Source organism: Armigeres subalbatus, chromosome 3 (assembly GCF_024139115.2).
Source record: "Armigeres subalbatus isolate Guangzhou_Male chromosome 3, GZ_Asu_2, whole genome shotgun sequence".
Taxonomy (NCBI): Eukaryota; Metazoa; Arthropoda; class Insecta; order Diptera; family Culicidae; genus Armigeres; species Armigeres subalbatus.
Window position 1 is genome coordinate 401,566,883 of NC_085141.1, and position 144,179 is coordinate 401,711,061.

At 40.7% G+C, this 144,179-nt stretch overlaps 4 protein-coding genes across 4 annotated transcripts; 3 read left to right on the forward strand and 1 right to left on the reverse strand.

Moving 5' to 3' along the window:
• Positions 1 to 3,593: 3,593 nt before the first annotated feature.
• Positions 3,594 to 6,995, forward strand: LOC134223022 (uncharacterized). Its single transcript, XM_062702159.1, has 4 exons — positions 3,594 to 3,740; positions 5,704 to 6,290; positions 6,668 to 6,778; positions 6,848 to 6,995. The coding sequence occupies exons 1-4, from the start codon at positions 3,711 to 3,713 to the stop codon at positions 6,993 to 6,995; spliced, it is 876 nt and encodes a 291-aa protein (XP_062558143.1). The 5' UTR covers positions 3,594 to 3,710.
• A 7,780-nt stretch (positions 6,996 to 14,775) lies between these two features.
• LOC134223023 (uncharacterized) lies at positions 14,776 to 15,716 on the forward strand. Its single transcript, XM_062702160.1, has 3 exons — positions 14,776 to 15,326; positions 15,391 to 15,501; positions 15,569 to 15,716. The coding sequence occupies exons 1-3, from the start codon at positions 14,875 to 14,877 to the stop codon at positions 15,714 to 15,716; spliced, it is 711 nt and encodes a 236-aa protein (XP_062558144.1). The 5' UTR covers positions 14,776 to 14,874.
• A 59-nt stretch (positions 15,717 to 15,775) lies between these two features.
• On the forward strand, positions 15,776 to 36,823 carry LOC134223024 (uncharacterized). The gene is made up of 6 exons (XM_062702161.1): positions 15,776 to 15,802; positions 20,552 to 20,747; positions 35,640 to 35,785; positions 35,846 to 36,435; positions 36,499 to 36,609; positions 36,676 to 36,823. The coding sequence occupies exons 1-6, from the start codon at positions 15,776 to 15,778 to the stop codon at positions 36,821 to 36,823; spliced, it is 1,218 nt and encodes a 405-aa protein (XP_062558145.1).
• Positions 36,824 to 37,076: 253 nt separating this feature from the next.
• Positions 37,077 to 99,256, reverse strand: LOC134223025 (uncharacterized). The gene is made up of 6 exons (XM_062702163.1): positions 98,873 to 99,256; positions 98,555 to 98,809; positions 97,701 to 98,498; positions 94,646 to 94,828; positions 38,467 to 38,610; positions 37,077 to 37,457 (listed from the first exon to the last, which is right to left on the reverse strand). The coding sequence occupies exons 1-6, from the start codon at positions 99,254 to 99,256 to the stop codon at positions 37,077 to 37,079; spliced, it is 2,145 nt and encodes a 714-aa protein (XP_062558147.1).
• Between the last annotated feature and the right edge of the window lie 44,923 nt (positions 99,257 to 144,179).

Below are 144,179 nucleotides of genomic sequence, written 5' to 3' on the forward strand. Positions count from 1 at the left end.
ATAGATGAAGTAGGTAAAGCTGGCCGCGATACTCACTCGGCTTGTTGTGAGGAGCGAGTTGTTAAGTTCGGCGACGAGCTCCTCTAGAAACCATTAGTGTTTCTCTTCACTGTTATTGTTTTTTAAACAAATTTCGGTGGATAGTCTAAATTATTAATTAAATTATTAAAGTTCATGGAAAGATTTGGTCTTCATAGTCAAATATCTGACCAACAAGGCATGCCGGATCTGTTCAAATAACATAGACACACATTTAACAAAAAAAAAACTTCAAAAGTAAATTGCGCATTACATTTACCATGCATTATTACATTCTTAATTTATAAAAAAATGTACACGCTTAAAGTCAAGTACACATCGCATGAATAGTTTTCACACATTACGGCGACGCCTTGTCCAACTCTCACTATGAGTGAAAATTTTGTGTGAAACACGAGCAGTCGCTGTGTAATGTCTCACATGTGCATGATATCCCGACTAGGAGAGCATAACTGAAACTGAACATAATATTAACGTATTGTGATATTTATAACTTATTTTGATAGAATTTTGTTCTTAGTAGCCATTATCTTTCAAATGTTGTAACAGGATTTTATCATAATATGATTTAAAAAATGCTTAACGCCGAATTGCCCAACAGTAGGCAATTAAAATATATGTAGCGAAGTCTTTCAGCCATATGGATATCACAACGCAAATATAATTTGCAAAGGTTGCCTTATTTGTAATGTTGTTAATTTCATGTTCTCGAAAAATATTCTTGTTCATTCAAAAACAAAAATTTCTGATTGTTGATCACAATCTGGAGACCTATCACGAGCTGTAGAAATTTGCAACTGCACAGAAATAATAAATTTTGTATCTGATTTTGTTATAAATTTCTAACAAAATATGTTATTTTTATGATAAAATTGTAACAAAATTTGATAGTTTTTTGTTTCCAGTAGTGTAATTTTTGATAGAAATTTAGATATTTTAACAACATCCTGCACCATGTTTCTAACAAATTTTGTTATAAAAATTTAGTATAACATAATAACATAGGTTGAATTAATTTTGATATGACCTTCTAGTCGGGATGTGTAAGTGAGTTTGCCTCGAACTGTCAAAGTCCCTTCGGGTCGCTATGATGGCGAACGGGTGCAGAATGTGAGGCAAGAAATCGTACTTTTTCGGAGGTTTTTCTTTTTGCTTTGATGGCGAAACAAAAAAAAGTGCGAATCCAAGCATCGCACTTTGTTTTGTTGATCGAAACGATTGGAGAAGCCTCTGAATAAGTATGGAAAAGTTGGCTTACTTTACCATCAATTTGAAAACATACAATTGAGGTTAGGTTCGATTTTCGACTGCTCTCTCGCTGTGTAAAATGAACTCACCTAAAATCATCGGCTATCGGTTACACAAAATTGAGTAACATCGTAATTACTCATAGTATGAGTTGTTCCAGGAGAGGCCCGTTTTGTGTGAACGGAACACAAAAATATGTAAGTCATTTTAAGCGTGTATATGTCAACCCGAGCGAGACACTTATTGCAACCGACGGTTTACGACTTATTCATGATCAAATCAGTTCAGATTAGAGTTGCTGTATTCACTCAGATCTCGAATCGGTTATTTGCACGGCTCTTTAATATTCATCCTTTCGTAAACACATTCCAGTATTCCGAAACCATGCTAATTTAAATTTTCTGCTACTCATCTTCGCGCAGCTCCATGGAAGCGTTGAACTACAGGTGTGAGAAATTAGAGTGGATCTGTTGTTTCACACCTTTAAAGCTTGTCACCCAAACCACTTTCGTCAAGCATTGTTGGGCGGTCACGTGCTCTTTTGAGCACCTTCTTTCCATTCATACACATGTAAAGCGTATTAATGTCGTTTTGACTTACATTTCAAACAGTGTCGTTTCAGTTCCCTAAAAGTCATATTTTTATTGGTTTCAGATACGGAGGATCAAGATTATACACGAATTCAAAATCCTAAAGGGAAAAATTACGCGAGAAACGCTGAAATAGCCATTTAGAAGAGAGTATTCGTAATATGAGCCAAGATCGGAATTTGAGTCAAAACGGTACCATTTTATTCGTTATTGATTCGGTTTTGATGACCGAATCATACTTAAATTAACTGGAAAGCCTTTTCAGTTACCTCAGTAATGTTACAAATGATCATTTTGCTTTTTTAGATCGATGTATCAAAGCATTTGATTTGTACCTAGCTGATAGCTTCTTATCGGTTGTCTAAATCTAGACGTTTCTCATTTCTGTTTCGGTTTTTGTAAATGCCACATGAAACAATTGCAATGCAATTGCATAGCCTAGCAGTTCAAGCTTCATCGGGAACAAGGACAAAATCATTGATATGGCGTTTATCACTTTCATTTAGGAGAGAAATACGACGAAGAGAGTTTCAGACAGGTCTCAAACTGATGGCAAATAATTCCTAAAACTTTCTATTCGTGTTTATCGTCGCACCTCTATCTTCGTGGCATCCCTTCATTGGGATGGCAGAACAAAGTATTGTTCGCACGAAGCTACAGTATTGGACAAAAACAATTAAACAAATTCGTTTTTCTGTTGTAGAGCGTCAGTAAAAAAACACTAAGTCGAAATGTTACTTTTGTTTCGCTCATACTGTTTCTAATGAGCAACTTTCCTCAAAATTTGTAGACCGAATCGTTGTTTTGTTGTTGCGCTTCTTAACATGGAACCAGCCGCGTGCAGCCCTTGCCGTCAGCATTCTCTTTAATTTACGCCTTCACGCTACTGGCTTTACGATAGGCTGCCACAAAATCGATATGTCATGGTGCTCCAGCTTAAAGTGAATAGAGAGATGAATCGTTTTATAGGTGACGCAGCAATTTTGTGAAAAAACCCAAAAACCCAAATACAAAAATTAAAAAAAATCATGGCCTGCTTTTTAACTGCTTTTAACCTATTGTTCCAGTTATCAATTGTAAGCTTTTTCATGTTTGCCATTGCATGGCAAGCACCATGGATAACACTATGCTCAAGGTGTCGAGAATGTTTCCCATCCGAAAGCATCCTTAACCGGTTCGAACTCGCCACCTCCGGATTGACAATCTCACGCCTTCGGTTACAAGGCTAACTGGAGACCCTACCAGCAGATATTATTATTTGTTTAATAAATTGAATGGTGCTAAATATTAAGGCGCTCGTTTCATTATGAAGCAGGTTAACAAATTCCGAGACCCTTTATTTGGTTTTCGATGACTAGGCAAAAGCTTTCGACCGTCTCGCGTACGTGTGAGGCGCCATGAGACGCAAGAAAGTTCTTGATACAATTATCGTACATGTGTGAGTCCTTCTCGTGCAGAGTGCTGCACAACGAAGCCCTATCCGATCCCCTTCGGTTCGTAGCCCGTGTGAGGAATATCACCGCTACTGTTGTTCAACGTAATCGACGAGATTCTGTCAGATGCGATTCACCGTGATCCAACCCGTGGACTGCAATGATAGTCTTTTATTGTGAAGCACCTAAAAGACTTAAAATTGACTTGATGACGTAGCACTTCATCTAGCTTGTTGATATTTAAGTTATGTGCAGAGTGAGCTCAACGAGCTTGTCGCACGCTTCTTATGGGCATGTTTAGTTAAGTCAACAAAGCAAATCGTTGGATGTGAATACAGTGGCCCCTTCCAGCTTCACAGTATGGAGAATCAGTGGAGAATTCGGAAATCGTGGCAACGAAATGGCCGATTTAGGTGCACGGATCAAACAGGTAAGAACTGCCTTTGCGAGTTCAAAATAAATTGCCTTGAAATATCTGTCAACAAGCATTAGATTGGATCCCAGCAGGACATCGCAGCAGAAGCAGACTCAGAGACTCATGGTGACATAGCCTCCATAAAAAAGAGAATTTCGACGAAAATCTAGCCTGGAAACAGTCGACATTAAACTTGTGTCGAAAAATCGGACGAATTTAGTGGGAGATATTTGCAAAAAGTGTGACGATCCTTACAGTTTGTTATGATGCTTCAGATAAATGGTGCAAAGAAGAATGGTGCTATGACGTGCTAAATAGATTTGTGTTTTTCTGTAAAAAAGCTGGTGAAGAATAATGGATCAGTTTGTTGAGCATCAGCATTTGCATTGATCAATTTGTACAAATTCGTATTGTATGAGACAAGCATCACTATCATCCGTTACCACAGATGATTCAAAAGGACAAGAATGCTAATGTCGTTCCTGTTTTCGTGACTAACAGCTAGGTTACTTCGAACTGGCACCCAAAGTATCGGTACTATAAGTGTCAAACCGTTGTTGGTGATAAAACTAAACATGAACTACAGCATGATACATAATATATGGCCTATTGAATCTTATTCAAGCATAATTTGGCAAAATACTTTAAATAGTTACAGCGACACTAGCGTTCAGTTCTAATGCTTCTACTGTTACCACAGATATTGCTTTGGGACTAATCATTATGTCTTAGATGGAAGCAATGCGCACTCTCTCCAGTAGTTGAGATCTATTCTGGCCACATCCTTGCGAATGCGGAGGAAATGGGAGCAAGGTTAACTGGACACATACTTAAGAAAGATGCAGAGAGCTCTACGACCTCTCATAGGTGCCAAGGGATGTTTTGGAACTGTTAGTGTGGCAGGTTATAATAGCAGGAATCGTTTTGATAGAACGTGAAACACAGAAAGAACTAAGATAGAAATACAAAATAGGAAATGGGCGAGTCTGGAATTGAACCCACGACCTCCTGCTAATAAAGCAGAAGCGGTAGCCACTAAACCAACGAGCTCATGAAGAACAATTGATCAGTTTGTTTATTTCATGATTTCAGCTGGATAATTAAGGAATGTTATATAATTTATATATCTGTGATAATCGAATCAATGACTTTTGTGAACTTCGTTAAATTAATCTCAATTTATAAACTACAGATAAAAAAGTCTAACTCAAGGCCATGTAAGCCGAAACCACCATCATCATAATAAACAGAATTGTTTTTACATAGTTAGATTTTCGTGACGACTTTCAGTCGTGAATAATGGCGTTACAATTTTATTTCATCGCCGACGTTTCGATCTAGGGATGTGATCTTTTCCAAGGCTCTATGACAGTCAATTGGTTAATTATCGCCATATTCGTACGAAGGTTTGTCATGTGTTTAGCCGCAAATATTTCCGGCTTCATATTTCCAAATGTAATTTACGTTATTAATTTTTCGACACTAGTTCTGTCACACACTATAGGGAATGTTTTGCAGCCGGAGGATGGGCGATTACATTCTTTACATGAATGCACCAAACATGTTAAGATTCAACTTGATGTTGCGCGCTCCGTATTTTTGGAACAGCCTACTGCGCAGTTTAAGCGGCATCGAAGAAGTATTTTTTAGCGCCTTTCTCTACATCTCGACGGCTTGCCAAAAATATGTTCTTATAAGTTCCAAAAGCATAGATCGGCTAGTCAGTGAGATAAAGCTATCGTTTCAACGATGAAGACGTTCTGTTTCCTAGTTTTAATAACAACCTATGAGGTCACTAGTTCAACGTTTAACGCAACAAATGATTCCGTTGTGTATAGTCAGAATGCCACTAACACTGAAATGACGTTGTCGAGGGGAAAGAGGTTTTTGCTATTCCCAAAAAATGCTTTAGCACTTGTGAGTTCAAAACAAATGGTCATGGTCAAAATTGTTTTAACTTAATCACCTTTTTTTACAGGTTACGATTGCGGCAGGAAAAATTCTTATATTCCGTTATCCGGCGACTTCTTATGGTCTTATAGAGTGGGACTTGTTATACCCTCTTCCAGATTACACAAATCGCATTTCACAATTCAAACTTGGCGAAATATTTAAAAAGCAAAATGGACCGGTGTTACTTCCTCCAACGCCTCCACAGCCAACAACGACATCAGCACCATCCCCACCCGCAGTTCCACTGGAACATTCCCACCATGAACACCACCTCGGACATGAAGTATCGGAAATGGAGCTACAATCGTATCTAAAAGATCATCCGGAAACGTGGGTACCTCCAGGATATGGCAAAGATAGATCGGACTGGTTCGCACCGAATACCTACGATCCATATCCACAACGCGTAAGCCCGACTTATGATGCATACAAACTACGCGATCAGACAAATTTCAATCGCATGGGGAGAGCTGTGGATGATTTAAGTGATAACGATTTTTTAGTAGAGGAAGATAGGCACAACATCAGCCAACATCGCGATTGGGAAAGTTTTTATCATTACCGCGAAAGGCGAGATTTGTATCATGCCATTGAACATGCTTTAGGGAAAAGGTATGTAGTATTGAGCGGCAGTGCGTAACAGTTCTGCTAATCCCGGTCAGAAGCCATGAACAGAGTAACAAAACATGATAAGAACTTGATTGATGTAAGAGATAAAACAATATCAAAAATTTGCACCGAAATATCATTTAAATACCAAGATATGCTACAGATAACAGCAAACTAATGACAAATTATATTGATCACTGCCTTCAAATAGCATAACTCAATCTCATCATGATATTTTAGTGCAAAATATTGATATTGTTGTCTTTCCTTCTATCTCTTATATCAATCATGTCCATATCTCATTTTGCTATCTAATCAACATTTGATATTATTGAGCTATTTTCGTCTACTCGGGATGCAATCACTCTATCGATTTTCAGACACCGGTTGCAGATGAAATCGTGCGTTTTGCGAGCCATATGTGAAGCAAGAAAACTACTCCATACAAAGAAAAAGTCCATGATGGTGGAAATGGTCAGGCTTATGTTCAGGTACAGGTCCCGGTTTATTTCTGCGGTTGTTGAGAGACCTCATCTTTCGAATGTGTTATCTATTTGCAGTGTTCCATTAAAAGATGACCTTCAAGATGACTATAGTAAGGCAATGAGAGATGACAATTTGGATTGTACAGCAATTTATGGGGAAAAATGCGCCGTTAGTATTTTGGCGTTGCTTCTGTTCGGAAAGTTTGAACCATCGATCGAATAAAATAATAAAAAAAAACAATGAATACTTTATTTTTATTACTGTTCTGTTGCTATTACCCATTAACTATTTTGCAATGTTGATTGACACGCATGTGATCAGACGATTGTATGACGATTGGAAGAAAACCAATTCTTCGAATGTAATTTCTCCAAATGGAACATCACTCCGAATGTTCTTCACGATACATGTCGCTTTCCGATACGTGCAGCCAGGTATAATCTAAACACATAAAAAAGGAAAATATAAATGGTGATTCATGACAAGTTGATTATAACATGACAAATGACACAACAAGAAAAAAACGACAGTTACTGGTGTTCCAGTCTGACCAATCGTTAACAAATATCCGTTCTATACCTAACGTTATTCACTTCCAAGACGGTTTTGTGATAGAAGGTCCGGAGACCCATAGTGTTATATACCCATCGACTCAGCTCGACGAATTGTGATGGTGTCTGTGTGTAGGGGAAGAGGCCCCAAAACGAATCACCCTATAAAAAAACATCAAGCAGCACATTAAATAGCCAAATGCTGACGACACTTCTTAGTACCTGAAACAAAAAGTTATTAAAATTGAATTTTTAATTATTTCCTGATTTCGATGAATTAAATCCAAAGAATTCTGCCTTACTATTCGTGATCCCTGAGCAGTGTGTTGAGAATTAGATTGCAATGTCACCGGACTAAATTTGTTAATAACTTTGTTCAAAATTAGTTTCCAATTCAGGATGTTGATACACTCCAGTTGTTTTACTTCTCAATATATCTAAATTTCAGAAAAATTCGAACTATTATTTTTAAGTTACATATACAATTAGGTTTGCATAGCTACTTCGTTTACCTGGTGTGAAACCTGGACCCTGGAAGGGCATACAAGATGGATTCCTAAAGGACTTTCCGAGAGAATTCATGAACGAAATAGTTTTTGAAGACATTTCCGGCGAACTTTGTAAAGGAATTTCCGGAAGCACTTATGAAACTCAAGGAATTCCCGAAGAAAAATTAGAAGGAACCTCTTAAGGACATTTCTAAGCAATCCCCACAGAAATTTTCAAAGGAATTCCGAATAGAATTTCCGAATGCATCCCAGAGGCAATTTTCGAAGGAATTAAAAAAAAAAAGAGTTTTGAATGAGTTTCTGAAGAGATCCCCGAATAAAATTGAAACAAATGAAGAATCATAGATCATTAATTAACGGCTACGCAGTCTCATACGGTATAAACGAGTTTTTTTATTCGTCCGAATAAAATAACTCGTTTTAATCGTATGAGACTGCGTAGCCGTTAATTAATGATTATGGTTAAATCTCACAGTCGACTCCAAAAATTGAGAAATGGAGAATGTTGTAAAGGAATTCTTGAGGGAAATGGCCAAAAAATTGTTCCTGAAGGTACCAAACATACTAGAGGAATTTTCTAAAGCTTACCCTAAGTATTTCCCAAGAAATTGCTTAAGGTAGTGCTGAAAGAATTCCTATGGGAATTTCAGGAAAGAAATGTCAAGGAGCTTGGAGCTTACCCCTAGAGGTATTTCTAAGAAATTTCCAAAGTAATTTCTCAAAAAAATCCGAAGGAATGCCTGAATAATCGTCCAAAGAAATTCCAAAATTAATTTCTGATGAAGTTTCTGAGCTAATTTCCAAAGCCTAAAGAAATTTCCGAAGGAATCCGTAAATGAATTACAGAAGGAATTTTTAAATAAATTTTGGAGGAATTCTAAAACAATTTTCGAAGGAACTTCTAAAACACTTTCTATTGATATTTCAAAAGAAGTTTGCGAGGATTTTCGGAAGCTATATCCGATGGAAATTTCGAATTAGAATTCCTGAATTATTTATTATTATTTATTATTATTTATAAAGAATTCATGGAGGAAGTTCTTAAAGAATTCCTGAGGAAATTTATGAAATATTTCTAGAAAAAAGAAACCTTTCTTTGAATTTAATTTTTGGAGGAATATCTTGAGCAAATTCAACATTTAGGCCGATACAAATATTTAAAAACTATTTTGTCTCCCCCCCTCGGATTTTTTAGCCAAAAAGTAATATTTTTAGGGGGCAACAAAATAAAATTCGGATAATTTTGAGGATTTTCAAAACATTCTTCAACAAATCCGAGAAGTTTTAAGATTTTTTTGATTTTAATATTTATTTTTTATTATCCCCCCCCCTTGACCCATCGGAGACCAGTAGGACAAAAAGTTAATTAAATATTTGTAACGGCCTTATTTAATTTCTGGATTTATTTCCAAAAAAATTTCGGCTGATTTTCCGATGAAATCCCTAGAGGAATTAGTGAACGAAATCTCGGCGGAATGTCCAGATTTCTGGAATTCGTTTGCGGAGTAGTTTTTGTAGAACTCCTTGAAGCAGTTTCCGAGGAAATTACCGGACGAATCTCACAAGGAATTTCTGGATGACATTGCGAATAGATTGCTGTAAAAAAATCCGAAGAAATTCCTTGAGAAATCTACGAATTACGTCAGAAATACCAGAAGGCATTTTCTCTGAAAATGTATTGGGAATTTCTTCTTAAATGCCTTTGAGAATTCCTCCTGAAATCCTTCAAAAATTCCTTCAGAATTTGTTTTATGGATTCCTTTGGAAATTCCTTCGGGATTTCTTTTAGGAAGGCTATTGGAAATATCTTCGAAAACTCTTTAGGCAATTTTTTCAGTAATTATTTTCGAAAATCCTTTCAGGTTCTATTATGGAAATTCCTTCAAAAATTCGTTTGGAAATTCCTGCACAAAACTCTCAATGAATTTCTTCAAAACTCCTTCAAAATTCATTTGAGAACTCCTCCAGAACTTTTTTCCTGAAATAATCCAAAAATTACTTCCGTTAATAATTAAAGTTTTGAAAGAATTCCTAAAATAAACACTAAATTACTTTTAGAAAAAAAAATTGAAAACTAATCCGAATGTATTACTAAAAGATTTTCGGAAAGACTCATAAAGGCATTTTCGAAGAAATTGAGAAATTGAAAAAGAATTCCGGAGAACGTTTCAAGGGAATTGCTGGAAGAAGTTCTGAAGAAATTCTTTAGGGAAATTTTGAAGAAATTCATTGTGCAAGATATTGCATATTAAAAATCGATTTAAGGAATTCATGGAATAATTGCCAAAAAAAAATTTCATAAGGAAGGAATTGCCGAAGAAATTCTCAAAGAAATGTCCAAAGGCATTGCTTTAAAAAAAAATGGTAAGCAATTTTTGGAGAAACTCCTCACGTAATTTCTTAAGAAATTCATAAGGAGCTCCGAAGGAATTCGCAACACAATATTCGGAGGAACCCCTGCAACCATTTTTGTATGAATTTCTTCAAGATTTTCGAATGAATTTCGTAAAGGTTTTTCTAAAGAAATCGGTTATGTATATTCTGAAGTAATCTTCATAGACAATTCGTAAGCAATTTCCGAAGAAATACATAAAGAAATTTCCGGAAGAATTTCTGAATTAATTTTTAAAAGTTTTTTTAAAGGAAATTTTTTGGGAGGGATTTTTGGAGGAGTTTCCAAAGAAATTTTTTGATTTATTTTTGAAGAAATTCCTGGAATATTTTCCGAGGGAATCCCTGGAGGAAATTCCGAAGGAAATCTTAAATGAATGTCGATACGATGCTTCTTCGATTATTCTCAGAAATTCCAGGAATTAGAAGTTTTTGATGAAACATTTCTTACAATGATATGGAAATGCTAATATCATTTTCCAAACTAAGACGTACATGTTCATGATAGAATTAGAGGCGAAAGTATAGAATTGATAGTTCCGTTAGGATACGGTAGGCATGAAGAATGTTTTTTATAGAAGTCGAATTGAAAGCGAGCGGAGGGCAATATTTGTGATGGCACATATCGCACGACCTTCCTTCTGCCAAGCTCCCGTATGAAGGGGGAGGGAAGAATATCAGTGTGGAAGCTTCCGTACAAGACGCAAATAAAACCGGTTGTCCTCTACGGACATGAATCATGGACAATGCTCGAGGAGGGCTTGCAAGCACTCGGAGTATTCGAGAGACGGTTGCTTAGGACCATCTTTGGCGGTGTGCAAGAAGACGGTGTGTGGCGGCGAAGAACGAACCATGAGTTCGCCCAACTCTACGGCAAACCCAGTATCCAGAAGGTAGCTAAAGCCGGAAGGGTACGATGGGCAGGACATGTTGCAAGAATGCCGGACAGCAACTTTGCAAAGACGGCGTGGAGCGCAGCGAGCGAGATGGGCAGACCAGGTGCAAAGCGACTTGGCGAGCGTAGGGCGTATTCGAGGGTGGAGAGATGCGGCCTCGAGCCGTGTATTGTGGCGTCAAATTGTTGATTCAGTGTTATCTGTTTAGATGTAGACTAAATAAATGAAAATGAAATGATATAGCCTTTACTTATACTTAGTATACAAGAAAGGCAAACATGTATTTTGGCTATATCTTCTGATCCCATAGTGCAATCCAGCTAATTTTCACTAGAAAACAATGGAACAGGACTCCGCTTCGAATATGACTTGTTCGGTTGAGGCCAGGTGCTTGGGCTAGATTTTTTCACGCGTTTTCGACGAGACTTTTTACTCGTTTTTTGCGTAAAAAAATGTTTTTCAGCCATAACTTCCGATCCCATAGTGCGATTCGGTGGCCACCTGTGTTCATTGGTGGGTAAGAGCTGTGAATTAAATCAAAGCTCACCGTCATAAATGGTTTAGAAAAAAATTGGGCAGCTCTAGCACGATCTTCACAAAATGATCATATTTACGAACGTTTCGGATTCTGCGGAAGGCCGTCTGGTGGCCACCTTGGTCTTCACAACTACACTGTATAATATGATGATACATATATGATGTTACAAAAAAGCTCCATTCGATTCGTTTCAATTTTTCATCACTTTTTAAAATTACAGGTCGTCATTACTATGAACCTTGTATTGAATATTGCATACAAGAAAAAGTTGGATGTATAATTAGAGGCTATTGAACACTATTGAAATATGGGTTCAAATATTTCCTTGGCGTGTAATTTGGCTACGTCTTTAATTCAATTATCAATGGCTACGTCTTTAAATAATTATGTCAAATAACATTTCAGTCACATTTACATTTTATTATTTTTAAGATTGAACCACAGAGTGTATAGTTAGGTGCAGGTATTACTTTCACTGGTCGAGTCCGACACTCCAGTACACTTCCGTGTAGTATCTTGGCAACTACTAAGCACGTGTGCTGGGTCGTGCGTAATGCTCCTTGTAAAAAAAGAAACAAAACAAAAATTTACATTATGGTACATGCCCGTTGTATATACTACTCAGTGACTAAGTAAAGTTGGATTGTCATCTCTATTTTTCTCACGGAAATATTACTCATTTTTCGTAAAAAGTAGAACTACTCAAAGTTTTATTCAGTCTCTGAGTAGATTGAATCGGGCGTGTATGAATGGAGATTAATCAATATACAGTACACAGTTAAAAATTCTGAAAATTACTCGCTATGTAAATATTTGAACCCATGTTTCTGTGTTCAAAAGCCTTTAGTTTTACATCCAACTTTTTCTTGAACGCAATATTGAATACAAGCTCCATATTAACGATGACTTTTAAAAAGTGATGGAAAATGAGTCGAATTGAACGAAGACGAACATACGTCAATCGAGCCAAAAATATGTAAATTTACATGTTTTTTTTTTCGAAGTGTGTACACAGTATTAAAATGTTACAACATGTAACAGATAGCAAAAAGTCTTCATTCGACTCATTTTTCCATTACATTTTAAAATTACAGGCTGCCATTACTATGGAGCTTGCATTCAATATTGTATACACGAAAAAGTTGGATGTAAAATTAAAAGTGTTTGAACTCAAAAATATTGGTTCGAATATTGTAGCGTGTAATTTCAGAATTTTTAACTGTGTAGGCTCTAATGCTTACTAGCATCGACGGACTTTCAGTCGGAGCCGCTTTTTTGTGCTAACTAACACGCGTGTTTGCTTCCGAAAGCTGGAGGCGTTCTGGTGCCTTCATGGTGCAGATTTACGGACGCGGAGCGAACATGGATGCAGGAAATTGAACGCAACGATCGGTAAACAAACAAGCGGTAAACCATCGGCATCCGTTGCGATTATAGACACTATAGGTTCCATAGACGAGCTGAGGCGAAGGCGAGTGTAGCCAAACGAACTGTCAGTTAGTGTAGCCAAACGAGCATGACGTCACGATTGCAATCCAAGCAACGATGCGTGTGACGTCAAATTCGCGTGATACACTGTGAAAAAGAGGAAAAACACACTTAATCGAAATGACTTAACCGTTCCTCCGCTCGTCTATGGAACCTATAGTGTCTATAGTTGCGATCATCCCTGGGGTTGCCAGATTATATCATCTCAAATGTGGCTAGGTGTCGTACACTTATTACGGAAGCATTTTCGACCCCTTCTCCCTCCATGTAAGATTCCTTTAATCCATATGATTTATATAGTGCGTAAGAAAACAGCAGACTCCCCCATAAGTGCTTACGTAATGCAACGTACACACCAGTCAAGCAGTTTGACGAACATTGACTCCGCCCTAAGAAAACGGTTCGGTTGCTGCTTTGTTTGAACGTGTGTGAAGTTGTTCGAACAACCATTTGACAGTTGGCGGCTCGGTTGGAAAAAATTAAACCGGTTTGAGTTGTAGGGGGTGGAGTCAATGTTTGCCGAACATGTTTGAGCATTTGTAGTGAAGTTGCACAAACCCCCATATATTTTTTGATGGTTGGTGCTCAAGTTGGCGCTTCGGTCGTTCGTGTGTGATATTGTTGGTCGAATAAATTGATTGTTCGTGCCGCTGTTGGTAAAACTTGATGAATGTTTGAATAAACGAGAGGTGGAGTCAATGTTGGTCAAACTGCTTGACCGTGTGTACGTTCCATAACATGATATTTTTGTCTGATAGAAGTCGAGCCCATTTACAACTTGAAAACTTCCTAGGCTGACCACCAGGAATAGTAAGCCACCCTTAGTGTTGGTTTACAGTTCGGAAAACGCGTCACGGTATTGGGTCCCCCATGTATTTTTAAAGGGACGAGAATTTCGTTTCCGTGTCCAAATCCCGTCAATCCAAGACCCCTGAAATGCATGGCGTGCCAAACCCCGTAAACCTGTCTTAGAAGGTCGCCTTATCTAAATTGTACATCAATCGCCTGCCTGGCCTCTAGGGGCCAGGGCCAGGGGTATAGACATGATGGATAGCCATTGATTTAGTACCAAGTAAAATTAACCTGCTATATCGAGTGTCTGAGCTCCAGAATGATTTGGAAAAAACTAGAACACATGTAGGAATATTGATCATATTATTTCCAATCACCTATGAAACAGTTTTTAGCATGTGTTTGAGAAAAAACAAATTATGATAAAATTGTTTTTGCGCGGTGCTACAGTTTAATTGATTAAGTACAGTTTAGCGCCTTTCTCCACATCTCGATGACTTGCCTAATATTGGCTGTTATAAATTTAAGTAGCATCGATCAGCTAGTCAGTGAGATAAAGCTAGCGTTTCAACGATGAAGGCGTTCTTTTTCCTAGTTTTAATAATATCCAATGAGGTCGCGTGCTTTTCGATTAGCGCAGCAAATGATTCCGATGTATATAGTCGGAATGTAACTAATGTTGAAAAGACTTTGTCGAGAGGAAAGAGGTTTTTGCTATTCCCAAAAAATGCTTTAGTACTCGTGAGTTAAAAAAAATTCAGATGTTCGGAGTTATTTTGACTTAATTAATTATTTTTACAGGTTACGATTGCGGCAGCAAAAATTCTTATATTCCGTTATCCGGCGTCTTCTTATGGTCTTATAGAGTGGGACTTGTTATACCCTCTTCCAGATTATACAAGCCGTATTTCGCAATTCAAATTGGGTGAAATATTTATGAAAGCAAAGGGACCGGTGTTACCTCCTCCGACGGCTCCAAAGCCACCAATGATATCAACAGTACCCCCACCCGCAGTTTCACTGGAATATTCACACCATGAGCACCACCTCGGGCATGAAGTGTCGGAAATGGAGTTACAATCGTATCTAAAAGATCATCCGGAAACGTGGGTACCTCCGGGTTATGGCAAAGATAGATCGGACTGGTACGCACCGAATTCCTACAATCCAACGCAACAACGCATGAACCAGATTTATGAGTCATACAAACGACGCGATCAGACAAATTTCCATCGCATGGGGAGAGCTGTGGATGATTTTAGTGATAACGATTTTATTGAAGAGGAAGATATGCACAACATCAGTGATCATCGCGATTGGGAAAATTACTATCATTACCGTGAAAGGCGAGATTTGTATCATGCCATTGAACACGCTTTAGGTTACAGGTATGTAGTATTTAGCGGCAGTGTATAACCATCTTGTTAATGCAATCGATTTATCGATTTTTAGCAACCAGGTGCAGATGAAAATGTGCGTTTTGCGAGCTATATGTGAAGCAAGAAATCTACTACTTCCACAAGGAAAGTCCATGATGGTGGATATAGTCAGGCTTACGTTCAGGTTGGTTCTGATTAAATTCTGCGGATGATAGAAGACTTTACGGTTCGAAAATGTAATTTATTTGCAGTGTTCCATTAAAAGATGACCTTCAAGATGACTACAGTAAAGCGATGCGACATGACAATTTTAATTGTGAAGAGCTTTATGGCGAAAAATGTGCCATTAGTATTCTGTCGTTGCTTCTGTTCGGGAAATTTGAACCCTCAAATGATTGAAATAAAAAAAACACATGCACAAACAAACACAATTTTAATTACTTGTGAATACTATCGACATGACTACAAATTTTAAGATGTTATATGTAAGATTTCGATTAGGACCCATGCGACCAGATGATTTAGTACGATGATTGATTTCCCAAATGGAACATTCATCCAAATCATTTTATGATGATTTTTCAGTTTCCAATACGTGCCATACGTGCAAGCAGATATATTCTGAGCATAAAAATAAATAAAACGTAAATGATGATAGAAAATATGATAAGTTTATTATAACATGTCTTCCTGTCCGAAATAATCAGCCACAAAAGAAACGATTTTTTATGGGCCTAATGACTACATGTCTTCCACGGTATATTTCATAGCCGCGAAACCGCAGTTCAAATTTAGATATCTTCGTACTTATATAGGGGAACGGTTTGACACTTCATCCCATAGCTCCTATTTCCATCCCATCAAAAACAAAGCATTTAAAAGGAATATAAACAAACCATTTTTGTGCTTTTTTTTAGCAGTGAGCACGCGTGTTAGCAAAAAGAAGCGTCGAGAATGGTGTTGTATTTCTTTATTGTGCGATGAGATGAAAAACGGAACAGTTCCCCTATATCATGAATGATTTCTTGAAGCCCCACGATGTTGAATTTACGGGGATGTAATACGTCGTAGATTACCCTTGTCGTTAAACCTGGCGACTTGCAGTTCTATTTTAAATGGTTCCAATTGTGATCCCTTCTTCGTCACCTGGCTGTTACCGTTTTTACCGACTCGTGATTTTATCTAGTTGGATCGTAACAACGAATTGTATAGACGGTTCATAAGCCCTGGCCCAACCTCGCCGGTGGCTGTCACGGTAGAGTCCTGATCAACATCAGGGCTAGTTTATTTCATTGGGACTGTTGACACTGTTGATTCAGTAGGACCTGCTTTCGGAATGTTCGGTTTGTTTTTTAAGAACTAATGTGTTCAAGGATTTAACTGAGTAAAGTCGATTCGGAGCGTTACGGCAATGCTTCTTCTTTATCTATGGCTCTACATTCCAACTGGAACTTGACCTACTTTTCAACACAGCATTCTGTTAGCATTTCCTCAGTTGTTATATTATTTGAAAGCTTATCTATGCCCGCCATTGCATGAGTATGTATCTTGTGTGGCAAGTGTAATGGATACACTATGCCCAAGGTGTCGAGAAAGTTTTCAACCGAGAATCGAACTCACCATCTCCGGATTGGCAATCTTACGCCTTTACTCGCAAGGCTAACTGGAGACTTGTTACGGCGTTACGGCACAGCAGAAGCTCAGGCACCCTCTTTTTTTAGGAGTTTAGGCTGTTGCTTTTTAATAGAGGCCAGGATTGAGTTACCCGGATAAATAGGCTCAAATAGTCGTCGAATTCAGCGATACCAACAGACCGACACAATTCTCGGTAATTCACGTTGACATAATAACTCTGAATGAAATGTAATGAAGTCCTAATAACGAAGCAAGATTTTTCAGACGTAAAATTCTCAACCTTTTTGACGTTTCTTATTTTACATCGAGTTTATATTTGACACTGTGTCCGGAGCGCTGAAGGGCTCAGCGACGGTAGCTGTGAACTAAAAAATGTTGTGACCATAACGAGATGATCCGAAATGAAAACAAGAATCATCCCGTTATCAAAAAAAGTTTACTGACAACCTCTGACAACCAATGAAAGCGCGTCATGGCATGTGCGTTCCTGAAGTAGGAATGGGCGATTTTTGCTTCAAGTTTTAGATATTTTGTATCGATTTTTTTATGCTTGATATATGACCTATCGATTTATTGTAAGTGATATTGGATTTCGATATTTTTACTCAGCGTTACATAATCAAGAAAAAACTGAGAAATAAAACATACATCAGCTTTGAATCCGATTAAAATTGCAATAATATAGAACGTAGAACTTTGATGTGTCGGCACTGGCGAAGCGTTTTTTTGCTCGTGCTTACAGTTTTTAAACATATCGATGTATCGACCCAGTAGATTTTTTTTTTTGAAAATCGCCCATTCCTATCCAGACTGACAAGGGGCGATTCAAATATGACGCATGACAAATATGACCCCTAAAACCTGTGACATCATTGTTAAACGACCCCCAACCACTGGCTGAGAGCCGTGAAGACAAGGGCCCCGTTCGTACGCTTGTCATTGGCGAACAAAGCTCGTGTACTCTGCATCTAAGCTTAGAACCGGTGTTAGGGCGCAATCGCAAACATATTTATATTCGGTTAGTTACTGCAAATAAATTCTTTTTCGAGTTGCTATAATCAAGCAGGTATCTCAATCATACGATATCGTTACACTCCACGATTGAGTGATTGTTTTGATAAAATATTGAAAACTAGTAATGGGCGATATCGATACGATGTATCCGGAATCGATATTATCACTCCGATTAATCGATATTTTGAATCGTTTTTTTTTATGTTCGATATTTGACCGTATAGATTTTTTGTAGCTGTTATCGGATTTCGATATTTTAAATTTGCGAGACATCCGTAATACAAAAAAGTAAAAATATAGCAAGTTTTAGGTACAATGTTGACACTAGCGAAACTTTTATGTGTGATTCGATGATCTGAAACGGGAAACCAAAAATTTCCTCAATTTTTCTGTATGCTTCCACGAGCATTTTTTTTTTCAAATATCATCCTTTGACTTCTTCTTCATGCAACCTTTAATCGCCAATTACGGGGTAATCGCGGATGCTCTGTATGTAAATATGTACAAGGTTTCAAAAAATTACCTAATTTTAGGTACTTTTCACTCAAATCAGGGGTTCAGTGTAGGAGCCCAAAATTAAGTATTTTTTTCTTGAAATTAAGTAAAATTCACTTAATATTAAGTAAAATTTAATGAACTCAATTTTAATAAGAAACTAACCAAAAGTTAGATAAATTTCACTCAACTTTTGTAAACATGAGATTACTCAACGTTGGGTTCCCACACTTTAATGCTCTTGTTGAGTGGTTTTGCTCTTCATTTTAGGACAAAAGGAAGAGGGAGGGAGATGCAAGAGAAAAAAAAGTATCTAAAACTAGCCGTGTATTCTGCAGAATGTCTAAAAACTCTAGAAGCTTCGTTACCACCTGGACACCAAAAGAAACAAAATATCAATAAAAATTTGTTCGTTACGGTCAGACGATGTTATTTTGAATTTATCTAATTGATTTGCATTTTAGATGATTGGAAATTATGAAATCAAAAATGAAAAAAAACTAAATCAATCCACCTAGGTTGGTGGAGCCTTTATCGCGCATTAAAAACAAAGTAAAATAAACACATAAGAGAGGTCGAATTAGAACGAATTAACAGGGTATAGATTTTACTTTTTCCATCAATTCATATCTTTGAAAAAAAAATCCTAGGGGGAGAGGGCATTGGAAAAAAAACAATGTGTTTTTAGTCACTTTAGAACGCAATGACCGATCATGTCAATTTTCAATAGGAAACAACTGGACCGCAAAAGTTCGACACACACACATACATACAAACACACACACACACACACACACACACACACACACACACACACACACACACACACACACACACACACACACACACACACACACACACACACACACACACACACACACACACACACACACACACACACACACACACACACACACACACACACACACACACACACACACACACACACACACACACACACACACACACACACACACACACACACACACACACACACACACACACACACACACACACACACACACACACACACACACACACACACACACACACACACACACACACACACACACACACACACACACACACACAAGGGGGCAGCAGGGACTTTGTCCAAGGGCTTGACGACCCCTCCCCATGGCCACTGCGAGTTAGGGGACCTGTCTAGGATGTGGTGGGGTTTGACAGTGGACTCTGTTGTTCCTATATAAAAAGCTGCATGTATCTGTAAGCAGGCCCTATCAAAGCGACCGTGCGCCGCTCAAAGCACACAAGCCCAAGCGGAGTGCCAACCGGCACATCAAGATCCTGATTATGGTATACTGGTCACGGCAAACGACATTGGACGATTCTAGGTTTATGGATAGGACTAGGCGTATGTGGGCTGACAGTCGAGCTATTCTGTTTCCTGAGTAAAAAAGAGTGACATCTTCTTGAAATGGCAAGCAGGCTAATGGTTCGTCTGCCTCCGTCCCGATAAACAACCTGGCAGGCCTCCGGTAACGCTCAAAACCTGTCACCTATACCGGTGGGTAGTAGGTTCAGATGCACCATTCCTGATTTACACCGATCCGGCTCTGAACACGGTGTTATAAGGCACCGGAGTCAACCCTTGCATGGACCTCACTGTTTACAAAGGCACCCATGGGATCATAAGAGGCGACTATCTACAACAGGTAGAGATAACGGCCCGGAGGGGGACCCTTTAACATGGAAACAAATTCTACAAACAACGAAGGAACAGGCGGGCGAATGTTTTCGCAAAGAGTGGGAAGCTGCAGCGATCTCCAGTGATGGCGCAGGCAGCAGTAGCGAGTACCAGTAGTACGGCCAAGACTGCTGAGTACCAGGCAGGCCAACAGGAGCTAGGATCCGGGAATAGGGTGTCCACCCAAAATCGTAAAGTAGTGCTTCTCAGGAGGAGCTACAATTCGGGAGGTCCAACCTGATGGAGGTGCGGAAGCGAGTCAACGAGCTTTATGACTTCGTGAAGGACAAGCACAATGTTCACACGAAGATCAAGCTTCTAGTGACAAGCATTAAGTCCGCCGTAAAAGCAGCCGAACACGAACAGATCGCGCTGAAAACAGAAAGCCGAAGCAGCTGAAAAGGTGCTGAAAGATGCGGCGGAGCATACAGCAGTTGAGACACAGCAGGCACCCAAAAGTCCCCGAACCACTCGCACGGAAAAACGAGGAAGGGATTCGCCTGGAGAGCAGGAAGGCACGAAAAAGCAACGGAACGTGCAAGACTTTGCCAGCGTTCTGAAGGAACGTGTCAAGGATGGTGAGTGGCAGACCGTGGAAAACCAGCGGGAGAAGAGGAAGCAGCAGAAGGAGAATGTGGAAAAGAGGAAGGAACAGAAGAAACAAGAAAAACGTCGTTCTCCTCGGGAGAGAGTTAAAGGTGATGCCCTGATCGTAGAAGCGAGCGATAAAACGTCGTACGCAGCGATCCTGAAGAAAGTGAGAGAGGACCCGGAGCTAAAAGACTTGGGTGAGAAAGTGGTGAGAACTAGGCGTACCCAGGAGGGGAATTGCTGTTCGAGCTGAAGAAGGATCCCACGATCAAGAGCTCGGCCTTCCGGGAGCTCATTGCCAATTCATTGGGCAGTGTCGGTAACGTAAGAGCTCTAACGCAGGAAGCAGTGGTCGAGTGCAGAGACCTGGACGAGATCACGACGGAAGACGAACTGAGGGATGCACTGGTCTCACAATGCAAGCTGGGGAAGTGCAAATGACGGTTCGACTGAGGAGAGCGTACGGTGGCACACAAGTAGCAGCGATACGACTACCAGCAGAGGCTGCCAACCAAATGGTGGAGGCGGGCAAGGTAAAAGTAGGATGGTCGGTGTGCCCGTTGAGATTCGCCCCACGAGTCACCAAGCAGATGGAGCGATGCTTCAAATGCATGGCGTTTGGCCACCAGGCGCGAAACTGCAAAGGCCCGGATAGATCCGGTCTATGTAGGAAATGTGGTGAAGAAGGACACGTTGCTAGGGACTGCACGAAGCAACCAAGATGCCTGCTCTGCAAACCGGAGGACGGAAACGACCATACGACGGGTGGCTTCCAATGCCCTGCATACAAGAAGGCGATGGCGGGCCGGGATTAATGGAGATCATCCAGTTGAATCTCAATCATTGCGACACCGCACAGCAACTGTTGTGGCAGTCGACAACAGAAGCAATGTGTGACGTGGCAATTATTGCTGAACCGTATCGGATCCCTCCTGACAACGGCAACTGGGTGGCGGATTCATCGGGGATTGCGGCTATCCAAGTGATGGGCAAATTCCCTATTCAAGAAGTGGTAGACAGCTCAAGTGAAGGTTTCGTTATCTCCAAAATCAACGGGATCTTCGTGTGTAGCTGCTACGCACCCCCAAGATGGACTTTGGAGCAGTATAACCGGATGCTGAACTCACTCACGGAGAAGCTGATCGGCCGAAAACCGGTAATCATAGGAGGCGACTTCAACGCTTGGGCAGTGGAGTGGGGAAGCAGGCTGACTAACCCCAGAGGTTACAGTTTGCTGGAGTCGTTGGCAAAGCTGGACGTCAGGCTGTGCAACGAAGGTACCGTTAGTACATTTCGCAGAGATGGCAGGGAGTCCATCGTCGACGTCACGTTCTGCAGTCCGTCGCTGGAGAGGAGCACGAACTGGAGAGTTAGTGAGGATTATACACATAGTGATCACCAGGCAATCCGGTATAGTGTTGGAACACGAATGCCGAAAGTACGGCGAGAAATTAGGAATAGCGGGGGAAATGGAAGACGAAAGACTTCGACAAGGATCATTTTATCGAAGCACTCCGAGCGGACAGCGGCGCTACAAATCTCGATGCAGACGAGCTGACAGAAACTCTTGCGAAGGCATGCGATGCGACGATGCCAAGGAGACTGGAGCCAAGGAAAAGCCGGCGGCTAAATTACTGGTGGAACGATACTCTTGCTAGCCTTCGTGCTGCGTGTCTCAGAGCCAGAAGACACTTTCAGAGAGCAAGGTCTGAAACAGTCAGAGAGGAGCGTAAGATAATCTTCCGTGAAGCTAGATCGGCCTTCAAACGGGAGATTAAAGTCAGCCAATCCAACTGCTTCAAGGAGTTGTGCCGAGAAGCTGACGCTGATCCTTGGGGCAACGCTTATCGGGTCGTAACAGCGAGGATCAGGGGCCCAGCGACGCCAGCGGAAATGTGTCCGGACAAGCTGAAGATCATCGTTGATGGTCTCTTCCCGCAGCATGATTCTACGATGTGGCCACCTACACCGTACGTAGATGAAGACGGAGTAACCATTGCAGGTATGCAAGTCTCCAACGACGAGCTGTCATCAGTGGCGAAAGGTCTGAAGATGAAGAAAGCTCCGGGTCCGGATGGAATTCCAAACGTGGCTCTAAAAACTGCGATACTGGCGTTTCCAGAAATGCCTAGCAGATGGTAACTTTCCGGATAGGTGGAAGATCCAGAAACTAGTGCTGCTGCCGAAACCAGGGAAACCGCCGGGGAATCCAGCATCGTATAGGCCCATATGCCTGCTGGATACACTGGGGAAGCTTCTGGAAAGGATTATCCTTAATCGGCTGACGCAGTTCACTGAAGGCGAGACCGGCTTATCGGAAATGCAGTTCGGATTCCGAAAAGGCAGATCGACGGTGGACGCAATCAGGACGGTCATTGAAGTTTCAGAGAAAGCGGCCAAGAAGAAGAGGCGCGGCAATCGATTCTGCGCTGTAGTAACGATTGACGTCAAAAACGCTTTTAACAGTGCCAGCTGGGAGGCTATCGCCACAGCGCTGCACGGTATGCGGGTTCCTAACTACTTGTGTAGAATCATTGAAAGTTACTTCCAGAACCGGATCCTGGTTTACGAAACAAATTCGGGGCAGAAGTTACCGGGTTACCCTCAGGTGTTCCGCAAGGTTCCATTCTAGGCCCGACGCTGTGGAACATTATGTATAACGGAGTTCTTAAACTGAAGTTGCCCAAAGGCGTGAAGATTTTCGGATTCGCGGATGATGTCGTTCTAACGATAACCGGAGAGTCGCTGGAAGAGGTAGAAATGCTGGTGGCGGAGACGACCGACGCAGTTGAAAACTGGATGAATGGAGTCAAACTGCAGCTTGCTCACCACAAAACAGAAGTGATGCTGGTTAGCAACTGCCGCGAGATCCAGCGGATCCAGCTTACCATAGGAGGGCACAACATACCGTCCGTGCGGGCTTTGAGGCATCTAGGAGTGATGATCGACGACCGGTTGAATTTCAACACCCATGTAGACTATTCCTGCGAAAAGGCATCTAAAATGGTCAGTGCGTTTGCAAGGATCATGCCGAACGTGGGTGGTCCTAATAGCAGCAGTAGGCGTCTTCTGGCAGCAGTAGCATCCTCGATACTGAGGTACGGAGCTCCAGCCTGGGGAGCTGCGCTCAAGACGAAACGTAACCGCAGAAAGTTGAACAGCGTGTTTCGCCTAATGGCCGTTCGAGTCGCAAGTGCGTCGCAGGGATGATTCCAATCTGCATAACCCTAGCAGAGGATATCGAGTGTTACCAACGGAGAGATACCAGAAATGTGAGGAAGACGGTGAGACTGGACTCTATGGTGAAGTGGCAGCAGGAGTGGGACAATGCGGATAATGGAAGGTGGACCCACCGGCTCATCCCCAATGTGTCGACGTGGGTGTATAGGGAGCATGGAGAGGTGAACTTTTACCTCACACAGTTCCTTTCCGGACATGGCTGTTTCCGTCACTATCTGCATCGGTGTGGCCATGCGTCATCGCCATCCTGCCCGGCGTGTATCAACATAGAGGAGACTCCAGAACACGTGGTATTCGATTGCCCAAGGTTTGCGGAAGTACGTAGAGGAATGCCTGCCCTACGGGCGGACAACATCGCAGAGCGAATGTGTCGCGATGAGGGTACGTGGAATGCAGTAAGCAGAGTCGTGACGCAAATACTGTCAGAGCTGCAGCGTCAATGGAGAAGGGACCAGCAAATAAGCGTCGGTTTGGAGCGAAATCCAGCACAGTGAGCAGTGTTTGGTTTCGGGTCGTCGGGCGCCAGCGAACCGGAAGTCTTCTGCCAACCGGAATCGTTGGACCGACCTCGGCACTTGAATTGCCAACCTGCTGAAGAAAGAAGAAAGAAGAAGGAAGTGCTTCGGGTATGTAGGGCACCGCCAGTGCGGACGTCATCCACCACCGGAACTGTCGGACCACCTCTGCAACCCGAAGACGAAGACGGCGCAATGCGCGAAAGCGTCCCCTGCGATAGCCGCCGGTAGTCGGGGCACCATCAGTGCGGAAGTTTCCTTCACCGGAACTGGTGGACCACCCTCGACGCCGGGGGAAGTCAGGAGGATTCGAGTGAGGAAGTTTGCGGTACGACCGCCGAGGGATCGAGACAACGTAGCAGTGGATCTCAGCAAGCCAGTCGGCGAACTAGCCTAAGCTAGGGGCCGGAATTTTAGAAGAAGTGCATGAGCACAGATACCACCCCTCTCCCACCCCCCCCCAAAGTAGTCGCAGCATCCCGTGGTCCCGGGGGGATCGAGGCAAGGAGGATAAGGGACATTTTTAGCAGGTCGGGAGGAGTCCATCCCTGTTCGCCTTCGAGCATAGTGTGGATGCGCAGATTTTTGATGGCCTTTAACCCTTGTAAAAAAAAACACACACACACACACACACACACACACACACACACACACAACCCCTCCCCATGGCTACTGCGAGTTAGGGGGCCTGTCTAGGATGTGGTGGGGTTTGACAGTGGGCTCTGTTGAACCTCTATAAAAAGCTGCATGTGTCTGCAAGCAGGCCCTATCACAGCGACCGTGCGCCGCTCAAAGCTCAAACCAGTAAGACCCTTTTTTTTTTTTTTTTCTTGAGCAAGGGTAAACGGAAATCTGCAACCAGACACCTGAGGAGGTACTCAGGTAGTGTGGGGATGGGTATGTCATGTAACTCTTACCCGACCCACTAAAACCAAAACCCTTTCGCCAGTCCGTACCCCCCGGACCGCAATTAAGCAATACATCAGGGGGGGACTATTGAGAACGCTCACGCCTATGCTAACGCACTTTACGTCAATACACACAACATCGACTTCAAAGGTGGTTACCTCACCACCCGTCGATCGCAAGCTATGATAGTAACCTAGCGGTCCGTATCATAATCTCACGTTGGAGACGAGCATCCCGACAACAACCACCGCGCTTGGACCGCAATGACCTCTATATCTACCTACTGAGGTCCCAGCAGCCCACCCGCGACATGTTGGTTGTCGGGGTGAGCAAAGTGTTTACTGCATCACAGGTGCCCTTACTGCACTCGTTGGTTTTGTTCAAGACGCCACCACCGCTGCAGTTTCGACATAATCTGTTGAGATGCTGTGTTCACCGCATTCCATATAGTTTCTTCCCGGCACATCCTCTCGACGAGGTTGTCCGGGGTTGTATCCATACCACTAATAAGCAGCATGGTAATGCGTTCTACCTCGAATCGCGGGCATGCGAACATCACATGCTCTGCCGATTCTACCTCACCTACACATTCAGGACACTCAGCAGAATCTGCGAAGCCAAACCTGTGTATGAATTTCTTAAAGCAGCCATGTTCAGACAACACCTGTGTTAGGTGGAAGTTGAGTTGACCATGCTTCCTATCAACCCAGTTGGACACATCTGGAATCAGTCTGTGGGTCCAACCAGAGTGTATGTAATTGAGAGTGGCGACACTGTCAGAATTGGAACAAAATTCATCTGTCATTCCCATACAAAATCGTGTTCCAAACGAGCAGGAGACCTGTCAAATGCGGCACATGTCGCCACTCTTAATTACATACACTCTGGGTCCAACGACCTTTGACTGCGGTGTCCCATGCTCTTTGCCATTTGAACAACGAAGCTGCTCTCTTGACACGTCGCACTTGCACCGAGTCCCTTTCGTTGTAGCATTCCACATCCTCCTCTAAGAGTGTGTCGATCGGCATCATTCCAGCTATAACGCACACCGCCTCATATGATATGGTGCGATATGCGCTCGCGACACGTAGACACATCAGCCGGTGTACTCTGATCAATTTCTTTACATTGTACTCGGCTTTTAGTGCTACGGCCCATGCCGGCACGCCATAACGGATGATAGACAATGCTACGCCAGCTATCAGCCTACGCACTTGACTATGCACCGCCGATCTGTTGGACATCATTCGTGATAAAGATTTTATCGCCAATGAAGCCCGCTGACATGCATAATCGACGTGGCTCGTAAAATTGAGCTTATCATCGATCATCACGCCCAGATGCTTGAGAGACCTCACGGAGTTAACTGTGCAGGTCCCTACTCTTATCCTAGCCTGTTGCAACCCATGACGGTTATGCACTACCACGACTTCCGTCTTGTGGTGTGCAAGGGATAACCGTCTCGAGTTGAGCCATTCCTCCACTCTGCCAATCGCGTATGAAGCCTTCAATCTAACTTCGTCGAGAGTGTCACCTGCTACTTCTAGCATTACGTCATCCGCGAAGCCTTCTATCTTCACTCCGGCCGGGAGACTTAGGCGTAATACTCCATCGTACATAATATTCCACAGAACCGGTCCGAGGATCGATCCCTGTGGAACACCCGCGGACACTACGACCGACTTTGACCAGCATCAGTGTCGTATAACAGCACCCTATTCTGAAAATAGCTTTCAGTATCCTGCACAGGTAATCCGGAACTCTCAATCGGTGCAGCGAGTCAGCAATTGCTGCCCAGCTAGCATTGTTAAACGCGTTTTTTACATCAAGTGTAATCAACGCGCAGTACCTAATACCTCTTCTGTTTAAACCTCTCGCTATCTTGGCCGTATCCGTTACCGCTCGAATTGCTTCGATGGTAGAACGGCCCTTACGGAAGCCATACTGGTTGCTAGATAAGCCACCAACACACTCTGTATAAGCCGACAATCTATTCAGAATGACCCTTTCTAGCAGCTTTCCAGCTGTGTCGAGTAGGCAAATTGGTCTGTATGCCGAAGGATCCCCCGGCTGTTTGCCAGGCTTCGGTAATAGCACCAATTTCTGCCGTTTCCATCGATCTGGGAAGTTTCCTTCGTCCATGCATCTCTGGAGGCAGCTCCTGAACATATCTGGATTGGCAAGAATGGCGTGTTTAAGGGCCAGGTTTGAAATACCATCCGGGCCTGGCGCCTTATTGAGCTTAAGTTTTCATGCGGCTACGATAAGCTCTTCGTTAGTCACTAGCGGTACCACGTCGACTGACTCTGTATGGTGTAGCGGGCCAGTCCGATGGTTCATGTGTCGGAAACAGTCCCTCTACTATACTGGCTAACAGCTCTGGGGATCTTTCAGGAGGTGTGCTATTGGTCCTAGACATCACTATCCTGTATGCATCGCCCCACGGGGTGTCATTCGCCATCCTGCACAGCTGTTCGAAGCAGGCTCGCTTGCTACATTTAATCTCGTAGTTCAGGGCTCTGCTCGCTGTCCGGAATACCCCTCGTCTATCGAGTCGCTCAGCGTCTGTTCTAGCACGTCGCAACCTTCTTTTAGCTTTAAGACAGGTTCTACGAAGATCTGCAATCGTGTCAGACCACCAGTACACTGGTTGTCGATTTCCTGGGGGCTGGGCCTTCCTTGGCATCGCCACGTCGCAAGCACGTGTAAGTACTTCCGTCAGGTCGTTACTGCTTAGTCCTGCCCTGGTAGCACACATGTTCCAGGTCGGTTGCCGTAACTGATATTCGGCCGAATTTGGTCACAATCAAGTTGCTGTAACCAAATTCGAAAGAAATGTGCTACTTGGGTGTAGTCCTACTCTCCCAGCGCAGCGCCTCCACCAACAGCTCTTGATTGAACTGTGAAGTGCGTCATCCGGGATCCGTTGCACCACCTCTTCTCGTCGTAGTTCTCCGGGTATACTCGACCATAAAACGTACTTCCTGATGGTCGCTAGAAGTATGACCCTCGTGGACCATCCATCCCGGTTCTTCAGTCCATCCTGCGCTGCAGAAGGTGACGTCGATACATGAATCACCGCTCGGTCCTCTGAACGTTGGCACTTGACCTTCGTTCAGCAGAACTACGTTCAATACCGCTAGTGACTCTAGCAGGATATGACCTCTAGCGTTAGTAAACCGGGAACCCCAGTCCACTGCCCACGCATTGAAGTCACCTGCTACAACTACTGGTTTAAGGCCAGTTAGCTTCGCCGCAAGAATATCAACTACCCTAGTGTACTGCTCTATACTCCATCTAGGAGGACAGTAGCAGCTACAAAAGTAAACACCGTTTACCTTTGCTATGACGAAACCCTCATCGTTAGGCGAAGATATTATCTTCTGGATGGGGTAGCGCCCACAAGTCCAGATTCCCACCATACCGGACTTGTCCGCAATCAAGCTGCCGTTTCCAACAGGGATGCGCTATGGGTCAGCCAGCAAGGCAACATCAGCTTTACACTCGATAACCGACTGTTGTAGCAGCAGCTGGGCCGGCCGCCTCGCAGTGGTTCAAGTTTAGCTGTGTTACTTGCATGTCTGGACCCTTCTAGTGGCCGGAAAGGCCTGCGCACCGGTGAGATGCCTGTTGTCTGCCCCGTAGGACAGATCAGGCATCTCGGTGCAGCCTGGCAGGTGCGAGCCTGGTGGTTTTCGGCCCGCACCTACGGCACAGCTTACTACGGTCAGGTCCCTTACAGTCATAGGACTTATGACCGTGGCCAAGGCACCTGTAGTAGGCCTGATTGGGTTGGCTTGTGCTCAGCGAGCACACCGACCAACCCACCTTCAGTTTTACCTTATCCAACACCTTCTTGGCCTCAGCCATAGGTACTTGAATGAGGCAACCTGCATTCCCGCAAAGCCTTTGCGTAACCGAATCGCGGATTCCTGGCTCTCGACATTACACTGGTCCTTCAGTGCGTCTACCAGGTCTCCGGCTTCGGTTATTTCATCCATGCCCTTGCACTGGATGTTCAGGACTGGGCACAGGGCTCTAACCTGGACCCTGTCACCCAGGACCTCTTCCGTCAACTTTTATACTCGAAACTCTTCCGAGTAGCATCCCGCTTCAAGACGAGATCCTGATTATGGTATACTGGTCACAGCAAACGACATTGGACGATTCTTGGTTTTTGATAGGATTAGGCGTATATGGGCTGACAGTCGAGCTATTCTGTTTCCTGAGTAAAAAGAGTGACATCTTTTTTGAAAAACAGCAGGCAGGCTAATGGTTCGACTGCCTCCGTCCCGATAAACAACCTGGCAGGCCTCCGGTAACGCTCAACACCTGTCACCTACACTGGTGGGTAGTAGGTTCAGATGTAACATTCCTGATCTACGTCGATCCGGCTCTGAACACGGTGCTATAAGGCACCGGAGTCAACCCTTGCATGGACCTCACTGTTTACAAAGGCACCCATGGGATCACAAAAGGCGACTATCTACAACAGGTAGAGATAAACGGCCCGGATGGGGAACCCTTTTAACATGGAAACAAATTCTACAATCAACGAAGGGGCAGGCGGTGCGAATGTTTTCGAAAAGAGTAGGAGGCTGCAGCGATCTCCAGTGATGGCGTAGGCAGCAGTAGCAAGTACCAGCAGTATGGCCAAGGCTGCTGAGAACCAGGCAGGCCAACAGGAGCTAGGATCCGGGAATAGGGTGTCCACCCCGGAAAGTAGTGCTATTCAGGAGGATCTACAATTCGGGTGGTCCAACCTGATGGAGGTGCGGAAGCGAGTCAACGAGCTCTATGACTTCGTGAAGGACAAACACAATGTTCACACGAAGATCAAGCTTCTAGTGACGAGCATCAAGTCCGCCGTTAAATCTGCTGAGCACGAACAGAACGCGCTCAAAAGAAGAGCGGAAACAGCTGGAAAAGCACTGAAAGATGCAGCGCAGCATACAACAGTCGAGGCACTGCAAACACCAATGAGCTCCCGAAATACTCGCACGGAGAAGCGAAGCAGGGACTCTCCAGGAGAGCAGGAAATCCCGAAGAAGCAGCGGAACGTGCAAGATTGTGCTAGCGTACTGAAGGAAGGCGTCGAGAACGGTGATTGGCAAACCGTGGAAAGTCAGCGGGAGAAGAGAAAGAAGCAGAAGGAGTACGTGGAAAAGAAGAAGGAGCAGAAAAAGAAAGAAAAACATCGCTCTTCTCGTGAGCGGGTCAAGGGGGACGCCTTAATAGTCGAAGTGAACGACAAAACGACATACGCAGCGATATTACGAAAGGTGAGAGAAGACCCGGTTCTCAAGGACTTGGGTGAAAAAGTGGTAAGGACTAGGCGTACTCAGAAGGGGGAATTGCTGTTCAAGCTGAAGAAGGATCTCACGGTCAAGAGCTCGGCCTTCCGGGAGCTCATTGCCAATTCCTTAGGTAGTGAAGGAAACGTAAGGGCTTTAACGCAGGAGGCCGTGGTCGAATGCAGAGACCTGGACGAGATCACTACGATAGACGAACTGAGGGATGCACTGACCTCACAATGCACGCTGGGGGAAGTTCAGATCAGAGCTGGCATTTCCTCACACACTGTGCACAATGAGGAGATTTTAATACACACCACAGAGAGTGACGCTGATACTCATCGTGTAACAAAGCCAACACGGTGAGTAAGGACGAAGACGAAGAGTGAGAGAATTATTCCGGTGAGAGTTGGGCCAACACAAAATTGTGCCACTAAGTGCAATATTCTTGGAAACGATATCGTTTTCTACCAGGCTGGCTGAATTTTTTTGGAACACACATATTTCGCCTTGAAAAATTAGTTAATTACGTCTCAGTTAGAAACGGCGGGGTTTTAATAAAGTTTAATGCTCCATGCTAAAAAGTATAGCATTGACAAATAAGGATTTAATAAAAAGGATAAGAAGAAGAAGCCAAAAGATGATGTTTGAAAGGAATGGCACGGGAAAGCAAGGTGAAATTTTTAAAACGCTTCTCGAAATTTCTAGAAGCAATTTAGATAAAACGGTTAGCAGTACGGGGATGAACTTTCCTTGTATTGTATAATAAACACATAATTTTGATTTTGATTTTTATTTTGTGATATTGCACTTGTGAGAAGAGTTTTAAAAATTGCTGTGCTTTCCCGTGCCATTTTTTTTTAAAAATATCTTTCCGCTTCTTCTTCATCATGCAACCTTATTTGCATTGAGACGGAAGGGGAATTTAAACTGATTATTTTTAGCTTGGCGTAAATCATAAATCTTTTCGAAATTTATTTAACACAGAGTTGTGCATAATAGACAGTGTTTTGCAATGAAATTGTATACACTTTCATACGGCCGTGAACATTATTTTGAAGGTTGTAGACAATGAAATAACTTCATCTAATAATAAGGGTTGATCAGTATTCCGAAGACAAACACACAAAAACCCATTGTCAGAGCAGGAGTATATTAATTGGGCATGATGCTAACATCAAGAAAAAATTAGCGCTGAAATGAAATAATGGAACTTTATATAGGTTCAATGTTTTCTGTTTTTTTTTCGAATTTAGAACCTTTATATTTACCAAGATTATCTGACAGAAATTGTATCTAGAAATCGTCTCGTCAGTAACTTATTTTAAAGCAGGTGGGGCGAAATAATGTTGGTAGTACAAGGCTTCTAAATAGCTTTTCCCACAGACATCCCAAAAGCCAGCAAAAACAAAAATAACTTATGACGCATAAATAGTATCAACATCAACAGCTACGTTTAACTTTATTTGGCAATATTAATTTTCATTCTGTTTGATTCACCAAACAGTACGGTGGTACCAAAGTCTACCCAAACTGAGGCTCAAGTATTTGCGGGTACGTCAGGGGTGACCGCTCCAACGGAGCAGACACAAAAACGGGGAGACAGTCTCCAGGGGATGAGCTCCTTGGGGGCCGCTCCAAAACGCGGAGGGTTACTACCCCGAACAAGGGTAGTGGGCCTAGGAAGCTGAACCCCGGCCAGGTACCTCCAAAACTGGGGGAGGAAGGACCTGGAAAGGTCCGTCCACCCAGGAAAGACGGTGGTAAGGGGTTACGGCAGGCTGAGAGCTCTCAGCCGCACCAGACCAGGGAAATAGAGGGGGATGACGCCTCCTGGACCCTGGTCAAGAACAAGAGGAATCCGAAGACGTCAAGGGCCGAAAAGAAGGCCCAGGCGAATGAGGGTAGCAAGAAGTCTAGGGTAGGCGCCAATCGCTCCAGGGGCGATGCCCTAGTCATCACGGCGGACGAGGCTAAGTACTCGGACGTTTTGAAGGCGATGAGGAGTGACGTTAAGCTCGGTGAACTCGGCGCCGACGTACGTCGAATAAGACGTACCCGGACGGGCGAGATGATCCTCGAGCTGAAGCGGGCGTCTCGCAAAAGGGCGCCGCCTACAAGAAGTTGGCGGAGGAAGCCCTAGGCGAGACGGTCAATGTGAGGGCACTCACGACGGAGGTGAATCTAAGGGTTAAAGACCTGGACGAGATCACCGAAGTCGAAGAGCTCGTCACGGCACTGCGGCGACAGTGTGAAGTGGAGACGCCCACCGCAGCCGTTCGGCTACGGAAAGGTCCGGCAGGGACTCAGGTAGCATTGGTTCGGCTATCTGCAGCGGATGCCTCCAAGGTAGTCAAGTTAGGGAGCGTCAAGGTGGGATGGTCGGTGTGCCCTGTGGGCATATACGAGCAACCCGAAGTTTGCTTCAAGTGTCTGGAACCGGGGAACAAGCAATGGGACTGCAAAGGCCCTGACAGAAGAAAGCTCTGTCGACGCTGCGGATTGGAGGGCACAATGCTGCGCGAACCCTCCCAATTGTTTGATTTGTTCCAGCAAAGCTGTGATCAGCAAGCACCCCATGGGGGTCTCAAGTGCCCGGCGTTAAGGCGTGTTGCAAATTCACAGTGCAGGTAACGCAGCTAAACCTGAACCACTGTGATGCAGCCCAGCAACTGCTGTGTCAGACAGTTGCTGAATGGAGGACGGATATTGCCATCATAGATCCATCACAGATCCTTACCGGGTACCCGCCAGGAACGATAATTGGGTCACCGATGGGTCTAAAATGGCGGCGATATGGACAACGGGGAAATACGCAGTCCAACAGTTGGTGTCTTCGACATACGAGGGCTTCGTCATTGCCAAAATCAACGGGGTCTTCTTCTGCAGCTGCTATGCGTCTCTTCGATAGTCGATCGAGCAGTTGAGTCGTACGCTGGATTGTTTTACGGCTACCTTGATGGGGCGTAGGCCGGTGGTGATAGCGGGGGACTTCAACGCTTGGGCCATGGAGTGGGGAAGCCGTTCCACGAATCAACCGGGCAGATCCTGCTGGAATCACTGGCCATGTTGGATATGGATCTGGCCAATATCGGTACCAAAAGTACCTACAGCTGGAACGGGGCCGAGTCGATTATCGACGTTACGTTCTGGAGCCCTGGCCAAACGAGTAGTTCGAACTGGAGGGTAGATGATGGCTGCACTCACAGCGACCACCTGGCGGTTCGCTGCAGTATCGACTATTCTCCACAATTGCTCTTGCAAGTACGTGGACATATGTAGTTTCTCAAACAAACGAAATTTTTTTCATACATTCCTGAACAAATTTTTTTTTGCCAGAATGCGTATTTTTGACCAAAAATGTCACATATGCAGTATTTAAAACAAACGGTTCATATGTCTTCGTAAGAGTTGTAGCAAAAGTTCTCCTAGAAAACTTTGTCGGAGACAACAAGTTCGTATTTCGTTTACTTTTGGAGATTTGTTACGTTTTATGCTCACCACCCCCATAAAATAGTTTTTATGAAGAATCAAACCTTATATGTTGTGAAGTGGAAAAAATAAATTTTTCATCTCATTTTTAGAGGATTCAACAGTTAGTTGAATACCTCCACAGAAGCGCATAAACTTACTGATAAAACGTCTCGAAGACACCACTACGCTGAATTGCATAATGAAGGTTATCTTTGAATAATCTAGCTTTAAACACGATTTTAGCCACTGTGCGGTGGTCTTCTTTACGTACCGTTCTCTTCAATCAGCGGTTTCCATTAGGTACACGCCATTTTTGAGCGGTATTTTTCACGTGCTGCACTTTGTGCAAGTAGATTTTATCACACATCTGATTTTATTAGGGCGGATTTCAATACTCACCGTTTTTTCTCACGACTGTAGTTTCTGCAATGCTGCTTTGCTTTTATCAAACGATCATCACATCAGGCCAAATTACGTTTTTGGAAACATTTCACTGTACATAATCTAGAATAAACAAAACCCTTCCAAAACAGCGTCTGGTCTATATTTTATTGTTTCTTTCCGTCATATCACGGTTGTTTCCAATGTAATTATTCTTCAAAGTTAAGGAATCACTCGTCACGAGAAGCACGACAACATGCGATTCTCCTGCGAGAGCATCTGTCCTGCAATGAAAGGATGTCGATGAATCTATTTTGCAGCCAGGTTGTTCCGACGCTTCGATACAGCAGTGCCACCACACTGAGACAATCAAACTGTCCTCACCGTCATCATCATTCATGTGCGAGTGGTTTAGAAGATATCAGAATACCGTCAACAGGTGTGACATTGGGTCATAGCTTTTATGAACATTTTATAGGTCGGATATCTGAATTGTTCAAATAGGTGTCTCATATTTTAGTTTTCTTTTCCTCAGATATGCAGGGTTACGGCTCCTGGGTTACCTTTCATAAATATCACGCATATGAGTACGTATGGTAGCAAAAAGAAGCGACTGATTAGTGCTATATTTCATTGTTTCGCACTAAGATGAATATCTGTTCAGTGAGATGGAAAAAAGGAACAATTTTTCAATTATAAAGACATTCATAGTAATTGAAAAAGCAGCCCATTCGCACCCCCAACTTGTCCCATTGTTACCCCTGTTGACGGTATTTGTCTTGTATGCACTTCATAGGAGAAACTAGACCATCTTTTGGAATATTGACTGCATCTCATTTTAGAGCGTCTATGAAATAGTTTTTAGCACATCTGTGAGAAGAAATAAACGATAATAAAATTGTTGTTGCGCGGTGTTACAGTTTAATTGATTAAGTACTGTTTAGAGCCTTGCCCACATCTCGCTGGTTTGCTTTAAATATATGTTGTTATAAGCTTCAAAAGTATTGATCGACTAGTCAGTGAGATAAAGCATTCGTATCAACGATGAAGCCGATCCTTTTCTTAGTTTTAATAGCAACCTATGAGGTCGCTAGTTTTACAATTAATGAAGCAAATGATTCCGTTGTGTATAGTCAGAATGCAACTAACGCTGAGAAGACATTGTCAAGGGCAAAGAGGTTTCTGCTATTCCCAAAAAGTGCTTTAGCACTTGTGAGTTTGAAACAAATTGTTATTCTCGAAATTATTTTAATTTTATTAACTTATTTACAGGTGACCATTGCGGCAGCGAAAATTCTAATATTTCGTTATCCAGCGACGTCTTTTGGTCTTATAGAGTGGGATTTGTTATACCCTCTTCCAGACTATACAAACCGCATTTCGCAATTTAAACTTGGTGAAATATTTATGAAGGCAAAAGGGCCAGTGTTACCTCCCCCGACGGCTCCAAAGCCAACAACGACATCGAAACCACCCGCACCCACAGTTCCGTTGAAATATTCACAGCATGAACATCACCTCGGGCATGAAGTATCGGAAATAGAGATACAATCGTATCTGAAAGATCATCCGGAAACATGGGTACCTCCGGGATATGGCAAAGATAGATCGGACTGGTTCGCACCAAACTCCTACAATCCATATCAGCAACCAGGCATAAGCCCGATTTATGAGTCTTACAAACGACGCGATCAGACAAATTTCAATCGCAAAGCGGCAGCTGTGGACGATTCAAATGGTAACGATTTTATAGAAGAGGAAGACAGGTTTAACATCAGTCAACATCGCGATTGGGAAAATTTCTATCACTACCGCGAAAGGCGAGATTTGTATCATACAATTGAACACATTTTAGGGCACAGGTATGTAGTATTATGTAGCAATGCATAACCGTCCTCTAATACAATCGAACCGTCGATTTTCAGCCACCGGTTGCAGATGAAATCGTGTGTTTTGCGAGCCATATGTGAAGCGCGAAATCTACTTCTTCCACAAGGAAAGTCCATGATGGTGGATATAGTCAGGCTTGTGTTCAGGTTGGTCATGGTTCAGTTCTGCGATTGATGGAAGACTTAATGGTCCGATGTGTTGTATATTTGCAGTGTTCCATTAAAGGATGACCTTCAAGATGACTACAGCAAAGCGATGAGACATGAAAATTCCAATTGTGCGGCTGTTTATGGCGAAAAATGCGCCATTAGTATTCTGGCGCTGGTTCTTTTCGGAAAATTTGAACCCTCCAATGATTGAATTTTTAATAAAACACACACATACACATTTTTGTGTTATTATTATGACTAAGGTACAGTGGGGTAAGTGAAAAAATCACAAATATTTCAATAATGAAGCATAGAATTAATCCATTTCACTTCACAATCATCCGTTGTTTTCCGCTGTGCCCCTGGAGCATCCTGGATTCGATAACGATCATGGCCAAATACTTCAGCTACCATGTATGGTCCGTCGAATTTCGGCCCCAATTTTCGGCTGCCGCCAATAGCTATCAATTCGCCTTTTCAGCTAAGACCATGTCGCCCAACATATACTTCTTCGCTTCTCGCCTTCTTGCATCGTAATAACCCTTCTGTTGCTTCTCCTTGGTCCTGATGTTGTCGTTTGCTCGTAGTTTCAGTTCGTCGATATTCTCCACACGGTTATCTGATTCACCATAAATCGGTAGTACTATTTCGTTGCGGACAAAATCTCTCGGTTTGTTAGTTAGAACCAGCTGGCTTGGAGATACTCCAGTAGTGGTATTAGGCGTACTGTTTATGGCCCATTGTACTACAGGCAAGTTCATATCCCACTTACGATGATTATCTTGTAGCATTGTACGAACTGCGATTTGCTCGTTCCACTTGGCCGTTCGCCCTCGGTGACCCGACTGCCACCAAAATATGAAGAATTTGGTAGTCCTCACAAAATTTCCGAAAATTCCTAGCCGTAAATGCTGTACCCCGGTCGGTAATGATCCTTTGAGGAGTTCCAAACATCGCCATTACGTCACGCATTATCTTCGCCACATGATCGGAGCGTGTTGTTCACACTGCTTGTAGAAAAACAAACTTTGAGAATCCGTCTATTATTACCAACACGTGTACACAGTGGCGCCGGGAGTGGGTGGGACAAGTAGGACATTTCCTACGCATGAAAAACCTGGTAGGACAGTCAAAGCATTGTCCTACCCATGATTATGGTAAGAAAATACCATATGGATGACTAAAAGATCTTATACTATCTATACTGTTTTAATTTCTAGATCTAAAAATATCATTGAACGTTTCACAGTTAATCAGTGGTAAAATTGACAGTCGTGGAAGTTTCCGGGATTGTGAAGGAGAAATCTGGTGACTGGTCATAACTTGTGTAAATTGTGCTACAATCCAAGTTAATAAAGGTTGGTATTCACTACATACGGGTCCACCCAGTTGGGAAAGGAGAGAAATGTTAGTGTGGTTATTGCTGCTACTAGAGACCGAGAAAACCTCAGAATCCGAACATTAGAACGGAAAGGAAATTTAGTTATCTTGATAAGGTAGATGACCAAAAATATGGATCGAGGATTCACTTAAAAAAATATGTAGTCTATTTCACATTATGTGATGTAGTTGTTTAGTCTTCGCCAAACCACCTGTCTATAAGGCAGAAACATTAGTCAATAGACTGCCGAGCTCGTCTCCAAAAGTTAAAAAAAGGAGCAAAGAAGGGTTCGAGTTCTTAGAAGTTAATTATCACTAACTGAGACCATAAAATATTTTATAAAATTTAAAGACTGTCTTAACAGGGAATTTATAACTTATCTGAGGATGTCCGAAAAAATCTCTAGAAATGTTTCCTGGGGATCTCCGGAAAGTCTCTAAAAGTATTCAATAGATATGTCCAGTCTGTCCTACCCACGCCTCAGAACGTGACGGCGCTTCTGCGTGTACATTTCCGTTGGTGAATGACGGAAACGGACCTACATGATCCAAATGTAGGGTCTGGAACGGAACAGGACTCTTTGGAACCGGATTCAACTTGCCTTCCAACTGCCCTCCCTTTGCCATATAGTATGCACATTTCGGAAAAACCTTAATAAATTTTTTTACATAATGCCGCACTCTCTTAAACCAAAACTTCTACCGCAGGTTTTCCAATACTTTATCTTCCGGCATATGTCCCATGTCGTCGTGATAAGCTTTGAGTATTCTCCATCGCACTCGCTCGGGTGCCACTCACATCAGCTCACCCCCAACTCGTCGCTTCAATCGGTTACGAAAGGCATTTTATGAGACAGATCGAAACAGCTGTTTTTCTCGTGTTTATCTACTTGGACAATTAGTGGGAGCCCGTTTGTTTGGTAATTTCGCACCGAACATTCCGATAGGTCCCATCATCAATTCTGCCTGTTTTACGTTTTGGTTAACCAGGGTTTTAGAACATAGTTTTTCATATGATTCTTAAAATGTATCTTTAGATAATTCATACCATTGCATTCTAAGCATGAAATGCTGAAGAAAATACGAATGAAAAGTAAAACGTTACAAACATTATTTTGTGTTCGGACCTAACGGAATGTTTACGCAGCATCATACGAAAACAAAACATTAGAAGTAAATAAACGGGCCACCGCGAAACGTCTCATAAAATGCCTTATAATCGTGTCGCATTTTCTGGTCGGTGTCATTCTGAATTGGCCTGTTCAACGAATCCACAATCTCCCTCAACTTCGGGTCTTGACGCTGCATAGTGACAAGGAAATCACCTTCATCGATCTCGAGTTGCATAATATGGAAAATTACGGGCACTTGTTCCTCTGGTTCGCCGTGGGATTTCAGCTAAGTGAGTCGACATGCCGCATTTTGGTTCCTGCTCGATGCTCTATTTTGAGATTGAACTCTTGCTATTTCAAAATCCATCTGGCAACACGTCGACAAATATCTTTTTTGCCAATGTCTGCGTTACGGCACTGCAGTCAGTTATCACTTTAAACGTCTCTACGCTGGAGACGAAAGCTAATAGGGTAAATCACTACTTGGGCCTATGGACCTGGTTCCCGGCTCACTGTATAGAAAACTAATGATTAATACTGTTTGGATGATTGATAATATTTAAAAGTCTCCCATTTATTTTTCACAATACTCAATATTTTTCAATCACTTATTTTATTCCTAATTGATCCAATTGTAGAAAACAAAATGTAGATTTCAAAATTCGCTCTCCGATGCCAGATCACTGAGCCGGAGTGAATCTTTCCACTTTTACAAAACGGTATCATCGAATAATCACTTACCTGAAGATCGACACAGTGCTCGATACAACCATTGCTTGAAGCTGTTAATCACCACACCATCATTCAAAACACAAGCACTTCAATTATTCCTATTTGTTCGTTTCACTAGAACTTATTTAAACATATTAGAATACATTTTAAAATGTATTCTCAAACCGAACAAAAATTCACCTCGGCCCAAGAACTTCTAGCCGCACAGTGCTGCCAAAAGGCCAGGATTATGAAAATGATCCTTCATCGTTAACCTTTTGTCTGTGCTCTGGGGTCAATATGACCCCAGGCCACTTTGAGTGGCTGCCATTTTTTAGTTTTCAACCGATTCTCCTAATTTTTGGTAGTTTGGTAAAACTCGCCGAGATCTGTCTCCTAGGTGCAAATTCGCTTGAAAAATCTTGAAAATATGCGCTACAGTGTACTTTTTTCAAAAAACTTACGTTGTCTGTGCTCTGGGGTCAAATTGACCCCAAATTGAAATTGCTATAACTTTTCTAATGTTTCGCCAATTTTGGATTTTTGGGGCTGTTTCAAAAGATAATTTAATCATCTTTCAGGTCGTTACCAAAGATTGACTATAGGTAGGCGGGTACATCGCGGGGAGGGGTTTTCGTAAAAAAGGGTACAAAGACAGTGATTTTTCATGCTTATTTTACTTATATCTGAAAATCCTACCCATTTTGAACTGTACCTTTTCAAAAAGGTTATGCAGGAAGGCGTGTGCTTTGACATGAGGCATTGATTAATTTAGAGCTTGGTCGCTGGGTGGCGGTATATTTGAATTCATTAATTTAGACTACTCCAGTAATTCCGATATATGTAATTTTCCTCATTGTAAATATTCTTATCAAACAAATTTGAAATTTGTAAAGATGACATATTTAACAAAGTTCATCTGGTGGGAATGGACTGTCATGTGACGGAATAAATAATTAGGAAATTTACAAATAGGCGGCGCTAGCGTACTTGCAATATTCTTGCATATATGAAATATTGATTTAGCTTGAGATCCCTCATACCTGCACCCAAGTTGTATTCGGCAACATTGTTCAGGATGTCTAGCACTACAAAGCGGTGCTCAATATAATAAGCACTTCTTCCAATTTTTAAATTTGTGCGATAAGCATATTTACACTGAGGAGAATTCTATATATCGGCATATCTTAAGTAGTCCAAAATAACGAATTCAAATATACCACCACCTGGCAGCCGAGTTCTAAACTTATCAACGCCTCATTCCTAAGCACATGCCTTCCTGCATAACCTTTTTAAAAAAGGTGCAGTTCAAAATGGGTAGGATTTTCGGATATAAGTAAAATAATCATGAAAAATCACTGTTTTTGTACCCTTGTTCACTAAAACCCCTCCCCGCGATGTACCCGCCCACCTATAGTCAATCTTTGGTAACGACCTGAAAGATGATTAAATTATCTTTCAAAACAGCCCCAAAAATCCAAAATTGGCCAAACATTCAAAAAGTTAGAGCAGTTTCAATTTGGGGTCAATTTGACCCCAGAGCACAGACAACGTAAGTTTTTTTGAACACAGACAGAAGGTTAATAGGAAAATTGTCTAATACGTTGAAGCTATCATGTTATTTATAATTCTCTCGATTTCAAAAGGTGGAAAAATATTGTTTTTAAGTAATTGGAAGAAATTTGGATGAGTAAACATATCTTCACAACCAAATAAAAATGATTATGAATAATACCATCTGGCGCGGAGACGAGCCAGCCTCGGGCTGAAAGTCTCCTTAATAAAGACACAAAAAAAAAATACCATCTGGCATCTTGTTGTCGTGGAACGTGCATATTTTTGTTTACGTCGCATTTTCTACCGTTCAGAGAGAGAATGAGAGTAAATGTTGAGAGATTGAGTGAAGTTTTGCTTAGGCCGGGAACTAGTTTTTATGTATGCCGGAATGACAATCGCTATGACTGAAATGAGTGCTGCACCTCGTTAATTTTAATCAAATAAAAGCTATTTGAACGATATTTAGCACGAATAGCTATTTTTCAAGTAGAAGAGAACCCAAATGCAGTATTATATAGCCCACAAAATTCAGAAAAAGTTGCTTCCTGTCATAAATATCAATTAAATAATGCAGTCGTACGCATGTTGGTCCGGGAATGGGGTAAGAAACCCTACCTCTAGCTCGTAGCTGAAATACGTTTGTTCCTGATCACTCGTTTTCCTGCTGAAAAAGCTGACTGGTTTCCAGCCTTCGACATCTAACTGCAGCAAAATACATCCTAATCCAACCGCTGATGCATCAGTATGCAGTTCTACGTCCCTGGAACCATCGTACAGTGCTAGAACCGGTTGCGAAACAATTTTGTTTTGCGTTTAATGCTGATTTCAAATCTTCAAACAATTCCACTTGCTCTGCATTCCACACAAACTCTTGATCCTGCTTCAAAAGTTTCACCATTGCACTCGCTCGCAATCCATAGTTCTCCACAAATCTTTTAGAATATCCTGACAAACCCAGGAATTGCACTTCCAGCCGGATTTTGAGTACAGGAAACATCTTCACCGCCTATATTTTTCGTTGACCGGGTTTCATTCCTTCCTTCGACACTTCGAAACCAAGAAACTCTTCCGAGTGCTTGAAAAATTGACTTTTCTTCAGGTTTACAGTGAACCCATGCACCGGGCCAAAAGGCATTCTAACAAATTGGTAGTGGCTGTACATTGTTGAGAATGCCGTTAACTGTTTGCTGCTTTCTGCCACCGGTAGTTGATAGTAGCCGCTGTATAAACCAATTGTAATGAACACCACTCCACCGGATACTCCATTGGTATTGATTAGCAACCCTATAACCTAGTTATTCTAGTATTGATATCTGTCTCTTTCTTTCACCGGCTTGTAAGCTCGATTGAACACACTTCTCGCACAACCGTTCTCTTATCCGAAACTTCACGCTTAAAATGACTTACATATTTTTGTGTTCCGTTCACACAAAACGGGCCTCTCCTGGAACAACTCATATTATGAGTAATTACGATGTTACTCATTTTTGTGTAACCGATGGCCGATGCACGCTTAAAGTAAATTACACATCGCATGAATAATTTTCACACATGACGACGATGACACGAGAGAATGACAATCTGTGTGAAAATTATGTGTAAGACATGCACAGTCGCTGTGTAATGTCTTTTATTCTTTTAATATGTGTAAGAAACTTTGCTTCGAACTGTCAAGTCCATTTTGATCGCCATGATGACGGTTGCGTCCGGCATGCATCGCAAGGAAAATGACTTTTTCTGTGGATTTTCGTTTTGTTTCGATACGATACAACTAAAATGTGCGACTATAAACATCGCACTTTAGTTTGGTCATATCGGAACAAATGGGGACTCCTCTGAAATAGTATAAAAATGTTGCGATAATTTTCAATTCACATGAAAAAATATAATTGAGGTTAGGTCCGTTTTCCGACCGCTCTCTCACTGTGTGAAATGAACTCATCGGAAATCGTTAACCGTCAATTACTCTAAAATGAGTAACATGGCAGATACTCATAATATGTGTTGTTCCAGGTTAGGCCTGTTTTGTGTGAACGAAACACAAAATTGTGTGAATGACTTTAAGCGTGTGATTTTCGGTGAGTTCATTTTACACAGCGAGAGAGCAGTCGAAATCGAACCTAACCTCAGTTGTTAATGTTAAAGTAAGCCAACTTTTCCATACTTATTCGGAGGCTTCTCCAATCGTTTCGATCAACAAAACAAAGTGCGATGATTGTATTCGCACTTTTTTGTTTCGCCATCAAAACAAAAGGAAAACCTCCGAAAAGTACGATTTCTTGCAGCACATTCTGCATACATTCGCCATCATAGCGACCCGAAGGGACTTTGACAGTTCGAGGCAAACTCACTTACACATATCATGCACATGTGAGACAGTACACAGCGACTGCTTATGTTTCACACAAAATTTTCACTCATAGTGAGAGTTGGCCAAGGCGTCGCCGTGATGTGTGAAAGCTATTCATGCGATGTGTACTTGACTTTAAGCGTGTTCCCTTTAGTTATTCTCACTCTCTCCTCTCTTCAGCCACACTTTTCCATCCTTCTTCGTCATAAAAACACTTCCTCTTTTCAGGAGATCCTTGCCCATTATCACCGGCAAATCTTGAGTAAAGTTGGGTACAACCAACAAAGCCACTTTTTCTTCGATTTCATCCACTTTTAAAACCGCTACTACTTTCTCCGTTACTCGCAGGCGTCGACCTCCGAACCCTTTCAACAAAACATCCGCCGCTTGACGATCACCAAATTTCTGCGCCATCGAACTCTCACTCATTTTCAAACTCGTCGTCCACCTCAATTGCTCTCGAAAGGCCTGGATGGCTCACCATTTCGGTTCACGTGACGATATTTAGCCAGGTGTATTTCTGACCCACACCGAAAACATTTTCTTGGTTTTGGTTTCTCCAAACAATTCTCCGCAATGTGATCAGCTCTGAAACACCGATAGCAGGTCTTGTCCCGCTTGACAGCTCTCGTCACATCTGATGACCTCATGTTGCCCAATCCATCTAACCACTTCAGCTGCTCGAGGAGTTCCGATAGTGTTCGAGACATTGATATTGTCACACCTTTCGACCGATGTACTTCTGCTACTCCTGCTATGACATATTTGATAATAGTCCGATCGTCGAATCCTCCTTTCCTTCCTAGTGCAACTTGGAAGTAGGTTTCAATGGTTTCAGCCGACTTTTTCTTACGCTTCATAAGTTTCTCATGAATAGCTATTGAATCCAAAGACTCCGGAAAAGCTTCAAGAAACGTTGTCTTAAACGCCGGCCACGTTTTAACTAACGTCTGCGCCCCATTCCATCAAAGCCTTGCTGCTCCTTTCATGTGCACTTTTACGCAAAGAAATTTCTTGAGTTCTGACCAGTCATAAGTTGCCAACGCTGCTTCCAGATTATCCATCCAGAATTCTGCCGGCTCGCAAGTTGACTAATCTGGATTGAAATCGGAAATGAGATTCTCCATTTCGTAGCGGCTGGGTACTGTCACATCTACCACTACACCGGGCTGTACCACTGCCTTCGAACTACTAGCTACAGCAGCTTGACCCTTTTGTAGTTTCTCTAACTCAGCATCCAATGCCGCATTTCTTGCTTTTAGTTCGTCCATCCTTCTTGCACTGTTTCGCAATGTGATCCTATTCTCTGTGCCACAAGAATCTCTATCGTAGGCACCTTGGCTCATGTTTTTTGGAAACGTTTAGTTCACTCTATTGTGTGCAGCAAACAATGGAACATTGGCGACCTCGGCACTCGGTGGGATTCGTGGCCGTGCGGTTAGCGACGTCAATTGTCTAGACGCATGTGCTATGGAGCGTGGGCTCAAATCCCGCTCCGGTAAGAAGGAAACTTTTCATGATCTAAAAATTCTCCACCGGTCCACTAGATTTTATGTGTCCTGCCCGTTGTCTAGGTGTTGAATGTTCGGTCTGTACGACCTCTGGTCGAAGACGGTGTTCCTGTCTTGCACGTGGGTGAATAGCTCATGGGGATATTAAACCACTGGATAACTAATCGCCACAAGGCAATCTTGGACTGTTCACCAAATATTCTCTAACACGTCCTCAAGTCACTGTCCCGACCGATACTCCTCGAAACGATAGTTTTTGACGTAGAACTACGTCTGTCTTTTTCTATATTAGGGTACACTTCACGATTGCAAAAAATTTAAAATCGTCACGAAAATATGATAGACTTTGACCGTTAATATCTCAGCCGTTTCTCGATGGATTTTCAATTTTCTTGGACCATTCGATCAAGGAGGAGTCAACGCTTCATATCCGATGTACACTGAAGTCGGTTTTTACGCGTTTTATTTTTACACGAATCGCTTTTATGCATTTTTTTTCATTAAAATTTCTGGATGACCGCGATTTATTTAGACATATTTTGGAATTTATGTAGTTTTTACGTTGTTTCAAGTTACGCGGCCCATATCCTCCACGTAAAAGCTGGACTCCAGTGTGTTACAATATTTATGTATGATTATTTACTACTGAATACTTGCTAACAGTTTTGCAATCGGTTTTGGTGAATCAGTCAAACTCGCAAGTGCATCGCAAGCTTCTTCTTCCATAGCACTACATTCCAACTGGAACTTGGCCTGCTTTTCAATTAGAATAAGAAAAATAAGTTCAAAAGTAGCATTTACCAATGCTTCGAACCGAGAAACAATTATCGTACGATTTTCACTCTCTAGCGAGTTTTTATCAATTGATTATTTGGATATGTGTTCGCTTGAGAATGTTGTTCATCCTTCATTATTTGAAAATTTTATTTTCATCATTCTTTTCAAATTTTGTTTTAAAAATTATATACATCACCATGGTTTGTAATGCTCACTCAATCTTAGCAGACAATCACGAAAACTAGCAGTACTGCCACGTAGTTCAACGTCACCTTTGCGTACAACCCGATTGGGCTGCACCTTTGAGTTTTTCACCGGCTGTTGAGTTATCAACCCAACCCTACAATGAGGTTAGGGCCGTACACTAATTACGTAAGCATTTTTTCTGGGTTTTTCAAGCCCCCCTCCCCCCATGTAAGATTTTTTCCATACAAATCATTTTTTATTTATATGGAACGTAAGAAAATTGTAGACCCCCCCTCCCCCCCCTAAGTGCTTACGTAATTAGTGTACGACCCCTTATCGACGAAACACTCTTCGCGAACCGATTAATTAAACCAGCGGTTCTCAACCTGGGGTACATTTTTTTTTCAATCGTCCTATCAATATACTCATAAGCCTCATTTTAAAAGTCTTGACAGCCTTCTTTCAAGAGGCTCAGAAACCTTAAAGTGGTTTGGACGCATCCTTTCAACCAAAAAGGCTCGGAATGTTCTAAAGCTCGTAAGGCTTCTTCCAAGAAGCCTCCATTCAAGAGACTCGAAAGCCTCCTTTCCACAGGCTTGGAAGCCTCCTTTCAACAGGCTTGGAAGCCTTCTTTTAAAAGGCTCGGAAGACTCTTTTAAAAAGGCTCGGAAGGCTTCTTTCAAGAGTCTCGGAAGCCTCCTTTCAAAAGGCTTGAAGCCTCCCTTTAGGAGGCTCGGATTTTTTCCTTCAAGAGGCTGTGAAGCGTCCATTCAGAATACTCCTATGCCTCCTTTAAGTGGATAAAAAGCCGCCGTTCAAGAGGCACGGAAGGCTTAAAAGTGTTTATTCAAGAAACTCCCAAGCCTCCTTTCGGGGGCTCAAAAGCTGCCATTCAATAGGCACGGAAGAATCCTTTCCAGAAGCTTGGATGCCTCCTTTCCAAAGCTCGAAAACCTCGCATCAAGATGCTTGGAATTCGGAAGACTCCTTTTAAGTGGCTCGGAAGCCTTCCATAAAATGGCTCCTAAGGTCTTTCATAAGGCTCGGAAGCCTCCTTTCAAGAGGATAGGAAGCCTCCTTTCAAGAGGCTCGGAAGCCTCCTTTCAACAAGAGGCCTGGAAGCCTCCTTTCAACAAGAGACTCAGCCTCCTTTCAACAAGAGGCCTGGAAGCCTCCTTTCAACAAGAGGCCTGGAAGCCTCCTTTCAAGAGGCTCAGAAGCCTCCTTTCAAGAGGCTCAGAGCCTCCTTTCAACAAGAGGCCTGGAAGCCTCCTTTCAACAAGAGGCCTGGAAGCCTCCTTTCAACAAGAGGCCTGGAAGCCTCCTTTCAACAAGAGGCCTGGAAGCCTCCTTTCAACAAGAGGCTCGGAAGCCTCCTTTCAACAAGAGGCTCGGAAGCCTCCTTTCAACAAGAGGCTCGGAAGCCTCCTTTCAACAAGAGGCTCGGAAGCCTCCTTTCAACAAGAGGCTCCAAGCCTCCTTTCAACAAGAGGCTCGGAAGCCTCCTTTCAACAAGAGGCTCGGAAGCCTCCTTTCAACAAGAGGCTCGGAAGCCTCCTTTCAACAAGAGGCTCGGAAGCCTCCTTTCAACAAGAGGCTCGGAAGCCTCCTTTCAACAAGAGGCTCGGAAGCCTCCTTTCAACAAGAGGCTCGGAAGCCTCCTTTCAACAAGAGGCTCGGAAGCCTCCTTTCAACAAGAGGCTCGGAAGCCTCCTTTCAACAAGAGGCTCGGAAGCCTCCTTGCAACAAGAGGCCTCAAGCCTCCTTTCAACAAGAGGCCTCAGCCTCCTTTCAACAAGAGGCCTGGAAGCCTCCTTTCAACAAGAGGCCTGGAAGCCTCCTTTCAACAAGAGGCTCAGCCTCCTTTCAACAAGAGGCCTGGAAGCCTCCTTTCAAGAGGCCTGAAGCCTCCTTTCAACAAGAGGCTCAGCCTCCTTTCAACAAGAGGCCTGGAAGCCTCCTTTCAACAAGAGGCCTCAGCCTCCTTTCAACAAGAGGCCTGGAAGCCTCCTTTCAACAAGAGGCCTGGAAGCCTCCTTCAAGAGGCCTGGAAGCCTCCTTCAAGAGGCTCAGGCCTCCTTTCAAGAGGCTCAGAAGCCTCCTTTCAAGAGGCTCAGAGCCTCCTTTCAAGAGGCCTGGAAGCCTCCTTTCAAGAGGCCTGGAAGCCTCCTTTCAAGAGGCTCAAGCCTCCTTTCAAGAGGCCTCAGAAGCCCTCCTTTCAAGAGGCTCAAGCCTCCTTTCAAGAGGCCTCAGAAGCCTCCTTCAAGAGGCCTGGAAGCCTCCTTTCAAGAGGCCTGGAAGCCTCCTTTCAAGAGGCTCAGGCCTCCTTTCAAGAGGCTCAGAAGCCTCCTTTCAAGAGGCCTGGAAGCCTCCTTTCAAGAGGCCCAGAGCCTCCTTTCAAGAGGCCTGGAAGCCTCCTTTCAAGAGGCTCAGAAGCCTCCTTCAAGAGGCCCCAGCCTCCTTTCAAGAGGCCTCAAGCCTCCTTTCAAGAGGCCTGGAAGCCTCCTTTCAAGAGGCTCAGAAGCCTCCTTTCAAGAGGCCTGGAAGCCTCCTTCAAGAGGCCTGGAAGCCTCCTTCAAGAGGCCCAAGCCTCCTTTCAAGAGGCCTCAAGCCTCCTTTCAAGAGGCTCAAGCCTCCTTTCAAGAGGCTCAGAAGCCTCCTTTCAAGAGGCTCAGCCTCCTTTCAAGAGGCCCGGAAGCCTCCTTTCAAGAGGCCTGGAAGCCTCCTTTCAAGAGGCTCAGAAGCCTCCTTTCAAGAGGCCTCAGCCTCCTTTCAAGAGGCTCAGAAGCCTCCTTTCAAGAGGCCTGGAAGCCTCCTTTCAAGAGGCCTGGAAGCCTCCTTTCAAGAGGCCTGGAAGCCTCCCTTCAAGAGGCCTGGAAGCCTCCTTCAAGAGGCCTCAGAAGCCTCCTTTCAAGAGGCTCAAGCCTCCTTCAAGAGGCCTGGAAGCCTCCTTTCAAGAGGCTCAGGAAGCCTCCTTCAAGAGGCTCAGAAGCCTCCTTTCAAGAGGCTCGGAAGCCTCCTTTCAAGAGGCTCAGCCTCCTTCAAGAGGCTCAAGCCTCCTTTCAAGAGGCCTCAGCCTCCTTTCAAGAGGCTCGGAAGCCTCCTTTCAAGAGGCCTCAGAAGCCTCCTTTCAAGAGGCCCAGCCTCCTTTCAAGAGGCTCAGGAAGCCTCCTTCAAGAGGCTCAGAAGCCTCCTTTCAAGAGGCCCGGAAGCCTCCTTTCAAGAGGCCCGAGCCTCCTTTCAAGAGGCTCAGAAGCCTCCTTTCAAGAGGCTCAGAGCCTCCTTTCAAGAGGCTCGGAAGCCTCCTTTCAAGAGGCTCAGGAAGCCTCCTTTCAAGAGGCCCGGAAGCCTCCTTTCAAGAGGCTCCAGCCTCCTTTCAAGAGGCTCGGAAGCCTCCTTTCAAGAGGCCTGGAAGCCTCCTTTCAAGAGGCTCAGAAGCCTCCTTTCAAGAGGCCTGGAAGCCTCCTTTCAAGAGGCCTGGAAGCCTCCTTCAAGAGGCTCAGAAGCCTCCTTTCAAGAGGCCCGGAAGCCTCCTTTCAAGAGGCTCAAGCCTCCTTCAAGAGGCCCGGAAGCCTCCTTTCAAGAGGCTCAGCCTCCTTTCAAGAGGCTCAGAAGCCTCCTTTCAAGAGGCCCGGAAGCCTCCTTTCAAGAGGCCTCAGCCTCCTTTCAAGAGGCTCAGAAGCCTCCTTCAAGAGGCTCAGAAGCCTCCTTTCAAGAGGCTCAGCCTCCTTTCAAGAGGCCTGGAAGCCTCCTTTCAAGAGGCTCAGAAGCCTGCTTTCAAGAGGCCTGGAAGCCTCCTTTCAAGAGGCCCGGAAGCCTCCCTTCAAGAGGCTCAGCCTCCTTTCAAGAGGCCCAGAAGCCTCCCTTTCAAGAGGCCTGGAAGCCTCCTTCCAAGAGGCCTGCAAGCCTCCTTTCAGAGGCCCGGAAGCCTCCTTTCAAGAGGCTCAGAAGCCTCCTTTCAAGAGGCTCAGAAGCCTCCTTTCAAGAGGCTCCAGCCTCCTTTCAAGAGGCTCAGAAGCCTCCTTTCAAGAGGCCTGGAAGCCTCCTTTCAAGAGGCCCGGAAGCCTCCTTTCAAGAGGCTCAGAGCCTCCTTTCAAGAGGCCTCGAAGCCTCCTTCAAGAGGCTTGGAAGCCTCCTTTCAAGAGGCCTGGAAGCCTCCTTTCAAGAGGCTCAGCCTCCTTTCAAGAGGCTCAGAAGCCTCCCTTCAAGAGGCTCAGAGCCTCCTTCAAGAGGCTCAGCTCAGAAGCCTCCTTTCAAGAGGCTCAAGCCTCCTTTCAAGAGGCTCAAGCCTCCTTTCAAGAGGCCTGGAAGCCTCCTTCAAGAGGCTCAGAAGCCTCCTTCAAGAGGCCTCAAAGCCTCCTTTCAAGAGGCTCAGCCTCCTTCAAGAGGCTCAGAAGCCTCCTTCAAGAGGCTCAGAAGCCTCCTTTCAAGAGGCTCAGGCCTCCTTTCAAGAGGCCTCAGAAGCCTCCTTCAAGAGGCTCAGAAGCCTCCTTTCAAGAGGCCCAGAAGCCTCCTTTCAAGAGGCTCGGAAGCCTCCTTTCAAGAGGCTCAGAGCCTCCTTCAAGAGGCCTGGAAGCCTCCTTCAAGAGGCTCAGAGCCTCCTTTCAAGAGGCTCAGAAGCCTCCTTTCAAGAGGCTCAGAGCCTCCTTTCAAGAGGCTCAGAAGCCTCCTTCAAGAGGCCTGGAAGCCTCCTTTCAAGAGGCTCAGAAGCCTCCTTTCAAGAGGCCCAGCCTCCTTTCAAGAGGCTCAGAAGCCTCCTTTCAAGAGGCCTCAGAAGCCTCCTTTCAAGAGGCTCAGGCCTCCTTTCAAGAGGCCCAGAAGCCTCCTTTCAAGAGGCCTGGAAGCCTCCTTCAAGAGGCTGGAAGCCTCCTTTCAAGAGGCCCAGAAGCCTCCTTCAAGAGGCTCAGGCCTCCTTTCAAGAGGCCTGGAAGCCTCCTTTCAAGAGGCTCAAGCCTCCTTTCAAGAGGCTCAAGCCTCCTTTCAAGAGGCCTGGAAGCCTCCTTCAAGAGGCCTGAAGCCTCCTTCAAGAGGCTCAGAAGCCTCCTTTCAAGAGGCCTCAGAAGCCTCCTTCAAGAGGCCTCAGAAGCCTCCTTCAAGAGGCTCAGAAGCCTCCTTTCAAGAGGCCTCAGGCCTCCTTTCAAGAGGCTCAGAAGCCTCCTTTCAAGAGGCCTGGAAGCCTCCTTTCAAGAGGCTCAAAGCCTCCTTTCAAGAGGCTCAGAAGCCTCCTTTCAAGAGGCCTGGAAGCCTCCTTCAAGAGGCCTGGAAGCCTCCTTTCAAGAGGCTCGGAAGCCTCCTTTCAAGAGGCTCAGAAGTCTCCTTCAAGAGGCTCAGTGTCTCCTTTCAAGAGGCTCTGGAAGTCTCCTTTCAAGAGGCCTCGGAAAACTCCTTTCAAGAGGCCTGGAAGTCTCCTTTCAAGAGGCTCACAGTCTCCTTCCAAGATGCATGGAAGCTTCCTTACAAGAGGCTTGGAAGCCTTCTTGCAATAGGCTCTGAAGTCTCCTTTCAAGAAGCTTGGCAGCCTACTTTCAAGAGGCTCAGGAAGCCTCCTTTCAAGAGGCTCAAGCCTCCTCTCAAGAGGCTCGGAAGACTTCTTTCCAGAGACTCTAAAGCATCCTTTCAAGAGGAGGCTTCCGAGCCTATATTTGAATCACCCCTTAAGACATGAAATTATCGAGTTTTGAATTAACGTAACCTATTTTAGTGTACTCTGATGGTTCTTTCGAGACAATTTCCAAGGAACTTCCATTCCACATCTCAATGTATGCTTTTTTTTTTCTTGTTCGGGTGTGCCACCGCGACCAATTATTAGATCTATTGTAGCGTTACCCGTATCCTTAGTGTTTAAGTGCATGTCGAATTACTCCAATGCTATTGAGAAGCAATGCAGTATCGGTTTCGATACAGTTGTTGTTTTGTTTTCTCAAGACCACCATAACAAGGTCCCGCTATTTAGACCCAAGTGTAAAATAATCGAAATTTTTAGTGAAGACCATTTTCTTCATTTGTCAGTTTACTTCCGACACATTCATAGTCGGCTCTGGACAGTCAATATTCAGTTGAATATTAGTCATTGAATATTTATGCACATTTTACAAATTGATAAATTATCTGAAATCTGAACACGTTTCAAATAAGTAAAGTGATTTATCACACAGGACTGAATCCGATTTTCATTCGCGAGGCACTTTCAGTGGTAAACATCAACATAAACAATGCTAATTATGTTTTTTTTCTGCACATAGTAAACACATTCAGTGACAGTCGAATGAATGAGTTCGTGGAGTAGTCGTCTGACTATGTCATTCTATGTTTTGAATATTCATGCGATGTTTGTCAAAATTCGGACCGAAGTTGCTTCATGAATATGAATATTTTAAGCTCTGATTTAGACCCTTCATATAGAGCAATCCCGGTTTTCCGGATAAACTGACACGGTTGATCAAAGCGACGATGGATCGGGTGGTGTGCGTAGTTCGAGTTTCAGGGGCATTCTCGAGTCCCTTCGAAACCCGCAGAGGGTTACGGCAAGGTGATGGTCTTTCGTGTTTGCTATTCAACATCGCTTTGGAAGGTGTAATACGAAGAGCAGGAATTAACACGACTGGTACAATTTTCAATAAGTCCGTCCAGCTATTTGGTTTCGCCGACGACATAGATATTATGGCACGTAGCTTTGAGAAGATGGAGGAAGCCTACATCAGACTAAAGAGGGAATCTAAGCGGATCGGACTAGTCATCAACACGTCGAAGACGAAGTACATGATAGGAAGAGGTTCAAGAGAAGACAATGTGAGCCACCCACCGCGAGTTTGCATCGGTGGTGACGAAATCGAGGTGGTAGAAGAATTTGTGTACTTGGGCTCACTGGTGACTGCCGAAAATGACACCAGCAGAGAAATTCGGAGACGCATAGTGGCTGGAAATCGTACGTACTTTGGACTCCGCAAGACGCTCCGATCGAATAGAGTTCGCCGCCGTACCAAACTGACAATCTACAAAACGCTCTACGGACACGAGACCTGGACGATGCTCGTGGAGGACCAACGCGCACTTGGAGTTTTCGAAAGGAAAGTGCTGCGTACCATCTATGGTGGGGTGCAGATGGCGGACGGTACGTGGAGGAGGCGAATGAACCACGAATTGCATCAGCTGTTGGGAGAACCATCCATCGTTCACACCGCGAAAATCGGACGACTGCGATGGGCCGGGCACGTAGCCAGAATGTCGGACAGTAACCCGGTGAAAATGGTTCTCGACAACGATCCGACGGGCACAAGAAGGCGAGGTGCGCAGCGGGCAAGGTGAATCGATCAGGTGGAAGATGACTTGCGGACCCTCCGTAGACTGCGTGGTTGGCGACGTGTAGCCATGGACCGAGCCGAATGGAGAAGACTCTTATATACCGCACAGGCCACTTCGGCCTTAGTCTGAATAAATAAATAATAATATAGAGCAATCCAATTGAAGGCGCGCCCCTTATCAATAGGAAATTAATCCTTTCTTGAGAAAACAGAACAGTAATACTGTTTTTGGCTATGCTTCGGAGCCCTAGCCACATCCTTGTCTTGCTTCTAGAATATCACCAGTGAAACTCTTAAAACCCGGGATTTAGCTTTGTCTACAAGACCATTTCAAGCAAGAGAATTTGTTCAGTAATAAGAATTTCCGTGTGTTCCTCTCACTACCATTTTTCACCAGCTCATGAAGAGTCAGTACGAACTCGATTTTTCCAGCAGTTAGTTCAGCCTAGGACCGGGTACCGAGGTTTTTTAACTAATTGCTTGAAAAGCTGTTTCCGCTGCATACAGTTTAGCCTCAAACAAAAGGAATTCGAGTCTTTCAACTGTCTGCAAGGTAACATTAATTATGTTTTATTTCTGATACTGCTGTTGGTAGCGAGGACTAAATACGATGAATGCCTAATTATCACAACTTATTGCCCTAGCTAGAAACATGGATTTAGCTAGGGCTCTGTTTGGTACATCTTACACCGCAACACACTACGTCAAAGTGATCTACCGTGTTACGGGACCAATGTATGCTTGAGTCAATAGTTCTTTCATTAGCGACTCATAGAAGATCGACTGTTTTATAGAACATTTTTGGAGCTCGGATCATGTGAACCAACCTATGAATGGTGTATGATATGATATCCCAGTAGGTCCAATTTATTGAAAAGACTCAATCATTATTCACACAAGCTACAGGTTTCTCCAAAACGTCCTGGAATTCGAAACGTTTGAACTACCTACTGATCATTCAAGTCCGTAAACCTCATTGTCATTGTGCATCTTGACTCATGATCATTTTGGAGCAATAAGAATAAGTTAAGAATCATATAATAATATATAAGAATCACATGCTTTTTACAACGGATTGGGCTAATATCAACGATAAGGACATTGCAAAAGCCTTGATTGATCTCATAGGTACCGTGGGCTGAGTTCCAGAACGTTTTGGAGTATCTTGAGAATCCCGTATTCAAGAAAATTGGATTTGCATGATGCCTATTGAACCAGATTGGGTGTATACCGACGATAAGGACATTGCAAAAACCTTGGTTTGTCCAGTAGTTACCGTGGGCTGAACTCAAGAACGTTTTGGATTACCTTGAGCATCTCGTATTCCAGAAAATTAATCACAGGTATAACATTCAGGATGGCTCAGATTGCCTGAGTGTGATTTAGGATTAAAACATGTTAGACTCATTTGTATGCTCTCAGAAACGACATCTTCCAAAGGTTTCGGATATCTGGGTCTTCAGGGTATAGTCAAACTTGACCTCCGATATTTTTCCTACAAATCCAACATCCTGGTGAACAGTTTTGCTGAAGAAAGGTGTGACCTATCTCTCTTCTGTGATTTGACACAGCCAATCTAAAACGCTGGGCATATATGACCCATCCGTCCTAAAACGGTTAGGAGCATAATATTTTTCTTTGTTGATTGTGACCTTACTACAGTAGTTCTAATTAATGCACGTAGTAGGGTAATAGTGCAACCATACATTCTAACGATTTGTTGATCTGTCATTACACGAAATATAAGAAAACAGGTTGAGAATTGCATCAAAATCGGTAAAGTTTTACTAAAATACCTTATTTTTCTCTCTGCTTTGCACCAATAGTTGCGGTAGTGTTCCTATAGTTGCGAGTCCTATACGAAAACAATGGGATTCGCAACTATAGGAACAAGAATTAAAAATAACGCAACTATTGGAACACTGCACCAATAATTGGAGGTATCATTTTTGGTAAGAATGAGCGATTGGATATTTCTTCGTTTAAAACATAATTGATGAGCTTCCGAATGCGCACTTAAGGTGAGCGAACTGAAGTATAGAGTTATAGACGTGGTGTAAGCGAGCTAACAGTGGTGGATCGTACTTAGTTCCTCCACTATTGGGTGTTTAACCCTAGTTCTAATATCCTTAAAAAAAAACGATCTTCGTTCGCCTTCCGGCAAGATGCGCAGCTATAAAGCAAGACCATGCTGAAGGTGTCTGAGTCCGATTTCCGGTCCGGTGTGTTTTCTACTTCCCTGGACATAAAAGTATTATCGTGCTTGACTCATGACATATGGAAATGCAAAAATATGTAACTTGGCTTAGAAACCTAGCTGTTAATAACTGTGGAAGTGCTGTGGAACTGCGAATAAACACTGCGAGACGGCAATGTCTCAGGGGGGGGGGGGGGGGGTGATGAGGGGTAATGCCAACAAGAAGAAAAACTGTATATAAGCCTTTAAAAATAAATATGTACCTTAGATCTGTTCACCATTTTCAAAAGTATTTCAGATTCAAAGTGCCACCCCTCTATTTCAATGAGTATCTTAAATGGAGTCTCCTGACCAATTTTCAGCCAAATCCATGGAGATTAAGAGGTGCATCAAACGAGACTTGTGATTTTTTAGACTTTTTCAAAGAAATGTCGTCTGAATGCATAAATTTACCTTCACATATTAGAAGCATTAGTCGTGAATAGCTTCTTTAGACTATTATCTACCACTTTGTCATTGATACTAGGATGTTTAGAGGGCTTATTCTATGACTTTTTAGTAGATTTTGCTGAAAAAAATGCCTAAAAACCAGAAAAATAATTTTAGGTGCTTCTGGAGGTAGAATAAATATTCAATATGTGCCCAATTTAATTATTTCGCTTATTTCCTTCGAGTGTTGCGGAAGTTTCGTCCATACATCACTTTATTCTGAAAAATAATCTTCGGGATGTAATAATGCAGTTTTCATGAAATACTCAACATTTGAATAGGGTAGTCAAGCAAGACCATTCCCCCCATGCTGAAACAAATTCGCCATGATTTATGAGCAATGTCATTCAGTATGCTCGATCCACTGGTATGGATCTAGAGAGGGCTATGTGGTAGTGTCAGGGCCTGCAGATCAAGAGGTCCACGGTTCGAAGGTGAACAATGAACAGATCTAATGTACAGATGTGAACAGATCTAATGTACAGATCTAGGTACATTGTACCTAGTTACTTTTTAATGTACGGGAATATATGTAACTTTAACTGCTATTTTTTCAAATCATCAAAATTTCTTTCTCTCGGCATACCGTCCATATGGTTCCCTCAGTCGAAGGCAACAGACATCTACACTTCAGCATCCAGCACCAGTTCCAAGCATCCGAGCATCATTCGCTCGGTTGTTGTACTCCAGTCAGCGTTGCTTGTGACTGGGCTGCTAAATTGAGAACATATCACAGCAAAATGCAATCTTCCACAGCTCACCGTAAGACCAGTAGCAGTGTGTGGTCATTATTCTTGAATGAAACTGTCCATCAGCCAGCGAAATGCGACTCTGGTACATTTACCACCTCCAACCGTTGTTGTCAGTTCGGCCGTGCTACGGAGGTGTTCCGCCCAGCAGAGAAGACAATAGAAGGCTGGAAGGTATCGATCGCACTTTTAGGTCGATTAAGCACGGTTTATATACCGTACACTCGTTCGATTTAAGCCGATTAGAGTAGTTTTATTGGCGCTGGGTGGATATTTGTTGTTCGGTTTACTCCCTTCGGGGCTAGGAGGATGTTTGCTCCACTGCACTGGAATTCCAGTGAAGTTCAACCATGATGCAAGCCGCTGCACGTAGCCACGGAAGCATAATCGGACTAGGCAACGTGCGCGTATCAGGTGGAATGCAGTTTTGGAACTAATCACATACGGTGGGACAATGAAATTTGTTGGGAAAACCAATGATGGAAGTTTGTTTGGGAGGCAAACATGAGAAGACTGTACTTCGAACGAAAAATGGATACGTTCTAATTCAATTATCCATAGGATGCATGGTCATTTGGAATAGTTTTTTTTAATTATTCAGTGTCTTAAAGATTGAAACAAATTGTCAAACACAAAATACAAACATTGTTACGTATACGTATATGCTTGTATCGTTTAATTATGTTAATCCACAATAGTATGAACACAAAAAGTTCCACATGATTGGTGAATCAGTAACTCATAAGCCATACAATGACCGGTTATTAGCTCTGATTATATTTTTCTCAATAAACCTCTGAAGATAAATTCGGAAATTTCGACCAGTGCTGAAGCGAATAAATCGCCGGATCGGAAAATTTAAAGTTTCAGGGATAATTTTCAAGTTCAAACATTCTGAAATTTGGCTACAAAAATCTTCGATACGAAGAGACTCTACAAGCCAAATTTGAGCATAGTTCTAAAGAAAACCAACGCCGTTGTTAATCATTTGAACGTTTGAGTTACTGAAACTTGCGTACTGAGAATATTTGACATAATGAACGTTAGGGATTCTTACCTATATCTACGATGGTCGTACACTCCGTGTTGTCTGCCCCACTTAAACGTCGATGCTTCATGGCCGACTAGACCAATCAACGATGTAGAAGGGGTCATCAAAGTAAAAACTAGCTAGGTGAGCCTTAGGTGATTTGGTCAAGGCAAGACCAGGGTTCACTCACTTCGACTGTAGAGGGAGAGACTAGCGCGGGGTGAAAAATTCATTTACAGTGCAAAACATACACAAACTCGGTGGCTGCCCCATATAAAAATCGAAGATGGCTGAATCATGAAATTGGCATACTGCTACACCTGTTTGTATCCACCTTGGGCAAGACTAAAGAGGACTGATGTAGCAATATTAGAGCAAATTCATTGCAAGACCATCCGATGACCACGGATAGTATCTGAGCGGTTTTCCGGATGTTCCAGAATTCATTCCAGAAAGATGCGACTCTTTCCAAACCGATTGTTGTAACAATGTGAAAGTAAAATCATTGTAAGGACCTTCTATTGACCACGAGTGGTATCTGAGTGGTCCTTCGGTAGTTCCGCAAAATTGACGGCCGACTCTACTGCCGCTAACAGCAAGTCGAGCACATCTGTATATGGAGCCCCATATATAGATGTGCTCGACTTGCGGTTAGCGGCAGTCTAGCTGCGACCAATTCCTATCCAATCCGTCCAATTCCTATTCTTTGAATGCACATCTTTACGAGTGGGGGTGTCAGAAGGCAATTTTGGGTTTGCCGCGCAGATTATCAAGATATTGACCATGCCGTTTGGCCGAAACCCATCCGGCAGAACAGGTCATATGGCCGAACAGGACATTTGGCCGAATAGGTTATTTAGCTAAACAGATTATTTGGCTAAATAGGTCATTTGACCGAAGTGAGAAGTGAAACGTCTCACTACTCACTCCACTTCTATCTTCCCACAGTGAGAAGTGAAACGTCTAAATTCTCACTCTCCATTTCTCACTTTTTACTGTAAAAAGTGAGTAGGGCAAAGTGTGTAGTGAGACGTCTCACTTTTTACAGTGAGAAGTGAGAAATGCGAAGTGAGAATTTAGACGTCTCACTTCTCACTTCTCATTTTTCACTTTTCACTGTGAAATGTTAGTAGTGAGATGTTTTACTTCTCACTTCGCACTTTTCCCTTTTCACAGTGAGAAATGAAAAATAAGGAGTAAGAAGTGAGACGTCACAATTCTCATCCTTTATTTCTTATTTCTAACAGTAAAAAGTGAGTAGTGAGACATCTCATTACTTTGTGCTTCTGATTTTTTACAGCAAGAAGTGAGAAGTGAGACGTCTCACTACTCATTTATCATTTCTCACTGCTCACAGTAAAAAAGTAAGAAGCCGACGAAGAAGTGAGTAGTGAGGCTTCTCACTTCTCACATCGCACTACTCACTTTTCACAGTGAGATGTCTCACTTCTCACTTCTCATTTCGTACTTCTCGAGGAGTGAGACACTAACCACTCACTTCGCGCTTCTTACTTTTTACAGTGAGAAAAGAGGAGTGAGAATTGCGACGTATTACTTTTCACTTCTCTTTTCATATTTCTCATTGTGATGAGAAGTGAGAAGATAGTAGTGAGACGTCTCACTTCTCACTTCGCACTACTCACTTTTCACAGTGAGTGTGCTCGCTTGTCACACCTCATTTCTCACATTTCAAATGACCTATTCGGCGAAATTTCCCACTCGGTCAGATGACATATTCGGCCACAAGTATTATTCGGCCAAATATCCAAACTATTCGGCCACATGTATTATTCGGCGAAATGACCTGATCGGCCGGCATCGTTATTGGTCCTTTATTAACCTTCTTCGGATATTAAAAAAAACTAAGACATTGGGGTCATATTGACCCAGAAATGTAAATGCTTATAAAACAGTCAAATTATAACCAAATTACAAAGTTTACATATCGTTCGAATGATAAACTCATCAATGTTGTGGCTAATTGATGATATGATGGTACAGGAAAAAATGGCTACTGGGAAACGACTTTCATAGGGATCTTGTCGATCATATAAGGAGAGCATAAACATCGCTCCATATATGTCTTTCGGTGGACAATTCTTCATAGGATCTCATAATACGAAGATGTATGGTTCATGAGAGAGTTTCCGATGAATATGGCCACACCTGGTACATGTAAGGTGCCCCAGGGAACCCGCAGGAAGGGACATTTCCGTTTAGCACCAAAATATACCGTGCGGCGGTTCTGTCGTCATGATTTTCCACAAAATAGATGATAATGCGCTCGAAATCGCTAAGTGACCACATTGGCCACTCTTGGAACCTCTGAGGTGCCTTTGGGGAACCCATAAAGGGGACCTTTTCGTTTTAACACCAAAATATGCCGTGCGACGGCTCTTCTAACATGATTTTTAACCAAACAGATGGTTCTGCGCTTGAAATCAATAAATGACCACATTGGCCGCTCCTGGTACATGCAAGGTGCCCGAGGGAACCCGTAGGAGAGGACATTTCCGTTTTAGCACCAAAATATGCCGTGCGGCGGCTCTTTCGTCATGATTTTCCACAAAATAGATGATTATGCGCTCGAAATCGATAAGTGACCTCTTTGGCCACTCTTGGAGCCTATGAGGTGCCTAGGGAACCCGGAAAAGAGGACATTTCCGTTTTATCACCAAAATATGCCTTGCGGCAGCTTTTTCTTAAAATTTATTATCGTGATTTTTTATTTTACAGATATGTATCATGCGGCAGCTCTTTCGTCATGATTTCCCACAAAATAGATGATAATGCGCTTGAAATCGATAATTGACCACATTGGCCGTTCTTGGAGTCTACCAGGGGCCTCCAGGGAACCCGTAGAATGGGATATTTCCGTTTTTAACACCGAAATATGCCGAGCGGTGAATCTGTGTTTTCCCACCAAAGAGATGGTTATTCTCTCGAAATCAATAAGTGACCACATTGGCCACTCTTGAACCTATGAGGTGCCCTTGGGGAACCCGTAGAAAGGGACATTTCCGATTAACACTGAAATATGTCGTGCGGTGGCTCTTTCGTCATGATTTTCCACAAAATAGATGATTATGCGCTTGAAATCGATAAGTGACCACATTGGCCACTTTTGGAACCAATAAGATGCCTACGGGGAACCCGTAGATGGTGACATTTCCGTTTTATACCGAAATGAATAAGTGACCACATTTTCCATTTTGGAACCTATGAAGTACCGCCGTGGAGTTCATAGGAGAGGACATTTCCGTGCTTACTCTTACTCTTACTTAGGGCCGATGCCCACGTAGCGTGTTTTCAAGCTGCGTGCACGCCGCGTCCACGCAAGGTATCCGGCATCAAATCTCGCGCTTAGTTTCATAGGGGCGTAACTGTATTGATCGATTTCTCTTAATCGATTTTATATTTTGTTAATAACTCAATTGTTTCAAAACCTACAACCGTGATTATTGATTCTGGTGCAAGATACAATCATCCTTTATCACACCAAACTATTAAATCATCGACAAACTAGCGCAATTTGGTACAATAATAAAAAGAAAACATCGACGAAGAGAAATCGATCAATACAGTTACGCCCCTATGAAACTAAGCGCGAGAAATGTAGTCGTGCAAACGTTTACGTGTGCATTACTCCATTTGATGCTGGGTACCTTGCGTGAACGCGGCGTGCAAGCAGCGTGAAAAAACTTTACGTGGACATCGGCCCTTAAAGTCATGCCGTGCAGCGGCTCTTTCACTATAATTTTCCATCAAATAGTTGGTTATGCTTTTGAAATCTAATATCAACCCGGGGGATCCCCAGGCCCAGTTTCGGTAATTGTGGAGTGCCGTTAAGAATTCATTGAAAGTGTCTGTGCACACAAAATCTCACTCACTTTTTAGGAACTTTTCCTTAACCGAATTGCTCGCAGTAAATAGCATTCGACAGCCAGATCGGACTATGGGCTCCGATGTTATGGCCAAAGTACTAATTTCAGCAGCTGCATGGGAAAATCACTTTTCTGTCACTTATGCTCATCCGATTGGCTTGCAATAAGTTGCGTTCAGCAGAAAATTTTAGAATGCAAATAAACAAATATGAAAAATAAGAGCTATATACCTACTAGCGAAAGAAACCCAGCTTTGCCCGGGTGTTACAAATGTCACATGCTGAACTATTTGCAGCACCGCACTCTAGATCAATTTCCGTGCGTTTGTTTTGTTTTCCTCAACAGCTGACCCAAAATTGTAATCTAATGATTGTTTACATTTCCCCGTTAAATTAACCAACTTTTTGTATATAAAAACCTTGCGGACCCCAAAACCAATCGATTAGCGAAAAAAATTGTAAATCGGTCAATCCTTTCGTGAGGTAAATCGTCAGGAAGGAAATCTCAACTCATTTTTATTATATAGAAGATTAGTGTTACATTAGACTATTCTTATATATTTCTCAACCCTTTTGAACGAACGATAAAGGCACCATCACCACTAGGTAGATTAATCTTGTTTTTTTTCTATCAAATAGGTCATTCATACTGAACTTAATATCTACAACCTACAAAGGTACCCGCAGGAGTTTCACAGAAGGAGAGATTTTTTATATCGAAATGTTGCGTTTTCATTGTCCACGGCGATCGGTGAAAACCTTAAACTTCTATGAGTCGATATTGAAGGGACCATCGACTAATGGTAATATCGGGATGCGGAATAGAAAATACTTGGAGAGCTGTTCGAAGGAATCATCACAGTAGCCCAGAAACTATTTTTAATTTGACTCAGTACTCAATTTCAAATGAAGAACAATTTCAAGAGAATACACAACTTTTTCAAGACTTGTGGCCAGGGTAGACAATGATAGACGAAGATAGAGCTGCCGCAAGCGGCACAGTTCATTTGATATAACCATGAAAATGTCCTCTCCTACGGGTTCGCAGGGCATCTCAAAGATTCCAAGAGTAGACAATATCACTAATCAACTTCAAGCACATGACCATCTGTTTGATAGAAAATAACAAAGAAAGAGCCACCGCACGTCATAATTTGGTGCTAAAATGGAAATGTACTCTTCTACGGGCTCCCGGGGGCACCTCATAGGTTCTAAGGGTGGACAATATGTCAATAATCTATTTTGAGGGCACCTATTTGGAGGAAAATCACGACGAAAGAGCCACCGCATGACATATGTTGGTGTAAAAATGGAAATGTCATCTTCTACGTGTTCTCCGAGGGAGCCTCATAGGTTTCAAATGTAGCCAATGTGGTCACTTATCGATTTCGAGCGCACGTCCCTCTGTTTGATGGGACAACACCAAAATAGCCGCCACACGGCTTATATTGGTGTAAAAATGGAAATGTCCCCTTCTACAGGTTCCCTGGGGCCCCTCATAGGTTCCAAGAGTGGCCAATGTGGTTACTTATCGATTTTAAGCGCATAATCATCTATTTTGTGAAAAATCATAACAAAAGAGACACCTCACGGCATATTTTCGTGCTAAAACGGAAATGTCTTCTCAAACAGGTTCCCTGGAGGAGCCTTGCATGTACCAGGAGTGGCCAATGTGGTCATTTATCGACTTCAAGCGCATAACCATCTGTTTGGTGGAAAATCATGACAAAGATCCACCGCACGGCATATTTCGGTGCTAAAACGGAAATGTCCCCTCCTGCGCGTTCCCCGGGGCACCTTGCATGTAACAGGAGTGGCCACTTTCGTCGGAAGCCCTCTCATGGACCATGCATTACCGTTTTAAGAGAATATATGAAGAGTTAGCGATAGAATGGCATATATGGAGCGATTTTTATGCTCCCCTTATATGACCGACAAGGTCCCCGTGGAAGTCGTTTCCCGGTGGCCATTGTCTCCAGAACCAGCAGATCACCACATAGCCACAAAATTGATGAGCTTATCTTTTGAACGGTATATAAACTTTGTAATTCGGTTATAATTTGACTGTTTTATAAGCTTTTACATTTCTGGGTCAATATGACCCTAACATCTTATTCGTAACTTTTTTGTGGGGTCGTTCCTGTTGCACCTTGAAATACTTTTTTCATGTCAGATGCTTCATTTCCACAAAATATTAAAAGTCAAGAAATTTCAGAACGATCGGATTATCAGGTAAAAAGTTATTCTACTTTGAAGTTTCGTTTTGGGTTATATTGACCCCAACATCTTACTAAGGTTAAAGATTGAAACAAATTGTCAAACACAAAATACAAACATTGTTACGTATACGTAAATGCTTGTATCGTTTAATTATGTTAATCCACAATAGTGCCACCGGTTATTAGCTCTGATTATTTCTAGACCAACATTTTCAAATGTTGGTCTAGATTTTCTCAATAAACCTCTGAAGGTATATTCGGAAATTTCGACCAGTGCTGAAGCGAATAAATCGCCGGATCGGAAAAATTTTCAGGGATAATTTTCAAGTTCAAACATTCTGAAATTTGGCTACAAAAATCTTCTATACGAAGAGAGTCTACAGGCCAAATTTGAGCATAGTTCTAAAGAAAACCAGCGCCGTTGTTAATCATTTGATCGTTTGAGTCACTGAAACTTGCGCACTGAGAATGTTTGACATAATGAACGTTAGGGATTCTTACCTATACCTACGATGGTCGTACACTCCGTGTTGTCTGCCCCACTTAAACGTCGATGCTTCATGGTCGACTAGACCAATCAACGATGGAGAAGGGGTTATTAAAGTAAAAACTAGCTAGGTGAGCCTAAGGTGATTTGGTCAAGGCAAGACTAAAGAGGACTGATGTAGCAATATTAGAGCAAATTCATTGCAAGACCATCCGATGACCACGGATGGTATCTGAGCGGTTCTCCGGATGTTCCAGAATTCATTCCAGAAAGATGCGACTCTTTCCAAACCGATTGTTGTAACAATGTGAAAGTAAAATCATTGTAAGGACCTTCTATTGACCACGAGTGGTATCTGATCCAAAATGCAGCAATTTCTTTCAAATTGTTTGTTGTAGCATTGTTAAAGCAATATCTTTGCAAGGACCACTAGTTGACCATGGATGACTACTAAGTGACCTGCTGAAGCAGCGAGCTAGATGGGCAGACCAGGTGCAAAACGACTTGGCGAGCGTGCGTAAACTAAATAAATGAATGAATTACTGAAATTATTACTAAATTTTAGCTTAGTTATTAGCATTAGCATTAGTATTAGCATTGAGCATTTCGCACAAATTCGTAGGTGGTACAAGCCAAGACTATTGTATGAGAGTAGCAACACTTTCCATCCGTTTCCATAGATATTGATTTGGGACTAATAACTATCTCTTAGGTGAAAGCAATGCACTCTTCAATAGTCAAGATCTGTCCTGGCCAAGTCTTTGCGAATGCTGAGAAAGGGGAAGGATGGTTGGACACCTACTTAAGAAAGATGCAGAGAACTGTATGACCTCTCATAGGTGCCACGGGAGGTTTTTGGATTGTGTGGAAGGATATAACAGTAGAAATCGTTTTGGTAGAACGTGAAACACAGAAAGAACTAAGATAGAAATACAAAGTATGAAAGGGACCAGCCTGGAATTGAAACCACGACTTCCTGCTTATAAGGCAGAAGCGGTAGCCACTAGACCACCGAGCTAGCTCGTCTACTAAATTTTAGCTTAGTTATGGGTCGAAAAATTATTTGTTATGGAATCTTATGAACTATTTTATGGATTTATGGTAGCGTTTTCTGGAACATTTGGATGTTATTTAGGGATCGTTTTTCATTTTTCATGGATCCGTCTTCATCGTTTATATGCAAAAGTTGGTTTTGCCATTATCGCTCCGGTTCCTCATCCGATGTGAGGTTTTCAATCCATTGGTGAAACTTCGAAAAGGTGCTCGAACGACACCCTCAAACTCGTTTCATGATTATTTAACATTGGTACATGACGCTGCAGGTAAGCCCATATTCGTTTGACAACAATCGTGCTAACTTCTTCAGTTCTTCTGTTATTTTTGATATGTCCATGAAGCTGATGTTCATGGAATAGCAGGTTTCCTGCGAAAGGAGGTCATACCTCCATTATTTACAAGCAAATACGTGCAGGCCAGCGAGGAGAGAAGTTTTTTCACAAATGGGTCAGAAAACGGATGACTTCACTACTGTTTGGTTATTTTAAACGTTTGCATAGCGTCTACTTTAAGTTCCGTGTATAAATATTGCAGAGCTAGTAGCTTTAGCTATACACTATTCACTCGAGCAAATCGCATCACTGCCTCCTGGACACTTTTTCATATTTACCGACCGTCTAAGTTCCCTGGAGGCTGTTCGGTCGATGAAACCGGCTAAGCACTCAGCGTATTTTCTGAACAGGATACGGAAAGCACTGAGTGCTTTTTCAAAACGGTCTTACACAATAACCATGACTTGGGTCTCGTCACATTGCTGGACTCCGGGAAATGAGAAAGCAGACTCTTTGACTAAGGTGGGCGCTATGGAAGGTGATATTTTCGATCGACAAATAACTTTCGATGATTTTTTTTACATTTGTTCGTCAGTAAACCTTGACAAACGGGTAGATAACTGTATATAATTCGTCCGCAGTTGTCGAAGTTCGAAAAATTGAGTATGGGACGAGACTTCATTCGAAATATGTGTCGTCTAATTCCAATTCCTACTCTTTAAATGGATATCTTTCCGAGGCAACTCTGCGTTTACGGCGCAGATTATTAGGGTATTGACCATGACCAACTCCGTTTGCCAACAGCGGGCTGATGATCATTCGGCACAACTTTCCTGTCTTTGTCTTTCAAGTGATAGTATTCACCCATGCATTTATATAGAGCCGCCACTTTCACGCTCCAGCGAGTGAACTGAATGGAGACTATCACTACGGGCTGCGTGTGCAATGCGAAAATGGTCTTTTGTTTACTTTATCTTTGATTGTTGCTGCTAACCATTTTCAGTTTTCACTGCTAGGAAGTGAGTTGAACAGGCAATGGCATCAATATCCTACAAATATCAGTCACTGACTGAGACTGAGAATTCGCACCACTTAGCACCTGAGACTTCTCACTTCGCACTACTCTTTTTTCACAGTGAGAAGTGGGAAATAAGTAGCTCGCTTGTCACACCTCATTTCTCACATTTCAAATAACCTATTCGGCGAAATTTCATGTAGCCAAAGCCAAACTTTCAAAAGCCAAACTATTCGGCCGATTCTATCACAAACGCCCGAATGACAAACGCCCGAATGTAACAGTCGCCCGAATTCCATTCGCCCGAAAAGACCAAACGCCCGAAAAGACCATTCGCCCGAATGGACCACTCGCCCGAATGGACCATTCGCCCGAATGGACCACTCGCCCGAATGGATCACTCGCCCGAATGGACCATTCGCCCGAATAGGTCATATATTTATGTATACCTCCAGATTCTAAAACAACATGTAATTTTTCCCAAACAAATTCTTCTATTAAAATACAAAAATATGCCAATCACCTGGAATATATGAACATACCAGTTTGTCTAGTTTTTCATTCTTTTCTGCTATTTTAGATGTCTTCTTAGCTTTTAGTGGTCGTAGGGTATCAGTGGTCGCATTTCTTTCTTCTAGTTGGAACTGTTTTGGAACGCTGTAAAACTGCTCGTTTCAAAAGCGTATTCCACTTATTGTGCCACCCTAAAACGTTATTGAAAATTCGAGGAATACTGTTTAGGGTATTTTTATAGACCGACCATAATGAAGGGGAAAAAAGTGGGTCTCTAGTGGTCTTTTTGTGCGTTGATTAGTGACCATTCATTTTTACATGAGTCCGCTACGTTAGGCATAATGGACGTAACGCATTACGGACGTTAGGGATAATGTACGTTAGGCATAATGGTTGTTTGGCATAATTCTGCCTTCTTTATGTCATGGGCTGTTCTTTGGGTCATTTATGTATAACGTCCATTATGCTTAACGGGTACACCCCATTGTTTCATATGTTCCCGTATTTTAGCATTAATAATAGGAGATCGAATCGACGGGGTTGACCTTCGCCTACAGTTCCGTGAATTGTGAACACTTGAGCAAATTGTTATGGAGCAGTTGTGAATGTTCCGTCAATTATCCAAATTTTGGCTTGTGCTTACAATACTGAATGATGTGTTCAAGGAAATAGAAAGAACGTCCCATCATTACCATGGATGGTCGATCGCAAGAAAGGTTCTGCGTCCAATGTTGTCATATAGCATCTGTCGATATGCTCATGTATATCGTCACATTCTGTAGGTTGTAAGAGTGCATCACGTCACCACCTGCGTTACATTATACGACGTGGCTCGGTTTTGCTTATCCTTAAAACGAATTTTGCTTGAACCTTAATACTTAGGGAAAAAATCATGTCTTCAATACATTTAGAAAGAACAATGTATGAAGAAAAGAAGGGTGAATTCCTATTTGCGCCTCTTATTTTTGACGATTGGTTTAAATAAATACCCTTGCAACGCTATTTTTCGCTACAGCTCTAATTATTCCGTCAGGTTTTGATTCATTTCAGGATGTTTGTGGACCGGTATAAGTGACCAGCATACAGAAAACATATTTTAATATCTGATTCTCTCAACAATGCTGAGCGATGACAGTGACAGTGATAGTAGATTTTATGTATAATCAATGTTAAATGGGGCTTTATACCTCGGGAAAGTTTTCCGCCGGATTTAATACCTGTGCCCTAGGGAATAAATCTGCGGACCAAATTCCCGAGGTGTGAAGCTACCTTGAAGGACTTTATGAATACGTATATAAAGAAATCAAGTCATTATTTAAATATTATAAAAAAGAAAGTTCACAACGTCGTTATTTTTCTTATTATTTCACACATAAACGAATCGAATATTTAGATACATGTGAAAGACGTGTACAACAAAATATGAGATAAGCAGCAAATCAAATATACTATTTCTTTTTATTAGTCATAAAAATCTTCTCATCAAGTAAGGTGATGAGTTTATTCGGGCATGTAGTCTATTCGGGCGAATGATCCATTCGGGCGAATGTTTTTCAGGCGAGTGGTCCATTCGGGCGAATGGTCTTTTCAGGTGTTTGGTCTTTTCGGGCGTTTGGTCTATTCGGACGAATGGAATTCGGGCGTTTGTCATTCGGGCGAATGGAATTCGGGCGAGTGTCATTCGGGCGTTTGTGATAGAACCTATTCGGCCATATGTATTATTCGGCCAAATGACCTAATCGGCCGGCATCGTTATTGGTCCTATATTAATGGAACCCCAAATCATATACAGTAAGAATAACTTTATAATCCCAAGAAGACTATTTCATTCGTGAGTTGTGCATATTTGTTGTATCTTGGTCAATAACGACTAGCAACTACGATGTGTACAGTAAATCAAGCCAAGCTAATATTGGATGTGTGAAGTGAGAAATGAAAAGTAAGAAGTGATAAGAGAGAACTAAGTAGTGAGAAACGAGAATTACGAAAAGAGATTTGAGGACTGAAAAGTGAACAGTAAGAAGTGAGCAGTGAGACGGATTCTATATTAAATACTCGAAAGCCAAGTACCCGAATAACGTTTACCCGAATGATATTCACCAGAATAACATGTATCTGAATGTAACATTAACCCGAATTAATGAAAAAGATAAGATTGAAATGTTTTATGTGGAAAAATGGATACCGAGAGTTGAAAGGTTTATATTTCTCTTTCTTTCATCGAAGAAGCCTTATGAATATGTACATACTCAAATTTGAGTTATTATTTTTTTTTTATTTCGTCAACCAACGTAGACTAGTACATATACATATACATGTTTGTTTTTGTAATGCTATAGTATAATTAAATAATAGGTTTTTTTAGTAAAGTGATGTATAATTTTGATTTTGAATTTATATTGCTGAATTTGTAATGTTTGTTCTTTGGAAATACTGTCTAATGTTATGCCGAGACATTGTTAAGTCAATAGTTTCGCAGTGTTGATTGTAAACGGCCATCATTCGGTTGAGAGGCCCAAATTTGGCGTAATTTGTACGGCGGTGGTTAGTGAAAAATAAAGTCCTATGTCGAAGTAGCCGAGAAGGTATGTAAAAGTTAAATTTCGATAAAATTTCAGTTGAATCAACACGTTGAGAAACTATATCGTTAACAAATGAAACCGTTGCACATTCTCGACGCTCTTTCAAAGTTTGTATATTTATAAGCATGCAACGTGCTTCATAAGATGGAAGAGGAAATGACGTCCAACCTAATTTACGAAGAGCGTATAATAGAAATTGTTTTGTACTGACTCTATTCTTTCTTCATGTGTGGTTATATATAGGCGACCATACAATGCTACAATATTCCAGTATAGATCGTACATATGAAATATATAGTGTTTTGATCCTGAATCCTGAAGGATCCTGAAAGTTGAAGCAAAAACGCTTGATAAAGCCTAGCATATTATTAGCTTTGTGGATGATTGTGTTATAGTGATCAACAAGAGTTAGTTTCGAATCTAAAATCACTCCTAAATCCCTAACTCTTTCGTGTCTTTCTACAGTATTGTTCCCTAATACAATTTGTGTATTTGGTGTTATGCTGATTCTGCTGAATGATATTATGTTGCATTTCTTAACATTCAGTTGCAATAGGCTTTTTCTGCACCATGTATAGAACATGTGTATTTCATTCTGGAATATGATTATGTCGTCTTCATTTTTTATTTCCATAAATAGCTTTATGTCATCGGCATAAATTAAAATCTTTATATTTTTGAGAATGAAGGTAATGTCATTTACATATAATATAAATAAAAGAGGGCCAAGATGAGAGCCTTGTGGAACTCCTGAAGTGACTTGAATGGGATTGGATTTCTTTCCGTTAAATTTTATTACTTGTTGCCGGTCTGTGAGATAAGATTCAAGCCATCTAAGGAGTCCTGGCTCAATTCCAATTTTTTTGCAATTTGAAGAGTAACATTGGAATGTCAATACGATCAAACGCCTTGCTAAAGTCAGTGTATAGAGCTTCCACGTAGTTACCATTATCCATTGCATTAAGAGAATAGTCAATGAATTCTATTAAATTTGTAGCGGTAGAGCGACCTTTGAAAAATCCATGCTGCTTATTCGTAATTCTGTTTTTAAGTTGTGAAAATAATTTTTCATTGATAATGGATTCAAAAAGTTTGGGAATGCAAGAGATAATGGCTATTCCACGGTAATTACGAATGTCAGATTTTTTGCCTGATTTGAAGATAGGCACAAGATAGGAGCTTTTCCATACCCTGGGAAAATTTCCGGATTCCAATGACAATCTGAAGAGCCAAAACAAAGGTGCAGTCAGCTCTTTAGCCAGACTCTTCATAAATATCGGTGGAATACCATCAGGACCAGGGCCTTTAGATGCATCTAAGTTTTTAAAGCGTTTAGAATATCGTTCACCATGATCTGATTAACACCGATATCCCTAGCGAATTCTGGGATTGGCTTTAAAAGCTAGGTCGCGATCTTGTTCCGAAAAGGTGGTGTATATTTCTTGGAAGAAATCTCCAAAAAGATTACAGATATCTTCCGAGCAATTACCGACGCGTTCGTCTAAATACATGGTTGACGGAAAATTGTCTGATTTTAATTTTGATTTTACGTAATTGAAGAAGTTCTATGGACATGACTTTATGTCGTTTTCTGGTTTCGTGTTGTGTTCTTCAAATGCTACATCAATTGCTAATTTTAATTGATCGCAGATGTTCAAATATTTTTCCAAATTTTCATTCGTCTTGTCTAGCTTGTAAGTTTTATGTAATTTTTGTTTGCGATTCTTTAAATTTTTATTTGCCTATTGTACCAAATTGGATATTTTGAATTTCCGCTCCGTCGTTTTCTTCTTTTTGGGACCTCGTCAATAATAATATCAAAAATAATGTTATAAAAGACATCAACGGAAGATTCAATATTACCTTCATGCTCTAAAATTTGCTTCCAGTTAAATCTACTTAGCTTATGTCTTATGTTGTCATAGTTTGCTTTGTTGTATTCAAGGACTTCTTCAAAGTCACAGTCGCTGGGTTTTTATATTCATGAACGAACACAGAGTATTAGATTGCCGTGTGGAATGTTTCGTTTTTCCATAAGGGATTCAATGATTTAGTCACACAGAAATCTTCTTGAATATTGGTTAGTAGGAGATCAAGGTAACAGTTCTGTTGATTTTTAATGTGATTGATTTGGTTAAGTCCTAGGCTAGCAGTTCTGTCAAATATAAACATAAGTGTTTCATTTTCCCCAGCGACTGGAAGTAGAATTTGTTCGTTCTCTGAATCCGGAATAAAGTCAACGGTGCGTTGGTTAAAGTCTCCGTAAATATGTACTTTGACTTCAGGTGGAAGTCCTGATAAAATTTCTTCTGCAGTTTTTAAAAACTTTCATAAGATGTTGTTTGCGCATGTTCTGGTGGGAAATACACAGAGGAGAAAACTTGGGTTTTTTGAGTAATCCATTTCACAGAAATGCCATCAATAGAATTAACAACATTTCAAAGGGCTTTTAGAAATCGACCGTCTACTCCGGCCGTATATATTCCGGAAAACTGAGATCTTTACAAGAAAGTGTCTACTCTATTGCCTCATACCGTTTAAACGCGTTCTTCAGGAAATTTTAATTCAGGGCAAATACGGTTTTATCACAGAAGAATTTAGCTACTTTTATGTTTTTTTTTTGCTAGAAAACGCGTTATTCTAGGAATATATCATATATTCTATATCCTTGCAACGGCAATCCAATTCTTTCAAAGAAGGAGTCATTTTCTACACGCCAAATAACGGGCAAACGTGTTTATTTTAAGAGGCATCTCTTCATCTTATACCGGTCAGATGCGATGATTCGAAGAAGGCATTACCAATGTTTCTGATTATGAAGTTGCGCAAAGAGGATCTTTTTACACATATTCTGAATGATGCTCTTGTTATTATGTTGGGAACTTTCATTTTTGTTCAACCCTCTCAGTGACTCCACGGGAGTGTTCACTTCTAAAGCTTTTTAAATCTATAATCAAAATATTCACCCACAGAGTGCAAACATGTGAGTTTCTTGTTGCTAGTGTATTGAAGTGTTGTTTCTAGAACAAATATAATATATTTCAATTCTTGCGTTTCAATTCGCCATAATAATCATTAGGCGATAACAATACTTCCGCCTTACCAACAAGCATTTGTTTTCGATAAGTAGACGGTTTGACAGTTCAATAGGTAGATTTGGCTTCACTCTTTGCGCAACTCTATATATAATAGACTCTGGGCATTACCTCTTCCCTTTGCCTTATACCGAGCAAACTCGATCATTCAAATAAGACATTATCTCCTCAATTCGCCTTATACCGGGTTGAACAAAAATGAAAGTTGTCAAAATAATTACAAGACCATCATTTAGAAACAGTAGTACGCAGATGATTTTTGCGTAACTTTATATTCAGAAACTAATTCAACTTAATTCAACGCTGTTACAGTTGTGAAAATAGCGTTGAATTAAAAGAAACAGGGAATTCAGATTTTGTACAACTGTTGTATCAAATTTATTTGATGCTTAACGTCAATTCGATTTTTTTTTCAGATTTTGTCCAACACCTTCCGATTAAGCGCAGCTCCAGGGAATTTGGGCGATTTTTGTCTGGGGGTACAACTCTGATGTAGTCGGCGGTATACCATTCCTGAATACTAGTAATGACAAAAAGCGAGGTCTGACCAAAAACACGGAATAAGCGGGTGTTTTTTCTTTTTAAAAAAAAGCAACAGGCGGTTAGGAAAACTTCATTTTACGTACATGGTATTAGTTATTAGTTCCAGAACTCATGAAAAATACACTTTTCATTCATCAATTAAAAATCGTCTTCCTACCCACGTAAGTACTTAGGGTAAATAATGTATCTTAGACAAGCGCAGGACATTCATTAGAAAATATATTGAGATTGAAGAGAATAAAATAATTGGAAGCCACAAAATCATCCAAATACATAAACTATGATTGGTCTTGTGTCTCCATTCCCCAATTTTGGAGTAAATAACTTTTACAAGGTGTAAACTGTGATGTACTGCGAAATGGAATATTTGGTTTGTGGACATCAAATATATAATTCCGACATGGAAAATATGGTATTCACATTCATTTAAGTGCATTTATTTACTTGATTGTCATAGTTTTAATCAAATATTTACATTTTTCGCAATATCATCGAAAACAGTCTGAAAGTTGGCAAATAATGGTGCATCCATGTAGTGTACCATTCATGGGGTGACTAATAAATGTCTGATCCATAACAACATCACTATGTTTTAGTCACTCCGTCTCTAGTCTCTTGTCTCTTCACAGATAGAAAAAGTTATTGAAATTTACACGAAAGTAATGCACATAAAGGGAATGCCAAAAAGAGCGTAAATTTAAACGATTTTATCGCCTGAATGTTTGCAATTTCCATTGCATTATGTCACTTTTTATATGATGTATGCTATAGAAACTGACATAATGCTATAGAAGTTGCATACATTTAGGGTGTACTTGTTGGAAAATATCCATGTACGCTCAAAATAGTGTAATTTTCCATGTCTTTATTTTTTACGCGCTTCTTAGTTTTAATTTTTTTTTCTGAGTTCAGTACGTGATCTCTCTTGTTCCGGACAGCAGAACGATCGCGCGGTCGGCCGAATTATTGTGTTCTGCATTCGGCCGGCGGTCATACAATTAATCAGTTCAGTGCGTGATCTCTCTTGTTCCGGACAGCAGAACGATCGCGCGGTCGGCCGAATTATTGTGTTCTGCATTGCGCGGCCGGTAATACAATTAATCAGTTCAGTGCGTGATCTCTCTTGTTCCGGACAGCAGAACGATCGCGCGGTCGGCCGAATTATTGTGTTCTGCATTGCGCGGCCGGTAATAAAATTAATCAGTTCAGTGCGTGATCTCTCTTGTTTCGAAGCGGGCTTGGTAGTCATATGGCTACTGCTTCTGCCTCATACGCAGGAGGTTGTGGGTTCAATCCCAGGTCCGTTCCATTCTCCTACTTTGTATCTTTCTCTTTATTTCTCATGTACTAGCAATCGCTAGAACTGGAAATGGACTTCCATACCGTTTCTATTACTATTCCTATACCTTCAACTTGAGTATTCTATCAGTAATCTGCTAGAATTGGAAATGAACTTATAGAGCTCGTTTCCTACATCCAACTAGAAATTCCATCAGTTACCTTCTCCTATCTATCACATTGGCAGCTCGTTAACCAAGACGGACCTCTGCCTCTCCAACCTAACGCAAAATTCCAACAAATCCCGCATGAACTCGTGGCAAGTGCAGAGGTATATTCGGCTTGCAGTGGGCGAGTGATTGCATCATCATTTCCTCCCCCTTCCCTACATTGACTTGCATTCTGACGTGGCAGGCGCCAGTATGACCTAACAAATGAGATCACCAGTACTTGTACATTGAAGATGTGCGCTAGTCCCAAGCAAACATCTGTTGGTTCCCTGTGCAAGAACAGCTGATCTGGTCATAATGGAGTAGCAACTACGAGCAGTCAATCAAGCTCAAGCTTCTTAGTTTTCATTTTTTTTTCTGTGTTGTTAAGCGATCGGAATCTATTAGTATCTCAATTACAATCAAAGTTTGGCTGTAGAACCTCAAGATTGCCGTTTGAATCACTTTAACGCGTTTCACGTGCATGTTACGAAGAGTCCTGTAATGCATGTTCTCCTGTATACCTGCGTTCAGCAGGCGCTTCGATAGAAAGTTTAACATTTTAGATTATTTTAAAGATAAATAATAGTTGGTTAGTGAATTCTCATCACGAGCCGCTAGAGTCGAGGTAAAAGTATCAAATGATCATACTTTCGATAAAATTTTTCTGCACTATATTTAAAATTGATCGAAGAAGCTCATGCTTGTCCAAAATATGTACATGTCCAAAATATATCATTTACCCTATAGACAAAGTCTAACACCTTCCTTCGCTTAATCTTGTGGACCTGTCCCGCTTCTCAATGCACTTGTTTGCATGCGCAATTTTGTAGAAGGTTTCATCATTCTCTGTGGGAAATATCTAATGATACAACATCACGAATAAGAAAGCTTCAAAGTGATGCTAAATTGTTTCGGGAGGTGTTGCCATACTTATTTTAGCACTTCCACGCTTCTGGTTGGTAGTGTACATAATTAACATTCCGACTGCAATTTGATTAGCAAAAGAAATTTGCCGACTGTGATATTTGAACAAAAGAATGTCTCCAAAACAGTAACGATCGGAAATCCCGTGGTCGAAATAACATTAGGATTTGAAAAACAACGAACCGTGGATGGGGACACAGATCAACAGATGTGAAATGTGAAAGCAGCGGTGCAAATAAAAATCCAGCGATTGCAGATGCTAGTTAGTGATTGCACGTCACCAGGTTAGTTACTACTATCCTATCCGATTACACCAATTGTTTGGTACTTAATACATAGACTATTTCTATCAATCAGTTAAAAGTGGAATGACGCAAATAGCGTTAAACAAGACGTTTGTTTATGCCCCAGTTTGTATTAGCGCACGTCTGTGAAAATGTTCTTTCTGCTAATTTGTTTCTATGCTAATTTAACGCCAGATGTTTTTTTGGTCGTCATGAGTTTGTGTTGTAGTTGCGTAGGAGTAAAAATTATCTATCTCATTTCTAACCACGTTTTATTTCGGCAACGCTTACAATTAAGCAATTATGAACATTCAATGGCATTGATTATTCTACAGTATCTTCTTGGATTGATGTGTACATATTTTAAAGTCGTATCGCCAAGCTACGAAACCTTCATGGTCTTCGCCATATAACGCGTAATTTTAAAGGCAGAATTTTTTTTCTTCCCTGATACATGTGGGTTTTGATATTTTTTTAAATTTTGTTGAAATAGGAATGGCACATGCTCAAAAAACACGGATATCAAGAATGGAGTGGTTGAGCTAAAATGCAATTGCTTAGAATGAAAACTCTCTATTAACTCCTTTATTAACTTTGGCTTGGTTTGAAAGATCTAATCATGAAATACAATACCAATAAAAGCGCCGTTTCCGTGTAGGGTATCTGTTCCATTATTATTAACATGCTCCTATATCAATAACATTCACAATACAGACAATTTAGGTTCAATTTATGTCATGTTTTGTTGTTATCCAACTTGCTCACTGCTGAAAAAATCACAAAAATGAGAAACAAAATAATTTACGCATAATTTTTTGTTTTCGAATGGTATTGCTTTGGGTACATGATATGAGTTCAAGAAGTGGTTCCCCTATGAAAATAATCTGAAGAAATCGTAAAAATCATCGTCAACCAAAAATGCCTCGAAATTTTGCAACAATTTTTCGAACAAAACTCGCTGTCTTTTAGAATTTTCAAAAATAAAATCCATGGAAACAGCCTACCCTTTGATAAAAAGTAAAAAACTACAAAGACAATTATGGGTAGTGTGGTGGTGAAGAGGATAGGTAGATGCGTATTCATCGTCTTGAACCAAGACATGTCAGCAATTACTTCAATCAGTGATAAAAAAAAACATTTCGAATGAATTTCATTCGCGTTATTCGTAACATTTGGCAGTACCCATCCCGTAATGTAATTTGTGAAAAGACCTTTTTCTCGGCTTTCACTTCTAGTGGAACTTGACCTTTTTTTGACTTAGTGTTTTTTATGCATTCGAAAACATTCTAAGCTTGATCGCCATCGAAAAATACTTTTGATTTCTGAATTAATTCAAAGATTCCACCAATTCTATTTTGATCTTATCTTGCCTCATGCAATCATGATGGAAACGTGTTGAGATGAGACGAGGCCAATAATGAGCCTTTTGTGTTAAAAAAACCCATATTATTCCACCTACCGTTGGTGATGCCTTTCTCGCATTTAGTTAAGACACCAACCTTATATGGGGTTTATATGGTCCGATGTACCATTTTCTTCATAACTTTTAAACGCAATGAACGATCGTTATAAAATTCAATAGTGATCAACAAGGCTTTGTCCCCTGTCGAATTAAATTTGTTGCGAGAAAATCGGTTAAGGATTACTATACGAAAAGTTGTCTAATGTTTTTATAGCTTTTGTGCAGACACATACACACACATACATACACACGGACATACAGACATGTGCTCAGCTCGTCGAGCTGAGTCGATTGGTATATAATACTATGGGTCTCAGAGGCTTCTATAAAAGTTCGTTTTCGAGTGAAATGATAGCCTTTCGGTACAACTTAGTTGTACGAGAAAGGCAAAACATGAAGACTGGGGTATCAGGGAAGTAATTCCAAAATAAAACGTAGTTAATCTATGAAAAAGGTCAAAAGACAAAAGGTCGAAAGGACAAAGATCGAAAAAAGGTCGAAAGGGACAGATGGTCGAAAGGACAAAAGGTTGAAAAGGACAAAAGGACGAAAAGACAAAATGTGAAAGAAAAGGAAGAAGGAAAAGGGGAAGCAAGTCCTTTTGACTCTTTTTTCCTTTCAATTATGCTACATTTAGATAAGGCAAGTGAATTGAGCAAGTCGCTTGAATCGAACGCGAATGGAACGTGTAAACATCTTAATTCAATTCACTTGAACGAAAAGAAAGTTGAACATGTTCAACTTTTGACAAGTGAATTGAAGTCAACTGAGTTGTTCAATTCACTTGCCCTGTCAAAACGAAACATTAAGGTTTTTTCTATGCGAAAATGTGCAAAGAGTGACGTCAACTCTGCACGATCCTAAAAAAAATCACAGCATATTTTATTTCCATTAATGTTTACAACACTAATCCATAGCATCAGTTTAACGAACGTCATCGGAACTGGAAGGTAAATCTGTTCAAAGGTGCGACGATTTATGAGCTTCTGTCACGATAGCTGGCAGCTATGCGGGTAATGGACTGCCTCAGTGCAATTATGATCGAAGGGTGTCACTGGTAGCGGATGTGATACGATTTCCACCTCATCCTTCGGTGGGGTTTGCTCTATGATGCCACTGAAGAAATCGATAAACAGTGCATTATGCACCAGGTGTAGGCACGTGTGTGTCGGCACATAACGAGACCTTCCACTGCTAACGTGGTGAAAATTACTGTAGTTAGTAGATTGAGCTGGCCATGTGTACCCATAACGTGTGAGCCAGGTGCATGTGTTGCGATTGCAAAAGCAATTAAATCGAATGCTTCGAGGGTAGCTTGAAGTAACTGGCATATTACTGGACTGACAGCTTTGGAAAATCATTTAAGACGCCTCAACTTTTAAAAAGAAAAATATTGTTCTTGCCATCGCAGATCGACCATCTTCAGACCAAAATCGCGAACGGAATTAAGAGAAGCAATACCCACATTGCAATCTAGAGCTGTCTGTTGTAGCTTTAGTTTTTTAACGATTCAGTCGTAAACACATGTTCGAAAGTAGTTTGAGCTCATTTTTGTTCTCCATCGGTAGAAATTCAACATCCTGGTCTGATTAGATAGTGTCTAGATACAGGGTAAGGTACATAAACTGTACTAGGATAGTCGTATCCGGATTATACGAGAGGTATCTCAAAAACTATGAAATGATAGTTTTGATTGAAAACTTGTGGCATGCAAATTTGTGACTGAAATTAATTTGCGTATACCTCTCCAACACGGCCCTCCTTAGCCGTGCGGTAAGACGCGCGGCTACAAAGTAAGACCATGCTGAGGGTGGCTGGGTTCGATTCCCGGTGCCGGTCTAGGAAATTTTCGGATTGGAAATTGTCTCGACTTCCCTGGGCATAAAAGTATTATCGTGCTAGCCTCATGATATACGAATGCAAAAATGGTAACCTGGCTTAGAAACCTCGCAGTTAATAACTGTGGAAGTGCTTAATGAACACTAAGCTGCAAGGCGGCTCTGTCCCAGTGTGGGGATGTAATGCCAATAAGAAGAAGAAGAAGATACCTCTCACAACTTTAGAACATTTTAAGCAAATTTCTTTAGATAAACAGCCATTTTTATTTCACAGATATTAAGAGGAATGAAATCGGATTGTTCCTGGTCAACGGTGTTGCATAAAATTCTGCAGCCCATTTTCTCAACAGCTTCGCCGTTTCAACCTGAAATTGTCCTTCTCTGTTGGTTCGGACAAAGTTCCTTCAGCAGTGGTATAAAGTAGAAGCTACATACAATTGGGCATTCTATATCTCGATAACCTCCCTATCTCAATATCTCTCTATCTCGATGTGTTCTGGTCATATTTCGCTCAGGATTTTCTCTCCCTATGTCGATATATTCGAATTTCTAGGCTACTAGACCATTTTTGGGCAATATCAAACACATCAACAACAAGAGATGAAATTTGTTATGTTGTCGTTTTTCATAGCAACGAACATTTTTCAATCTAGTACTCATTTCAATTTTCCTTCCATTCCTCGATCTCTCCTTATCTCGATGGTCCCTTCAATGTCGATATGTGGAGAGGCGACTGTATAGAGTTTTGGCATTTCCTCAGCAAGCGTGCTGGGAATTTTCACCTACCCCGGGCAATCTGAATGCCAAAGGGGATTAGGCTCTGTGGATCTCATTCGCCGGTTGACTTACTTGACTTACTTACTTTTCACCGGATGTATTAGTTATTGTGGTTCAGGAACCTTCTTACAATACTGCAAGTTCCAAGAACCACTGTCTTTTGGATGCTATGGAGGTTATGAGATAGTTACAGCTCTCCTAAGGATCTCAGAAGAGAGTTCGGGACGATTCCGGTTGCTGAGATAACAACCGGAATTATACGCACGTCCTCCAGGTGCCACATCTGCTTCAACTCCTTCGCCAAGTGGTACTTCGTTATCTTATTGGCGATTGTTGTTTGGACACTATGATCTAGCGGTACAGCAATGTCGAATAGGGCTACCCGCTTCATCCTTTTGTCGTAGAACACAATATCAGGCCGATGGCACGTATGAGGACACCCGTTATGATCTCGCGATCTCAGTACAGCTTCACGAAACTATTTTCCAGAACCGGGACAGGCACATATTTGTAGTAGGTGACAAACTCCTTCTGTTTCTGAGAAGAGTTCACCCCGCGCCAGCCACGTATTCGACGCCGCTGTGTCGATATATTCCAGCTCCAGTTGATGGGGGTGCGTCCCACGCAACTCCTTCTGTTTCCACGATGCGATCATCTCGTCGACAGATTTGATGTTGCAATTCAGCTGAATCCGTGGTCAGCTACAGCGCGATAGATTTCGTGGCGGTTCTGGCTTTCCACGAAGTATCTTCGGAACTGCTGGATCTGGGAAACACAGTGTCTGTATATCGGTGACGCCACTTCCTCCTACTGTACGTGAGGGTGACTTTCTCAATGGACGATTTTGGATGGCACATGCGATGTTTAGTGAACGCCATTCGTACTGCTCGTTCTACTTCACCACCCCGAAACTGTATGTCAATAAGGGCACGGCAAACGTGTTTATCGCCTTCACCTTGTTGCCGGCCGACAAGAGGCTCTTCAAAATACCGTTGACATGATGCACGAACTTTTCCTGCAGCTCTTGCTTGATCATCGTATGGCGAATTCCTTCCAGTTGTTTCGAATCTCCTCCTGTTCATTGATGCGGAAACTGTCGGCATCCACCAGGTGACCCCGGTGTAAATGTATGGATCGACATTTATCGATACCAAACTCCATCCGGATGTCGTTGCTGAATACCGTTACAAGCCGCAGAAATTGGTGCAGCTTCTCTACAGATTCTGCAAACAGCTTCAAGTCGTCCATAAAGAAGGTGTAGGTAATGTTTGTACTCCTTTCCCCACTCTTCAAAAGATAGCCATAGTTGGCAAAGCTATAGAGTACTAAAGGTATTGCCTTGGAATATGCCCCTCCTGATGCTGAGAGTCCTGGACCGTAACACCTATTCTCCATCGGTAATGTTTAGGGATGTGCTCCACATCCCCATAGCGTGATGCATTAGCCTGATGACGTTACCGTCTATCTTATACAACTGTACCTTAAGAAGGTACGAGTGAGGTACTGAGTCGTATGCCTTTTTATAGTCGATATACGCCATGCTCAACAACCAACGACCAACAGGGAAATTGTTGACAGATAAAACCATAGTGGCTGTCAGGTGGAAGCAACACTTCGAGTTTTTGTTGAATAGTGGAAGTGACGGTGCATCGGTGAATAGAATAAATATTAGCGACGATGGACAAGCTGTGGAGTCGCCAACACTAGATGAGGTTAAAAAAGTTGTTAAAGAGCTGGAAAACAATAAGGCTACGCGGAAGGACCAGCTCCCGGCTGAACTTCTCAAAGATGGCAGTGAGCAGCTTTATGAAGTTCTGCACCATATTATGTTCGAATTCAAATAATAACGGAGTTATACCGCTAGTTGCAGTAGCTTAAATTAAATGATTGGAATTTTGTTATCATTTAGTCTAAGTTACTGACACTATAGCTATAACTCCGTTACTAGTGGAATTCAAACAACGAACCATTTGGCAGAGTTGCAGAAAAACCTTCGCACTAGGAGTCCACCGCACAACACATTTTGAAATTCAGCTTCTGGAATGAGTTATTGACAAACTACTAAACGATCGAACGTAAATTACTAAATGATCGATAACATTCTTGGAAATGGCACAGACTGGAGTGCGCCAATTGCCGAGGAATAACCCTCCTTGATTCGGCGTATAAAATTATGTCCCGTATGCTGTCCAACAGATTGAGACCGCGTGAAGAGTCCTTCGTAGACGAATACCATTAGCAAGCATATGCGGTATTTCGAAAAATTTCGTTTCAGGTGGTTCGAAACGAAATTCCGCGGAATTTCGAGGAATTTCAACAAAGCGAAATCTTATTTCTAGATTTCGTTTCGATTCGTAAAATTGCAAAAAAAATGCTAGAAAAAACTAGCTTCTAACGAAATTTAACGGAATTCTGCTGAATTTCGAAACAAATTTAAACTTGAACCAGACTTTATATTATCCAGAATTTTGGCTGCGCCGCTGAACAAAATCGTAAAGTTGTTTTCAAAACTTTAGGTTATACAAATTTTTCTATTAACGCTTACTACATAACCCCATTCTTAGTCGACAAATACGTATGTAGTTTTCTTCTATGTTTTTCTTCAGTGTTTCCAAGATTCAAATTTAAATTTTGTGATATTTTTTTACTATTTGCACAATATGAATGCGGAATGTGCCCTCCTTAGACGCACGGCTACAAAGTAAGACCATGCTGTGGGTGGCTGGGTTCGATTCCCGGTGCTGGTCTTCGCAATTTTTCGGATTGGATATTGTCTCGACTTCCCTGGGCATAAAAGTATCATCGTGTTAGCATCATGATATACGAATGCAAAAATGGTAACCTGGCTTAGAAACCTCGCAGTTAACAACTGTGGGATTGCTTAATGAACACTAAGCTGCGAGGCGGCTCTGTCCCAGTGTGGGGATGTAATGCCAATAAGAAGAAGATGAATGCGGAATCCATCGTGGGACGGCAGTGAGTAAAAAAAATCTACCTCGTGTAGCAGAAATTTGATTAACCAGCCAGTGTGCAACCGATCGTGTTGATGTTGATCACGCCAGCTGGTGTTGGAGAACGCGAAGTGATATAACTAATGTCTGCATCACTTTTAGTTTTCTTGTTTTCAAAATAACTTCATTTACAATGAATATTTAGTCGCTTACCAAGGGGCTTCACATGAATTACCTTCTCAACTAACCAACGAATCTTTTCCCGTAGCGCTCACGGAGATGCAGAGCATTCCTCGGTCTCTTATAACAATGAGTGTTAAACTAATTTTCCGCTCCTAATCCTAAATTGACAGTAAGGAACATCGTCAGGTATTGGTCATGAATTGGAAACTCTGAAGCAAGTATACAATAAGAATAACTTTTTTAATTGATAATTAATAAATTAATAATTTATTTTCATTTCCCAAGAATATTATTTAATTGGTGAGCTGTGGATATTTGCTGTTTCTCGGCCAATCATGATTGGCAACTACGATGTGTACAGTTAATCAAGCTAAGCTCTTCTTTGACTATTTGCACAGAATTGCAGATTTGTGGGCATTTCTAGATCTTCGCATGGAATTTACAAAAAAAAATCCAGAACGGGTTGAAAGATCATTAAAATTGCTGAAAGCTGAAAGCTTACAGGTCATACTGACCATAACAGCTGTTCTCATATGCCAAGGACACACAGACAATAGCTCAATTCATCGAGCTGATTGTATATACGACTATATGGGTCTGTGAAATTCAATCTGAAATACATATCTTAATGCATTTTAGAAAGGTGCACAGAAATCTTCTAATGAGCAAAAGCATATATATGTGGACGAATAAGAAGGAATAAGTTTTGGCTGTTACGACCGATTGTACGACAATTCCCCGGAAACCAATTCCCCGAATGCAATTTCCCCGAATAACAATTCCCCGAATGCAACATTTCCCCGAATGTAACAATTCCCCGAATGAAACAATTCCCCGAATGTAACATTTCCCCGAATGCTTCTCTTCTTTTCGAGTGCGGCACAAAGTGATTGGAGGATTTCTGATTGTTGCGGAGGTTGCGAGTTCGATTCTCGGTTTGGCTTAGGATGCTACCGGGTGAAAAGCATTTTCGGCTCTTTGAGCACAGTGTGTCCATTGCACTTGCCACAAAAGACAGATTGTACGACAATTCCCGAATAACAATTCCCCGAATGCAATTTCCCGAATGCAATTTCCCGAATAACAATTCCCAGAATGTAACAATTCCCCGAATGTAACAAATCCCCGAATGTAACAATTCCCAGAATGTAACATTTCCCCGAATGCATCACCCTTCTTTTGAGTGCGGCACAAGGTGATAAGAAATGCGAGCAAAGGCGTATGATTGCCGATTCGGAGGTTGCGAGTTCGATTCTATGGTCAGCCTAAGATCCCTTAGGGTGAGATGCATTTTCGGCTCCTTGTGCACAGTGTATCCATTGTACTTGCTACACAAGACAATCATGCAACTGGCAGGTACGGGGAAGCTTTCAATAACTGTGTAAATAATAATAGAAAACTAAGTTGGAAAACAGCCCAAGTTTCAGATATAATGTAGAACAATTGAAGGTGAAGACAATGTGCTGAAAGAAGGCAATGCTTTCTTTGAATGAACGCATTTGGTCTGTATAAGACGAAGTGAGGAGATAATGCTTTCTTTAAATAAATAAGTTTGCTCGGTATGATGAACGCATCTTCCCGGTTTAAAGCCAAGGGAATGTCTTCTTAAAATGAACCCGTCTGTCCAATATAAGACGACGGTAGGAGATAATGTTTTCTTTAAATGATAGCATCGCCCGGTATTTGGGAAAAGGAAGTGATAAAGTCTTCCTCAAATAAACACATTTGCCCGGTATAAGGCAAAGAGGATAGATAGCCCCTTCTTTAAATGAACTCGTTTGTCTGGAATAAAGTTAAAACATGAGACAACGCCTTCTTTAAATCACCGAACAGACGCGGTGTAATGAGAATGGGGCAGATAATGCCTTCTTTTTTCAAGAATAGACCACATCCCCCATTATCATATTCAGGGCATATACATTTTATAAAAGAACAAATATTAACATTAGTTATTTGGTGAAACACCCACTGAAGAAGGACACATTTACCATTGCATTATTCCGAGCAGATGCATTCATTTTAAAGAAGGATTCACATGCACCATTGGGCAAACGCATTATTTTCGTTTACAATAATTCACATCTACTATTGCCTTATATCTGTGAAGAAGGTATATACAGGAACGAAATTTTATTCGGAAGATAGTTAAAATATTTACCAAAAGGCTTTCAATCGGACTTGCAGTTTGACTCTATTTTAGAAAAAAAACTTCCTTAGAAAACACTGTATTTTGATATCTTTATAGTTCAACAACACATCTTGGAAGATCAACTACATGAAATACTATCAAAGGCTATTCAGCTGATAATCTCCAGACAAGAGGTATTTTATTTTCAGAATTGTTCCATTCGAAATGTTACATTCGGGGAATTGTTAGATTCAGGAAATTGCATTCGGGGAATTGTTACATTCAGGGAAATTACATTCAGGGAAATTGCATTCGGGAATTGGTTTTCGGGGAATTGTCGTACAATCCAAAAGACATTCATGCAACTGGCAGGCACGGGAAAGCTTTCAATAACTGTGGAAATGCTAGTAGAACACTCAGTTGAAAAACAGCCATAGGCGAAGTGAAGAGATATTGCTTTCTTTAAATGTATTAGTACCCTAAGTCGTTGGTCCTTGGTCTTCCTCAAATGAACACATTTGCCCGGTATAAGGCAAAGAGGATAGATAGTCCCTTCTTTTAATGAACTCGTTTGTCTGAAATAAAGTGAATCAATGAGATAGTGCCTTCTTTAAATGATCCCGTCTACCCGATGTAATTCTAATGCAGGAGATAATGCCTTTTTTATATGAACTCGTCTATCCAGTATAAAACGTCTCGAGAAAGAACGTCTGTTAAGGGTATGCGATAAGACACTTTTTCCTGACGAAACGAAACGAAACGAAATTTGAAATGTCTATGTTGATTCGAAACGAAACGAAACGAAAAATAGATTCACTTTCGAGACTTCGAAACGATACGAAATCAACGTCCATTTAATTCGAAATTTTTCGAAACGAAACGAAATTAAAATTTTTTTTTTCGCAGAATTTTTATTAAATCGATTTTATATTATGTACACTCAAAATGATTTTCACTTAAGAGTTACATGAAAACATATGCGGATATTTTCTATCTCGATTGTAGAAGTTAAATGATTTGTTAGTCATGGTACTCACCGTTCTCAATTCACTAAAAAATGTAATTAATTTGAAGTGAATTGCAATTCCAACAAATACATAGATTTAAAGTGAATTGGCAATTATATTTTGCACGATTGACGGGACCAAAAAACAGTAATGAAATATTAATTCCATACTCAAAGACTTAGTTTTGTAAATTGCTCTCATGATGTTTCTGTACAATTCTTCATTGGCGATTGGTGCAAAATATAAATACTTTCTGTCTGAGTACCCCACTCATGTATTTTGATTTCATTTTCTTAAAGTCAAATAACTGCTTTGCGACCAATAAAATTATAGTAACAGATGAAGCAGTTTGTGATAAGAAACCCCACAACTTGACATTTGGCTTTAGTTTCGCGTACCCACTTGTAAATCGCAGATGGCGCTTCGAAACGTAAACAATGGGCCATCCTACACCGCCGCCACACTGCCACAATTTTCCTCCGTGGAAACCATGTTTTTTGTTTCGTCATTTGTTGTCACCAAGCAACGGACAGGAGCGTCATATGGATAGGGTGAATTGGTAATTGCAATTAATGAAAAGATTCTGAGCAAAACTACCACTGCTTTAAAGGTTGAAATTTATCGCTTTGAAAAACGAAATTTGTTTTATATGTCTCCCATTTAATAAAAATTTCAGACAATGAGTTCCCACTGATTTATGCTGTTTCAATAGTTGATTCTTAGAAGTTCAATTGATTAGCTGTATAAATGAAATCTTGATGCGTTAGGGAAGTCGATAAAATTTCCTACCCAAAATTTCATGTTAAGGTAGCGTGTTTTTACATACGATGTTGCGCACGAAATATTTGAAATTTGGCACGAAAATCATAATCTCAGCCCCATTTAAAATACAAAATCCGGCGGAAAGTTTTCCAGAGGTTTAAGGTTAACGAAAGAAACCCAGCTTTGCCCAGGTGTTGCAAATGTCACAATGAACTATTAGCAGCACCGCACTCTAGATCAATTTCCGTGCCGTTTGTTTTGTTTTCCTCAACAGCTGACCCTAAATAGTATTTTAATGATTTTTTACATTTCCCCGTAAATTCAACAACGTTTTGCATATACAAACCTTGCAGATCTCAAAACAAATCGTTAGGGAAAAAATCTTGCAAATCTGCCAACCCGCGAGTTAAATCGTCAGGAAGGAAATCTCAAATCATTTTTATTATATAGATTTTAAAATGCGACATCTCCCGTGCCCATTTATCCAATTATGTTACTTTTCTTCTATGTATTTCCAGCTCACTTCATTCATTAATACTTCATATTCCGCCATCTGCCAAATCGGTGAAATCCTTATAAATTTTCAAGTTATGCGACATTTAAGTGCTATCGATGAAAATGATCCGTTGGTAAAATTTCCCCATTTGATTTGTTTTGGCAATCGCTTCTTCAACCTTCAGTCGGTTATGTTAGAGTCATCACCAACCACCTTTTTCCTAATATAAATTCAAGTTTGCAATGATTTTTGTCACGGTATTTTGTACTGGACATTACCTTTGTTTTTGTCCTTTTCATAAAATGATACAGATAATCACAAGTTTGACAGAACCAATTAAACTTATTGAACCAAAATTTCGTGGTACAGTGACATAATACTACAGATGTCAAGTTGTTCCCGGGTTCTTACCCTAGAAATAGACGATTCGATTAATCTAGCAACAAACCACGTTATAGTAATATCTATATTTTAAAGCACCCAGCCCCGTAGTGCATAAGTATATACGAGCCTATATCAAAATAATTTATGATTAATGCAATTATGTTATTAACAATAATAAAAAAATAAAATCAAGTTTATCTTTAACCTTTTACGTCATAATCGAGAAATACTCACGATATAATTAAGTTTGACAGAACCATCTGAACCAATTTTTCGGGGTACAGTGACAATGTACTGGAGCTGTCAAGTTGCTCACGGGCTAATAAGCCGCCGTGTTCCCGTTTACCATTGGCGAAAAGGTAATACCCCAGAATTTGTTGTCCCGCTTTCAAAGGAATCCATCGTTGAGTCTGTGCTCCCGAATCTGATCAATTTTATATCAGTTCAGCTTTATATCAGTAAGTATGTATGTATTTATATAAAATATAGGAATTGTGCGATTTTTTTGTATTCCGATTCAAAAACCTTATTTCATTTAAAACTTATGTGATTATGCTGAAGCATGCTTTATATTCATTCATCAGCGTGGTTTTATGGTATTGAGCTATATCAAAACCAGAATACACGAATATAGTATACGCAGATAGAGAACTTAGCACACATCTAAAATGCACATAGATATGTCTTTCAGATTGTGTTTCAGAAATGGAATCGCAGTTTTTATTCTTTTTTAGTTTGCCAGGCTTCTTCTTCTTCTTCTTCTTCTTCTTATTGGCATTACATCCCCACACTGGGACAGAGCCGCCTCGCAGCTTAGTGTTCATTAAGCACTTCCACAGTTATTAACTGCAAGGTTTCTAAGCCAGGTTACCATTTTTGCATTCGTATACCATGAGGCTAACACGATGATACTTTTATGCCCAGGGAAGTCGAGACAATTTCCAATCCGAAAATTGCCCAGACCGGCACCGGGAATCGAACCCAGCCACCCTCACCATGATCTTGCTTTGTAGCCGCGTGTCTTACCACACGGCTAAGGAGGCCCCTAAGTTTGCCAGGCATGAAGAAATAATTTTCTCATACATAAATTTGTAACAAAAGGAAATAATTTCCTTCCGAATTCAACCTTTTATAGAAGGTTCGGAGACCCATAGTCTTATATACAATTAACTCGACGAACCAAGTTATTGCCTGTTAGTCCTTGTGTTTGAGCATATGATGCATGCAAAATTGTTGTCAAATTTTCATTCTCAATCGACTCCAATTGAGTGCAAGAAACAGCTGCTATGGACAGTATGAGCCGCTCACGCCATTTAGGATTAGGAGAGGAAAATTAGTTTGATACTCATTATTATGAGATTATAAGAGGAATGCTCTGCATCTCCGTGAGTGCCACGAGAAAGGAATCTTTGATTTGTTGAAAAAGTAATTCATGTGAAGCCACCGTGGTAAGCGACTAAATATTTATTGTAAACAAAGATATTTTGGAAACTCGAAGACGAAAACCGTGTTTCAAATCAATCCAACGTAAAACCATGTGCTTCGTTTAAAGTTTTCAGGAATCATGCCACGACATTGCCTCTTTGACAAAGTTGTACTGATCTAATTCATATCTGATAATATTTACACTCTGAGCCTGACGTATTAAATATTGAGTCGGATCGGATCACTTTTGAAAAAAAAATGGTATGGAATTGTTAAAGATATTTTGTCGTTTTCTGTTGGACATTTCTAACAAAATACCGAAGACGTATTTGAACCGGTGCACCGCGGTGCCAGCGAAAGTGGTACATGTCACATTGAACAAATTTTACAGGACGCATTTTTCCAAATACTTCGAAAATAAAATCAAAGTTGCAATTTTCTGGAACTCAACTGTACCAACGTTATGACTGATGTACCCCTAATAATAGTAAAACAGAAAAATGCGAAGTTTCTTGACAACCATATTGAAAATCAAAATAGGGTTAACATCTGTTGCGCATACTCATAACCAGCCTAAGACCAGAACAGTGTCATGAGTTCTATCCAAACGCTTCTTTACATTACTTAATAAAAAAAAGTGGTACTTCCCATTTACATGCCACTAGAACGGATATATCGTCCTACTGGTTAGACGCTGATACATAGGGGTGTCACCAACATTCCAGAATATAACAAAAATCTTGCTACTATTTTTGCAGCTTATCTTATATTTGGTTGACGATGGATACAATCTGCTCAGAAATTGAGGAAATTTTATATAAATAAAAATAAAAACAGCTTTTCCTTATAAATTTTGGCTTTAAACGCAGATAGAGAACAAAATAAGTAAGTGAACTCGTATACTATAGAAAGCGTTCAACAATAAAAATAAGCTCTAACTGTAAACTTTTATTACATTAACTAGTTCAATGCTATCCATTTAAGTTAAAAATAGCTTTATCCTTATATACCGCCGGAAATAAGTATAAAGACAAGCATGATTTTCATACATTTTCATCATGATTGAGGATCGATATCTCGATTCGTAGCGATTCGATTTGGCTGAAATTTTGTATAATTCGATCATCATGCATAGTTTAGAAGCGAAGAAGTGGTTTTCTACCTGTGGAACTCTCATCAATAGCTCAATAGTTCTCAAAGAGGCTGAAGACCCTCCGTTTCATTCAATTTAAATCCAGAATGTGCATTTTAAGAAGCTTTCGAAAATCAGGGTTTTCATTTTTCAAACGTATGCATATAAGGACTTGCATAATGGATAAGCTCCAAACCACCGATACATGATTGCATTCAGCAACTAAATTTTCTGAATAATTTTTTGTGATAGTGTAGTTTATTTCTTCTTTTTTAAAGGGTTATAACACTCGACCACTAAAAAGTTTCTGTATCGTTACGTTTACTCCTACCTGCTAATGTGTCACACCAGCAGATTTATGTGAACATAAATTGAATGAACGAAATTACTATTGTAATATATACCAGAAGTTAAAAGGTGTATATCTCCAGATTTAGTTGTCACTTTTTCGTTATTCCTTAGATCTTTGTAAACAGAGGCCGGTGGTGTTCAAACACAAAATCAGCAAAAATGGTTTATGTACCACTCATTTGTCGACTCATAATGGGATTATGTAGTAGGCGTTAATAGAAAAAAAAATCTATATAATAAAAATGAGTTGAGATTTCCTTCCTGACGATTTAACTCGCGAACGGGTTGATTGATTTGCAAGATTTTTTCCTTAATCGATTTGTTTTGGGAAACGCAAGGTTTGTATATACAAAAAGTTGGTGAATTTGAAATGTAAAAAATCATTAGAATACTATTTTGGGTCAGCTGTTGAGGAAACAAAACAAACGCACGGAAATTGATCTAGAGTGCGGTGCTGCAAATAGTTCATTATGACATTTTCACCACCCGGGCTAAGCTGGGTTTTTTTTCGCTAGTTAACATTAATTTTTGAAAACAGCTTTATGATTTTGTTCTGCGGCGCAGCCAAAAATTTTGATAATACACGACCGTACGAGACAGTATGGTTTAAGTCTAAATTTGTTTCGAAATTCCGCGGAATTCCGTTAAATTTCGTTTGAAGCTAGTTTTTTCAGGCGAAATTTTTGTAATTTTACGAAACGAAACGAAATCAAGAAATCTGATTTCGCCATGCTCAAATTCCGCGAAATTCCGCGGAATTTCGTTTCGAACCACCTGAAACGAAATTTTTCGAAATACCGCATATGCTTACTGTCTATAATAAGGCAAGAAGAGGAGATAATTCGTTCACTATAGAAGCGCGCTTGCCAGATATAATAAAGGATTGATACGGAGCAATTATATGTTTCAAAACTGCTGCTATGCTACACTTATCCAAGAAAGAGCCAATTTTTAGAACAATCTGAAAAAAAAAAGCCAAATGCTATTCTGAGAAAATCGGCAAAATGTTTTTCGATAAAATATTATATATTCAGTACATATTGCTTATATATTTTTTCCTTATTCTGGCCAAATTGACATCAAAATAAGAGAGCACATCAATCCTTATTGTCATTCTCAATTCATTCATATTTGCATTATTTCGAGCTAACGCCTATTTCTGAAGAAGGGACCACATCTACCATTGCCTTACTTCGTGGAAATGATTTCTTTTAAAGAATGGATTACATCCATATTATCTTATTTCGGACAAATAAGGGGTATTAAAGATAAATAGAATAATAACAATAATAATCTGGGGAAACACTCCCTAAAGAAGCGACGCATTTACCATTGCATTAGTCCGAGCAAATGCATTATTTTTGAAGAAGGAATCACATTTACCATTGCCTTAGTCCGGGCAAACGCAATATTTTTGTTTAAAAGGATTCACATCAACCATTGCCTCAAACTTCTTAAGAAGGTATTTACAGGACAAGAGTTTAATTTCGAAGATAAAAAAAATATTTACCAAAAACGCTTTCAATCGGAATTGCCGTTTGCGATTCTGCTTGGAAACTTGGAAATCATTCTACCCTGATATTTTTATAATTTAAAAACACATCTTGGAGGATCAAGAACATCTAATACTACGAAAGGATATTGAGCTGATAGGCGTAACATAGTTACGATGTACTTTGTGAATTGGATACCAGGGTCATATTTTTCTTTTGAAATCCTCATTCAAATTGCTATCAGAAATCAAGGAAGGTGTGATCCTTAATTTCAATCTAGGATAAAAATCACGAAAGCGAGGATAACTACTCCTGACCACGCCCATCTTCACCAAAGGATATTGCACTGGTAATGTTCAATAAGACACACTTGAACGTATCTTTAAACGCTGCTTTTTTTTGGACGCATACAGTCGATTGCGAAGATGTGTTTGTAAGAGGTACTATATTTTCGGGGAATTGTTCCATTCGGAGAAATGTTACATTCGGGAAAATTGCATTCGGGGAATTGTTACATTCGGGGAAATTACATTCGGGGAAATTACATTCGGGGAAATTACATTCGGGGAATTGGTTTTCGGGGAATTGTCGTACAATCGTTGCGACCTATTCAAATGTTGGTCTAGTAATATCAGTTCTTATCCCACTGAGTATCCCACTAAATAAAAAAATAAACCTAAGCATTCATTTTCTAATTTGACTTTGCTCAATACTATAAAACCACGCTGGCAAGACAATATGTAGTATGCATCAGCATAATTACATAATTCTTAAGTGAACTAAGGTTTTTAAACGAAATTTGAATCCGTATATGGAATATCGCACAATTCCTATAGTTTTATATACTTACTGATATAAAATTGATCAAATATGGGAGCACACGCTCCACGATGAATTCCTTTGAAAGCTGCATAAATGCTGGGGTATTGCTTTGTCGCCGATGTATCACATGCGGCGAGAATGCGGTGATTTATCACAGGCTACCTCTTCTGTTATTAAAACTCTATTGGTCGCAAACAGTTATTTGACTTCGAAAAAGTGAAATCAGAATTGCGTAGGGGTAATGACGGCTTTGGCAGGTTTTGTTCTATTATTTGCAGGGGGGTTTTTTATGACTGATTAAGCTCAAATTTGACCCAAACATTCTTTGCATATCAAAGAATATTGTGACCAAATTTCATAAAATTCGGTCGACAAAAACCCCGCTGCCAATAATAGAACAAAACCTGCCAAAGCCGTCTGTTTCCTACATAATGTAAATCCAATTTGATAGAAATTCCGCGGAAAAAAATAAAATTTCGTTTCGTTTCGAAAAATTTTGAAATTAATGAACCTTGATGTCATGATGTCTCGAAAGTAAATCTATATTTCGTTCCGTTTCGATCCGAAACAACATAGACATTTTAAATTTCGTTTCGTTTCGTTTCGTTAGGAAAAAGTGTGTTATCGCATACCCTTACACTGTACTTGCTAGTATTCCATTAGGAGACTGGAAAAGTATGACGGGATTGATACGGAGCTTGATACTGAACCTGTTGCGATTGATTCTCAAAGGGGTATGATTTACTAGCTACGTATGCAGATCGTGGATACGGTTGGATTTTGTGACTGTTGGAAATTCGAAAACGTATTCACAGGAGGCAGAGTATGTGTACGGCTGAACGGTACTCGCGAAGAATACGGTTGTGAAGCTGCAACGATGGGAAGCGGATTGGACTGTGGGTGGGTTTGCTGTTCCGAACGATTGATTCCAGGAAAATTACAGGGACTACTTGCAGATCGGAACGGATTTTAAGAAAAATGATGGGAAAAGTTACTGCAATCGTGTTGGGATTCTGGGATGAATCGAGCATTAATAAACTCATCGGTTCGGTCTGTACGGCTATTTCTACACCTGCCTTACTAGCAAACAGTTATTGCTCTAGACCTACCAATCGTGCTTCCAGTCGGTGAATCCAATCTAACTCGTCTTCGCTCGGCCAATTCCTCACGTACATTCTCTCTTCCTGCTCATCTTCTTGCTCATCAACCACAGCGACACCATCACCTGTGGTCTGCGTTCCAGAACCATTCTGAAACTGCTCCAGAGCATCAACCATATCAACAATAATTCCCTGTGGATTGGGTGAACCCCGTGACTCAGACAAAAATCGCACGACATACACACCATAGTGTATGAGACGGTACTACAAAACACATTTATTTGCATCATCTTTTCCCCCATCTTACAGACCTCTCAATTCGGAGCATCGTTTGGCACACATTTCTATATACTTTGTAGGATCAACTCAGATCAGATGATCTAATGACCACGCGTGAATTGACTTTGATTGAAATTAATGGCAATCTCTCCCCTGAACCGATTGAAAGGGGAATCACTTTTTTGATGAGTAATCCAATTCTTTTGCGTTCGGCGCCAGTGAAACTATTTTACTGACCGCAAGAATCAGATGGACCCCTGGCTACACCTCTGGACAGTGGTCTACCTACGGTGTCCACTTGGGGTGGGCTCTACAACAGTCTCGTTTACGATAGCCTGATTTGTTCAGATCGTTTAAGTGTAGTCGTGTTCCTGAGAGAGATTGGTTAATTTCCCGCGACTAGCTTCCCGCGTAGTTCTTGGGCTGATTATATACAAATTAGGCACAGAAAACAAGCACAAAATAAGCGAAATTGTTTTTCGGGGTCTGAACTAAATTGGCCCAAGAACCAAGCGGTTTTAATTGTTACCCTAAAATGGCGGGTCAAATTGGGATCAAATCCTATCGAAGGAAGTGGTTACCTCCAATATATGTTTTCGAGCTAAATCATTCACATGTTGTACATATGTACAAATCGAGATTCAGACATAGCAATGAATAATTATTGTTCAAAAATGTCTCGACATAAATGTTATACATACCTAATTATAGTTACATTTGTTATGGCCTCCAGTTCCAGTATTTCGGAACTGGCAGCAAATGTATAATATTAATAAATCCTATAAGATTGTGGTGTGTCCATTCCGATGATCACGAGCTAAACAAAAAGCACATCACTCCACACTGACTGTCGCATTCCGAACGTGGACAAACAAGCTCGTTCCGACGATGGACGATCAAAAATGGATAAACTCCGGCACGTAATCGCGCCGAGGAGCGTTCATAAATATCTTGCCTAATGGGAAGCTTTTAAATTGATTTTCCTTTTATTTTCACGTAGTTTCAAAATATATCGCCTCGTGCTTCGGGTGGACCACGATGCCCGACTGTCGTCAGCTGCTGCTGTTTCATATTCCCGACCACTTCTTGCAGAGTGCTTATGGTAGCAAATAAGGAATTGTTATGTGATTTTTTTTTCTCTCGTCCTATAGTGTCTTCGGCTGTGACTGAGGTTGTCACGCATTCTTGTGGCCGAAGTGAGGGTATCTAATGTACTGTTGAGCCCGGGACGGAAATTGAATGAGGAAAAACAAACAGAGACATCATGCCTTTTTCTATGTGCAAAGTTCTGACCGGCAGACAGAGGTGGGAGTTGGGGTGGTGAACGCTGATCGGAATCCGCTGTCGTCGAGGACGGCACTTATTTGTGGCTGGATTGTTGTCAGCATTGGACCCAATAAAGTGAATATTTTAACGAGAGTAGATTTGGAAGTCGATGTTGACAATTTGAGTGGGAATTTATGATGATTCAATGAGAGGTCAGTTAAACGAACATGATGAAAATTGATTTAATTAAAAAAAAAAAGATATTGATGGCTAATGGGACGAAAACAATATATTTGTCTTGAGAGTATCGTTGACAACTAGGTCACACGCAATGAAGCGGATAGTCATTATAAGCATTTGTTGAATTTAACTTTAATCACACCTCGTACTTGACTCGACTTAGTGAAGTAGGAACTAAGTGTACGAAATAATGAAGACGTCTTGTTACTGTCGAGTTTAGAATACGTATCTGTAAACCATGTTATCTTTCTTTCTTTCTTTTTTTATTTATTTATTAACAATTACCATATAGCAACATAAATAATCACATATTGATTTTCAATAACTACATACTGAATAAGATATTTAGATTCCGCTTAAATAAAGAAAAACTTCTTTCGCATGATTTCTAGGTAAATCGTTCCAATTTTTTTTCCTGGTTCTAATTACGAAAAAATATTTGCTTTCTCTATGATCTCCACTTAACCTTAGAATGTCGTTTAATTTATTTAATGATTAAAATTCTTTCGGCTTCTGAATCTATGACAAATGGTCGAAAGACAAATGGTCGACTGACAAAAGGTCGAAGAGACAAAAAGTCGAAGGGACAAAAGGTCGAAGGGACAAAAGGTCGAAAGGACAAAAGGTCGAAGAGACAGAAGGTCGAAATGATTAAAAAGACATTACAATTTAATACGTAAAGAGTCTCGAGAACGAAACGTTTTTATTTGAAATTTTATGAATTTTAAAGTTTAATAAGTTGTTGACTTATCGAATTCATATACGCGGTTGGAATTCATTTATTTCTCGGTTAACCTAATTTTTCACAGCCTTTTAAATCCCTCCTGAATTTTCTTTGATTTTTTGTGATTTTTTTCGTGGGGTTAATTCATTGTTTTATTGACGCTGAAGATCTTAAACGATTATATATATTTTATAATACATTTAATATACTTCTTATATACCTATTACATATATATCCATATGAACAAAACCTAACCTAGTAGTCTTTTAATATTAGGGAGATACCTGTTACGAAATCATTCAATGTGTTTACTGAAAAGTTTTTAACCATGGCGTAAATCCGTCTGTCTTTCTCAATTTCTTTTAAATTCCTTTTAGGGGCAGGAAACCCCTGCAGAACATTTAATACTTCTCCTTCGGTGATCTTCTGTTCCTTTTGGAAACATTCAATAGTTTGATAGAATCCCTTTTCTTTCGCAACCGTCTTCCATTTGTTATGCCAGCCTTCAAGCCTGTTGGTAGTACGAGGTTGGTTGTTCATTACGCATTGGCTTACGTTCCACAGATCTGTGGTGAACGTAGGTGCGCTTCTTACAAGGCTGCCATCATTTTTCCGTTTACGAACACGTCCTAGCACATAATTTTCTTCTACGTATGAAATAAACTGTTCTAGCTCAGGTGGAGCACTGGCAGCAATCATTTCAAACGCTTTCTCGACGTGCTCTAGTGGCACAAATGCGAGCGCCTCAATCTTCTTGAAGTTCATGAAAATGCTTTCATTTTTTGAATATACTCCTAAGAGACCACAATTCTGAATCCTTTTAAAAAAATTTTGAGTCAGATGGAAAAAGCATCCTTGACGCTTGCAGTCCGGAAAAACATTACCTATAGCATTGATAGCCGCTCGTTCAAAATCTGTCAAGGCCAATTCTGGATCCAACTCCACTCCAAATGTCTCGGCGATTTTTACCAATTCTTCGAGAGCGCACGTATACGTTTCTTCGCTTTTATTCGTAAGAAGCATGAAAACAAAAGGTAGATACCTTGCTGTATCTTCGGAGCCAATACATCCCATGATAGAATAAATTTGTTTGAATCCTGGTGGTGCGGTAGCGAACGTTCCATCGAGCATCCAAATTTTTGCGGTCGATAGACGGCGAAGATTATCAATCGTGGTGAATAGCAGAACAGAATCCGAAGTAGACAACAAAAAATCGGCACCGTCCAAGGTTTTTTTGTACTGTTCCGGAATATCATCATAGTTACCCGGGGTTGGTTCTGCAGGGTATTTAGCTGGTTGCCGTGATCGCTGACATATTTTTCGTTGGGCAGGTTTTGAAACCATAGTTTGCACCTATGGATAATTATCATCTATATTTTATGAGAATTCTTTAGATTTTGACCACATACCTCGTTGGGCACATCCTTTGCGCACTCTCGGATAGTAGTGATGGGAGGTTCACAGCGTGATACCGACCGACGTTTCAATTCACTTCTAAGTTTTCGGCACTGTACATGCAAGGGATTTGGAGGGTGGTTATGATTTGATGCATGTCCAAGAACATGAGCTGCGTTTTCTAACCGTGTTTGAATTGTTGCTTGGCATCGATTCTCCTGTTGCTTGACCCGTTTTTTGATGCAAGACCAATAATGAATGTCTTTGTTCTGAAATAAAAAGTTTTTATTTGTGAGTTTGCAAAATAATTATTTAATCCTAAGAATTTTTACCTTCTTATTCAAATGGTAACAGTATCCATTTTCCATTAGCATGGGTTTTCCTTTGTTGGTGTGCAAAATTTCCATCTCCGATATAACTTCTCTTGTCGCTGCTTTAGGAACACTTCCATCTGATCTTGAAGCGTCTTCGTGTATGGGTTCCGTCGTATCTTGAGCTCCATCCACTTCACTTGAATCTCCGTAGCCAACTTGTTCTTCGCTTTCCAGTTGTAGAGTTTCATCCTGATCCAGTGAAAGTGTACGCACCTGGCTTGCAACGTCTTCCGTATCGGTCAATGCAGAAAGTTGGTCGACCTCAGATGCTGTGAGAACGCAGTCCAAGCCAAATTCCTCCCAACTGTCCTGACCAGCGATTTGACTGAGATGAAAATCCATTGCGAAATGATGACACTTTTTATTTATTTCACCAGCCTACTACGAAAAATTCGTCTACCTTCCCATAGCTTTCGTTTTGAAATGTTGGTTTGCTTCCATGGATACCGTTATCACAAAACTTTGTTTCTAGAAACCCAGCCTACTACTAAAAAACTTCCTCTCCATTCCTACCGCTTTGAACTAATGGACTGTTTCCATGGACACGAGACTTTGTTATACTTCTAGAAAATTCATTATCAGATCGTAGTTCATTGGAGCATCTATTTCAATTTCCCAGGTAATATTTAAATATTTATTAGTGGAATTTCTGAATTAATTAAATGAACCTGGCGAGAATCTTGTTCATCTTACCATAATCTTCAGGGAAGAATTACATAAATCTATGACAAAAGGTCGAAGGACAAAAGGTCGAAAGACAAAAGGTCGAAGGACAAAAGGTCGAATGGACAAAAGGTCGAAGGGACAAAAGGTCGAATGGACAAAAGGTCGACGGGACAAAATGTCGAAAGGACAAAATGTCGAAAGGACAAAATGTCGAAAGGACAAAAGGTCGAAGGGACAAAAGGTCGAAATTACAAAATTGGTTAAAATTGAAAAGCCATAGTATTGAGAACAATACAAAGGAAAACTATGATGTAAGTACCGTCATCGGGGGTGACACTTGGCCAAATAAGGGTCAGGTTGGCCCATGTTTTCAACAAATTCAGCACAAGGAAAATGTAATATAATATACCTTTTTGAGCGATTCACATAGCCGACCTACAGACTGTTCGATGGCCCAATCTTGACTTGATCCCACAACCTCTAATTTCTACACAAAACTCTACCACCAATGTACATTCATTCATTTATTTAGTTTACATCTAAACAGAAACCACTGAATTAACAATTTGACGCCACAATAAACGAGCTAATAATTCGAGAACACGGAGTTCTTTTATAAAAAAAACTTAAACGTCTAACTATCTTCACTGTTCACAACCAACTGATTTATTATACTCAACTAAACTACATAACAAGTATCCTGAGACTTCACTGCTTCGGTAGGTACACGTTCGATGATCGCCCTCGATGTCGTTCGCCTGGTTCTGCTGATGCGCCTTGATGTTGCTAACTCCAAAATGCTGACACCGATGGGAACGTCGATGGTCCTTTTGTACACCGCCAAAGATGGTCCTAAGCACCCGTCTCTCGAATACTCCGAGTGCTTGCAAGACCTGCACAATCATGATTATATCCTGAAACACTAATGCAGGATCTTTCATGCTGTGTACCATGAGAGAAATTTAACAAACATAACAAAATACAACATCACGCATGTTTGAGTGTTAATTAAAATGACCCGTACGGTTGAATCAGCGAATAATGTGCATAATGTAAACTGTTATGTGCGGCTTAAGGCCAGTCTTTGTGTATATGCTTCGGTGCTTATTTCTTATTTAAAATCAATAACAACGTCACGTTGAATTGAAACCAACAACATCCCCATCTAATACATGATAATGAGTGGAAAATGAATTTGACACATATTTATATAAGAGACTGACAATCTTCTGATTCTCCATGATCGACATCGGATTGTAATGTATCCAGCTTTCCACGCTCGATAATGGCGGCTTGTCGGTGTATAAAAATCAATCGGTCACTGTACTGTTTGACACTAGCTGGAGGAAAGCCCACTGGCGTTCCTGGGTGAGGGGAAGGGAAAAAAGCCTTTTCGCCAGTGAGTTTTCCTCCAGCTAGTGTCAAACAGTACAGTGACCGATTGATTTTTATATACCGACAATCCGCCATTACCGAGCGTGGAAAGCTGGATAGGAATGTATAGGAAGTCGCGTCGGAGGAATAATTAATTATACAACACTGAATCAAACATACCAGAACCAACGTATTTCACTCAAACATGCACTCGAAGCGATACGTGTTACAAGAGCACGATCTAACAAGTATTAATTTTTCAGTTCTCATCCCGAGAACTAATCATAATCATACAATGCTCGCCCTGGCTGCTGAGTATTCACTGTAAATTGGTTAAAGAACTGCCCATGAAATAAAGAAGGAGAAATCTCTGGGAAATGTAATAAGCTAGATTTTTTTTCAGAAACATGTTTTCAAACTTGTCGTATTTTTAGTATTTTTCATGTATACAGAATTACAGATTTTTAAATTTTGTCCATTCGACCTTTTCTGCCTTCGACCTTTTGTCCCGTCGACATTTTGTCTCGTCGACCTTTTGTCCTTTCAACCTTTTGTTCCTTCGACCTTTTGTCCAACCGACCTTTTGTCCCATCGACATTTTGTCTCTTCGATTTTTTGTCCGTCGACCTTTTGTCTTTCGACCTTCTGTCCCAAAGCCGAATTACATATATGTCTACCTTCCATTTTCAGGTGGATATGAAGAATATGATGAACGTATTATCTAAAATCTATTATGAACATACATATTCCTCCGATATACTGTTTACCGTCCAAGACGTATGTGGTCCGGCATATAAGTGGCCAAACTATATAAAAAAAATTATAGTGTCACCATCTTTCAACTATTCGGAACGAATCAAGCTTTTGACGTTTTTTTGGGTGAACGGATTTCGTGATCACGATGGATGGTATCAGTTTGTCGTTAAAATAAAAGGAACGTCATTTTTTAAGTACAAATCAGAGATTGAAAGTTTATATAAGTTTATACAACGAGATGATATAAAACTTAAATATTTTTCATATTGTGTTGTTCATAACCAGTATGAATATTTGGATGGATCGAAAAGGTATAAATCGTAACCATATAAGCATACATATAATAGTAATAATTATGTTATTGAAATAAAATTATGAAATACTATTCCAAGGGTAAGCATTGTAATCAAAATATCTACAAAACTAAATATTGGATAAAGAACTGCCCATGAAATAAAGAAGGAGTAATCTCTGGAATATGCTATTAGCTCCATTTAACTTGAGGTGTGTATTTTGTATCATATTTTGCAACGCTTCAATCATGTGTATACAATTGAATATCGTAAAGTTTTGTGCCTTCGACATTTTGTCCATTCGACTTTTTGTCCATTCGACCTTTTGTCCCTTCGGCTTTTTGTCCCTTCGATCTTTTGTCTCTTCGACCTTTTGTCCTTCGACCATTTGTCCCTCGACCTTTTGTCTTTCGACCTTCTGTCCCACAGCCATGCTTCTACAATGCTCAGCTGATGCGTGGTTTCTTGTGCCCATTTTAACTGTGACCTTTGCTGTAAACCCCAAAGCCTAACTCATTTAAAATGATTATCTTTACTTCAATCTATGGCGAAAATTGATTTAAATTGCTCATAACTAACTACACAGGCAGGCCCGGCCATTCATGCTTGGCACGAAAACATATCCCATTCCATCCATCACTTTTTGTTCCATTTTTTCTGTGTGTTTGTGTGAACAGAATATCACTGTTTATGGTTCGATATTTTTCGCTATTCGTTAGAGTACCAGACTGATTATGTGGTTCCTCTCTATTTGTTGGCATTACATCCACCACTGGGACATTGCTGCCTCGCAGCTCAACATTCAACAAACACTTCTAGGTTAGGTTATTATTTTTGCATTCGTATACCCTGAGAGTAACACGTTGATAAACTTATGCTCAAAATGAAAAAATGTCCACATATCACTAGGCCAAGGAAGGCCTTTTATTTGTGTGTCTACATTTGCTTACACAATTTAGACTGCAAAAAAAACTTTTTAAGGATCGCTGTTTGGTAACCACCGGTGCAGCAGAGCACAGTTCTATCCCATTGAGCTTACCGTTGTGCACGCTTTCCTTTGTTTCCATCATTCATCAGCACTGCCAGTCCTGACTGCCAGTGTGGGGACCATGTGGGATGGTTCGGTCTCATTCTCCCGGCAGGCCCTCATGAAGTACGGGTCTATTGATGATGGTCTGGTTGATGTCCCTTCGGAAGCCACTCAACAGCGTGTTCAACGTGATTCACGTAAAAAAATGCGCAAAAAAATGACAGTACCTTGTTCAACGAAAAAAGTGGGACTGGAAATGCAAATCGGCTGGTGTGAACCCAAAGGGGACACTCGGACTATAGCTTGTAAAACAATTGTTGCTCTGTGTTTTTCCACTGGGTATGAGAAGAGCATTACAAAAACATGCATGCTTTGCCTATTGTTGGAAAGATGAACAGGAAAAGGCTTTCATGTTGACAAAATTACAGCATAACGGTAGAACGACCAGGAGTGACTTGTATACATAGCTAACATAAAAATTTAAAAACAAATTTGGTTAAGATTATTTGTTGACACAAATCGATATAAGCAAAGTAGTTCGTGAGTTTCATTAGAGTTTGGGCCAATGATATTTTGCATCAACAGTTATTGATAGTTTTAGCGATGGAAAGTGCATACCTAACAATAATTGCGCATAATACAAATTTAGTGACTATACAGTTGAAATTAATTCTTTTCAAAAGTTGAATAAGGAAAATTTAAAATAGACCATTGCCGACGATAAATTTCCTTCTAATTAATCCCCTCTTTATATCTCGAATATATATCATTTGGTTTGTCAACTATTCATCATTGTTTGTATGAATCTAAAAAAGAACAAATATTTATCATGACTGCTTCTCGTGAAACAAAGAGTGAAAAAATCAACATCATTTTCGTTCTCGTTCGAACTTTCAAATAATAATGACAAGCGATAAAAGAGATATACCTATGTATAAATATCTCATGATCATTATATAGACTGTTCCAGCAATTATAAGCACACTTGGCTTTAAAAATATGGCAAAAAAAAATCATTTTTTACAAGTTTTTGGCTATGTATAGTTTATTATCTTGTCTGCATTCTTCTACTGTCGAGTTTTGGCGATTTCATGGAATATCCAGCTTTCCACGCCCGGATGGCGGATGCTATAAATAATTTCAACAGTAACTGCTTCCAGACACTGAACTTAAATTTCGATCGTAGTAAACCATGATTTGCCTGATTACTGTTTCCAACGACTTGTTTATTATTTCTCGCGCTTAGTTTCATATGGGCGTAACTATATTGATCGATTTCTTTTAATCGATTTTATATTTTGTTAATAACTCAATAGTTTCAAAAGCTACTACCGTGATTATTGATTCTGGTGAAAGGTACAATCATCCTTTATCACACCAAACCATTAGGGGCAGCAGGGACTTTGTCCCTGGGACTTTGTCCAAGGGCTTGACGACCCCTCCCCATGGCCACTGCGAGTTAGACCGGGACCATCATCCCTAACCCCTAATCCCAAGGCGTCAAGCGACCCGTGTCGAGGGATGCATGGCCAGGGGGTGAAATAATAAGCTAGGCCTTTAACGGAGCCTGTGGGGTACCTGGGCACCCTCCACAGTAATTGTCCCTTACCGCGTTATGCTGGGCTCTGGCGTGGTGGACCTCTTTTCCCGAGCAACTCGTGGGACCAAAATGGAAAACCAAGTCAATTCTTCAATTAGTGGTAGTAGTGTAGGCGACAACCCCTTCACAAGAGGTGGGTTGTTCAGGTCTCCGCCTAGGAGGCCAGAGGCAATAGTCGGCAGCTCAGTGCGCAGCGCCAGCGTGGGTCACTCAACCTTCCTCTCGGCTATAAAAACGCCGGAAGGGGTTATTGACGGCCAATGGCTTGTGAAGGCGATGAACCGCAAACGCGATGGGCTTTCGGCCTTCGAGGTGGTGACGGAACAGCTGGACGCCATCATCGACTTTGCGTCATCGAAGCATAATATCAGCAAGGACCTCAAGAGGAGCTAGCAGAAACTTCGAAAGTCGATGCTGGACGATAAGCTGGAGAGGGCGGTCGGGACGGCCAAGTGTAAACCCGTGAAATCGGTGGAGTCGAGGTCTACCCAGACTGAGGCCCAAGGATTCGCGGACTCGGGCAAGGTCGAGTCGACCGAAGGCGTGCCAGCTGAGGCGGTGGTGCCAAAGCCTACACAGGCTGAGGCTCAAGGATGTGCGGGTGCGTCTGGAGTGACTGCTCCAACGGAGCAGACACAAAAACGGGGGAGACAGTCTCCAGGGGATGAGCTCCCTGGGGGCCGCTCCAAAGCGCGGAGGGTTACTACCCCGAACAAGGGTAGTGGGGCTGGGAAGCTGAACCCCGGTCAGGTACCTCCAAAACCGGGGGAGGAAGGACCTGGAAAGGTCCGTCCACTCAGGCAAGACGGTGGTAAGGGGTTACGGCAGGCTGAAAGTTCTCAGCCGCATCAGACCAGGGAAATAGAGGGGAATGACGCCTCCTGGACCCTGGTCAAGAACAAGAGGAAACCGAAGACGTCAAGGGCCGAAAAGAAGGCCCAGGCGAATGAGGGTAGCAAGAAGTCTAGGGTAGGCGCCAATCGCTCCAGGGACGATGCCCTAGTCATCACGGCGGACGAGGCTAAGTACTCGGATGTTTTGAAGGCGATGAGGAGTGACGTCAAGCTCGGTGAACTCGGCGCCGACGTACGTCGAATAAGACGTACCCGGATGGGCGAGATGATACTCGAGCTGAAGCGGGGCGTCTCGCAAAGGGCGCCGCCTACAAGAAGTTGGCGGAGGAGGTCCTAGGCGAGACGGTCAAGGTGAGGGCACTCACGACGGAGGTGAATCTAAGGGTTAAAGACCTGGACGAGATCACTGAAGTCGAAGAGCTCGTCACGGCACTGCGGCGACAGTGTGAAGTGGAGACGCCCACCGCAGCCGTTCGGCTACGGAAAGGTCCGGCAGGGACGCAGGTAGCATTGGTTCGGCTATCTGCAGCGGACGCCTCCAAGGTAGTCAAGTTAGGGAGCGTCAAGGTGGGATGGTCGGTATGCCCTGTGCGCATATACGAGCAACCCGAAGTTTGCTTCAAGTGCCTGGAACCGGGGCACAAGCAATGGGACTGCAAAGGCCCTGACAGAAGCAATCTCTGCCGACGCTGCGGATTGGAGGGACATAAGGCACAATGCTGCACGAACCCTCCCAATTGTTTGATTTGTTCCAGCAAAGATGTGAACAGCAAGCACCCCATGGGGGGCTCGATGTGCCCGGCGTTTAAGCGTGCTGCAAAATCAAAGTGCAGGTAAAGCAGCTGGCTTGCTCGGCTTCGCCCGAGTGTTTGGTGTGCGCAGGTTTAGAGGAAACGGCGGAACACGTGTTGTTCGTGTGCTCACGTTTTCGCGCAATGCGTGACCACATGCTTGCCACATGTGGTCTGGACACTACCCCGGACTACCTAGTTCGGAGGATGTGTAAAGACGAAGTTGGCTGGAACGCCGTTTTATCGGCTATCGCCCAAATCGTCTCGGAGCTACACAGAAGGTGGCGCGTGGACTCAAGGATGGCTAGTTCAGGCGCAAATAAGAGGTGGTCCAAGGGATCGGAGTCGGCTTCATGGGTCATACCGGTGGTCATGCTCTGTGGTCGAACTCGATCCCGAAGAACAACATGGTATCGTCGCTTTCGCGGCGTCGGTCAACCGGGCGGGTTCCGAGCCCGAGGACGGAAAGGGGTCCTCGTCAAGGCTGGGGCAGGCGTAGGCCTCGCGTCGGCAAGTCATTCTTGATACCAGTCGTGCAGAGGGAAGCAGGCGCGAAGTCGACCCTGCCCACCTTCCGAGGACATAGGGCGTGGTAAGGCCACCTGGAAAGCCGGCAATGCGCTGGCACGATACCATGGTTCTTCTAAAAAAGCGAGTCACGATGTTCGATGCTGCAAGGACACGCAGCTAACCTCGAGGGTGCGTCATGCACTGGCCCCCCTTTGAAGCATTACTTTCTGGTTGTACCGAAGGGACGATGGGCTTGGCGGCAATGGAAACGGTTTAGCTGGTCGGGGATGCAGCCCTGCCTCCCTCATTGGAGGTGGCCCCTAACCCAGCACTTCCTGGTCAACCCAGGATGTCTGTTGAGCAGATTCCCCCTCCATTGTTTAGGAAGAAAAAAAAAAAACACCAAACCATTAAATCATTGACAAACTAGTGCAATTCGGTACAATAACATCAACGAAGAGAAATCGATCTATACAGTTACGCCCCTATGAAACTAAGCGCGAGATTTATCAACAAGAAAATTTATAAATGGCTCTAAAGAGGTTTCAAGCGTAAAACTATTCTAAAGCTAATTTAATAAAATTTAAAAATCAATCTTTGTTTACAGAGCACTGCGAAGTTACTTTAAATATGTGCATGTCCATAGGTTCTACTGTCTGCCACAACTGATCAGTTGATCTCAGGTGGACACGGAATGCTTTCTCCTGATTCGCAATTATTACCAGTGACGGTGTAAAAACCTGACTCTGTGATACAGAGGAGCTTTTCTCGATGAAATTTGGAGAAACCATCAATATCGTACAACTCAAGCTCTGCCCTGATTCAAAAAACATTACAATCCCGGTACTCTTAGCCGATGATCGTCACATTCACAGATGGAGCTCATTGACTTGAGAGAACAGGCTTCGAATCTCTGCTGCCCTCTAACGCAGCTTGATTGGTCATACCTATTTTTAAATCATGTCATAAATATAGATAAAAATATGCATATTATCAGCTCTATTTCTGAACAGCAATGCAACGTTTTTTTGTACTAAATCTTTAGGCATGAACCATTCTGTTATTCCTGAATTTAAATAAATTGAACTTGAAAGTGACAGTTAAAAAAAACACAAATTCTTCAGTTGTAAAATTTGCTAGTCATAAGCAATTCGATGACTGTCGAAAATAATCCTGCTAGCAGGACATCAAAATATATACATAAACCCGAATTTTGTCTTTTACCATTCACTTTTTGACTTGATCAAGCCGCAAGGTTCAAGAATGCCGGAATAGCGAGGGTTTACTACCCGTTCATCATAAAAGGGTGCACAAGACCCAGGTTCTGTATACTTGAAACTTCTTCATTATTTTAGTATCAACTTAGTCCATAAAAAACAACGATCGTGCTCGGGTTTGATCTATACTCTTGCGCGGTATATTTACTACTCCCGATCCGCCCAATTCAATAGTGGATTTACATGTTCAGTTTAGGCTATTGAGAGATCTAAGAGACCTAAGCGTTGGTCATTGACCTAAGCGTTAGTCTAGGATTAATTTTATAAAACAATACGAATTCGAATAAATTTACAGCTTGATATATCAATGATGGATACTGAGCAATATTCCTTTCGAAAAGCTGAATTGAAAAATAAATTCAATATCCAGATTCAACTGTCTGAACGCCATCCAGGAAACTAAAAATTTTGATAGAATCATAATGCAAATCAGATTCCGTCTCGTTTATTAAGACCCGTTGTTGCATCGATCCTACGACCTGCGATATAATTATTTAATAACATGGACAACCGCGAAGCCACCTTCTACCACTAAGAAAATTAAAATATTGAGTACAATTGCCGCATCGCATAATCAGCTACATTTTTTGCTATACTAGGATCTAGCGTATGCTGGATTACGAACTTGCGCTTTTCCGCCTACGTATTTTTTCAAAGATTTCAAGGTGACGGAATCATCTTTGGAATCAGCTCTTCAGACACCATCGAATTCGAGAAAGAATTAATACCACGTATCCACGTATCCATGTGACGCCATTATTTCTAATAATCAGCTCTACCCTTCTTTCCTAGGATAGCTTCTTTCTAATGGCTCAATACGAGCCTGAGATTCAGGTCATTCTGTATATGGAACTGCGCCAATACGAGATGAAAAGAACGTTCGTATCCTAGAAAGAAATATTTTAAATTAATGAATTTGAAAATGACGATAATACTGATTAGAAAAATATGTCCACGAATCCAGGGAAAATGTCCATGTTGATAAACAATAAACAATTCATTGGATCCTAGGTCATTAGGTCATTGGATGCAAAAAATCAAGGATTGCTTGGAGCAAAATTTTAGTTCAGCGTCTGGAAGCAGTAACTGTCAAAATAATTTCAAGCATCCGCCATTATGGCGAGCGTGGAGAGCTGGATAAGTCATGTTTTAGGAAAACCGTCTAAGACGTATTAAGTACTGTCCATTTAATTCCACCAGTTAATTTTCGTTATCTTTGCAGATACGTATTTCGACCACAACTGTGTGGTCGTCTTCAGTGTCTTGACTCGACTTTTTCTTTTTTTTCTTTTTTCTTTTTCTTTTCATGTTTTAGGATTTCTTCCTTCAGACGGTTTAAAATATTGTGACCGTAAGAGAATTAAAGCCATTGGAATTTCACAGGGTGCCGCTCCGGAAATCGTCAAATAAATGTCGAGCCCTTGTTTTCACTTTCTCAGCATGTTTTTTTGTTTTATTTGTTTTTGTTTTATTGTATTGGCTTATGACTGGATTTTTAATGAACCTCAACATATATCAAACGCCGAAGTAATTTGATTGTTTTGCCACGCTGGTATCAATTGATAATTATTTACCTAGAAAACGTTTTGCACTTTTTCGAGGTTTTCTAACCTTCGCAACATATTGACAACCACTTCTAGACGACAATACTAACATTCCTATACACTTCCAGTGGAATTTTGACTGATCTAGGGTATCCAATCATGGTTTGAACCAATTAAAATCGAAGATTACTTAATTACTTAGTTCTAGACTTCTGGCTTAAGGCAGGTTTACAGTTCGGAAAACGTGTCCGCGGGATTTGTTACGGTATTCTGCTCCGGGTTTTGTCAGGGAAAATTTTCCGCCGATAAGTCTCCACTGTCAAAACATTTTCCGTGATTGGGCTTACACTTTAGGATTTTGCTTCGGGTTTTGAGAATCTGCGTATCCGCGCCCGTGCTTGAGTTTACACTTCTGGGTTTTGGTTTGGATTTCTTTATACAAACACATACGAGCGACAAGAGGGAAAGATAGCGAGAAGAGGGAGATATAGCAGGAAAAAGGGAGAGAGTGAGTGAGAGAGATTGAGTGGAAGAGTGAGAAAGAGAAAATGAGTGAGCGTGTGAGTGAGAGTGAGTAAGAGCAAGATTAACGGGCGCGGGTATTAGTCGTTTGGCAACGCAGTATCATCACTTGACATTTTACCGGTCGCTACTAAACGCGATGTTATAACAGTAGCGCAACTGACAGGTGACCAACTTTGGTAGCGCGGTAAGAGAGCTGCTATTTTTTAACTGTCAAACGTCAAACGTCACCGGTACGAAATACAGCAACCAAATTAATAGCCGAAAACAGTGACCGATACGAAAAAGAGTGATTACCTAAAATAACAGCGCTGCGAAGGTGATCAAAATACTCGCGCCCATTAATGATGCTCTAAGTGAGTGAGGGTGACTTAGTGGGAGAGTGAGTAGGTCAAAGTGAGGGTGAAGTTAGTGAGTGAGTGAGAGTGAATGAGTGAATGAGTGAAAGTGAGTGAGTGGGTGAGATTTAGTAAGTGAGTGTGTGGGTGAGAATTAGTAAGTGATTGTGTGGGTGTGATGTTGAATGAGTGAGAGTGAGTGAGTGAGGTGAAAGTGAGTAAGAGTGAGTGAGTGCGTGATACACACTTAAATCGAGAACTTCAGCTAGGTAATACTTTTTACCGATTCTACCCGGTGAACATTTATTTGAACCGAGAGGTCAGTGAATTTCTACCGACCACTTAGACATGCAATCGAATTTACAGGATGTCGGTAAAATAGATTACCGAGCTACTCTGTTCAACAAATTCTGATTGAAGTTATCAGAAAAAATACCGAGTCCTCAGTGAAAGAAATATGCATTGCTGTGCTTACGGCAATACTTTTACCGAGTTCAGTTCACACTCGACTGTCATGACGCTTGATGTGGCGCCATATTGTGTATTCTTTTTTCGGATTTCTAAACTACGTAGTAGTTTTTGCTCGACTATTTGTGCGGGATTGGAGTTTTAATCAAATAGTATTTTGAACAATAATGGTGTTTAGGTAAGTATAGCAGCGATCTAACTCACAACCAGAGCAAATAGAAAGTAAACTATTTGAATTTTCAGAAAGTTGATGACTGCGCGTCCGTTGGGCTTCCCGTTCGCGGAAGCGAATGCAGCGGAAACCAGTGTTCGAGAGTATTCTTGTCCGAGGCTGCACGAAGCATAAATTCATCCTGATAGTTGGGCGCCGCAGTCGAATCTCTAATGTAGCCTTATACCTCAGGAATCGAAAATACCACCCCATTATACATACATAGGGATCAAAATCCAACGGAAGAATCTCGCGAGGTGTGAGGATATTTACCGTACTCAGAACGAGTTGGGTAACGAGTTGAACTATTTACCGAGGTGGGTACCGAGAGCTCAGTTGTTGAGAAATCGGTAATCTGGTAACTGAGCCCGGTAAATAAAATTAAGTGTGTAGTCAGTGATAGAGTGGTTGAGAGAGGATGAGTGAGAGGTGGCCGTCTTACTACTGACTATTTCACACTTCTCGTTCTAGCTTCTCAATTTTTACTGCTCACTTTTTGCTTCTTACTAGTCATTTCTCATTTAACTTTTCTTACTTCTCATTCTTAATTCTCACTCTTAATATTAATTTCTTCTTTTCTCACAACTTTTCATTTTCACTTCTCATTACTCACTCTTCACTTTTCTTTTCTTACTCCTCGAAATTCACTTCACACTTCTCATTTTTCATTTGTCGCGTCTCAATCTCACTACTCACTACACAACAAATTTCTCACTTCTTACTGCTCAACTCTCACTTCCCAATCCAAATTTTTAACTTCTTACTTCTTATTCTCACTGCTCACTTCTTATACTCACTTCTCACTTATCACTATTCACTTCTTCACTTTCTTACAACTCATTTCTCACTTCCCATTTTTCACATAACTCACTTCACACTTTTCACTTCTTATTTTTCACATCTCGCGTCTCATTCTCACTACTCAGCTCCCGACGCTACTAATTTCTTTCTTTTCACTTCTAATTTTACATGTATTTCTTATTCTCACTGCTCACTTCTCATTTCTCGCCTCTCATTACTCAGTTTCCTCTTCACACTTCTCACATTTATCATTTTTTACTATCTACTTCACTAGGTTCTTTACATAATTAATTTCCGTCAGAGATTACGCATTTCCCGTGCGGAATAAATTCAAACGGAATTGTTTCCTCGCGGAGGAGAGACTTCTTCTCCTGTCACGGGAAACGCAAATCCCGCACCCATTTAAATTACATGGGATACCAAATCCCGGGACACGTTTTCCGAACTGTAAATCGGCCTTTAACGTGTTATTCGGCTTCTCCGTCGTTTGGGAGATCGAAGTAAGCCTTGCGCGCGGCCGGTGGTGTTTTATTTAATGACAGCAATTTTTCTGCTCTCGTGTTTTCTAATTTGACTGGTGTTACTCCGGGAATTTTTCTTCAAGATCTTGGCCCATAGATTACTTCCGCGGAGTGCGCGAATGTTTCGTCCTGGATCAGATTTTTTTTTCGTGTCAGATCGCGAGTTAGATTTTCCTGCGAGGGAGCAGGAAAAAGTGATGTTTGTGCCGGGCCATTATCAAGGATGTGTCGTCTAAATTGCGTTGTTTGGCAGAGTCGAAAGCTAATATCCGGAGAGTTTGTTCCATAATAGAAGATTCAATCATCTCAGGACTTAGCTTTGAAGCAATTTTTCTGTCTATTTTTTTTATTTTATTTTTTTTTTCAAATAAAACAAAACATATGATTCTGTAAAACTAGTTCTGCTCCGAGTTGGCCGGTTCAACCCAATTTCTCTCCTAATTTGCGTGCACCGGTTCTTAACAATATTAACAATTGTATCGGAAAATATCGAGATGGACAACTGTTTCTGGAGTATGATGTTTCCGTTTAAGCCACACGAACATTCTATTGAATAGGACCCTGAGATGCGTATTTCTACTGGATGCGTGGAGCAACATTTTATTACCCGGTGAGCTCATTTCATGCTATTTTTAATGTATAACTAAAACTATTCATTGTGATGAATTGCAAAGTTTGATACATGTATGTAGTGCTCAGTCTTCACATGCATTTACAAACCAACCTTCCCCCGTTTTGTTCCATCCGCACATGCTTTTCTTGTTAAGTGCTTTCAAAATCCAACTTGCAAAATATGTGTGAATCAATTCATCTCTAGGTTGAATCAACTTGAATTTTAGTTGTGTTGCTCATACACTTAATCGTCTGACAGATCTTAAAACAATTTCTCGTTGAATAAATAGGAATCAATGGTTTAGTTTGTTTTCCTATTTTAAGGAAAAAAGCCCAGATTAATCCACCTAGCGGTGATGATGCCTTTCTCGCTCTTTATAAAATGTGTCGAGAAAAATTCTTTAGAGAGGTCAAATAGAACAAATATAAAGCAATTAATGGTTTTGACTCGTGGAGAAACCATATCAAAACCGTCATAAAATCGGTTGTAGATGAAATCAGGGCAGAAAAATTTTAACATGTTAAAAATCGAGTCATCGCTGTATCTTGTACATATTCATTCATGGGATGATGCTATGGCAGTTTCATTGCAAAGAAGAAAATAGTAGTTTGTGCAACTAGTTGCAAAAATATATTTTTTTCAGCACGAGTATGATAAATCTGTACCAAAATGGCACAATTTTATTTACTTCACATGCTCAATCTTGCCAAAAAAATCATGTTGCTGCAGAAAACAATTAGATTCCTTGTTATTGTGCCACATTAGGTGCTCGACAGACCATAAAGCGATAACAAAAAATGCCTTTGGAGAATTTGATGAAATTGTTTCATTTATTACGTGACACAGAGAATACACTGTTTGAACACCCACCCAAGCCAATTGAGCCAAATGTGGCCATGTAACTATTGTTCTAATGCTGGTTTTCCATTATAGCACCCAAATGAGTGCTATTTGGAAAACCAGCCTTTGCTATAATGGAAAATAATGGATTTTATGCAACCCATTTGAGTTGCATAATGTTCATTAAAGCACCCATACATGTCATTGGTATGGAAAAGTAGTCCGTTTCATCACTCAAATGCTAACTGTAAACCAGGTATTATGATCAGAAATTGCAAAATATTTTTTATGAAGTTAAATTGTAAACAAATAATCAATCAAAAGCCTGAATGCGTCCATTTTTGAAAGAATTAAAACAAAAATAGAGAACTATTCAAATTACACATGTTCCAAGATCAGAAAAAAAAATCGTATCTTCGAAATATTGAGAATGTAGGTAGCTAAAACTATTTTGAGAGCCTATTCCGACTACAAGCTTTATCAGGATAAAGCTATAATAAGGAGGCTCTTGATGTCAAAGTTGTCGTGCAACATCTCGTAATCTAAACAAACTATAAGCGTCACCTTCTAGAAAACCAAGAGGGTTCAAACGTATGTAGCAAGCATTTTTGACAAACTACATCCTATTTAAATTGTTATTAGTACGTATTTTATCATTATCGGATAATGGTAAGAGTAAAAAATGGATTACCTGATAAATTTCCCTCAAAACCACAAACGCTCATTAATAATGAAATCTATTTGTTTAACGATAATTCAAACTACAGACAAAATTAGCTCAAATCCTATTCTCGGTTGCGTATGAAAAGCTCGTGGTAGATAGAAGTGGGTTACGCCGGAAACTAACTGGAAGTCTTGATACTTTGAATTTCCCTGAAGCAGAACTCGTCATCTCCTAACTCACAAACCAATTGAGCAGCTTACTCCGATATATGTGTAATTAGTCGTACAAAGGGTTTCAAAATTCCATCAACCGAGCTAGCGATTTTTGGATTTCAAGTTCTTAATTATATTCAGAAAGGGAAGACAAAAGAGAAAGGCAAAAAATATATTGGCTAAAACTATCGAGCCCAGAGTCCCAATTTTCATTGGAAAACAATCGGACAGGATTCCCGTCGAACACAATTTGTTGCGCGCAAATCGGTTGATGAAAACTGATTGAAAAGTTGGCCTGACTTTCCCCGCCTTTTTTGCGTAAAAATGTATTTTGACCATAGTTTCTGATCCCGTAGTTCTCAATAGAAAGCAATGGGACGAGATCCCTGTCGAACACTACTTTTGCGAAATAATCGGTAAAGGATAAGTGACAAAAAAGTGAGCCAGATTTTTTCACTCGTCTTCGTCAAAAGATAAAGTATTTTGACCATTACTTCTGAGCCCATAGTCCGATCCAGCTAATTTTTAATAACAAACAATGGGACAAGATTCTGCGTCGAATGCATTTTTTTTGCGAAAAAATTGGTTAAGAGTAAGTGCCTGAAAAATGGGCTAAACTTTTCTAATCGTTGTTGTCTAAAAAAGTATTTTGACCATAACTTCTTATCCCATAGTCCGATCCGGACAATTTTCAATAGGAAACAATGGAACAGGATTCTGCGTCGAATGCAACTAGTTGCAAGTAAATCGGTTAAGGGTAAGTGCTTGAAAATGGGCTAGACTTTTCCATTCGTTGTCTAAAAAAAAGTATTTTGACCATAACTTCTGAGCCCATAGTCCAATCTGGCCAATTTTCAATAGAAAACAATGGGACAGGATTCTGCGTCGAATGCAACTTGTTGCGAGTAAATCGGTTAAGGGTAAGTGCCTGAAAAATGGGCTAGACTTTTCCACTCGTTGTTGTCTAAAAAAAAGTATTTTGACCATAACTTCTGAGCCCATAGTCCGATCCTGCCAATTTTCAATAGGAAACAATGGGACAGGATTCTGCGTCGAATGCAACTTGTTGCGAGTAAATCGGTTAAGGGTAAGTGCCTGAAAAATGGGCTAGACTTTTCCACTCGTTGTTGTCTTAAAAAAAAGTATTTTGACCATAGCTTCTGAGCCCATAGTCCGATCCGGCCAATTTTTAATAAGAAACAATGGGACAGGATTCTGCGTCGAATGCAACTTGTTGCGAGTAAATTGGTTAAGGGTAAGTGCCTGAAAAATGGGCTAGACTTTTCCACTCGTTGTTGTCTAAAAAAAAGTATTTTGACCATAACTTCTGAGCCCATAGTCCGATCCTGCCAATTTTCAATAGGAAATAATGGGACAGGATTCTGCGTCGAATGCAACTTGTTGCGAGTAAATCGGTTAAGGGTAAGTGCCTGAAAAATGGGCTAGACTTTTCCACTCGTTGTTGTCTAAAAAAAAGTATTTTGACCATAACTTCTGAGCCCATAGTCCGATCCTGCCAATTTTCAATAGGAAACAATGGGACAGGATTCTGCGTCGAATGCAACTTGTTGCGAGTAAATCGGTTAAGGGTAAGTGCCTGAAAAATGGGCTAGACTTTTCCACTCGTTGTTGTCTAAAAAAAGTATTTTGACCATAACTTCTGAGCCCATAGTCCGATCCTGCCAATTTTCAATAGGAAACAATGGGATAGGATTCTGCGTCGAATGCAACTTGTTGCGAGCAAATCGGTTAAGGGTAAGTACCTGAAAAGTGGGCTAGATTTTTTGCGCACATACACACACATACACACACACACACATACACACGCACACACATACACACACACAGACATCACCTCGATTCGTCGAGCTGAGTCGATCGGTATATAACACTATGGGTCTCCGAGCCTTCTATAAAAAGTTTGTTTTTGGAGCGAACATATAGCCTTTACGTATACTTTGTATACGAGAAAGGCAAAAATAATTCCTTCAGGTTACATGGTTCATTCCTGTTATTGTTAAGGGCATATTTTAATAATTTAATTATCTCAATTGGAAACAAATTGGGAGAAGGGACATTTAACATATTTTTATTTCCGTTTCAGAGAGCAAACAATGGCGCTTAAACCTAATTAGCTTAAGGCTAATTAGCCAGGGCAAGTTTAATAGCTTTGCCCCATCCCAAGGTCCCAACGTGTATTCAAACTTATTATTATTATTTGCTTATTAGGTTATCATTTGCTTATGATGATACCCCTTAACTATATACCGTACCAACCATCCAACTCCTTGACATCTATGAGGGCGTCGGTGAGTCGCTGGTTTGTCGTTAACCTTCCTAGTGCATTGGGGTCCATTTCGACCCAAGCACACCCAAAACACCGCTGTAACTTTGTAACGCAACGAGATAAAAATCTGAAAAATTCTGGCTTTTCCTAACTTTCGGAAATTAAGATTCCCTGAGAAAATCAGCTTCCAGCGACATCTAGGAGAGGAGCCACAAAAAAAGTGACACATTGTGCATTGGGGTCCATTTGGACCCAAGATTTCATCACGATCAAAAAACTCAATTTTCAACCGATTTTTGATCTTTAGACACCAAACGAAAGCTGTATGTTCCAATAACAAGCCCATGGGGTGATTCATCCAAATTGACCACTATAGTCCCCGGGGAACCTATGCTAAAAAGGTACTGTTTGAGCTTCTCAATTTGGCACCAAATTTCCGAGTTTCGTGTTATGAAACATAAAATTGCTTGCAAATATGTGCTCTGATGATCCCAATTGTATTTTCTATATTGTGTTTGCCATTTCTGGGCAAATTTATCCCTCGAGTGGCCATCGGAAAGCCCTCTGGAAAATTCGGAACTTCCGTAAAATTGGCCAATTCTAAAAGTTCATCCCAGAGCTTCGCGATTTTTTGATAACCATTCATTCTGGCAATGTGTGGGGGCTATCAATAGTTAAAGCCTTCTGTGACCTATACATGTCTCAGAAACGGTCCTCCGGAAGATCCGGAACATCCGTAAAACGGCCAATTCCAAAAGTTTATCCTAGAGCTTCGCGATATTTTTGGTAACCATTCATTCTGGCAAATTGTAGGGGCAATCAATATTTAAGGACACTCCTCACGGAATCTAGGTTACAAAGTGCTCGCGTTTTTGGGGGCTTATGTGATATAAAATTGGCCTATGCGATCATGACATTCCGGAGTTATAGTCAAATCACTGTTTTTCCCAAAGGGTCCCCTTGAAATGGATGGAAATAATGGGATCCATGGGATTGCCGCCAGGCTGCAATGGCCTATTAGGGAATTTAATGCCAATAAACAGAAGAAGCAGGTGCATAATAATTTCTGGCCCAATTGGTGCATGGTCCCAAGCCTGTTATATCTAAGACGAGGTTGCGTAAGTGACCGTGCGAGTACAAATAGAGTTACCGTCATCGAGGAGATACAATGGGTGCGTGAAATAGGATCATTACTCTGACCAACTGGTGGTCGTATAACAAAATCGTGCAAAAAGGTCTTAAAACAATTAGTTTTCTCACCCTCAGGTACATTCAAACATTCTTGAAACATTGACCCAATCTCACCCCTATTTGACACCCTAAATGGTGGTACACCCGTTTCTTCATACAACTTAAAGATTCACAGTAACGATTGTTCCAATTTAAAAGTCCCTAAAAATACTACTCTCGGGTCAAATACATTTTCGAATATTGTGTGCATGATAGTCGATACAAAAATCAAATAACTGTAGTAACATGCTGACTGGAACTGCCCGAATTTTTCAATAAATCTACTAATCTTTGAGTTTATTTCAAATGCATATTATTCTTCTCCTATGGTTGAATTACAGCTTCTGGTCCTGAATCACATGCAAAAAAAAAAGTTGTCTTTAAATTGAAAGCCTCTCGGTTCTCTAGAGAGAACCAAATCCAATAGACAGAGCAAATGCAAAGAAAAAGTTCCAACCAGCCGGATATCCTCAATGCAATCCAATGTAATTAAGCTTAATTGAGAGATTCCTTTTAGAACGACGAGGACGCCGAAGAGATAGATAAATCATAAAATAAAGATCCAATCAATGGTTTTCTGACTTTGCTCGAAGTTACGTTTGGAATCATACAGACGGTGCACCGCCGGTCTTCCAGCGAAATCGGGATCAGTCCCTACATCGCCATTCCGAGTTTCCGAGCAAAGGGAAAACTAAGTGGCACGGACCACCCGCTGAAGAGGGCAGCAACGGAAGCCCAATTTTTGCTTACTTTACGATGTTGACTCTTGGAATTGGTTGGAACCGTGTTCGTCCGGGAGTTGCCGTTTTACCAGTTTGTGGAGCATTATCTATTGAATTGAATTTCCTCATCGGTTCGAGAAGGATGATGATGCGGTGGGATAGTGGATTCGGTTTGCTTCATACCTGATTACTAAATTGCAGTTACTCCTTTACTAGCCGCCGCTTAACGGTTTTACCTTTTTTGGGACGGAAGATTTTTTTTTTAATTTTTCGAATATGTGCTGCCGTATAGAAAGTAAAGAAGTTTAGTGAACAGTTGGGAATTAAGAGGTCTTCTATAATATTGGACATCAAAAACAAGAAAGGTGCCACCACCAAAAAGTGATCTCTTGCGTTTTTTTCCTCGATCCGAGCTTTCTGTCCCATCGAATGCAGTCACAGTGACGGGAGAAGCAACGACTAGTTGGAGTCGGTTCAATTTATTAGCGTTTACTTTGCTATTTGTGCAATTTGCGGTAGGTTGGCTTGTAGGTATGCTTTCTTGTGGGACTATCGCCTCTTGTGTGGAACGCCGCTGCGGTTTTCTTATCTTTTAATGAAAATGCATTCGTTACACGGACTACTGGTGGGACTTGCCGGCTGGCTTACAAAAGACTAACTGGTACTCCATTCAGAGAATCAATTGAACATATTTTAGCTAATGACTGGATGTGTTTTATGCATGAACGAACGTGAGTGGGATTGGAAATGTGTCTTCAGTTTTTGGTTGGCTGCGAAAACTCGTGCATGCCACACACACAAAACGTAGTTTTCATTATATTGTCCTTTATGATATCTATATGCAATGACATAAATGTATGGAATAAGGTTCGGAGTGTGAGGAGAAGATTTTTTGTCCCATTGATTTTTAGTACTCTGTAGGAAATATTTATCAGAAGCCTGACGACAAAAAAAATCATTTGGAAAGATTAATTCTAATCCTACTCTTTCAATAAGACACAAATGATCAGCTACGGCAGCTAATGCACGAACACGGATTTCCGAATAAACTGATACGGTTGATTAAGGCGACGATGGATTGGGTGATTTGCGTAGTTCGAGTTTCAATGGCATTCTAGAGTCCCTTTGAAACGCGCAGAGGCTTACGGCAAGGTGATGGTCTTTCGCGCCTGTTATTCAACATCGCTTTGAAGGGAGTTATACGATGCACAGAAAAAAATAATGAAAAATAAACATCGCGTAAAATTTGACATGTGGAAATTTAGGCTATTGTGCGCTGATATGGTCCTCTTCCTAACAAGATTGCTTACAACTTGTATGCAATATTGATGATTCACGTCAAATATTGTTTAAATTTAGGCCACAGACAAACAGACATAACACTCGTCAAATTTCCATCGTTCACTGATTTACTGGTCATTTCAAATAATCATTAGTTGGCCAATCGATCACTCGTGGCGCTCGCATCGGATTTGCTCTAGTTTGACGTTTACTCACTACCGCCATCTGGCTCGTGATTTGCCCAACTAACTGAAATCAATCAATTTCAGAGGAATTTTCTATCTGTGTGGGGGTTGTCACGATTGGTACGATTTTCACGAAGTCCGTTCAACTATTTGGTTTCGTCGATACTATTAATATTATGTCACGTAACTTTGAGAGATGGAGGAAGCCTATGGAGGTTTAGGCGGACATTAATCTGTAAATCGACTTTCACCAATCATTTTTTCACTATTTTTTTTCGAGAGTAGATACCGTTCTGACTCAAATTCCAAACGCTGGGATTTCAGCGTTCTAAAACTAAAACTTTCATTGTTTTTCCGCACTGAGGCTCAAGGCAACAACAAACGAGTTCAAGCTAGTGTGGAAAAAATTGCACGAATAAAATTAATATTAGCATTTAACAGCGAGTGTTCGGAATTCGAGCCAAAACGGTATACAAGATAAGAAAACCCCAAAATGTCAGGTCTCTACGAGATTCCCATGGAAATTCTTGCGTAAACTTGCACCACAACATCTCTTTTCTTCTTGCGAACGTCCTCGTTAAAATCATGAATTCATGATCTATCTTATTTCATGAAATCATGAATTTGACTCATGATTTCATGATTCAATTCATCGAAATCATGAGTCAAAGCTACCGGTGCCGTGAATGTGAATCATGAAAATGTGAAATCAATGGGACAAGCGTTACCTTTATCTGTCAAACCGTGGACATAAATTTGCGGCGTCCATAATCTTCAGCGGCGGCGTTTTTCTAATTTAAAACAAATTCTGTAAGTAATGGGGTTTAATCAACAACTGTATTTTAATAATAATCTATTACTTGTAAATTTACAGCGCCTTTGCGGCTTCGCTGCAAGACTCTGGCTAAGTTTGCGTCGAATTGTGATCATCAATATTTGCTTCTATCGATTGACGGTGGCGTTTAAGCTGAAGAGATGGTGTTGACAAATTAGAAAAATCCTTTATTGTGAATTAGGTTTTGTTTTAAATTCAAAAGAACGCGAGTTCGGTATTAAAATGTACCCTATGTCCCTGTGTAGTTTTATACTGAAATACAGAGCATGCAAAACATAACAATATCCCATTTATAGCCTGTAACAGCAATGCACATCTGGTGGATTTATAACTGATGATTCCAATTTCTGAACGTATTTCATTAATCTTAACTATGGAACGAGCTCTTACTCAAGTAAATTGTTCCAATTTCGTAAATTCAATTCATAATTTCAGGTTAAACGATTCATGATGCTAATGACCCGACTTACGATTTGATGATCGGCTGAGTCCACATTTATAAACTAACCTCCCATTTTCATGAGCTTAAATTATAATTTCAGGTCAAATGACGCATGGTTTCAGGTAAGATGACTCATGGTTTCATGAACTAAATCATGAATCGACTCACGACACGATGAGGAGGGATGGAGCCCGCATTCATAAGAAAAGCTCTCATTTTCATGAATTGAATTCATGATTCCGGTCGAATGACTAATGACTTCATGAACTAAAATATGATTGGCCATCGGTAGAAAAACCGTAACGCATCATAGCGTTACGGGAAAACAGATCATAAAACAAATCATGAATTCATGAGTCATAATCATGGTGTATTTTCATAACATGTGCGTATATTCATGAAATCATGAGTCAAAGTTATGATTTTCGAGAATGGAAGTTTACCCATGCACCATGTGGAACTGGGAACCATACGCAGCTACACCAACCAAACTTTCTTTGTTTTAGCCTTATTCATCTAATCATCACTGTTGGTCATCGATTAACAGCTGTTTCGATTGATCATTGCGTAGACTCTTCGTAGCGCTAGGAATGATAGATTAAAAACATTCGAACAATACTTCAATCTTACAAAACTTTGCAGCACTAGTTGTCAACTAGATTCGTCTAAATGAAGTACTAAAGAAGTAGTACAAATTTTTTGTCACAATATCATTCCATTTCATTTTACTTAGATTCAAAGAACAGTGTTAATTCGTGTTCTTGATAAATTATACTATTTTAATTGGAAAGATGCTTAGACAGGATGCTCCCTCACGAAAATTTTCGGGAAGAACTCGCTTTCCGGGAAAGAAAAACAGGAGAGTGATAACAATTTTTCGCTCACTTTGATTGCCGCCAAACGTTGGTTTGCTCTTTTTTCATATTCGAGTCCTTCATCAATGCAAAGTGGTGGTGGTATGGCTAGAGTGAGCGCATCCCTACGACTATTATTGTTACTATTTTGGGTTCGCATCCCGGCGCGGCCCTATTAATTCTCGTGAAAAGTGAGTGAGTGGTAAGAGCGATGCAACAAAAATAGATTTTTATATAACAGGCAAAATTTTCGATTATCTTCCATGGCTAATTCTAGAGAAAAGATTGATGGCTGAAAGATGATTCTCAACATAAACAACGAAAAAAGATTGGCCTGAAAAACGCTTGCTTGGGCTCATTGAAAAGAAAATTCGAAACCCTGATTACAACACAAAGTTTTGAAATTCAAACTTGATTTGAAAATGAAACTTATAAGTTAATTTTGGAGCAGAACTTTCTCATTAATAAAATCTAGAGTATGTAATATCCTAATGAAAATAACTGCTTTATACCGATCGACTAAGTTTATCGAATCGAGGTGATGTCTGTATGTGTGTATGTGTACCAATTTAGTAGACACGCTTCTTGGAACTTAGCATTACCCGATTTACTCACAACAAATTGCAATAGACTTGATCGGCAACACTGCGGTTCGATGTTTACGGTCTTTCGTCATCCGCGTTATTTCTCTTCGTTCCGACCCGATCCGTGCCGTGTTTTGTGTATAGTTCAGTTTTTATCATTGTATTGTGAATCAAATGTGATTTACGGGCTGCAAATTCGGTAGTGATTGATCACAAAAACAACTCATTACTACCACCTACGCAATTTTTTTTTTCGAGCGAAGCGACGTCTACCAGGAATTTTCTGAAGTTAAGTTTGCACGTAACGGCTACGGTATACCGTCATCACTCTCACTCTCGTACGATACCACACAATACGAAATGGAAAACGCATTATTCCTTTTGGTGTGCTAAAATCGGCATGTATTGGTTTTGCGACACTTGTCGCTTGAATTTTGATCCTGTTGTGTAGGGGAAGGGGGGGCAATATGCCCTAGCTAAGCAAACACTGCTCTATTGTCTTATTTGTAACGCTATTCATGGGTATTTTTACATTATGCATCAGTTAAACAAGATAGCTAGTTGATGCCATTCAAAAATTGTCAAAAATCTCAATCATATTGATAATATTCACATTTCAAAAAAGTGGTGATATTTTGTTGCCGGAAAACTCATGAGGCAAAACGCTTTTCAGCTGGCGGCTCCTAGGGAACAAAGTACCACGCGTCGGCGAATCAGCATTCTAGTATGGATAGTCCGTGGAGACGCAAGTACTTTGTAGGTTATTGCCACTAGGGCGTTTTGCCTCGCCAAAATGTTAGATGTTTCTTCAAAATGTGGAAATTTTCTGTTTTTCCGACCTTCCCATGCACTATTTTGAAACATTCTTCGCCTATCCTTCATAATTTTAGATCTAGTCATAATTTTAGATCTGTTACGGACATATTAATGGCGGTGAATATGAGGGAAACCACAAAAGGCGTTTTGCACCGGGGGGGCGTTTTGGGACCTCTTCCCCTACGATCGAGAGAAAACTATCATGAAGGCATTGCGTGAGCTGCTCATCCGTACAGATTCAATGGACACGTGCCTTGTTAGTTATGGCGAAAATTTTCGCAAAATCAATAGAACGTTATGCTGTAATCAGCAGCAAACGACGACGACCATCAATTCACTGCATCATGATAACTTCTCACAGCGTATTGGCAATTAAAAGTGAGGTTAGGTTTCGAAAAATTTCAAAACTGGAATCAAAATTTACGCTTCAAACTTATACTTCAATTGTGAGAATCAAAGCAGGGTTTTCATTATAAAACATTTTCTTCCATTTTAAACACAAGAAACAGTGCATAGAACGCGTCAATCATCAATTTATCGAATGATGATCCTTGGTTTTTAACCTCCCTTTTATCTGCCAATTGATGAGATAAACTTGGATGACACCTCGGATGATCCGGTTGTAGGTCGTGCGATGACACTTCTTTCTTCGAGGTCCTCGACGAAGTGAACACTTCTATTGCCAATGTACCGGATAAGTTTGTCGTTGGGAGTAAACGAGTGCAAATAATCGAACAACCGTCTACTAGTTCCGGATTCATTAGAAATGCAGCGCGCACAGTTTCTACTCCAGCAGCAACAATAGAAAAAATAAGGGAGCGACAAGTAGAGCACCGCCTGTCGATAGAAACATAAACCGTTTCGTTTCCGCTGACGCTACTAAGGAATCCGTTACGCGTAGCGGTTCAAGCACCATTCCGCTAAAAATAGCAAGCAATACTCAACCTCCGAGTGACGTAGAATCTTTCTACGTTACTCCTTTTGCTCCTGACCAGGGAATTGAGGAAGTAAAACAATATGTTGTCGATATTTCTAACGTGGATGCTTCTTCAGTAAATGTCACAGAGCTTGTCCCTCGCGGCAAGAATATAGACGATCTCTCTTTCATCTCGTTTAAAGTATCTGTGTGCAAATCAGTCTCAAGTGTGATCGGCGACGCCTGGTATTGGCCTGAAGGTAGTCCGGCCTTTTGCACTTAATAAAAAAAAAATGGAACAGCCGCTCGCCTGCCAATTCTACAATAGATATTACCGGATCAATTTCATCGTTTCATTCCACTTCAATCATCCATCGTTGGAAACTGGGACGCACAACGAAACTGGGACCTACCCTTCACAGTCGAGCCATACCAGTCAAAGATCTTCAGTCGTCCCGGTCCTGTGTTTGGGGTTGGTGAAGAGGTCTTCCAAAATCCTAATACGGGCAAGTACAATTATGTTTCGAACTATACGTGCCCTGAAATATCATCGACTTCCAGCCAAACTAGCCGTCACCAATAGTCATCGAGTCACCGTTTAACTCCACTTTAATAACCATCGTTGGAAACTGGGATGCACGACCGCCCAAAGTCTCTTGGAGGTTCTATCACAAACGCCCGAATGACAAACGCCCGAATAGACCATGAAAGAAAATGAATGAAAAAGAATGAAATAATGAAAAACTATACAAACTGGTACGTTCATATATTCCAGGTGATTGGCATATTTTTTTTCTTTTAATATGATTAGGAAAAATAACATGTTGTTATAGAATCTGGAGGTATACATAAATATATGACCTATCGCCCGCTCGCCCGAATAGACCACTCGGTCTTTTCGGGCGTTTTGTCTTTTCAGTTGAATGGAATTCGGGCGACTGTTACATTCCGGCGTTTGTCATTCGGGCGTTTGTGATAGAATCCTCTTGGAAGCCTCGGACCCTCCCTTCACAGTCGAGCCATGCCGGTCAACTATCTACAGCCGTCCCGGTCCTGTGTTTGGGGTCGGTGGAGAGGTCTTCCAAAATCCAAATTCGGGCAACTACACTCTTTTCCCAAACTTTTCGTGTCTTGAATCTTCGACTTCCAGTCAACAGTCTCCAGACGAATCGAACCAAGCGTTTTGCATCGAGTCACCGGGACGCAGACCTGCCACAAGCTCTATGCCACCCATCGCAGTCGAGCCCTTCCCGTCAACGATCTGCAGCCGTCCTGGTTCTGCGTATGGTGTTGGTGAGGAGGTCTTCCAAAATCCTCGCGCAGGCAAGTACCCGAATGTTTCGCATCACGCCCGTATTGATTCGTTCGCCGCTTGCAGTTCCTCGCTTCCACCACAGAAGCCACATGAACAACTGCTGCTTTACTACTGAAATGTAGGCGGAATTAATTCCACGGTCGAGGAGTATCGCCTTGCAGTGTCTGATCAGTGCTTTGATATCATGGTTCTCGTTGAGACTTGGCTGAATGATTTCACACTTTGCAGCCCGATATTTGGTCCTGCTTACGAGGTCTTTCCCTGTGATCGAAATTCAAACAACAGTCGTAAATCCGTTGAGGCGGAGTACTGATAGCCGTGAATTCTAGTCTTGAGTCAAGTCAAAAGTCAAAGTCTAGTCAAAAGCTGTCGTTAACACTTCGTGGGATTGCCTTGAACAGGTTTGGATAACGATCGAGCTTAGAGACCGGAAGCTGTATTTGTGTGCGCTGTATATTGCGCCCGACAAGGTTCGGGATATGGGATATGTTGAAACCCACTTCGATTCGCTTTTCTATATTCTAGAAATAACAACTGCTCTCGATGAAATTATAGTTCTTGGGGACTACAATCTACCGAGCATAACCTGAGAGATCGAAGTAGGCTCTGCGCGCGGCCGGTCGTGTTTTGTTTTCTGGCAGCATATTTTTTCTGTCTTGTTTCGCTGATATTTTTTGGTTTCGGCTGGTGCTATGCCGCCGGGACACGCGCCTCGTTAGAATTAGTGATCGAGCTTCCTAGGAGTGCGCGGGTGCTTAATATTGCTAATTGTTGGATTAGCAACGTTTTCTTCAGCGATTCTGTCCCATTGTTCCATTGCTTTGGATTATCGTCAAACCACTGTATCACCCGTACCGTTAATAGTTTAAAGCTACAATGCTTGGTTCGTCATTGTAAATATGGCGTTCAAATCCAGATTGAGTCTACGAAGTGTGCAGATAAGTACTTTTCCTATATTATTCAGTCCAAATTATACGGTGGGTTTCCGTTAATCTTGACACTTGATTACGAACCGATTCACAGACAGTGACGGGAGTTTTAACTGAGCTGTTTGAGTTTAGAGCGGAGAGGATTTGGTGTCGGTTTTCTCTTTGATAAAAATTTAATTGCCTTTTTTTCATCATCTTTTTTTTTGTCCTTAAATCAGTTCGGCATAAACAATCATGCTCCGGTACGGCTACTGGTAACCGCGGGTACAATTACTATCGAGCTGTTAGAATTCAAGTAACCATTCACAGAGTGTGAGTGTGAGGAAAGAGTGATTCCATTTATCTTATTTGAACCTTCACGTCCTAAGTCACATTATTGCTAAACATAAGTGAAATTTTATTTCTCCTACAAGCAATAAAACTCTTTTACCGTTGGAAGATGTTTTTCTTAATATTTACCAAGTTTAGTCAGTTAGATGAATTTTGAATTGTGTTTTTGACTTTAGACAAGAGTGCAGGCACATTTTCTTTTCACCATTATATCCATTAAATGTATTCATAAAATCAAATATTGGTGTGTGACTTTCGATGACACCATCGGAAATATATCCCTATTAAACACTGCTTTACTTGAGCTTGTCTGGATATTTCATCGTATGCTGATATTCTGACGATATGGGCTATTCAATAAAAATTGAACGTAGTGTTCATGTTTATTCATTTCCTCATTCAGAATAGCGTGTAGTGCAGTTGCACAGAGCTCAACCATTTGTTCAAATATTATGGAATATTTCTATATATTTTACATGCTTCAATTTATCTTGTTATCACGCTTCGATTTTGAATCGACATTATTAGTTTCGAATCATTTGTTTATAGGAATACGGAACATAAAAATGTCAACAAATGGTTCTTTTACAACTAATGATATTTTCCCAAAGCTGGTATCATTGTATGAAGACTTTACGTATTATTTATATTTGCATAATCATAGAAATCATTTAATGATAAAAATAATTTCATAATATAAATTAACGGGGCCCTCCTTAGCCGTGCGGTGAGACGCGCGGCTGCAGGGCGGGGCCGTGCTGGGGGTGGCTGGGTTCGATTCCCGGTGCCGGTCTGGGCAGTTTTCGGATTGGAGGTTGTCTCGACTTCCCTGGGCATAAAGGTATCATCGTGCTAGCCTCATGATGTGCGAATGCAAAAATGGTAACCTGGCTTGGAAACCTCGCAGTTAATAACTGTGGAAGTGCTTAATGAACACTAAGCTGCGAGGCGGCTCTGTCCCAGTGTGGGGGTGTGATGCCGGTAAGAAGAAGAAGAATATAAATTAGAAAGTTATACGGGGAGCGGGGGAGGGAGGTTTTTTAAATTTTTTCTTCTTATCTTTGTCGTTTCAGAGAGCGAGCATAGGCGCTTAAACCTAGGCTAAATAGCCAGGGCAAGACTAATACCTTCGCCCCATCCGAGAAGAATCATCAGCCAGGAGAACGGAGTGACACAAAATTCTTAGCCACGTCACTTCCAACGTCTTTTCGCAAATTTGATATCATTTGCTTATGATGATACTCCTAACCAATATACCCTACCAACCATCCAACTCCTTGACATCTATGAGGGCGTCGGTGAGTCGCTGGCCTCTCGTTAAGTAGATGTCATATCAACATTTCCTCCCCTTTCCTTAGTAACGGAGAAGATGGGCGTGGCCAGCAATGGTAGCTTTCATGCTTTATCATTTTGGACCTCCAATTGGATTTCCATTAAATCCCTGGTGGAAATCCATAAGCAATTGGGGTAAGAAAGGTAAAGAATATACATGACAGCTATCAGTATGCAATCTACGAAATACTCCGTTACAACGCAACGCAACGCAACGCAACGCAACTACAATCTACCGAGCATAACCTGGATCACTTCACCTAATGGCTATCTTTATTCGGACACCGATCACTCTTCTTTACACAACGGAGCGGTAAAGCTTCTCGACAGCTATAGAGCTATAGCAGCACTAGTTCAAGCTAATTCCATCGCCAACGAGAATAATCGTCGAGCGTGTTCTCAAATAAGGTATTATCAGCCGTGGAACGCTGTGAACACTGCCTCGACCGTCAACCAAACACTTGGCACCTTTGTCATTGATGCAACGATGGTTATCAGTGCTTCTTCCCGACTCAAACGTAGCTTTTCTCCGGGACCCGATGGATTTCCCTCGGTTCTTCTGAGAAGACATATGGATGTTCTAGTGACCCTGATACTTCTTATCTTTCAAGCATCTATCAACAATGGTACATTTCCTGCTTGCTGGAAACTGCGAACATGTTTACAGTACACAAGCAAGGCAACAAACGTGACATTAATAACTACCGTGGTATCACTTCTTTAAATGCAGTTTCAAAATTATTCGAGCTGGTGATTTTTCAAGTCGTAGCTCAAACCAGACCAGACAAACGTTTTACAAAATCAACCAAAATGCAAATGTTACAAATATGCGATCATGGGCAGTGCTCATATATTACAATCAACGTATAGATCAACATATTTCCGCAGATCTCTAATACCAAAGCAGTTTTTGCTGTAGTCAACTGAAATTTGATGAAAATGTATCAAAATCATGCTTGTCTTTACTTATTTCCGGCGGTATAGTGTAGGTGGTATTTTATGTGAGCTGAAGATATTCTACTTCATGAAGGAAGATGAACTTCTAGTATTTCTAGATAAATGTCTTATGACCCACTCACTCTCTTTTGCATTTAAATCTACAAAAATAGGCTCTGCAACGTCAGCAGAACAACTCCAACAACTTCTCTACAATGTACCTAATCTCCTCATGAACGTTCAAGCTTTTTCAAACTTTTTATCAACAAAGTAGGTGAGTAGGGTAAATTGGTACAAAACGATTCACTTAGATGAACTATCAATGCGTATTAAATCAAGACATATTAGTTATTGCCTCCACCCAACCGGCGGTTGTTAGATTTTCTAACAATTCTGTATAAGAATCTACCAAAACCTGTATAAGAACTGGGCATATGCGAAATTGTTAGATTCTTATACAAAAAATGTAAGAAAAGCTAACAAAATTGTTAGATTCTAATACAATATTTGTATAAGAATCTAGCAATTTCGCATATGCCCAGTTCTTATACAGGTTTTGGTAGATTCTTATACAGAATTGTTGGAAAATCTAACAATCTATTACCGACCTTAATAGTATGTGCGATGCTCAAAATATTACCCATTTCACCCTATGCGCTCAACTTATGAAGAACTCGACTACCCGTATGTGACCATCTCGTGGACCGTGCTGCGGAGTGACATTCACCAGACCCATGCCGTAAGTACTTTATGCCTCTTTCACGTGAGACGAATCGTACGTACTGAACGGACCCCCCTCAGGATGGATGCACCTGCCTAAACAGTGTGATGAAGAGGGGGCATCGTTTAAGTGCTCGTCTACTATTCATCATCATCATTAGTGTGGTTAAGCGCGCCAACGTGGAACCACTCCAGAACCCGTTTACATCGTTCGCTCTTTCTCGCCTAGCTGCGTTACATATTCACATGAGTGGTACATTGTGAATCCATCCACTTAAATTATGATCCATACTCACTCATTTATTTACTCATATATCTACTTACTGCATAATTCAAATTGTTTTATTTATATCTCCCTGTTTCATACTACCAACCATTCACATGTTCAAGAGAGATATGTTTATTAGATTTTAGAAGGTTCCTAAATCTCAAACTTATTTAACTAACTATCTAACTAACTATCACATTTCATTCCGCGACTTGAATTGTAACTTCACAGTAAGGCCGTCCTAAGTCTAGTACACAACCCTTAATTGTCGGTTTATTGCCTGACTCGAAATGAAAGCGTTAATATTAAAGCTTTGTAAAGAAAAGATCAGAGCTATTTTAGACGCTATTTCCCGTATGTCCAGACCACCCACCATTTCGTAGCCCAAAATTGCTCATGTACAAGCCAAATTGATCAGCACAGATTTATGTTGTCCCTGGTTTTTCTGCTACATATACCCCTTAACTTCAGTTTTGGTGATAATCCGATGTATGAGTTGCATGCAACATGGACTCGTTGAGAGGCACTTTGCGCTCACACATAAAGCGTACGCGTTGTCGTCCTGCTTCCCTCACTCGGTGCCGGTTCTAGAACTGCAATTTTTTACACACTACATCTGTGCCACACAGCTCCCAAAGCACAAGTGGAGCCTACGTAACTGTTCGCAAGCTGTCGCCATCATCAACAACGTCAACTTTGGTGTAGGTACGGTGAGTGAAATATTTTTATAGCAACCGTGCTGGATGAAGCTGTGTACCGGCACAAACGTATTCACACAGTGCAGGATTTACCGAGATGGGCGTGCAGTACTTTAATTAAAATTCATGTCGACGATAGTTCCTGTCCTCAGCATGGCTAAAGGCTTAGAAAAGGAATATGATTAGTGACAACAAGCTCAGTTTGTTCGGTAAGTTTTAAGCTTGGGATTATGCATGTGTATTTTCAATACGGTGGGAGCACATGGTTATAACAATGAGCAGATTGATTAGTACTTTTACATTAGTATACTATTACAATGTTTAGTAGATTAAAATGTTTTGTCCATTTTGTATTTACACTGTGTATACATACTCGTTTGCTGGTAGAATTTATCTCAGCGAAAATAGCTGCTATTGATGTACAATTCGACCATTTTAAGAAACAGATAAAGATTGATTTGAGTTCTTTTACAGATAGACGACCAACAAAAGATAATACTACGTATACTACGATGTTAGTGAAGGAACAACGCGCACTGGGATTTTTCGAAAGAAAAGTGCTGCGTACCATCTATGGTGGGGTGCAGATGGCGTACGGTACGTGGAAGAGGCGAATGAACCACGAGTTCACACCGCTAAAATCGGACGATTGCGGTGGGCTGGGCACGTAGCCAGAATGACGGATAGTAATCCGGTGAAAATGGTTCTCGACAACAATCCGACGGACACAAGTATGCGAGGTCCGCAAATAGCAAGGTGGATCGATCAGGTGGAGGACGATTTGCGGACCCTCCATAGTCTGCGTGGTTGGCGACGTGCCATGAACCGAACCGAATGGAGAAGTTTTTTATGTACTGCACAGGCCACTCCAGCCTTAGTCTGAGCAAATAAATCAATAATAATAATTTTATAGCAACTACCGTCGTCTTCAAATGAACATTGTCTAGTCCAGACTATTTGTGTAGTGCAAATCTTGTGAGATAGCAGTGTTTCCAAAATCCTCAAGGTCCACACCAAATGTTTAAATTGTAAGCCAAACTATAATGCGTATGCTGTTACAGATTAATTATGTTCTATGTGTTGTTATACACCCTCTCAAATAATTTTAACGCATTTTCCTAAAATGTATGCCTAAAGGGGCTATGCCATTGTTTTGACTACATAAGTCTAAGAAACCTGAAAATTTCCAGAACAAATTTTCCAGTTGATTTTTTTTCTGAGATATGTTCAAGTACAATGATCTAAGGCCCCCGAATCATTCTGGAGTTCAGACCATTTGGTCCAACAGATCAAATAGGCTCAGTACAACAACATCGATAGCAATCCAAATATGTTCATAAAGGCCCTCCAGGACCACGCATATGATTTACGATTTTCCTATGCCCAAATATAATGATCTTTGTCCTCCAAATCATCCTACAGTTCAGACCAACTAATCTACTATGTCAATTGGGCTCGAAACAAAATCGATGGCAACCCATCATCTCCATACAGGTCGTTAGGGTTCATGCGTATGATTTGGAAAACATGGAACTCCATAATGAATCGAATCGTCATAATCAAAAATATTTTTCATCAACAGATCTAGGACAAAAAACTAAACACGTATGGCAATAAAGGAACTAAAGAGCTTCCATTTCATATATAATTCAAAAGCGCCAATTCAAGAAATTCTAAGAAAATCGCAATTTTCTGCAGCACTGTTTATTTAAAAGAAAGTTCGTACAAATTTCGATCCTGGTAATGTTGATGTTTTTCGATTAGGTTAAAACTGACAAACCTTTTTTTTTATCAATGTAGAAATAAAAAATATGTGAGTTCTAGCAGAATTTACATTAGTATAAAAACATGATTTTCCGTCTCAATAGATACGTATTCTCTTCCTAGCTTAAAAACTTAAAAACCCATGACGAGATAGCATACATTTCTGAGCCTCCCTTTCCATTCATGAGGTAGACCGCAGAGTGCCGACAATTGGAGATAATGACCTTTTGCGAGTAAAAATGGTCCAATTTTTAAAGGGAATATGTTTCATCAATCGATCTAAGGTGAATAAATAAACCCGTAGGGTAATAGAGGAACTAAAGAGCTTTCATTTGATATGAGCTTATGCACACCTTTTATTTGCAAGCCAGTTAGTGAGAATCACGATTCCACTTTTATCGATGTTTAAGGAAACTGGATGAAACTTATAAGGTTTATTCATATATGTAGATGAAACTATTTGGTAAAACATTGGAATGAGCAGAGAGGGGTAAAATAGAGCTCCAAATATAAATAATGCCAATAAAACCAGATGATCGTAATCGCACGTCTTCGATTTGATTATTCCGACCCAACTGGCAACTGTTGAACTAAATATAGCACCGAACTTCAGAACGATTTGATCTAGCGATTTTGATAGTTTGCTTCAAATTTCTTCAAAGCGTGGCATTTTTATGATTTTCAACTGTCAACAAATAAATACTTCACAATCTTTCAATCTCCGAATATAACAATGAAAAAATAACGTGAACTGGTCATCTACTCATTTTTGACCCTTCCTTCGGAAGTGTCTATAATTTCACTTTGTATGCGTTATGCAGGTGTGTTACGTATTAATCTATCAAGAAATCTCGTGAATTATTAAATAAAATTTATGGTATTTTAAACAAATTCACTTTGACATTGAAAATATATTTATAACAAATGATATGACATGGAATTATGCCTATTTTCTGATTTTTTTCAAAGAAACAAATGATTTAATTGAGGAACATATAGAAGCATGTACAAACAAATCTTCTCAGAAAAGCAAAAACGTAAAAATTGAAAGGGATTTAAAAAATTTCTTCAGTGGAAGCTTGATAGCAAATGTGAGCATGTTTTGAGACACTAATAGATCACTTGTATGCATGTATGTGTGCGTATGTGGGCAAATTCTGAAATTTACTACCATAAAAATCTCGCTCATTTTTAAGGTATTGAACAAGCTTAGTTTTACCAAATTAAGCATCCATAAAGCGAAATATATGTTATTATTGAACGCTATTGAGTTTCGCTCAGATCAATGACTGATTTAGTTAGTTCTGGATTAATTAATATCGAGGTCTCTGGAAATTACGAGTACAATATATGCAACCAGCGTTACGATTGTTACTAACCATGTCACAATAGTTTTTCAATCCGACGAGCGCCTTATAGATAGGCAGCATGAAGTACAGTACGTTATCATTCGTTAAGTTGTCACTCAACCCATGATATCCGCCTTTGGGTAGGCAATTATTTTGTCAACTAAAGGGTAAATCGCAGTGGGAAGCTGATTAGTTTTATCTCGTTTTAAATACTGAAGTCTGGAAAAAAATTTCTTATAACTAAGGAAGGGTCAAAATCTCACTGTAGGTGGATTTATCTGGTTTTTTTTATATAACATTGCGGCGGAGGTATTGTAAACTTAGCGCCGTCTTAGACTCTCGTACAAAAATATTGTCCCACCAAAATATATTCCCACCAGTTCCTCCATATATGGGTGACGCTGTTTGGGTTGTGACAAATGATTCAAGAACGATGTTTTGGATTTTGCTTTAGCTAGTTTCCATGCATTCGAAAGTGTGCACATTTGTTTTGGTATGTACTTCAACACGGTAGTCTATTCTACGTTGAAGAAAGCCATAGATAGATTTCTCCAAAAGTATGGCAAGCGGTTACTACACAAGTAGTACTTCTTAGCAAACCACACCTTGGATGGTTGGTTGGAAATTGGTTCATATAAGGGTAGAACAAATTTAAGGGAAAAAATGGCTGGTATTCGAAGCATATTCTATACACATTAACTACACAGTCTTGTTAAGGTACTCAAGCACTTTAAGGTGGTGTAAATTGAGCCAAGAATACAACGTGTATCCTAAAATAGTAAGTAATAAAGTATTTTCATGAGGGGTGTGCTTTAAAATAGTCAGACAATAGTATACTCTATTCTATTCAATAGTATACATGAGTATTACATTGTTACGCTTTCCGTATAAAAAAATCAGTTCAATATTCTTCCGAAAATCTGTGTAGGAAAAAAAATAGTTTTTTCCCGTATCGTACAAAATGGATGCAACTTTGTTAAACTTTGGAGTGTTTTTCACACAGCAGAGTAAACATAGAATCGAGGGTATACCATTACCTATGAGATAATATTCGCCAACCCTTGAAAATATATACACCCGATTAGAACTGTTATAGTCCATCCAGTCAAACATTTGTTTTTAGATTGTATCTCTGATATAGGCTAGGTGTACCAGTTGTGGCTATAGCACCAGTTGTCACACTAGTGCTTTATATACCAAATGGCCAATCAAATCAATGCAAACCAAGTTCATATCGATAAAGCATATTCATATGACACGATAACACCTTTGATTTCCTCCAAAACAAGCAAAGCATAATTGTAAAAATTGATTTTGCCTAATTTTCAACTTCCTTTGCACCAGTTGTCGCACTAGTGGTCCCAATTTGGCCAGTCCCATAAGAAAACAATGGGATTTGCCAAATAAGGAACCAAAATTAGGAATAGTGCCACAACTGGTACATGCGTTCCTATTATGGATTAATCAATTTTGAGGATAATAACAGATTTTATTGTGGTTTTCACAGCTGTTCTAAGGAGCAGGAAGTAAAAGCTTTCGCTTGATATATAAAGTCCACCCACATGCCTTTTACTTATTTTAAAAAAATAGTTATTCTTATGTATGGCGATAATTGATACACCAACCCTATTGGCTAGAATTTTGAAGATTAGTAATTCGAATGATGAATCTTTGATCGGTTTGACGTTTTTGCATAATTAACTGAACAGATAGGAAAAGTTGTTGGAATTTACACGAAAGTAATGCACATAAAGGGAATGCGTAAATTCAAACGATATTATCGCCTGAATGTATTTAATTTATATTGCATTATGTCACTTTTTATACGAATAAGTGTCATAATGCTATGTAAATTGCATATATTTAATGCGAACTTGTTGGGAATGATCCATGTACGCCCAGAAAAGTGTAATTTTCCGCGTTTTTATTTTTTACGCGCTGATTAGTTTTCATTATTTTATTTTGTGTACTCTCCCCTAATTAAAATACAGATTTTTTCATTTCTACATAGACAAAAAACTTGGACAGTTTTAGCCAGATCAGAAAACATCATCATAAGAAGGGTCGAAATTTGTGCGAACTTTATATTATAAACAGTACTGCAGAAAATAGTGATTTTCCTAGATGTTCTTGAGTTGGCGCTTCTGAATTATATATGAAGTGAAGTTCTTTAGTTCCTTGATTGCCTTGCGTATTTAGTTTTGTATCCTAGATCAGTTGGTGAAAATATTCCCTTCGGAAAAACGACAATTTTTTATCGAAAAAGTCCGTTTTCTCCTTTACTTTATAATCATATTCCCCACTTCCACTTGGTATAAAGTACTAAGTAGAAAAAGCGTGAAAAATTTTAACAAAATCGGTTAGTCACCGCCAAAGTTTGCATTTTTTTCATTTTCGCCATTTTTAACATTAATTAATCACTTCCCTTCAATAAAATCTGAAAATCTGCCAAATGTCTTCTCTTACATATATGAACAAATCCTGAAAATTTCATCCAAAACGGAGAAAATCTATACAAGAGAGAGTCGCGCTTCTCACGAACTGGCTCTTGAACCCCGGTCAATATCACTCAAACACCTTTTGAGTGATTTTTTTTTTTTTGGAACGTCCTTCAAAGAAGATCATCATTCAAAAACATAGTTTTCCACGAAATAAGAAAAGTCAGAAAGCTTTAATTTTTCAAAATGTTGCGTTAAAAAGTCATTGCAATTTGAAAGTCCGATTTGGGTCATTCTGACGCGATTGTTTCAGGAAGGGTAAGAAGAAATCCGATTGCAAATCGATGTTCCATTCCCCACTATAAACCGAATCCGGACAAATGAGTTTGAGTAATTTTGTCTTGAAGTGAAAATGTTTCAAAAACATCATCTAGGGCTTCATTAGGGCTTTGTTTTTTTCCTTCAAAAATGTGATTTTTTTTTTAATGGCCATTTCAACTTGATTCGCGTTATATTTTTTTATTCCTTTATTTGTTTGATAGGCACTCTGTGTTACTTAACCGATACTGTGCCGAGATCTACTGTGGTATTCTGCAGCCAGAATCCACACAGAATCTATTTTTAGATTTTTCCATTATTCATTGTTGTCGTTGCTGGTCCATCTCGTCGTGAGTCCATTGTGTTCGTTTTGTCCATGTCGTGTATCCAATGATCGTTGCATTGTCCGGTTGCCATTTATCCGGGTAACGTCCGAGAAGAACAAGTTGTCAGTCGTCATCAGGCAGCCGTGACGGTGAGGCGTGCACCCCAATACGCCACCGCATAGGCTGCGCATCCGGCGACTGACGAGGGTTTTGGTGAAGGGGCTGGGAATCGAACCCATGACCATTCGCTTGAAAGGCGAACGTGTAGCCAACTACGCTACGGAACCCCCCTACCAAAACGTGATATAGTAGGCCATTTTCTGTTATTTTTCGAACCATTTTTAAGTGATTGATAGGGTAACTGTAGCAGTTTTGGCCATGTTCCTAATTTGGCCAGTTTCTCGCAAAACTTTGAAAATAAAGCAATTTCCTAGAGTTTTATTAACTGTAACGGGGGATATATCCCTTACGATTCTTCGCAGTGGGAAATGATCGATAGTTTCTGTAAAATATGCATTTTTCAGGGTTGGCCAAATCAGGCTAAAGGTGGCCAACACCGGTACACTTCCCCTTTTGAGATTCATGTCCTCTCTACCAATTATAACATAACTCTGTACAAACCCACCCAGCCCGTTGCTGGGGGCACAGAGTGTGATATAATAATCGAATAATAAAAAAAGGTGGGCTCGCTTGACTGTGGATATACCACAGTAAAGCACTAGTGACGATTGGACAAATCAATCATTCTAAAGATATTCAATTAGCAAAATAGAGCTAACCGCGGTGGAGGTTGGTACTCGGATTCTAATGGCTTTTTCGCAAACTCACAATAGGAAAAAGGAGGTATTTTTGGCCAAAATTATAAATCCTGCAATAAACAGAGGTATTCATCATAAAAACATAGATAGAAAAGAAAAATATTTTCTCTGAGCCTTCAATGGGGTATGGGGCCAATTTTCGGCATAGTATCGATTTTTGTCATATTCTACAATACCAACGGAATTTGGTCACTTTTTGGCTGGCAATAAGCCTGTTCGATGCTATATAAAATACTTATGGTCATATAAACTGTATATTCGTGTCACAGACAAATGGACGCAACACAGATTTCCTAAAATGATCAAAAAAGCTCTATACTGGTGTTGAAAATTCACTGAGTAGAACTTAATAAACCAACAAAGGAGGGTAGAACAGATTCAATTAGCATCATATTGTGACATCAACGAAATGGAATTTTATTTTTTTGTTACTTCATTAAGATTTCTTTCATAATTATAAAAAGGTATTGTGCCAAGGAGCTATTCAACACACTACTCATCCAACACGTTATGGCACCGTATGGTTAACTCTATAATTCGCTCCTATAATGTAGTAATGTCAAAATTGTAAATTTTGAACAACTTCCCTTCTCACTGCGTAACGCTTTTTATATTTATGATAGATGATTTTTTCTTGAAATATGCGCAACGTTAAGACATAACCCTCCCCCTTAAAATGTTATGTAAATTGTGTTCGTCACCACATTCAATCAAAGTGGCATTATTGAGTAACTCAGATTACAATTGAAAAATAAGAAGTTTACCAAAACACCTGATTAATCCCCCTAGCGGTAATGTTGTCTTTCTCGTACATTATAAGAAAATGTATTGTGGCCATATTTTTGGGCCCATAGTCCGATCCAGCCTATTTTAATTAGGGAACAATGGAACAACGTTCTCTGACGAATGAAACTTGTTGCGAGTGAATCGGTTTAGAGTAAGTGCTTAAAAAAGAGTTAAGAACATTTTTGCTCACATACATACAGACATTCACACACACGTACACACAGACATCACCTCAATTCTGCTAACTGAGACGATCGGTATACAACACTATGAGTGTTTAGGCTTTTTTTCAATGCTTTTAGAGCGATCATATAGCTTCTACGTATACTTAGTACACGAGAAAGGCAAAAATGGGCATTTTTTAAAATTCATGTATCTTACAAAATGGTGAATTTGGGCAGAATTTTATTCATGGTCTTCAAAGCTTAAGAGTTCAATAGTGCAGTGCATTTTCACCAAGATGTAGGGTACCAGCGTCGGTAGGACGTGCTCGAAAAAAAACCAAGGGCCGATCTATAGTTGCGGGGCAGGACTCCAGTACGCTGCCCGATCGTACGTGAACCGCACGCAGGTAGGCCGGAGGATGTCTTCTCTACCCCGTTTGTCTGCCAGGAACTGGCGGGCCGGAACGAGCTGTCGCCGCAGCAAACGCGCCTCGCGGGCGGGAGCCGAATCAAGATGGCGGATGTCTAGATCCACGGACTCTAGGTCCAAACAAAAAAGCGCCTGTTGGACGCTATTGTCCAACTTTAAAGAATTAAATAATATTCTCAAATGAATTTAAAAAAGCATTATTACCTTTTATAAAGAAGGAAAGCTCACAAGAGCAGAGTTTTCGTCACTTGTGGTATATATATATATATATATATATATATATATATATATATATATATATATATATATATATATATATATATATAAACCGGAACTAAATAAATATTAAAATCAAAAAAATATATAGTTTTAAATCACTTCGCTAGTTATATTAATAAAGAATTATTTTAGGCACGTTTAATTTTAATTTACTAGTATCACTTTAGTTTTAATCTTTATAATTAAACACCTTGAATTAAAAAACGAAAAGGCTAGGAACCACGATGACTAACTTCTGTACTCTTGCCGACGGATTTTGGAAATGAGCGTGAAGAATGGACATTGCAGTAACTGTCCAACCAAAATAAAAAAATGTCAGTATTAATACTAACACACTTAAATTTATACGAGTCCACAGTTTATTATTTTCAAATTCATATGCCATATTTACGTAATCCGAGAACTAATAAAAATGTTATTCAAACTTAATTGGGAATGGTTCATGAAATAATATTTCATTGTGCTACAACTTAGTTATTTATTTTAAAGTTTAAAGTTTATTTGTATTAATCAAAGAATATTACCTACATACCCTAACAAGATACAGAAAACGTTACAACTGTTCTGTTTTCTCAAGGCAAGATTTGATAAGGGGCGCACCTTCAATGAGATTGCTGTGAAGGGTCTAAATAGCGGAACCGTGTCATATACTCTTGGGAAAACAAAACAAGAGCTGTATCGAAACCGATACTTCATTGCTTCTCAATAGTAGGTAATGGAGTAATTCGACATGCACTTGAACACTAAGGATACGGAAAATGCTACAATAGATCTAATAACTGGTCGCAGTGGCACACCCGAACAGGAAAAAAATGACAATTCGGCCTAATGGCTTTCAATTAACAACTGAGGAAATGCTAATAGAATACTAAGTGGAAAACAGGTCTAGTTTCAGTTGGAATGCAGAGCTATTGAAGAAAAAGAAGGGGGGAACTTATTATGGGTGAAAATGTTAAAACATCCATCTATTAGAGGCACCCCTAAACCATGACCGATTGACCTTAAAGTTTACATGGGGTCATGTTTAAGGCTAATGAAGCTTGTGAGTAATGTCGTTTTGTTAAAGTTGTATCTCTAAAAAACAAATGTTAGCTCTTATTTCTGACCTGCTTGTTAATAAAACATTATCATAATATTGCACTGGAAAGTATTAATCTTCATTCGCTTCTTTCAGCAAAAGTATTTACGAACAAACTTCAATCCAAATCCAAACATGTACCCAACCTACAAGGATCATTAAGCACGATTACAATATCCTTTAGTAGCTTTGTTCAAATAGAGCTGTTTTCTGGATTCCTCTTTCCAGTGAGGCCACTAAATTGAAGGAACATAAACGAGCAAATATTTTTCTTTCACTTTTATTCGCCATTTTCAGGGGTGAGCGATCTGGTTCTATACCGATTTGGGATGAAGAATTCCTTTTTTCGGATTCGGCATAAGCAAATACAAATCAATTCGCTGTAGAAAAAAAATCTTGAACCGGAAGAAGTGATTTTGTTCAACGTCAATAATGGGACATGAATTGGATGCACGTGACTTTTTTCGATTGTAGCATTTTATGTACTGTTGTTTCGTCGCGTGAACTTCAGTATGCGCCTATCTTTATTGCAATTTTTTTTTTGTTATTGTTTAGGTTCAAGTCAGTTTGAATAGAAAGATATTTAGTTATTGGTTAGCTTCTTGTCATATGAGACAAATTAGTACTATTTCATTTAATTCCACCTCTTGGTTGTTGCTTTACGGATACGCATTTAGACCTCAACACGAGGTATGAAGTATGATAGACGAGACACCTTATACCCATATTTTAGACAGCGCCCGGGATTCAATCTATGATACTAATTTTGAAAGATTTATTTATTTATACTGTTGATTCCGAAACAGCAAATCAAAATGTTTAACTAAGGAAATAATTGTACCTTTACTCAGGTGAGTTATTGACAAGTAAACCCGGGGTTTCGGTTATGATTCCAACCACAGCTATCGAGGAAGCTATCGTCATTTATTGCAATATTGGCAATCATCTAATAATTATGTAAAGCTGACAAACTAATGGGAAAGAGACATTTGAGAGCGTGGGATGGTTACTTTGTTTGTTAATATTTGAAGGAACAAACAGAATAAATTCTAATGTACCATGGCAGAAGGCATTGTGGAACACGAGCGTCCAACCAGTTAGTTGGCTATCATTCAGAAACACTCTGCAACTGACGATCCGGGCTGCCCGCTCCGAAACCACAAATTACTTCTCGCACTTGTTGTCTCGATCCAGTCAGCTCGGTTGCAACGATATTATAGAATGTTATTTATACTCTCAATTGTCCGGAGAAGTCCAGTAATATCACGTAATGCTGGCTGTCGGATTGCATCCTTGTCGATTGGTTCAGATGACCGAACTTGTTGAAATGCAATCGTTGTTGGCGTTGTTGACGTGGGGGTGCTTTGGGTGGATGGACTATGAGCTGACCGTATCCACCCGGGGCAATTCCTTACAGTAGTTGTAAACCGAATAAACACGCCAATTTCGAGAACGCTTCCAATGGATTCGAGCTGAATCACAATGTACCAGCAGAAGTCAGTACGCTTGTTCGGTGTCGATGGAAGGTTTTCAGACGAAGATGGGTAGCGGTGTTATCATCACTGCTGCAACATTCGAAGCGAAGACCGCAAACTAAGTTATTGTTACTAATGTTTTGCTCATTTTCTGTGTTCTTGATCCCTCCCTACTACACCGAAACAGTACGAACCGAAATTCAATCCAGTATTTGTTGCAGTATTCCCGCCAACCAACGCCATGGTTTGTTATAATGCTTGGAGAAAAGCTCTTGGTCTTGAAGTACTGGACACTCGGACAGCAGTCCAAAATGTACGTGCGATAGTCATTAATTCGTAGAACAACCAAATTTTTTTGGAGCGATTAGTAATTAAATTTAAAAAATAATAATAATGTTAGAAAGCAGTCTCATGAGGCAATTTGACCATTGCATTGGTTAATAACATCCTTTTGGGCTACTACGAATGCATAAAGCAACTAGAAACACCAAGGTGAAGCTTTCCTGAAGATAATACGGAATACAATGAAATCTGATAATTTCAAAGACGCATTTCAGAACATCATCCCCTCACTTACCGTCTATACCAACCAACTGCCAGAACCGTTATCGGAGAGGCCATGCTGTGTCCATGGCGTAAACTTGAAAGATTTAATTTGAAAGAAGTTCTTCCCCATTCCGGTCGGATCGGTGGATTTCGAAGCTGGAGTGGCTGAGAATCATGACTTCAATTGTGTGCTGGAGGATATTATTACCGAACGAGTAACAGCAGTTAGTATGGTTCAATCGCTTCTTCCATTGGCCAAATTGCAGTTTAACTTTTGACCATTGAACTCCGTGCAGAAAATTGAGTGCTGATCTGAACATGAAGTGAAAGAAAGTAATTCCCTTTTTTTCAAGTACACAGAAAAAAATAATGAAAACTACAAAGCGCGTAAATAATAATAACGCGGAATATTACACTATTCTGGGCGTACACGGTTCTTTTCCAACAAGTTCGCCCTAAATGTATGCAATTTTCAAAGCGTTATGCCAATTTCTATAGCACAAGTCGTATAAAAAGTGACATAATGTAATAGAAATTGCATACATTCAGGCGATAAAACCGTTTAAATTTACACTCTTTTTGCCATTCCCTTTATGTGCATTACTTTCGTGTAAATTTCAACAACTTTTTCTATCTGTGTAGTCTACAATAAGTTTATTAGCCCTTTTTGGCAGCTACCAGAATATGTCATTTCTTACACTTCTCATTAAAATGTGTACACCCAGTAAAAAGGAATGGATTGTTCAATATGAAGGTCCTTCGTCGGTAGTTGGCAAAAGCACTTATCTAGCGTAATGGGGATTGTGGTCGATGGTCGATGGATAGTGATTGCTTGAAATTTGTATTGGAATTATATCTTCCAAATGTTGCGCTTCAATTTAAGAAATTATCATCTTGACACTAAAATCCACAATTCCCCTTGGAACAAA

Coding starts and splice junctions, on each gene's coding strand:
- LOC134223022 (XM_062702159.1), top strand. CDS start 3,711: ATGGCCGATTTAGGTGCACGGATCAAACAG. Junction 6,291..6,667: donor GAACATGCTTTAGGGAAAAG/GTATGTAGTATT, acceptor ATCGATTTTCAG/ACACCGGTTGCAGATGAAAT. Junction 6,779..6,847: donor ATGGTCAGGCTTATGTTCAG/GTACAGGTCCCG, acceptor ATCTATTTGCAG/TGTTCCATTAAAAGATGACC.
- LOC134223023 (XM_062702160.1), top strand. CDS start 14,875: ATGAAAGCAAAGGGACCGGTGTTACCTCCTCCGACGGCTCCAAAGCCA. Junction 15,327..15,390: donor GAACACGCTTTAGGTTACAG/GTATGTAGTATT, acceptor ATCGATTTTTAG/CAACCAGGTGCAGATGAAAA. Junction 15,502..15,568: donor ATAGTCAGGCTTACGTTCAG/GTTGGTTCTGAT, acceptor ATTTATTTGCAG/TGTTCCATTAAAAGATGACC.
- LOC134223024 (XM_062702161.1), top strand. CDS start 15,776: ATGACTACAAATTTTAAGATGTTATAT. Junction 36,436..36,498: donor GAACACATTTTAGGGCACAG/GTATGTAGTATT, acceptor GTCGATTTTCAG/CCACCGGTTGCAGATGAAAT. Junction 36,610..36,675: donor ATAGTCAGGCTTGTGTTCAG/GTTGGTCATGGT, acceptor GTATATTTGCAG/TGTTCCATTAAAGGATGACC.
- LOC134223025 (XM_062702163.1), bottom strand. CDS start 99,256: ATGGATTTTCATCTCAGTCAAATCGCTGGTCAGGACAGTTGGGAGGAA. Junction 98,810..98,872: donor GTTACCATTTGAATAAGAAG/GTAAAAATTCTT, acceptor TTTTTATTTCAG/AACAAAGACATTCATTATTG. Junction 37,458..38,466: donor CGTCACGTTCTGAGGCGTGG/GTAGGACAGACT, acceptor TTTTGGTGGCAG/TCGGGTCACCGAGGGCGAAC.